Source organism: Ranitomeya variabilis, chromosome 2, assembly GCF_051348905.1.
Source record: "Ranitomeya variabilis isolate aRanVar5 chromosome 2, aRanVar5.hap1, whole genome shotgun sequence".
In the NCBI taxonomy this organism is placed as follows: domain Eukaryota; kingdom Metazoa; phylum Chordata; class Amphibia; order Anura; family Dendrobatidae; genus Ranitomeya; species Ranitomeya variabilis.
Genome location: NC_135233.1, coordinates 579,876,073 through 580,020,251, shown reverse-complemented (window position 1 = coordinate 580,020,251; position 144,179 = coordinate 579,876,073). Strand labels below are relative to the sequence as shown.

Genomic DNA, 144,179 nt, shown 5'->3' with positions numbered 1-144,179 from the left:
AACCTAATGAAGACAATGGAGGAAAATTGTGGGAGAGGGGCGTCACTAGGGTCCCTATAAAATAGCTCCAGGCCTACCCCGTCATACGGGTCGTCCTAGCCATACCATCTGGGGGACGGAGAGAGAACATCAGAAATATACACAAGAGTTGTGAGGACTATCCCGTCTTCTCAGCAGGGAGGTACTGCAACACACAGGCGCTAGTAGGAAGGCTACTGATTTCCACCTGCAAAGGGAACTCTGGATGTGCTTTCGGACCGGCCGTATTTAGCCAGCCCCATTAGCAGTGCTCTGGATTGTGTACGCTGAAGTCTACAGTAAAAGGTAAAGAGACTGCAACCTTGTGTCCTCGTTATTTACTGCGACCTACACCATCATCATCTACCTTACTGGGAAGCCCTGGGGACATACTTCACCTGTGGGAAGGTATTCCATCTAGCTGCCATAACATCACCCCAGCGGACCCCTAAGCAGCATCGGTCACCCTGACCGAACACCACAGGTGGCGTCACAAACACTTGACAAACTACACCTTTATTTGGGCGCCCCTTAGCAGGGCCATGGACCGGGTCGGGCCACCGAGACATCCCCAGAACCGAGACAGAGGGACCCGGTACCGAGTACCCCACTGCCCTGCGCCTGGGGGCGATGCAACCCTACTCCACCTTCTCTCAGCTCAGCAGCCAGCCCTCGGTCCCGCAGTTTTGATCACATAAAAGATTGTTTCCTCCTACACATGACAAAGCTAAGAGGTTTAAATCCACCACCATCTCCCATCTGTTGGCCTTTGCACTTGGTAGATACAGATGGTTTTCAAAAGCTGATGGTCGTCGCAGTCCCCCAGTACCAGTTGCCCAGTAGGCATTACTTCTCTAAGAAAGCTGTGCCTGTGCTTCATCAGCATGTCGCAGAGAACATCACCTGTTTCTTGACTAAATTTGTGTCTGCCAGGGTGCATCTGGAGTGCCCGCTAGGGCCTAGGGAATACTCGGTACTGGGTCTGGTGGTTGTTAAAGGGGAAGCCACGGTGGCAGTAACACAGTCCATGGCCCTGGGCATCGAAATTAAAGTGAAGGTCTTTAAAGGGGTTGTTTTGAATAAAGAATGTCCGTGATGCCACCTGTGGTATTCGGTCAGGGATGACCGACGCTGCTTAAAGGTCCACTGGGGATGATGTTGTTGCAGCAGGGATGGTATGGCGTCCCACAGGTGAGGCTTGATCCCCAGTGCTTCCGGTGTAGTGGCAAAGATGATAGATGGTGTGGTGCCAGAAAGAATTAGAGGACATAAGGTTGCAGTCTCTTTACCTTTTACTGGTAGCATGCAGCCACAGTCCAGGGTGCGGATCACAGGTGATGGTGAGGTCCAGCCAACCTGGAAGCGATTCAGAATCCCCCTAGCCAGGTGGGGTTGGAAGCCTTCCTTACTGCGCTGTAGTGTGAATCCCTTGCTGCCTGCGGCTTCACACAAGGTCCTCTCTCTCTCTCTGTCCTATAGGTAGGACAATACCCGCATGGCAGGCAACTCAAGCCTTTTTACAGGTGTCTCTACTCGTGGTGACTGCGGGCTCTATATGCTGCTGTGCCTTCGGGTGTAATGGTGGACAGGCGACTTGAAATCTCCTGCCTGCCAGTTTCTGTTGTGGGGCATACAGTTACCCCCACAACCTCAGAATTCCGGTCTCCGGTTTCCTGTGCTTTAGTGTGGAGGGAGCTCAGTCGCTGCTCCCCTCCAGCTTCTCACTTCTCCTGTGCTCCTTCTCCCCTTCACACTTTCCTACACACTGAACTCTGTCTGACTCCTCCACTCCTGTCAGGAGCTGCAAAACCTCGTGTCTGCACGGATCCAACTCTCTTCTGGACTGACTGCCTTGCTCCTCCTCCAGCCAGAATATATAGGGAAGCCACCCACAAACTGGACCTGAGCTCCCCCTTCTGGCCTGGAGTCAGAACAGTGTTATGTGTACGTGTCACCTGTTAAAGAGATCCTTCCTCGCTTCCAGGCATGGCATCACCCTCCTCGTGAGGAAGGCAATACCACTGTAGCAACCGGCTTCCAGGGGTGTTACACATCTAGCCACTGCTCCACAACATGGCTCCTGCTTACCACACAGGCCCTTTAGAACTGACACTGAACCAGCCTCTAATTAACCTCTGTCAGTAATATTCTCTGTCCGTCCTCTTTCATTCACCAGCCCACTGATTCTTTACCTGGTGAAGCATTATTATGACTCTCTTTTCCCTAAAGGCCCTTAAAGATGAATGCATTGCTGTAAATGAGCAAACAATTAAAATATAGACAAGTATAATGAAGATAAAAACTGGGTGAGGAAAAACCAAACTCTGCTATAAAGGTGAGGTTGTGGAAGACAGTTTCATGTCACAAGTCATACTCATTTGCAAGACTAAGCACAGCAGCAAAATACAAGGTTGATATACTGAATCAGCAAGCTGTCTCCCAGTCAAAAAGAGAAGATTTCCATCAGTGACATCAGATGAGAACTGGCAGCAACCAGTAAGATCCAGCTCCACCTATCTACTGATGGGAGAAATTTGGCCAGAAGTGGTCCTCGTGCAGGAATAGAGGTCAAATAACCATACCATTGACAATGACTAAAAGCTAAGTGGCTCAACAATGCTTAAAAACAAAGGAACCAGGGTGCAGAAAAATGGCAGCAGGTGTTCTTGACCAAGTAGACAAAATGTGAAATATTTGGCTGTAATAGAAGGCAGATTGTTCACTGAAGGGCTGGAGACTGGCACAATAATGAGGGTATGCAGGAACATTGAAGCTCGGTTTGGGGCTGCATTTCAGAAAATGAAGATGCAATTTGGTCAGGATTAATGGTGTCCTCAATGCTGAGACAAATAAGTAGATGCTTATCAATCATTCAATACCACAAAATAAACTATTAACATTTCTGTTTTTTTTAAGCATTCTTACCGTGCAGCATTTTTTCCACAACTGCCTACAACTTTTGCACAGCACTCTCCACTATTCCCTTTATTGCACATATGCCAATTCAAGAATAAAAATGAATAGATTTTTTTTGTGTGTGTTTAACTCCAAAAACAGCCACTCAGACCCAGTCCATGATTAATCTCACATTCTATTTTTATTATAATAGGTAAGTAACATGGCAAAATACCCCGGAAAGATCGATCACAGTGTTTCTCAAGAATTCCGACACAATTCCAAAATAAAGCGAACGCCAAGGATTATTTCACAAATTTCGCCCCATTCTATCATTCCGAGCACGTCGCTTTGAATGAAGACAACATTTATTTTCTGATATGTTTTTACAGGGCTGTGAGTTCCTACCAGAGAGCTGTGTGCATGGATTTCCAAGGTCTGGAAGGAATTCCAACGCTGTGAAAAGGTGAGAGGTTTTTTGGTGTCATAATCATCGGCAATCATCACCCCTGTCACTTGCACTTCATTATAAACCCTGAGATGCACTGCGCTTTTCTATTCCTTTCGATGTTTCCATTAAATCCTGGCCTTAGATGTGTGCATTTCAGCCGTAGCCTCCTGTCTGACAGGCCCTGCCACATCAGTTCTCGTCACGGAGCCTGCCAGTCCTGACAGATGCACATTGTTGATCTATGTATCCTTTCTTAAATGACAATTTGAAGGTGTCATTTTTGGTTGGGTTTAATAAATACTCCCAGCAGACATTTACGCTTTAGCTCAATGTCTTGGCCGACCGCTAAAATTTTTCTGCATTTTAACAAGAATTCCGATGAGCTGCCACCCACGTTTTATGGCAACCTGATGTCCTATGGTTGTACCTGAACTTGGAGTGAACTTGTTGATGCCCACTCCTCTTTTGAAAGAATGCTCCTTCACTTCTTGGCTCCTATATTTTCCATCTTATTTTCGGGCTTGATAAATGCATTCTAACACTACTCAGTCTGTTCAGATCTTAAATATTTCACTGGGTCAAAAGGGAGTAGAAAATCGAAAAATAATATATTTCTAGCTTATTCTGATCCAGTGATGGTCAAAATTTCCTCCCAAACTACACAAAATTGAATAAATTAAGGGCTTTCCAAAGAAAGGTGTTGACTGTGTGGTCTTCCTGGGGGTTGATTCCACGATATTCACACTGGATTTTTAAGGAGTTGCGTTTGTCAAGTGGAAACTGTTTCAGGAAATTTTCTTTTTTAGAAGCAGCTGTTCTTTTCCTGAAGAGGTTGCGAAGAGTTTTGGAGGAGTTTTTTTTTCCTGAAGCTTTGAGCAAATTCCATCTGGTTCTGCTTCGAAGTGGAAACATTAACTTTTTTTCCCCAAAATCTATTCAGAAAAAAAAACCTTAAGGTTATGTGCGTCTTAAAAATTCAGGCGAACCCAACAAATTTTTAGAACAGGAGATGCTTCAGGAAACTCTGGAGTTTTTTTTACTGACTGTCTCTTGTGGTCATCTCCTCAGCGTTTTTTAGACGTCTTTTTTCAGTTTGTGGTTTTTGGGAGGGTTTTCCCAGTGTTCATAAATTGTTTCTTACTATTGTTCTCCTGTTGTTTTTTTCACTCCATTGAATGATGAATTTTATTTATGCAAACACTATGGCAAAAAGCTCTAAAAAAAATCTGTCCGTCTTTTAGGTGTCTTTTGAGCTTTCCCATTGACTTGTATTGTAAAGTACCGAGGGTCTCTCAAGCAGAAAACAAAAGAAGAATGGTCAGGTCACTACTCTTAAGCACTTGGTGTTTTTTTCTAGAATTTTACTATTGCTTTTTTTTTCATACCGTTCAATTTAAATAACTTTACATTTTGATAGATCAGATTTATATGGACACAATACCAAACATCTTCATTTTTTTAATGTTTTCATTTCTTTGGTTTTGAAAATGTCAAAGAGGAAGGTTTAAACTTTTATATTTTTGCACCTTTTTTGATTTTTATCGTATTTTTAAGCAGTTTTTAAAGACTTGAACCTTTCATCGTTTGACGGCCTTTTCTGTTGTATTGTCTTATATGATGTTCTCCTATTAAGCCCAGCTTTAGGCTAGTCTAAGAACTAAGATGGCGGGACTAAAATGTCATCGCGAACACGTTGCTGGAAGGTCGATGGGAGTCGGTCGTACACCTGGGCAAGCAAGCCAGTTAGTGATTTATCATCCACGTCTACCTGCCTTTAAAAGCCCTATCCCACTCCGGTCTCCTTATATTGTGATCATCTGTCCTTGTTACTTGCTGCAAACAGTCTTCTACAACTTTTTTTTTTTTTTTAGAATTGCTGAACATATTATTGTGCGACTTGGCACCGGTTTCATCTTAAGGGAAAATATTGGTATATATTATTTTTTATGGACCCATAAAATGGCCATGAATAATAATTCCTTAAGAACAGCTTCATGCCATTGCTTTAATCACGACTTCGGTGGTGCAGTAACCTTATTTATTTCGCTGTTTGTATGGGGAGCTCGCAGAAGGCACTGCACTGCAAGTATATCTCAACCAGCCTGAAAATTATCCAATAACCCTTTAATTAAAGATATCTTTAATTAAAGGGTTAATGGATAACTTTTTGGAATAAACCGTCTTGTGTGTACATTAGAAATAACACTGTTTCTGGTCATTATTTTACTCGTATCCTGTGGGGGTTTTTTTACCAATTTTTCCCTCTTTTGGCTCTCCCTCTAGTTTTCAGTTGTCTTTAAGCTGGTGGGTGGAAACTAGCCGCTAGCACAGCACACACAGACATTAGGGATTTCTGCTCTCCTTTCTCTATGTAGCATATATTCAGAAGCAGCAGCATGGATGACATCACAGAGCAATAGTTAGCAGTGTAGATGTGAAATACACAGCAGAGCAGTGTAGATGGGAATCCAGCTTCAAAGTGACATAAAAAATGTACTAGAAACACTGCGCAGTCTCCATGTAACATTCTCTGCCCCTGCTACTGCCTACATCTCCCTCGCTCTCATCTTCCTCTCTCTCTCTCTCTATTAATTTACCACTGTAATCTGATCCCTCAGTGAGCTATATGTCCATTAACTCTTGAGCAACATGGATTTTAGCAGTATCTCTGATTGAACAATGAGTTTGGAAAGAAGGCGGGAAGAGAAGAGGAGTCTGATAAGTAATGAAAGAAGCATAATTGCCAGATAAAATATATTATAACATTGCTTATATTCATATATCTCATATATTCTACAGGGTGGGCAATTTACATGGATACACCTAAATAAAATGGGAATGGTTGGTGATATCAACTTCCTGTTTGCGGCACATTAGTATATGGGAGGGGGAAAACTTTTCAAGATGGGTGGTGACCATGGCAGCCATTTTGAAGTCGGCCATTTTGGATCCAACTTTATTTTTTTAAATGGGAAGAGGGTAATGTGACACATCAAACTTATTGAGAATTTCACAAGAAAAACAATGGTGTGTTTGGTTTTAATGTAACTTTATTCTTTCATGAGTTATTTACAAGTGTATGACCACTTATACAATGGCTTCAAAGTGCTGCCCATTGTGTTGGATTGTCAATGCAACCCTCTTCTCCCACTCTTGACACACTGATTAGCAGCACCCCAGAAGAAATGCTAGCACAGGCTTCCAGTATCCATTGTTTCAGATGCTGCACATCTCGTATCTTCACAGCATAGAAGATGTGAAGCATGTGAAGATACATGATGTGCAGCATCTGAAACAATGGATACTGGAAGCCTGTGCTAGCATTTCTTCTGCGGTGTTGCTATCAGTGTGTCAAGAGTGGGAGAAGAGGGTTGCATTGACAATCCAACACAATGGGCAGCACTTTGAACACATTTTATAAGTGGTCATACACTTGTAAATAACTCATGAAAGAATAAAGTTACGTTAAAACCAAGCAGGTCATTATTTTTCTTGTGAAATTCTCAATAAGTCTGATGTGTCACATGACCCTCTTCTCATTGGAAGAAATAAAGTTGGATCCAAAATGGTTGACTTCAAAATGGCTGCCATGGTCACCACCCATCTTGAAATGTTTTCCCCCTCCCATATACTAATGTGCTGCAAACAGGAAGTTGATATCACCAACCATTCCCATTTTATTTAGGTGTATCCATATAAATGGCCCACCCTGTATAATGAGAGGTTAGCAAAATTGGGCTTGTTTAGATAAGAAAAAAAAGAAATCTCAGAGGCGATCTCTTTGAGAAATAAATAAGACAGGTGACTTATTTTTTCCAAAGACCTTGCAAAGTTTTGAGGGGTATTCAATAGAAAAAAGTGTCTTTATGGTGATTAACTATAAAACAATCAATATACAAAGATTTAAACTTTTGAAATTAGCTCCTACATATGGATACCATACCTTAGAAAAACAAGCGCTGTCCTTTATCTGAGCGGAAATTCAATGGCCAATTTGTTTTTGTGGGGGTTTTTTTGCTTTTGTTTCTTTTTTTCTCTTTTTCTGTGTTTTTTTTTTAAAGCAACATAACACTGAGTACTTTACATCACATCATTACATTACAATGCTAATTAGATGTCGGCAGGTGTCGAGTGTCTCTGTATACCTGCATTAATTAAGTGACGTTAATGACGGGAAGAGCCAGTGATGAGCATTTGTAGAAAAAAATAAATAAATAAATGAAGAAAAACAACTGCTGCCGCCCATGGCTATGAATCAATTCCAATTAAAATCTGTTTTGTTTGATTATTATACCCAAATTTACTATATTCCTTCATTACATTTTTAGATCTCACTATGTTCTATACCTCTCCTATGAATGCAAGCGCAGGTATTTGATGAATTTATATACAGCCTGTTTACGACAGTAAAATTTTTCCTTTTTGCTCTTCAGTTTTTTCCTTCCTCTTTAATTTTTTTCATTGTTGCATCTATATAAGGAATATGTGAGTTTATTTTTTCCTGGAGGAGTTGTAATTTTGAATGACATTATTCATTGTATTATACAATGTGTTAAAAAAATGAAAAAAAAATCTAAACGCAATAAAATGGTGACAAAAACGCAATTCTGTTTTTTACAGAATTAATTATGCGGTAAAAATTACCTGGAGACAAAGTTTCCGGTCAACACTAATATGGTAATATCAGACTTGTAAACTTTTTTTTTTATTTAAGAGGTGAAAAAAAAATCTGAAATTTGTAAAAAAAAAAAGAACAAATTAATTTGTGTCGCCATTTTTATTTTTGTTTTATTTTGTGTATTAAGCTGACTTTTCAATCGATACTATTTTGGAGTATATACAATAATAATCCAGAATTTTTCGGTCACTCATTAAACAAAATGCAATTGAAAGTGATAAAAAATCACTTTCTATAGGATTTTTTAAGGGGAGGTGGGGTGACCGAAAAAATTCTGGATTTTTATTTTATTATTTATTTATTTTCTGCATTATAATATTATGTTATGGGATATCAGACTTTTTCAAATGCAGAGATACCGAATCTATTTATTTTTTAATTTCTTTACTTTTATAGTGGAGAAAGAGGCTGATTAAAACTTTTATTTTTCTAAAAAAAAAAATCAAACTTTTTTTTACATTATATTTAAATTTTGAACCAGCAATCATTTGATTTCTTGTTCTTTATGCTGCAAGATCACAGTATTGCAGTAGTTATGTAAAAATGAAGGTCACTAATGTAGCCCAGCCTGTCTGAGGACTGTCTGATGGATGTGGATACCACTGTTGGGACCTTTGTGTATCTCAAGAATGGTGGCACCATTGTGCGCCTATGGCCGGGGTCACACTAGACCGTAATACGGACGAGTGCTATGCGATAAAAAATCGCATAGCACTCGGCCCAATGTTAATCTATGGTTCAGCTCCCATCATCCGATATTTTCTCCACCGTATTTCGGATCCGAGGGAACTCGCAGCAGGCTGCGATTGTCAGCGTATCTCGGCCGAGACTCGCCAATGCAAGTCTATGGGTGCGAGAAAAAATCGGATTACACACGGACCATGCGTGTGCATTGCGAGAAATACGGAAGACTTCTCCAGGTGACAGGAAATTGAATCATCCATCATCAGGAAGCTTTGGCATGCTAATTTATGGCCCACGCTGGATTGCAAAGCAGGAAGCACGCCTCCACGGAGTGTACTGTGTAGCAGCATGGCCAGGCATATTAATGTTGAGATGCTGATTGCTCTGGTCCATGATAGACCAGAATTATGGGACCAACGCGACGCACATTATGCGGACCGTGCACGTAAAGACGCAGCATGGAGGGCAATCTGTCGCCACATGTTCCCTGATTTTGATGAGCGACCTCAAGCGGTTCAGCAAGAAATTTGTAAGTACCATCCTTTCCCCAAAAATGTGCTGTAACATTTTTGTCTTGATAAAAATAGGCATGAACACATCATATGTGGTGTGTTTAGGAGTGATGTAAATGTTCCAAGCTCTTGGTTGAGGATACAAAAACATTAACAAGACACACCAATATGGTTCCAATATAGTAGCTAGAGTCCTTTCAGATCTTACCAAGGGAGTTTTATGTTCCCTTAGGCTCCAGGGCCTGTGTGTGCTTGCAAACCCTGGACCTGTTGTAGTTATGTGCTTGGCCAGCATGGTGGCTCAGTGGATATGAGTCCTGGGTTCAAATGCCACCAAGGCCAAAATATGCAAAGAGTTTGGATGTTCTCTCCGTGTTTGCGTGGGTTTCCTCTGGGCACTCCGCTTTCCTCCCACAATCCAAAGACATACTCATCGGGAATTTATATTGGGTGACAGCAATGATAATGTTTTTTACAAACTGCAGAATATGTAATCGTTGTGTAAAACTAAAGATTCTTTATTATTATTTGGTATTCCACAAACAACTTTTGCTTCTTTGCAGTGAATGATGTCACTAGCCGCTGGCGGAGTGGCGGATCAATACCGGAGGGAACGTCAAGTTTCTGGGCGGAGTGGTGATGCAGCACCGAAAAAAAGAAAATATCTGTATTTTGATAGGCTGAATTTTCTGGCCCCGGTGATGGAGCTCAGACCGTAAGTGGATGCATGTCCTAAAAAATTATACACATCTTCTAACGTGAATATGTTTCTAATTTTTTCCTCTCTAATCATTTGTGAAATACAGAACAGAGTCCAATCTGACAGAAAGAGAGACTGCATCTGACTCGGAGGTGGTGATTGACCCCATTGGTGAAGATTCCGAAATGGCTGGACCATCAGGGCAAGCACCAAGCAGCAACCAACCACAACCAGCAGCAGCGTCTTCTGCCACACAGGAGGCCAATCCAGAGGTTGAGGAAGGAGGCCAGAGCAGCAGTCCAACCTTGGCTCTGGATACATCACCACAGCCTACTACCAGACCAAACCGTACTTCCGCAGTCTTGCCCGCTATTTACGGCCCATTCCACGCTCGCTCAGGCTGCGGACCAGAGGTTGTATCCAAATTGTTCTTGATGCGGCCACACCCCCAAACAAGCCCATTCGTTTGTTCAACTACCTAGAACAGTGGCAAATGTCACCTACAAATGTTCTGGCGGTGCAAGACCTTCCAGAGGAACCCAACCCAACAGTTGCAGCACACCCCTTGCCACGTATCGCTCCACAACAACAGCCTGCCCAAAACACACAACAACAACCAAACAGGCCAATTAATGATTATCCATCCAATGCCCAATCTGACCACTTGAACAGACACATGTTTGGAGGCTGGTCCCAACATGTGTCTGCTCGACATGGCCATATTGGGGGGTATGACCAAATGGGTCAATACAGTACACAGGACTTTATGCCGTTCTATCCTCAACATCCAGTTGTACCGCACACTCAGGATCGAAACTTGCACCAACACCCTTCATATATATCTGCCATACCACAGGTTGACAGTCTGGTTGGTCCACCACCTAGGCCAAGTTCAGCACATGCTGGACCCCCGCCATCACCATCGCCACCCCCAACCTACCAGAACCTGTAAGTTTGTTTCCAAAAGTTTCAGGAAGTCATTTATGTTATTTCTTTTTGTTTTTGGCGCCATTAGCCTGTTCTTTGTTCTGGTTGACTCTGGTTATTAGGCCGAAAATTACATATGATGTTAATATGTTTTGGGCAAAGATATATATGCTTTGATCAGTAAAAATGTTGGTCAAAATATAAGTGTTGTGTCTTCTTAGGACTACAAAGATGATGTGGCAACTTCAAAACTTTTTGGGAAAGGAAAAGTAGAAACATAATATACAATTCACACATGAACATTAAGCTGTTTATTAACTAACAATATCAAGAAATTCTAAAGCACAACAGCATTGTCTTGCCAATCAGTCGCTCCCTCTGCTGACACAAAATAATTTGTTAACACATCACGAACTTGGAGGCCTGAGGGCTGACGACGAGAAGGAAGAACACGTGGAGTAGGCAATACAGTATTAGCATAATCAATTTCAACAGCAGCAGATGATGGGCAATCATGGTATCTAGTAAAGTTGTGAAGAACAACACATGCTTTGATGACACCATTGACATTGCCTTCACTCAGTTGTATTGCGGACTGAAGTACCCGCCATTTAGCAGTGAGAATGCCAAATGAACACTCTACCAGACGGCGGGCACGTGAAAGGCGCAAATTAAAAATTCTACGCCGGTTGTCCAGGCCTCTCCGTGGATATGGCCTCATGACGTTCCTGGATAATTGAAACGCCTCATCTGCTACCATCATGTAAGGCACCGCATCTAAATTCGCCCCTGGTAGGTTACTTGGGGGTGGGAGATCCAAATCATTGGTGCGCAGCCGCCGACCCATTAAGGAAGAACTGAAGACTCTAGAGTCTCCAGTTCTCCCATAGGCCCCAATATCGACAATTATAAACCTGTAGTTGCTGTCGACCAGGGCCAACAGCACTACAGAGAAAAACTGTTTATAATTATAGAATTGGGTCCCTGAGCCCGGCGGCTTACGCACACGGATGTGCTTTCCGTCCAGAGCCCCAATACAGTGCGGAAACTGGCAGGTGTCCTGAAATCCTTGGGCAATCCGTAACCAATCGGACCTTTTCGGCTCAGGCATCACCTCTTGATGGAGTCTTCTCCATATTTCCGTGCATGTATCCCGCACAATTCCAGAAATTGTAGATTTCCCGAGTAAAAACTCTAAATGCAGTGCCGCATATGATAGTCCAGTGGCAAGGAAGCTAAAAGAAACAAGAGAATTTGTTTACAATACAAATTTAAAACATTACAGTGGTCTCTGGGCCAAAACTCCAATTAGCTAAATAATATGGCATGATTCCTCAAACATTAAGGACAAGCGATGGCTTTGAGGTTAGATTTGCTTAAATAGTCCAACTTTAGCATAAATTACGGTATTTTCAGGAGTATCAGACAAATTTTGAACCCCTGAAAATCTTTTGAAAAATCGGGGGTCGTCTTATACGCCGGAAAATACGGGTATGTTGAAGTTTAGGAACCCTTTAAATAGCTACTTTTCACAATGAGTAATAGCATTACACACAAATCTTTTTTAGAAACAGAGGATTGATACATACCGTAAAGTAAGGATAAGGCGCTCCTCTGCGGAAATGGATTTTCGCATCCTGGTGTCCTTCTTGGTAATCCCCGGTCGCAAAATCTCCAACAAAATATCAAACGTTTGGATCCGCATCCGACAATAGTTGAAGAACTTGTCTGGATTGGTCCTCAGAGCAGCATACAGATGTTTGAAATGTCCTTTCTTGATCCGTTGTTTCATAAGTGGATGTACCCACATCCGTCTACGCCTCCTCGGATCAACAATTACTGGGTATGGCTCTCCAAAACGATGGGAAAGTACCCAGTTGTAAAGCACACGCTCTGTGGTGTTAAAAGTCAGTAGATCCGACATGTTGCTCATCAAGCAGAAGTGCACCAACACAAGCAGGGACTCTGCTGCCTTGATTGGTGGCTGCCACCTGTTTTCTGGCCCTTAAATAATGTTCGGGGTGATGATTTAAATTTTTCCAGGTGGAAAAACCGTTATATGTCCATTTTGCAAGCTTGCGAGAAAATCTCGGCATACGGATGCCATACGGATGTCACACGGATGTCACACGGATCATTTGATGCGAGGAAATCGCATCCTCGCACTGCACACGGATCACTGTTTTTGAAACATTTGTGCGATTCTCGGCCGTGAAAAACGGACCGTTTTTTTATACGTTAAGTGTGTCTCCGGCCTATAGCAGAGTAAAGTTGGCTGCGCATGCATGTTTTTGAGCATTATTTTGTATGGGAGCTCCAAAAATTGCCGAGTGGACATTATTGGACATTTATGGAACATCCTCAATTTACTATCCTAGTCCCGTGCCTTGTTGGTACCATCCCCGCACTTGCCCTTGCACACATCAAGCCAGGCACATGCCGGGTCATCACTTCACCTTAAAGAGATGTTCTACTAACAATCCAAAGAATAGATGGCAACCATGGAGAATGAATGGAGCAGCAGCGCTAATACTCGACCCCCTGTTCCATGTAGACAGGCTATAGATGTGGTCCTATTCTTGAGATTAGTAGGCTTCTTGGTGATCAGATCTCCACCAGTTAAGAAGGTATCTTCTATGTTGCGAATAGATGGCAACTTGTCGATCTCCTAATGAGAATGAATGGGGCAGCAGTGCAAATAATGGACACTTGTCCCATGTAAGAGTATAGAGGTCCTCCCGTTCTTGAGATTAGTGGGCTTCTTGGTGAGCAGATCTCCACTAGTTAAGAAGGCATCATCTATCTCATGAATAGGTGACAACTACTTACCAGAATACCCTTGAAATTAGCCCATAAGTGGCCATAAATTGCCCATATATTTTTAGAAAGAGCCCAAGATTGTGCTGTCCACCAAAGGCGCTTAAAAAAAGTAAACAGTCCAACAAAACAGAGAGGTTTATAGCAGCCCACTCCCAAAAGAGAAGGACCCCAATAAACCTTCACCCATCACATCACTCTGAACCAGAAGCCCACAGAAGTCTACAGCAAGAGACAGGGATCATTGGCCTCTCCTCAGAAGAGCCAGTCGTGATCCCAACATCCAGCTTGTCTCCCACCCCTGAGGAACTGGGAGATCAGTCTAGATTGGTGTTTAGTGGAGGAGAAGAGCCAGAGGTTTGCAGGATGGAGCCAATCCTGATAGCGGTACATTCCATCTCATCCTTCCACACACAAAGAATTCTTTGTGACATTGATGCACGTGAAAAGGATGTGAAGGTTATTCTGTGTAAATTCCCAATCCTAGTCAGAAGGTCCGGAAGAAGTGTGAGTGATTAAGAACTCATTCAGACCTCCGATTTTTAACGTACAACAAAAATGTAACAATGTTTTTCGGTCATAGTTGCATCCGAGTGTTATCAAGAGTTTTCTTGTACATGAAAAAAAAGAAAAATAAGAGAATCTCTATTCTTATCTAGCAGTCTGTGAATGTCGAGCCGCACTCAGGTCAAAATCGGACGCGTCTCTGATTTTCTGCGGAACGCTCTGCCCATGATAAATCATGGACGTGTGAATGGCTCTGTATGGAGGTGTACCGAGTCAACAGTCCCTCTTGCGTGTCTGGGCCGGAACTGATGGGACTGTCACCAATATTCCAGGGGGAAGAGGTTCCTGACTGTGACAGTTCTGAACACCTGACTGATGGGGGTGGGTCCGAGATAAATAGCAGTGTGAGCGGGAAGAGGACACACTTGGCGGGAAACGAGCTTGTGAGCAGTGAGACGCTTGACTTCCTCTTGACGGACCCACGCCAGCTAGCTGTGCCTGTATTCCCAGGTAGCAAGACTGCCGACACATTCTACCCTCAGCACAGAGAGAAATCCACACTGGGTAGTGACCAGTATAGAGTGCATACCTTGGCTCCGCTCACCACCGCGGAGGCACCGCTTAGTCCCATCCTTGCGGTGCCTGCTAAAGACCGGCCTGTGCCTGTGTCTGCTGGACTATGTGCTGCTACTGCGGCCTTGTCTACTGAACCTTCTGCTTCTTCCACTGTGCCGCCGACCTTCATCTCTACCCCACCGTGTGCCCGGCTCAGGAGATCACGTGCCGATGGACCCGGAGGATTCGTCATCGCAAGGAGACCGTGCATCGCCTTCTGCAGGACCGGATCGGAGACATCTCGCGCCGCCGAGGGATCTTCCAGCCACCTTACTCCACCGCACAGAGACTGATAAGTGAACCTGTTATTATCTTCTGCATTTGACTTTCCCCATCCGCAAGTTCACATCCTTTCCCCCCTGCTTATAATATCACTGTTTGATATAAAGACCCTGTTAACCCTTGCTCTGTCTCCTCTGTTCCACTGCATCCTACGCACCTGCTAACATTCTACAGCTCCATAGACTATCATAGGTGCGAGTGTTATTCGTGAAAAACCATGTATAGGACTCGCATATGAAAAACGGACAGCCAAAAAGTAAGAAAGCTTCAACTGCTGTGCAAATGTGCCTAAAACTTCAGTGGGGTCTCATGCCCAAATAAGTTAAAGAAGTATTCCCATCTCCAAGATTCTATCCCAATATGTAGTAGGTGTATTGTCAATAGTATTATCAAATACCTCCAATTGGAAATGGCGTATAGTTCTGCTGATTAGCTATGTCGCTTACCCCCTGTCCAGGGCATTGCAGTAGCTTAGGTATGACCGTTCACATACTGACAGTTAGTTAATTAGTTTGTTGTTAATGGCCATAACCATGGATACCTAAGCTACTGCACATGGGGTAAGTGGCATAGCGAATCAGAAGAACTATACTACATTTCTAATTGGAAGTATTAGCTAATATTATTATTATTACACCTACTTCATATTAGGATAGGATCTTCAAGATGGGAATACCCATTTAAGGCACCCCAAGGTGAGGACACTACTGAACCTTAGGCTCTGAAATTATTCAACTGGCATTAATCATGGAGTTCGGGGGTCACATTACCGGATGTGTCACCAGATGTACATTATCAATCTTGTGCGTTAGTGGTCAATCAATATCATTGGCCCCGGACTAGTCAGCGGCTTGGAAGATACCGCACTTGATCTTAGCCAAAAAGTGGTCATCCGCCCATTAGCATACAAACCACAACCAACCCTAGGGGGACCACCTTAGTGACATTAGTATCGCCACCACCAGGTAAATATCTCTACCGAACACACCGATCCCAGGATGTATCCAGATAAAAATCTCGTAGAACAATCCGTAACTTCAGGCGAGCGTACCACCACCACCGCCGGTCTAAGTGATGATTATAAATGCGTGACTGCGCTACAGCGATTGCATATTAACCGAGCCCGGGGTCCAATTAATCATTACGCCATCAATATCTCATTTGCATAAAACTATTCTCTTTAAAGACTCTATGTATAAGGTGACAGGGTTACCTCATCGATTATGTAAATTCCACATCAAGCTTTACAGAAGCTGTCGGAAGAAATAAAAGGGGCTGTCTGTCGCGGGCAACTCAATATCAGACGCTGTTGGCAAATCCGACTGCAAAACAAAGCCGGAGAAATGATACACCGCTTACATTTTAAAGTAAAGTCAATGGGAAACAGACAGCTTTTTCATGCAAGATGTCGACTCGTAGCCGAGGAGTCTCGCTCCTGTCTGGATATGTGCATTACAGACTTTGTATGGTTTGTAAAAATAGAGGATTTTCCCATTTTATGCATTTATGGAATATACACGGGTTGTGCTGCCATTATTTAGGGAAAAGGATAGTCCTATGTTGAATGGTACGGTGCGAAATCCCTTCTTTTGCATGCTTTTTGCAACACCATACGTTGCCTAATAATTTTCACAATTAGGGTTTTATTAAAAATTTTGCATCGTTTGCCTTCTGCAGCCTTTGTATTGCCCAATGAGTTCCCTGAGAATCCGTCAGTGAGTTAATTTTAACTCTGACAAGAGAGTTTGTACATCTGTCTTTTCATTACCTCCTCTCAGCTGATTTATGACCACAGATAACATCACAGTTGTATGTGCAGAGACAAAAAAGAGTCTGAAAAAGCCAAAAGGTGCAAAATTTTAATAAAACCCGTTTATAAAAATGATTTTTTTTGTCCCAAATACATATATTTAACAGCTGACATGAACACTCGATTCTGCTAGGCATGCATGTGTCACATATGGGGAGAGGGTTTTAATGCACTGTCAGACACGTCTGATGGTGACTTATCTCCCCCGAGAACAAAAGGATCCATCTGTTAAAATCCAATATGTGCAAACAAGATTTCCCCATTTTTTTAACTATTTTTTTTTACTTATCACAATCAGTGTTTTAAAAAAGATATAGAAATATTGCAATTCTCCCACTGACCACTGGGGCTTTTTTAGATTCTAACTTCCTGTTGTTTCAGGAAACAATACATGTACATTAACCACAATTACCAGAATCTGAACCTATTTTTTGTATTGAAGCATCTAATAAGTGTGTGCAAAGGGCATGATGAAAGGAAGGGGGAGTAGAGTCAGCTGTGATATCACCTATCGTGATTGGTCACCTATCGTGATTGGTGGAGCTGTTACGATAAGGAGCCTGCTGAAAACTCTTCATGAAAGAACAGTATGAGTCTAAAAAAAAAAAGTACTAGTGGCCAGTTTGAAAATTGCAGGATTACTTATCCCTCTTTTCTATTTTTAATCAAGATCATAATATGAAAAAATAGTCAAAATGTAAAAAAAAATAATGAAACACAAAAACCTGTTTTAAAACAATGGGCAATTTTCTGATGATAGCTTCCTTTTAAAGAGAAATTTTTACCCTTTATATCCCTTATTTCCCCATTGAACACTCCTGGTACTTCTATTGCTTCACGTCATTTCGTACCTAGAGTCTCCTGGATTTGGTAAGATCCCCCAAAAATCTCATCAATATGGAAAGGTATGATGAATAAATATATAATATGACGGTAAATAAGTGAAACACATTACGACTGATTCTATATCACGCCACTGGACAGCACAATGAGCCGTTTTAACATTCTAGGTTGTATGTGTTTGCAGCTGCTTATTACAGATATATGCAAATTTTATGCAAATGCTCTATTATGCAGATGTGGAAAACCTCACCCAGTGCACCAATTAAAATAAGGACTCTGTAAATAAAGAGCAGCTCATTAAGCTTGTTAGGATATCGGTTTGCAATGGGTATTTTTTATATATATATTTTTTTTTTATTCTAGCCCGTACTTAAATACTGGAAGAAATAATGTCCTTGAGTCTCCGACGCAGTAAATTATAATAAAATTAAAAATTTACGGAAAGATTTAAGTTGTTAGTGGACATATTATGAACTTTTACACCTCAATAGGGCCATTTTGTACAGTGCTATAAGTTTTGACAATTTTTTGAGCCCCAATTTTTCAACCTTTATCAAAAAGGTCATATTAGGAAATTTTGGGTAGGTAGGTATACACACAGATAGCAAAGTGTTTCAGCAGGCCACAATATAGGTGTCAAATAAAACGGGTGTGTGAAAATAGACCTGCACAGATAAATATATCTTCAATTTTTACTTAATAAAATTTTACCCCCTTTTCAAAACGGATGTGATAAGAAATGCCAGGTAGGTGCACAACCAAAAATCCAGCACCTGCAGCAGGATACTGTGACGGTTTGGGATGTACGGATGTAAAATTTATCTAATAAAAAATAAGTGAAAAATAAATTGTTTGTGACACACTCTAGATAGATAGTTGCAATTAGGCCACGTTCACACTAGCAGTATTTGGTCAGTATTTTACATCAGTATTTGTAATCTAAAACTAGGAGTGGGACAATCCAGAGGAAAAGTATAATAGAATCACGTCACCACTTCTGTATTTATCACCCACTCCTGGTTTTGGCTTATAAATACTGACGTAGAAAACTCACCAAATACTCAATGTGAATTTAAACATCTGGTTTTTGGCAAAACTTTTTTATTTTCAAAACACAAATATTCCTCCTTCACAAGAAATACAGAAACTCAGTACAGTCACTTGTGACAAGCAAGCACACCGTCTCTGACGTGACTCCAATTTCAGATTTTTTTTCTGTGAAAACTATTGCACTGTCTTGCTTCTGCTTTCTAGTGCACTAAGAATGAAGGAAATTAAATTTGAAATTTTGATTGAAATGCAGCAAGAGAAACGCCAGCTACACCATGTCACTGATCAATAAGACTAAGGCCGGGGTCACACATGCGTGTTTTACGGACGTAAGAGCGCAGAAACTACATCCGTAAAACTCGCATTACATACGGCACAATTATTCTCAATGGGGCTGCTCCTATCAGCCGTATATTACGGATCCGTAATATACGGCTTTCTACGGCCGTACAAAATCGCAGCATGCTGCGTTTGTCAGCGTATTGCGCAAAAAAATCACCAATGAAAGTCTATGGGGGCGAGAAAAATACGGATTCCACACGGACCAGCAGTGTGACTTGCGAGAAATACGCAGCGGTGTTAGTGAAAAGTCGGTAATTCAATTGCCGGCTTTTCATTTCTCCTGCACAAACCCGACAGGATATGAGACATGGTTTACATACAGTAAACCATCTCATATCCCCATTTTTTTTGCATATTCCACACTACTAATGTTAGTAGTGTGTATGTGCAAAATTTCAGCGCTGTAGCTGCTGAAATAAAGGGTTAAATGGCGGAAAAAATTGGCGTGGGCTCCCGCGCAATTTTCTCCGCCAGAGTGGTAAAGCCAGTGACTGACGGCAGATATTAATAGCCAGGAGAGGGTCCATGGTTATTGGCCCCCCCGTGGCTAAAAACATCTGCCCCCAGCCACCCCAGAAAAGGCACATCTGGAAGATGCGCCTATTCTGGCACTTGGCCACTCTCTTCCCACTCCCTGTAGCGGTGGGATATGGGGTAATGAAGGGTTAATGCCACCTTGCTATTGTAAGGTGACATTAAGCCAGATTAATAATGGAAAGGCGTCAATTATGACACCTATCCATTATTAATCCAATTGTTGGAAAGGGTTAAAAAACACACACACATGATTTAAAAGTAGTTTAATGAAATAAACACAGCGGTTGTTGTAATAATTTATTGTTCTCGCAATCCATTTCCAGGCCCTCGCTTGGCAAAATAATAAACGCACAAGATACATACCTTCTGATGTCAGATCACGTCCCACGATGTAATCCATCTGAAGGGGTTAACTAATATTACAGGCAGGAGCCCTGCTAATGCAGCTGTGTGCTCGTGCTTGTAATTCCCCGGCGAATGAATGAAATGTAGGTCATTGACCTACATTTCCTTCAGTCGCGGTGATGCGCCCCCTGGTGGATGTCCTCATATGACCTGGAGCGTGGGAAAAAGTTCCCAGGCTGCAGTTCATGAGAACATCCACCAGAGGGCGCCTCACCGCGACTCAATGTAAGTACAGATCCTGCTTTCCTTTCAGCACCCGGAGATTACAGGCACGAGCGAGTGGTTTATCGCAGCTCGTGCCTGTAATATTAGTTAACCCCTTCAGATGGATTACTTCGTGGGACGTGATCTGACATCAGAAGGTATGTATCTTGTGCTTTTATTATTTTGCCAAGCGAGGGCCTGGAAATGGATTGCGAGAGCAATAAATTATTACAACAACCGCTGTGTTTATTTCATTAAAATACTTTTAAATCATGTGTGTGTGTTTTTTTTTAACCCTTTCCAACAATTGGATTAATAATGGATAGGTGTCATAATTGACGCCTCTCCATTATTAATCTGGCTTAATGTCACCTTACAATAGCAAGGTGGCATTAACCCTTCATTACCCCATATCCCACCGCTACACGGGAGTGGGAAGAGAGTGGCCAAGTGCCAGAATAGGCGCATCTTCCAGATGTGCCTTTTCTGGGGTGGCTGGGGGCAGATGTTTTTAGCCACGGGGGGGCCAATAACCATGGACCCTCTCCTGGCTATTAATATCTGCCCTCAGTCACTGGCTTTACCATTCTGGCGGAGAAAATTGCGCGGGAGCCCACGCCAATTTTTTCCGTCATTTAACCCTTTATTTCAGCAGCTACAGCGCTGAAATTTTGCACATACACACTACTAACATTAGTAGTGTGGAATATGCAAAAAAAAAGGGGATATGAGATGGTTTACTGTATGTAAACCATGTCTCATATCCTGTCGGGTTTGTGCAGGAGAAATGAAAAGCCGGCAATTGAATTACCGGCTGTTCACAGATATCGCGCTGAATGAAATCTAAATACAGAATATATATATATGTGTCTCAATGACATATACACTCACCGGCCACTTTATTAGGTACACCATGCTAGTAACGGGTTGGACCCCCTTTTGCCTTCAGAACTGCCTCAATTCTTCGTGGCATAGATTCAACAAGGTGCTGGAAGCATTCCTCAGAGATTTTGGTCCATATTGACATGATGGCATCACACAGTTGCCGCAGATTTGTCGGCTGCACATCCCAAAGATGCTCCATACAAGGCAGGATGGATCCATGCTTTCATGTTGTTTACGCCAAATTCTGACCCTACCATCCGAATGTCGCAGCAGAAATCGAGACTCATCAGACCAAGCAACTTTTTTCCAATCTTCTACTGTCCAATTTCGATGAGCTTGTACAAATTGTAGCCTCAGTTTCCTGTTCTTAGCTGAAAGGAGTGGTACCCGGTGTGGTCTTCTGCTGCTGTAGCCCATCTGCCTCAAAGTTCGACGCACTGTGCGTTCAGAGATGCTCTTAGGCCTACCTTGGTTGTAACGGGTGGCGATTTGAGTCACTGTTGCCTTTCTATCAGCTCGAACCAGTCTGCCCATTCTCCTCTGACCTCTGGCATCAACAAGGCATTTCCGCCCACAGAACTGCCGCTCACTGGATTTTTTTTCTTTTTCGGACCATTCTCTGTAAACCCTAGAGATGGTTGTGCGTGAAAATCCCAGTAGATCAGCAGTTTCTGAAATACTCAGACCAGCCCTTCTGGCACCAACAACCATGCCACGTTCAAAGGCACTCAAATCACCTTTCTTCCCCATACTGATGCTCGGTTTGAACTGCAGGAGATTGTCTTGACCATGTCTACATGCCTAAATGCACTGAGTTGCCGCCATGTGATTGGCTGATTAGAAATTAAGTGTTAACAAGAAGTTGGACAGGTGTACCTAATAAAGTGGCCGGTGAGTGTATATATATATATATATATATATACTGTATATATGTTTTCCCGAACATTTGAGCACATAAATCCATTAGATGTCGGTTTTGCAAGCCTGCGCGAAAATCTCGCAGTACGGATGCCATACGGATTACATATGGAGGATGCCATGCGCAAAATACGCTGACACACCCTGACTACGGATCACTATTTTGGGAACATTTCTCCGTATTACGGCCGTAGTACGGACGTATAATACGTGGCGTATTGTCTTACGCCAAGTGTGACTCCAGCCTTAGCTGGCACCTCTCCTATCTCACTAAATCTATGAATTGTATTTCAGTATTAGGGCTCATGCACATAACCGTATTTTCTGTCAAAACATCAGATCACACTCAGACCAATATTATTCTATGGGGCCTTGCACATGCCTGATTTTTTCCTCGGATATAATATGTCTTTGGAAAAAAATGTAGCATGCACAATTTGCATCTAATATTCGGATTACACTTGGCCATGCAAGTCAATGAGTGCGTTAAAAACATCAGACTTCACTCGGATGACATCTAAGTGCAGTCGGATTTTAACGACCTGACAGAATTGAGAAGATGGAGATTTTTTTTTTCTATCCTCTCCTCACCCCAGAAAATTGGATCAGAGTGTGATTTACATGATTGACCAGATTCTCTCAGATGAGAGAAAATGCACTCATTTGCACCTGCCGTTATTCGTAAACTATTACTCTCATCTTCTTAAATGCTAGAGTTATGCAACATGTTATTGTCTGGAGTGTAATTGTGTAATGTTTTTGTGCTTTCTCTTCCTATTTCTGTTGCTGAGCTATGAGCTCTGGCGTGGCACCTGATATGGCTGCTGCATTCCCTGCCTCGGCTTTTAAACAGGCTATGATAGCCTTTCCTGATTGGCTGCGCTATACCACGTGATACTACAGTTGTAAGGCATTGTAAGGTCACACCTTGTGACTGATGCAATCTTCTGCAATGTATAAAACTATATCTTTTAGGCGATTCATGTGAATTGAAATGCAAATTAGTTAAATTCGCCTGGAACCTGCGAATTTCATAAAACTGGAAACAAATTCCATTTGTAGCAAATTGATTCTACTAAAAACTAATTGGGGTTAAATAAAATGTATAAATGGTCACATTATCACAGATGACAAACCCTTCTCTCCTGTCTGAGCAATCTCAGCGCTGCTGCGTCCCTGTATATATTGTGTATCACCCAGAGCTGTTTTCGCTAGCAGAAATCATCACATTAGTCACACGGATCCTGATGATATCATCTTGTTTGCTACTTATAGTCAACAACTCTGTACAAACTGGAAGCTTTTTTGCCCTGGAGCCAATGTAAGGGAACACTATAAATCATTTCTGTACCAAAGCCTTCCCGTGTTTGTAAATATGCTGTAAATTACTCTTACCGTCACGCCGAGACTAGACAGAGATTGTTGCGGGCACTAATGATTCCCAGGGAGCTTCTCCACAAAAGAATGCACTGGTGACCGACTCCTGGAAACTCAGCCTTTTTTTTTTTCTGGAGTGGCAGCAAATGCATGAGTGGCAGAAAGTTTCCTATATGAAGGTGGGGATATATATATAAATATATATATATATATATATATATATATATATATATATATATATATATATATATAATTTTTTTTACCATTATTGAGGTCAACTCAATATTTCAGTTTCCGAAAATGAAAATTACAGACTCCAAAATGAAGGAAAGAAAAACCTGAGACGCCTAAGGGTAAATTTGAGTTGCCCATAGCTCCCCAGGGGCAGGTCTAAACTGTGTGCAGAGCTATTTGTGTGTAATTCAGTCAAATTCTAATTGTAGCATTCATTAAACCGGGGCTATTCCCATGCCAACGTTCCAATCCCAAATCTTGCATAATGGTCCTCGAATTTGGGTCAGACGCATTTAACCCCTCAGGTGCTCAAGGAAGAGGGTGTCAGCGGAACCCATCACAAATTAAACACGGGGTTAAAATGTATTTGGCCCCTAATTACAATGCTGATACATTAAATCTACATCTCCACTTGCTGTCAGTGAATGAAAACTCCTGTTGCTTCCAGGAGCTGAAAATCTTTTTTGATTATCGCATAGCAGCATAGCTCACAAGAACAGAGTCCTGATCCATTTCTTGAGAAACTATCAACAGACCTATTCTTTAAATAACATTTTTGTGTTGCATATACAGTATTTGCAATGACAATTTTGTTATTTTTTCACAAGTTTTATTTAAAAAAAACAAAATTAGGGATCACGCAATTTTCATACTGGTCATTGGTTCAAAAAGAGTTTTCAGCAGACTCATTATCATCAGAGGAAGGGTTACAATGACAGGTAACATCTCTATGCACAACTCCACCAATCATAATAGGTGATGTCACAGCTGACCCTGCTCGCCCTTCCCTTTACAATGCCCTTTTCACACGCTCATTAGACGCTTCAATGCAAAAGATAGTTTTAGTGATGAGCGCGGGTGCTCGTTACTCGAGTTTTCCGAGCATGCTTCAGTATTCTCTGAGTATCTTGGTTGTGCTCGGAGATTTGGTTTGAGTCCCTGCAGCTGCTGATTTGCGGCTGCTAGACAGCCTGAATACATGTGGGGATTCCCTAACAAACAGGCAATCCCTGCATGTGTTCAGGTTGTCTAACAGCTGCAAATTATGCAGCTGCGGGGACACAAACATAATCTACGAGCACGCCCAAGATACTTGGAGAACACCCGAGCATGCTCGGAAAACTCGAGTAACGAGCACCCTCGCTCATCACTAGATAGTTTAAATTCAGGTAATTGGGGTTAACCCCTTAATCCCATATGACGTACTATCCCGTCGAGGTGACCTGGGACTTAATTCCCAGTGACGGGATAGTACATCATGTGCAGTCGGCTACGCTCACGGGGGGAGCGCGGCCGGGTGTCAGCTGACATCCGGCACTATGTGCCAGGAGCGGTCACGGACAGCTCCTCGCACATTTACCCCTGGAACACTGCGATCAAACATGATCGCAGCGTTCCGGGGGCATAGGGAAGCATCGTGCAGGGAGGGGGCTCCCTGCGGGCTTCCCTGAGACCCTCGGTACAAGGCGATGTGCTCACCTTGTACCGAGCATCTCCTCCCTGCAGGCCCCGGATCCAAAATGGCTGCAGGGCTACATCCGGGTCCTGCAGGGAGGTGGCTTACCAAGTGCCTGCTCACAGCAGGCGCCTGTAAGCCAGGAGCAGTGCACGTTAGATCGCTGATCTGACACAGTGCTCTGCAAAGTGTCAGATCAGCGATCTGTCACTATATAGTGATGTCCCCCCCGGGACAATGTGATAATGTAAAAAATATATATATTTAGATGTGTAAGAAAATTTAAAAAAATTCCTAAATAAAGAAAAAATAGAGGTCAAACGTTTTCTGTAAGTCTTCACAAGGTTGCCACACACTGTTGTTGGTATGTTGGCCCATTCCTCCATGCAGATCTCCTCTAGAGCAGTGATGTTTTTGGCTTTTCGCTTGGCAACACGGACTTTCAACTCCCTCCAAAGGTTTTCTATAGGGTTGAGATCTGGAGACTGGCTAGGCCACTCCAGGACCTTGAAATGCTTCTTACGAAGCCACTCCTTCGTTGCCCTGGCGGTGTGCTTTGGATCATTGTCATGTTGAAAGACCCAGCCACGTTTCATCTTCAATGCCCTTGCTGATGGAAGGAGGTTTGCACTCAAAATCTCACGATACATGGCCCCATTCATTCTTTCATGTACCCGGATCAGTCGTCCTGGCCCCTTTGCAGAGAAACAGCCCCAAAGCATGATGTTTCCACCACCATGCTTTACAGTAGGTATGGTGTTTGATGGATGCAACTCAGTATTCTTTTTCCTGCAAACACGACAAGTTGTGTTTCTACCAAACAGTTCCAGTTTGGTTTCATCAGACCATAGGACATTCTCCCAAAACTCCTCTGGATCATCCAAATGCTCTCTAGCAAACTTCAGACGGGCCCGGACATGTACTGGCTTAAGCAGTGGGACACGTCTGGCACTGCAGGATCTGAGTCCATGGTGGTGTAGTGTGTTACTTATGGTAGGCCTTGTTACATTGGTCCCAGCTCTCTGCAGTTCATTCACTAGGTCCCCCCGCGTGGTTCTGGGATTTTTGCTCACCGTTTTTTGTGATCATTCTGACCCCACGGGGTGGGATTTTGCGTGGAGCCCCAGATCGAGGGAGATTATCAGTGGTCTTGAATGTCTTCCATTTTCTAATTATTGCTCCCACTGTTGATTTCTTCACTCCAAGCTGGTTGGCTATTGCAGATTCAGTCTTCCCAGCCTGGTGCAGGGCTACAATTTTGTTTCTGGTGTCCTTTGACAGCTCTTTGGTCTTCACCATAGTGGAGTTTGGAGTCAGACTGTTTGAGGGTGTGCACAGGTGTCTTTTTATACTGATAACAAGTTTAAACAGGTGCCATTACTACAGGTAATGAGTGGAGGAAAGAGGAGACTCTTAAAGAAGAAGTTACAGGTCTGTGAGAGCCAGAAATCTTGATTGTTTTTTTCTGACCAAATACTTATTTTCCACCATAATATGCAAATAAAATGATAAAAAAACCAGACAATGTGATTTTCTGGATTTTTTTTACTCAGTTTGTCTCCCATAGTTGAGGTCTACCTATGATGTAAATTACAGACGCCTCTCATCTTTTTAAGTGGTGGAACTTGCACTATTGCTGAATGACTAAATACTTTTTTGCCCCACTGTAAATCAAACCCCCCTTCATGACCCCCTTAGTTAGGGAAAAATAATAAAATTAAAAAAATGTATTTATTTCCATTTTCCCAGTAGGGTTAGGGTTAGGGTTAGGGTTAGAGCTAGGGCTAGGATTAGGGCTAGGGTTAGGGCTAGGGTTCGGGTTAGGGTTGGGGTTAGAGTTGGGGCTAGGGTTAGGGTTGGGGCTAGGATTAGGGCTACAGTTAGGGTTGGGGCTAAAGTTAGGGTTAGGGCTGGGGCTAAAGTTAGGGTTAGGGTTGGGGCTAAAGTTAGGGTTAGGGCTACAGTTAGGGTTAGGGCTACAGTTAGGGTTAGGGTTGGGGCTAAAGTTAGGGTTGGGGCTAAAGTTAGGGTTGGGCTAAAGTTAGCGTTGGGGCTAAAGTTAGGGTTAGGGCTACAATTAGGGTTGGGGCTAAAGTTAGGGTTAGGGTTTGGATTACATTTAAGGTTGGGATTAGGGTTAGGGGTGTGTCAGGGTTAGGGGTGTGGTTAGGGTTATGGTTGGGATTAGGGTTAGGGGTGTGTTGGAGTTAAGGGTGTGGTTAGGGTTGGGATTAGGGTTAGGGGTGTGTTGGGGTAAGGGGTGTGGTTGGGGTTAGGTGAGTGGTTGAGATTAGGGGTGTGTTTGGGTTAGGGTTTCAGTTACAACTGGGGGTTTCCACTGTTTAGGTACATCAGGGCTCTCCAAACCCGACATGGCATCCTATCTCAATTCCAGCCAATTCTGCGTTGAAAAAGTAAAACAGTGCTCCTTCCCTTCCGAGCTCTCCCGTGCGCCCAAACAGGGGTTTACCCCAACATACGGGGTATCAGCCTACTCAGGACAAATTGCACAACAACTTTTGGGGTCCAATTTCTTCTCTTACCCTTGGGAAAATAAAAAATTGGGGCCGTAAAGATAATTTTTGTGAAAAAATATGATTTTTTATTTTTACGGCTCTCCATTATAAACTTCTGTGAAGCACTTAATGGGTCAAAGTGCTCACCACACATCTAGATAAGTTCCTTAGGGGGTCTACTTTCCAAAATGGTGTCACTTGTGGGGGGTTTAAATCTTTAGGCACTTCAGGGGCTCTCCAAACACAACATGGCGTCCCATCTCAATTCCAGTCAATTTTGCAATGAAAAGTCAAACGGCGCTCCTTCCCTTTCCGAGCTCTGCCATGCGCCCAAACAGTGGTTAACCCCCACATATGGGGTATCAGCGTACTCAGGACAAATTGTACAACAACTTCTGTGGTCCAATTTCTCTTGTTACCCTTGATAAAATAAAACAAATTGGAGCTGAAATAAAATTTTTGTGAAAAAAGTTAAATGTTCATTTTTTTTTAAACATTCCAAAAATTCCTGTGAAACACCTGAAGGGTTAATAAACTTCATGAATGTGGTTTTGAGCACCTTGAGCGGTGCAGTTTTTAGAATGGTGTCACACTTGGTTATTTTCTATCATATAGACCCCTCAAAATGACTTCAAATGTGATGTGGTCCCTAAAAAAATGGTGTAAAAATGAGAAATTGCTGGTCAATTTTTAACCCTTATAACTCCCTAACAAAAGAAAATTTTGGTTCCAACATTGTGTTGATGTAAAGTAGTCATGTGGGAAATGTTACTTATTAAGTATTTTGTGTGACATCTCTGTGATTTAAGGGCATAAAAATTAATAGTTGGAAAATTGCTAAATTTTCAAAATTTTCGCCAAATTTCCATTTTTTTTTTACAAAAAACACAGGTAATATCAAAGAATTTTTACCACTATCATGAAGCCCAATATGTCACCAGAAAACAATGTCAGAATCACCAGGATCGGTTGAAGCATTCCAGAGTTATAACCTCATAAAGGGACAGTGGTCAGAATTGTAAAAATTGGCCTGGTCATTAACGTGCAAACCACCCTTGGGGTTAATGTACATGTGTTATTTCCTGAAACAACAGGACGTTAAATTCTAAAAAAAGCCACAGTGGGAGAATTTAAACATTTTTATTTTTAAACACAGATTATGATATGTAATAAAAACCTTCAAAAAATGGAGATATCCAGGGGCGGACATTTCATTGGTGCAACGTGTGCAGTCGAACAAGGGTTCAAGAGTTAAGGGGGTCCAATACCACCTCTAAAATAAATGGAATTGTGTATTATGATGAGCTATTGGACTGTAAACGGGCCGTACGTTGTTCTTGAACAGGATCATTTTTCTGTCTGGGTCCGCCAGTGTTGATAACACAGGATACACCAATCACATTAGGTGATATCACAGCTGATACTGCTCCCCCTCTGTTCACAATGCACACGCTCATTAGATGCTTGACAAGATGGGATGAGGATCTCTTCATTGTGGCCTATGTATGTGTGAATTTCCTGAAACATCAAGTTTGAGTCTGAAAAGCCCCAGTGGCCGGTATAAAATTGAAAAGATTTTCATTACTTTATTTAATTAGAGACCATGTAAAAAAAATGCCAAAATTTGAAAAAAATATATTTAACAGGAAAAAACTGATTTAAGCATTAGATCATTTTCCAACGATGGCTTCCCTTTAAGGGACCTTTTACAGATAGGGTAAAAAATAACTGTCCAGCAAGACTGCAAAATTTTGCAATTTTTTCAAAAATGTACTTTACGACCACCATGGGCAAATTTTTAACCCCTTCACAATATATGATGTACTATTGCATGATATGGTGGGTCCCTGTCTTCGAAGCAGAAAAAATAAAATAAAATAAAAAATACACATAAGTGTTATCTCCACATACGAAAATGTCTGATCTATCAAAATATCAAACTAATTATCCTAATCGGTAAACAGCGCAGTGAGAAAATCAAAACGAAAAGCCAGAAGTGCAAAATTTTGGTGGCTGCAACACTGCAAAAAATGCAATGAAAAGTGATTTAAAAAATTGTATCTATCCCAAATTGTTAGAATAAAAATGTCACCTTCAGGACACAAAAAACAAACCCTAACTCATCTCTATCGACCAAAAAAAGGCGTTAAAAAATGAAAATACAAAAAAAAAGTTAAAAAAGTACCTGGAAGGGCAGGAGTTCGAACAAAAAAAACTTTGTGGAAAATCCCTTTAATGAATGAAAAACTGAATAAATAAATATTGAAACAAATGAATTCATGAACAGTGCATTTTAATAATAATGAAGGAGTAAGGCTATGTTCACACGTTCAGGATTTCCATCCTTTTTTTTTCCTGACTGAATCTGCAGGTCTCTGCAGAAAACGCAGGTGCGTTTTTGGTGCGTTTTTGGTGCGTTTTTGGTGCGTTTTTTGGTGCGTTTTTTAGTGCGTTTTGTATGCAGTTTTCTCTGCAAATTGTCTGTGTTTGACACAAATAAAGCTTTAACTGCAGTGGGGGAAAAAAAAAAAAGAAATGATGTCATTTCCTTGGCCAACCCTTTTCTTCTTCCATCCTCCATTTTGGGACTAAACACCAAAATGAGTGGACGTGTTTTGAATGACAGCGCTCCGCGTTTTGCGCCGCATGCGTCACTGCAGCGCACGCATCCGGGCGCAGAGGACGCAGCAAGTTGCATTTTTGCTGCGTCCAAAATCAATCAAAAAAAGGACGCATGCGGCGCAAAACGCAGCGTTGTGCATGCGTTTTGCTGCGTTTTACTTTGCGTTGTGTGTTGCGGCGCCGACGCTGCGGCGCACAACGCAAATGTGAACATAGCCTAAGTGCCACGTATTTCAGTGCCACGTGCCACGTATTTAAGTGCCACGTATTTAAGTGCCACGTGCCACGTATTTCAGTGCCACGTATTTCAGTGCCACGTGCCACGTATTTTAGTGCCACGTGCCACGTATTTAAGTGCCACGTGCCACGTATCTCAGTGCCACGTGCCACGTATTTAAGTGCCACGTGCCACATATTTAAGTGCCACGTGCCACGTATTTCAGTGCCACGTATTTAAGTGCCACGTGCCACGTATCTCAGTGCCACGTGCCACGTATTTAAGTGCCACGTGCCACGTATCTCAGTGCCACGTGCCACGTATTTAAGTGCCACGTGCCACATATTTAAGTGCCACGTGCCACGTATTTCAGTGCCACGTGCCACGTATTTAAGTGCCACGTGCCACGTATCTCAGTGCCACGTGCCACGTATTTAAGTGTCACGTGCCACGTATTTTAGTGCCACGTGCCACGTATTTAAGTGCCACGTGCCACGTATCTCAGTGCCACGTGCCACGTATTTAAGTGCCACGTGCCACATATTTAAGTGCCACGTGCCACGTATTTCAGTGCCACGTGCCACGTATTTCAGTGCCACGTGCCACGTATTTAAGTGCCACGTGCCACATATTTCAGTGCCACGTGCCACGTATTTCAGTGCCACGTGCCACGTATTTAAGTGCCACGTGCCACGTATCACGTATTTCAGTGCCACGTATTTAAGTGCCACGTGCCACGTATTTAAGTGACACGTATCATGTATTTAAGTGACACGTATCACGTATAAGTGACACGTGTCACGTATTTAAGTGACACGTATCACGTATAAGTGACACGTGTCACGTATTTAAGTGCCACGTATTTAAGTGCCACGTATCCCACGAAGATTTTCCATGGAGAACAGACACATCCAGAGATATGTCTGCTCTCCACGGATGCAGCAACACACTGACAGGAGCCATAGTTCCTGTCGGTGTGTCACTGCGCATGCGCGAGCGAGTTTACCGGCGGTCATTGACCCCGGCACTCTCGCTTAACGGCAGTGCTGCGTGGGAAAGTTCAACGCAGCTGTACTGCTGTTAACCGAGACGCCGGAGTCATTGAACTCCGGAACAGTACGCGATACACTGCTAGGAGCTTCGCTCCTGGCAGTGTATCGCCGGAGAGCAGCCGATCGGCGTGGGACACTCGTTTTATGGATTCTGCGGACAGGGAGTATGGATTTGGTTTATTATTTTGCGATTTTTTCCTGGAGGATCGAGGGCTTCGCCTACAAGTGTGCTGTTGGTGAGTATATACTCTGTGTTATATGTTGTATGTACTGTGTGTCATGTATGTGTATTGTGTGTAGGTGTTTGGTGTAACTTTACCATTGTGCTAAGTCGCCGGACACAGGGACAACTCTCCCATCCTAATACCGGATGGGAGTAGTAGTCCATACGGCGACTTAGCACAATGGTGGCACTAGCGTCGCATGGGGACACGCACACACACACGCATACACACACACATACACATACACACACACACACAGACACACACACACACATACACACACACACAGACACACATACCAAATCAATCAAACGGCCGACACGATCCCCATGCGCCGGTATGCCTCCATGTCTCTCCGCCCACGCACTTCCGGCCCCGCACTTCCGCCGGCTTCCCCGCACTTCCGGCTGCAGCGGTTCTGCACAACAAACCGCAGTAAAACCCGCAGATATATTTTTGATCTGCGGGTTTTACTGCGATTTTGACCTCACAATGGAGGTCTATGGGTGCAGAACCGCTGCGGTTCAGGAAGAAGAATTGACATGCTCCTTCTTTTTTCCGGGAGCTATTCAGCACGGCTTTTTTTTTAAATTTCCGGACCATGTGCACAGTGTGTCCTGTTTTCCATAGGGTACAGTGTACTGTACCCTGCATGGAAAACAGCTGCGGAACCGCAGCGGCAAAACCGCCGCGGTTCCGCGGTAAAAAACGCACTGTGTGAACATGGCCTAAATGATTAAAGGGAACCTGTCACCCCCCTTCCAGGCGTTTTTAACTAAAAGAGCCACCTTGTGCAGCAGTAATGCTGCATTCTGACACGGTGGCTCTTTTAGTTATTGGTGCTGTAACTGCCAAAATAATCCATTTTGTAATTTGTCCCAAATACCTTTCTTCAGTCCTGGAGGCCGCCGTTTCCCCCCTGCTGCAGACGCCACACAGCTGTCAGTCATGTCTTCTTGGTGCCGGGCGTCGCCTCCTCATCGCTGTTTTGAAATGAGCCGGCGCCTGCGCTCTTTTCTCCTGCCTGGTGCAGGCGCAGTGAGCGCTGCCCGTCTTTCCTCATATGCAGTCTCGGTGACTGCGCCTGCGCGGCCGCCCTGCCTGTGAATCCCAGCCCCGCAGTGTCTTCTGATTTATTCTCACATTGCGGGGCTGGGATTCACAGGCAGGGCGGCCGCGCAGGCGCAGTCACCGAGACTGCATATGAGGAAAGACGGGCAGCGCTCACTGCGCCTGCACCAGGGGAAAGGAGCGCAGGCGCCGGCTGATTTCAAAACAGCGGTGAGGAGGCGGCGCCCAGCGCCAAGAAGATGTGGGTGACGGCTGTGTGGCGTCTGAAGCAGGGGGGAAAGGCCTGCCTCCTTGACTGAAGAAAGGTATTTAGGACAAATTACAAAACTGATTATTTCGGCAGTTACAGCACCCAGAACTAAAAGAGCCACCTTGTCAGAATGCAGCATTACTGCTGCACAAGGTGGCTCTTTTAGTTTGAAACGACTGGGGGGGGGGGTGACAGTGGCCCTTTAAACAAATAAACAAATGAATACTTACCCATCCTTGCTCCCATCTCTGTGTCAGGGATGCGTGCTCCTGCTCCTCTGGACAGCTTTTGCTGCCCCGCCAATGTGATTGACAAGGACGTGAGTATTTTGAATGCTCCAATCACAAGGGCTGAGTAATGGACCAATCAGAAGGTGGGTTTGGTGGCAAATGTAGTGCCTTTCTTAACCCCTTAATGACCGCCAATACGCCTTTTAACTGACCTGAGATATAAGAGAATAGCCTCCCCATACAGGTGACAATCCAGTAGCTGTCGGCTGTCCACTATAGCTGACAACTTGCTGTATCAGCCATGATCAGTGCTTGCACCGTCCAAATCTGTTTAACCCCTTAGATGCTGCTGTCAATAGTGACTACATCATTATAAATGGTTAACAGAGTGTGGGGGCTTCCTCTTTATCCCAATTGGTGCCCTTAGATCATGATTGTGTGGTTCTGATGTTTGCCATGGCAATTCAAGATCAAAAAGTGAGCCTTGGAGTCTGACGGCTGTAGTAATCTGTTCAGAAGTTAGAGGCATTTATGTGGTAAAAATACAAATTTTCATTTCTGTCATGCTACTTTGCATTAATTCCTGAAAAGCTCCTGAAGGATTAATAAACTACCTGACAGCAGTTTTCAATATGCCAGGGGGTGCTGTTTTGAAAATGGTATAACTTTTGGGGGTTTCCCAATATATGGGACCCCTAAAGGCACTTCAAACATGGATGAGTCCCTAAAAAAATACATTTTGTAAATTTCCTTGAAAAAAATGAAAAATTGCTGCTACATTTTTAAACCTCCTAAGATGCTAACAAAATAAAATAACATTTTATAAATGGTGCTGATGTAAAGCAGGCATGAGAGAAATGTTATTTATTAATGGTTTGCTGTGGTATGACTCTCTGGATTAAAGGGATAATCATTCAAAGTTTGAAAATTGCTAATTTTTTAACATTTTTCTAAAATTTCTGATATTTATTATAAATAAACACAAAACATATCGACCTAAATTTACCATTATCATAAAGTATAATGTGTCACGAAAAAACAAACTCAAAATTACTTGGATTTGTTTAAGCTTTCCAGAGTTATTACCACATAAAATTACAATGGTCAGATTTCAAAAATTTGGCTCCGTCACTAAGGGGTTAAATATCCAATATTAAACTGGCTTTGCTTGTTATTGTATTTATTGCTACCCTGTGGTGCCATTATAAGGCCTGAACACAGTGTTTCCAAGCCGGCTTAAAGGGGTTGTCCTGGACTGATTTATTGATGACTTATCCAAAAATTGGTATATGTCCTACACCTGCAATCCCCACCAATCAGCTGAAATCTGCACCTGAACTGCCTCAGGGTAAACAATGTACAGGGTGGAACAAAGTAGCCTTGTAGATCACCTAGTGGCCACTGCTGGGTACTGCACTTTACCATTCACAGAAGGCCAGCGTGGGATAGCACGGTTGAAAGGCCCCAGTCCAGCAAGTGAATTTTTTTGTTTTTTTAACTTTTCACTCCAGTCATACTAAGTCAGTAAAGTAATAGACAACCCCTATATAATGAACAGGGTGGAACATAGCAGTCCTGTACATCATTTAGTGGCCACTGCTGAGTACAGCACTTTACCATTCACAGGAGGCCAGTGTGGGACAGCACGGAAGAGTGGTGCTGGTGCAGCAAGTGAGTTTTTTCACTTTTCACAATAGCTATATTAAGACAATCTTTAAGCGTAATATACCATCACTGTATAATGTATAGGGTGGAAGATAGCAGTCCTGTACATCACTTAGTGGTCACTGCTGAGCACTGCACTTTACCATTCACAGTGTGGGACAGCATGGAAGAGCAACGCCGATGCAGCAAGTGAGTTTATTTGTTTTATTGTTTTTTTCTTTTTAGTTTTCTCCCCAGTCATACTAAGATAGTCAATAAGATTAATATACAACCTCAATACAATGTATAGGGTGGAAGATAGCAGTCCTGTACAACACATAGTGCTGAGTACTGCACTTTACCATTCACAGTGTGGGACAGCACAGAAGAGCAATGCCAATGCAGAAAGTATTTTTTTTTTTACTTTTCACAATAGTAATAATTAGATAATCTTTAAGAGTAATAAAAAACCCTTTAATATGTATAATGCGTGACTTTCACAATCTCAAAAGCCGCCGATATTAGTGCAATGTCCCAGTTCGACCTTGAAGGCAATCATTTGACCTTCCCTGACTCCTCCGACCTGTCCTTACATCATAAATCCATCTTTAGCTATAACCGTACAGATCAGGGCCCCGGCTGTGCACCTTTTCTCACCGCCACCTATGGTACAATAATGACATCATAGAAAAACAATTAAAGATTAATAAGGGAGACATATGATCCGGCATGAGGATGCGTGTGAGGGATTAGCTTTGCAGACCGAGGTCATGGAGATATTCTTAGAGGAAAGATATTATTGATGGATGAAAATCTCTGTGTAAATGGCTATTACTTCATTCACTGATACTGGATATACACCGCATATATTTATAGGAAAAGAAACAATCGGGCAGATGGTGCTGTCATTCAGCTACAAATTTAGCGGTTAGGAGAATGAATGACTTCATATGAATGGGAGGAAATATGAATACGGCTCTGGATGAATATCTGCAGAATTAAAGACCCAAACAACCTAAAATACCAGTATGGATCATTTTCCTCTAATACTCCCTCTATGTATTAGCTCCCATACAGCTGTGGAGATTTTACATCTACTGCTACGATAATAGTCCTTTACTATGGTCTACTAAAAACCTATTCATAACTAGATTTTTTTTTTTAAATCACAAGTTTGAGAATTTTGCTCATTTTGACATTTAGCACTTATATATAGGTCTTATCACTGGGACCGCCACCTATCACTTCACCTGCAGACTGGTCCGAGCACTGGGACTCCCACCGATCATGAGAATAAATAGAGCACCAGTCACTTTCCTCCATTAAAAATCTTTGGAAGTGATAAAGGTAGAAAAGTGCTCTACCCCCAATGATGTGCTAATTGTCACCTATCTGGTGGATATCTGATAAGTTATACTCTTGGCACACCACATGAAAGAGAAGCAATTATCCGAAAATGACCTGTTTTTTAAATCATGTTTTTATGTATTTTTATTTTGACTTTATTTTTTCTACACAAAGAAAACAAAATTAGTAATTTTACAATTTTTTCAATGGTAACTGGTGCTATTTTATACTTATAGTTCCTGTTCTTTCAAGAAGAGTTTACAGCTGTCTCATTATCATCAAACAGAGGTTTACAATAACAAATAACACAGCTGATATGAAAGAATCCACCAATCACAAACGGTTGATTTCACAGCTTCGCCTGCTCACTCACCTTTCACAATCTCTGTTGCACACACTCATTAGATGCTTCAATACCAAAGAGTGTGTTTGTTGTGGAAAATGTACATGTGTTGTTTCCTGTTGTATCCTTAAAAAATCCCCAGTGGCCTATGTAAAAATTGTAAAAAGAATCTAAATCAGTAATTTTGGAATGTTAACACTGGCCACTGGGGCTATTTTAGAATCATAGCTCCTGTCTTTTCAGGAAGAGTATACAACAGTCCTATTATCATTACAGGCAGGTTTACTATGTCAAGTAACATAGCTGAGCTGATAGCACGGAATGCACCAATCACAATAGGCGATGTCAAAGTTTCTCCTACTCCTACTCCCTTTACAATGACCCTTGCACAAGCCCAATATAAAAGATAGGGTCAGAGTTTGTTCATTGTTGCTATGTAGATGTGTTGTTTCCTGAAGCAGCAGGAAGTTAGAGACTAGAGATGGGCGAACTGGAACACTAAAGTTCAGGGTCTGTGTATGGACACCGAACATGGACTTCTCCAGGAAGCCCATGTTACTGTTTGAGTTCGGCACCCTGATTATCGAGTGGGAGTATTCATCAGTCGGCACCTGTAATATAAATAAATCAAATTAAAAAATTATGTAGGGTCTCTTTTATTTTTGATAACCAATGCAGGCAAAACTAACAGCTGTGGGCTGCAATCCTAAGCTGTCAGCTTTATCATGGCTGGTTATCAAGATTAGAGGGTCCTCACACCATTTTTTTAAATTATTTAAATGAATAATTAAAACAACATCATGGGGTCCCTCCATTTTTGACAACCAGCCAAGCTGAAGTAAACAGCTGGGGGCTGGTATTCTTAGGCTGGTTAGTGGCCCCAGCCTAAAAATAGCAGCCAGGAGTCAGCCCAGAAAAGGTGCATCTATTAGATGAGCAAATTTTTGCACTTTGCACGGCTCTTCCCACTTGTCTTGTGGCAGGGCAAGTGGGGTAATATTTGTGGGGATGATGTCAGCTGTTTTGTGGCCGCTGACATCAAACCCACAGGTTAGTAATGGAGAGGCAACTATAAGACGCCTCTCCATTACTAACCCCATAGTTAGATTGTAAAAAAAGACACAGCTAGAATAAAATCCTTCATTTGAAAGACACAGACTACTTGATTTGAAATATAAATATAAAATCAAAGTTATACTCACCTTATACCTATTCCACTGAAACCCTAAACCCCTGTAAAAACCAGAAAATAATAAGCAACCATATCTCTCTCCTGTCCGATGTAAAGATAATCCATGCTGTCCCACAGCGATTCAGGTGATTTGAATAGAGGTCACATCAGTGATGCGACAACTATCACTGGCAGCAGGAACACACTGAGCTGCCGTTAGAAAGTTCTCATGCAGGGGTGCCATAAGTGAGGTTACCGGAGTTCAGCTATGAACTGTAGAAAACGTTCTCACTGGAGGTCAGCACTAGAGACACTGACAAGAGGGATTAAGCTCCTGTCATTGTGTACCAGCTGGCGGGAATAGCAGTTGCATCACTGACGTGACCACTATCAAAATCATTTGGATCGTCATGGGATAGTATGGATTATCATCACATCGGACAGGTGAGGGATATGATTGTTTTTTTGTTTTTTTTTACAGGAAACATGGGCATCGGTAGATTACGGTAGATTAAGATTAAATCTACGGTAGATTAAGGTAGATTGAGTTGAATATTTTTGTTTATTTTTTTGTTTTTTACAGGGGACAAGGGCTTTAATGGAATAGGTGTAAGGTGAGTCCAACTGTTTTTTATTTTTAAATAAATGTTAAATAAATGTGTAAAACAGGGTAGAGATTTTTATTTCAAATAAAGGATGCGATTCATGCTGTGTGTTTCTTTCCAAACTTAGTTTGGGGTTAGTAATGGGGGCGACTTATATACGCCTCTCCATTACTAACCTGTGGTCTTGTTGTCACCTGACAATACAAAGGTGACATCAACCCCACAAACTGTGGTTTGTCCGTCACACGGATCACATATAAGTGCGCTCAAAATTCTGCCATTTCTGGCCTCCATTTACATTTTGTTGCAGTGTGTTAGCGTAGTTATTGACACCAGCTTGCTGTTAAAAATAGTTACCTACAGGCCAGCTATTTAAAACTGTGGTTTGTCCGTCACATGGATCACATATAAGTGCGCTCAAAATTCTGCCATATCTGGCCTCCATTTAAATTTTGCTGCAGTGTGTTAGTAAAGTTATTGACACCAGTTTGCTGTTAAAAATAGTGTAATAATTATAGGGGATAACTCAGGAGACTCTTTGCGTGGAACAAGACAACTACAGGACACAGTTTCATAAGTGGTAAAGTCTATATTATCACACGGTGATTCAAACAGGTGCAGAGAGAAACTCAAGTCCACAACACTTGGAGTAAATATTAAATGCAGCTTAGCAGTCTATAGGAAACTTCAGAGGAAAATGCAATCACGCAGAAAGTCTATGAAGCACAATTATTCTTGAGGATACTTGACACGAATAAGTCCTTGCTTAGTCCAAAACACAGATAGATATGCTTATTAGGCAGTTCAAATAATATCTTAGCTCAACCAGGGAGGCCTGGGTAATAGTCTCAGGTTCTTGCAGAGCAGAAACAGCTTACATGTCCAGCAAATGCAGATGGAAGTAAACACGAGCAGCAGATGAAGGAGGATTACTGGAACTGGTGTATGCAGCAGGAACTCAGAGCAGAGTAGCAGGATAACCCCACAGGTTCACAGGAGCAGTTATATAGCCAGGGAGTCATCAGAGTCAGGAGCTGGATGCAAGGCAGAATACTCTAGCACAGACTGAAGGCTGGGGTGGAGTTTTATAGCAGGAAGACACAGTGCACATGAGACCAAAGACGCCATCTTGGAAAAGGGCAGTAATGCACAAAAGGTAATAAAAAATGTTCAGAGTCCTGACATTACTCCCTCCTTAGAAGCGGCCTCAGGACGATCCTGGACCTGGTTTCTCAGGGAATCTCTGATGAAAACGAGAAATCTTCTGTTGGGCATTGATGTTTTCCTCAGGTTCCCAAGAATATTCCTCAGGGGGATATCCCTGCCATCTTATCAGATATTGGAGCCGATTCCTGTGAATCCTGGAATCAATAATTTCCTCCACCACAAATTGTTCTTGCCCATCAATCACCACAGGCTGCGGAGGTGGCACAACACGTCCCTGGAAGGTATTAAGAGATACAGGCTTTAGTAAAGATACATGAAAAACTGGGTGTACCTTCATAGTCCTAGGCAGCTTCAGCCGGTAGGCCACAGAGCTCACAATACCGTTGATCTTGAAAGGGCCAATGAATTTCTGTCCAAGTTTTTGTGAAGGAACGTTTAACTTCAGATTCTTAGTTGCTAACCACACGGAATCTCCTACCTTGAACATGGGTGCAGGTTTACGGAATCTATAAGCCGATCTCTTATAACGTTCTTGAGCTGTGGTCAGGGATTCCTTCAGAACCTCCAGATTTTGCCTCATCGCAGTCAGCCTTTCCTCCACTGCCGGAACTGGAGAATTAATTGGAGACCTAGGTAAGATACACAGATGATAACCCAGAGTGGCAAAGAAAGGTGTAAATTTAGTGGAGGCGCTCTGAGAATTGTTATATGAAAATTTGGCTAAAGGCAGCAACTCCAACCAATCATCCTGGAGATGGCTGACATAGCATCTTAGATATTGTTCCAGCGTCTGGTTGGTACGCTCAGTCTGACCATTTGTCTGGGGAGGGGAAGAGAGACAGACATTAATATTGAGTGCAGAGCAAAACCCCTTCCAGAATCTTGACGTGAACTGCACTCCACGGTCAGAGATGATCTCATCCGGAACCCCATGCAACCGAAAAACATTCTGTATAACCAAGTTCACTGTATCTTTAGCTGAGGGGAGGCCGGTGCACGGAACAAAATGAGCAGCTTTAGTCAGGAGATCAACTACCACCATGATTGTATTCATGCCCCCCGATGTAGGCAGCTCCACAATAAAGTCCATTGATATAGACCCCCAAGGGCGGGACGGAACAGTTAATGGTTGTAGAAGACCCGTAGGTGCCACATGAGGAGTCTTGTAACGAGCACATACCTCACAAGAGAGAACATAGTCCTTGGTATCCTTCAGGCAAGTTGGCCACCAGAAGAATCGGCTCAGGAACTCTTGCATCTTCTGTACCCCCCTGTGACCAGCCAACTTGGAGTCATGTACCAACTTGAGGATCTGCAGACAAAAGACCTCAGGGATGTAGATACGTCGAGCTCTGAAACATATGCCACCCTTAAATACAAGATTAATATCCACAGGTGGGTTGGCCAAATATACATCACCGTCATAGGCCTCCCTGCACTCCTTCCACAAGTCCTGATCGTGGATAACTCCGATGAAATTGGCATCAGATAGAATGGTCTTGGACGGGGCTCCAGGTACGGAATCCGCAGCATGGATTCGGGATAAAGCATCAGCCTTCCCATTACGAGAACCTGGATGGTACGAGATAACAAAGTTAAATTGATTTAAAAATAAGTTCCAACAAGCCTGACGAGGAGAAAGACATCTAGCAGATCTAAGGAAGTCTAAATTGCGATGGTCAGTTAGCACTATGATCTGATGTGCAGCTCCTTGCAGATGATGCCTCCATTCTTTGAAAGCCGCAATAATAGCCAGCAATTCCTTGTCTCCCACGTCGTAATTCTTCTCTGCTGAGGTTAGTCTATGGGAAAAGAAAGCACAAGGATGTGTTAGCGTAGTTATTGACACCAGCTTGCTGTTAAAAATAGTTACCTACAGGCCAGCTATTTAAAACTGTGGTTTGTCCGTCACATGGATCACATATAAGTGCGCTCAAAATTCTGCCATATCTGGCCTCCATTTAAATTTTGCTGCAGTGTGTTAGTAAAGTTATTGACACCAGTTTGCTGTTAAAAATAGTGTAATAATTATAGGGGATAACTCAGGAGACTCTTTGCGTGGAACAAGACAACTACAGGACATAGTTTTATAAGTGGTAAAGTCTATATTATCACACGGTGATTCAAACAGGTGCAGAGAGAAACTCAAGTCCACAACTCTTGGTGCAAATATCAAATGCAGCTCAGCAGTCTATAGGAAACTTCAGAGGAAAATGCAATATCGCAGAAAGTCTATGAAGCACAATTATTCTTGAGGATACTTGACATGAATAAGTCCTTGCTTAGTCCAGCAGCGCTTCAGCAGCGTTTGCAGCATCCGGCTCGCCGACTAGTGTGTGATGTTCACATGCATTGGAACTCTACACTGCAGCTGTTGGGAAGGATTTGTGAGCAGAAGAGGGCAGTTGTTGACTACCAGCATCAACAAGACCGTTGGTATTCAGTTCAGACTACACACATAAGACCTCAGGAGTGGACATGGATGTCAGACATATGTACCATCCTCCAAAACTTTGAGGGCTCCACCAAGATGGTGAGCGGCGATGACACCATAATTGGCATCACCATCCTTATCTGTGTTCTGAAACGCTCTCTGCTCACAATCAAAGAGGATGTATTTCAGGCAGAGCATGATGAGATGGAGCAAGGAACCATACAGGTGATTACACACACAGCCCATCCTCATCTCATCCCAACATGGATTGGGTGACAATGAGGAAGAGGAGGAGGAGGCATAACAGGTGCTAGTTTCATGCGCAATAGACAGTACTACCTGCACAACTGTCATACCATCTGTTCAGAGTGGATGGCCTGAGGACAGGGAAGAGGAGGAGAGCATGGTCAGTCATCCTCTTGGTGAGGACACGGAAGTCTTGCCTGTTAGTAGTCTAGAACGCATGTCTGAGTTTATGTTAAGCTGCCTTTCCCATGACCCTCGCATTATCAAAATTTTGGGTGACAGTCATTACTAGTGTTGAGCGATACCGTCCGATACTTGAAAGTATCGGTATCGGATAGTATTGGCCGATACCCGAAAAGTATCGGATATCGCCGATACCGATACCCGATACCAATACAAGTCAATGGGACACCAAGTATCGGAAGGTATCCTGATGGTTCCCAGGGTCTGAAGGAGAGGAAACTCTCCCTCAGGCCCTGGGATCCATATTAATGTGTAAAATAAAGAATTAAAATAAAAAATATTGATATACTCACCCGTCCGAAGGCCCCTGCACCTTACCGCTGTTAACCGGCAGCCTGCTTTGCTTAAAATGAGCGCGTTCAGCACCTTCCATGACGTCACGGCTTCTAATTGGTCGCGTGCCGCTCATGTGACCGCCACGCGACCAATCACAAGCCGCGACGTCATTCTCAGGTCCTAAATTCCTAGAATGAGGAGTTTAGGGCCTGAGAATGACGTCGCGGCTTGTGATTGGTCACTTGGCGGTCACATGAGCGGCACGCGACCAATCAGAAGCCGTGACATCATGGAAGGTGCTGAACGCGCTCATTTTAAGCAAAGCAGGCTGCCGGTTACTACCAGGGCGCGTCAGAGGGTGAGTATATCCCTATTTTTTATTTTAATTCTTTATTTTTTACATGGATATGGATCCCAGGGCCTGAAGGAGAGTTTCCTCTCCTTCAGACCCTGGGAACCATACACTGGGAACTTCCGATTCCGATTCCCGATACCACAAAAGTATCGGATCTCGGTATCGGAATTCCGATACCGCAAGTATCGGCCGATACCCGATACTTGCGGTATCGGAATGCTCAACACTAGTCATTACTGGTTGGTGACACTTCTAAACTCACACTACAAGGAGAACTTTCTATCTCTTATTCCTGAGGCAAACAGGTCTACTAAAATGGGGCAGTACCAGTAGGCCCTTGTTTCGGAATTATTAAGAAAATTCACATCTGAAAACGCTGGTGGTAGAGGTCACAGTTCGTTAGAAAACCAAGGAGTACAGGCGAGAGAGACACAACTCCAATCCAGCAGAGGCAGGGGAACACTGGCAAAGTTCTGGGAGAGTTTTCTCAGACCCTTCCATCGCACAGGCCCTGAGGTGCGGGGTACTCTCACAAGGAGAGCAAAGTTTAGGAAGATGCTGAGGCATAGCTCCCAACCATCCCTCATTGTGCGGGACTGTCCCGGTTTTGAACCTTTGCCCCGCTGTCCAGCACGGGAAGCTCTGCTTCCCGCAGACAGCAGAAGCAGCCGACACGCCCCCTTGTGTTAAGCCATGCCCCAGGCCCTTACCCTTCCTTATGGCTGCCTGCTTTCTGCGCACAGGACCTGTGATGAGCTCACAGGAGGGGAGGAGTCAAGGGTCACATGATCGGGACCTCCGTGGATTGCAGGACTCGGCTGTGCTGGTTGCCAACTTGCCACATAGTGCTGCAGGATGAGGTAAGTAATGCCTTGTGTGGGGTCAGGAGGTGTACAGTGTGGATGTAGCAGAGCCGTGTGTGTGCGAGGTGTATGGAGCGGAGCCGTGTGTGTGCGAGGTGTATGGAGCGGAGCCGTGTGTGTGCGAGGTGTATGGATCGGAGCCGTGTGTGCGAGGTGTATGGAGCGGAGCCGTGTGTGTGCGAGGTGTATGGAGCGGAGCCATGTGTGTGCGAGTTGTATGGGGCGGAGCCATGTGTGTGCAAGGAGTATGGAGCGGAGCCGTGTGTGTGCGAGGTGTATGGAGCGGAGCCATGTGTGTATGAGGTGTATGGAGTGGAGCCGTGTGTGTATGAGTTGTATGGAGCGGAGCTAAATGTGTACGAGGTGTATGGAGCAGAGCCGTGTGTGTATGAGGTGTACGGAGCGGAGCCATGTGTGTATGAGGTGTATGGAGCAGAGCCGTGTGTGTATGAGGTATATGGAGCGGAGCTAAATGTTACGAGGTGTATGGAGCAGAGCCGTGTGTGTATGAGGTGTACGGAGTGGAGCCATGTGTGTATGAGGTGTATGGAGCGGAGCCGTGTGTGTACGAGGTGTATGGAGCGGAGCTGAATATGTACGAGGTGTATGGAGCAGAGCTGTGTGTATGAGGTGTATGGAGCAGAGCTGTGTGTGTATGAGGTGTACGGAGCGGAGCTAAATGTGTACGAGGTGTAAGGAGCGGAGCCGCATGTGTACGAGGTGTATGGAGCTGAGCGCGTGTGTACAGAGCGGAGCCGTGTGTGCAAAGTGTACGGAGCGCAGCCGCGTGTGTAGGAGTAGCTATGTGTGGCCTGGCCATTATATGGTACGAAGTATCATGTGCGGCCATTATACAGTATGGAGCACCATGTGCGGTCATTATACAGTATGGAGCATCATATGTGGTCATTATACAGTATGGAGCATCATGTGCAGTCATTATACAGTATGGAGCATCATGTGCAGTCATTATACAGTATGGAGCATCATGTGCGGTCATTATACAGTATGGAGCATCATGTGCGGTCTTTATACAGTATGGAGCATCATGTGCGGTCATTATACAGTATGGAGTATCATGTGGGGTCATTATACAGTATGGAGCATCATGTTGGGCCATTATACAGTATGGAGCATCATGTGCAGTCATTATACAGTATGGAGCATCATGTCTGGTCATTATACAGTATGGAGCATCATGTGCAGCCAGTATACAGTATGGAGCATCATGTGCAGTTATTATACAGTATGGAGCATCATGTGCAGTCATTATACAGTATGGAGCATCATGTGCGGTCATTGTACAGTATGGAGCATCATGTGCAGCCAGTATACAGTATGGAGCATCATCTGCAGTCATTATACAGTATGGAGCATCATGTGCGGTCATTATACAGTATGGAGCATCATGTGCGGTCATTATACAGTATGGAGAATCATGTGGGGCCATTATACAGTATGGAGCATCATGTGCAGTCATTATACAGTATTGAGCATCATGTGGGGTCATTATACAGTATGGAGCATCATGTGCGGTCTTTATACAGTATGGAGCATCATGTGGGGTCATTATACAGTATGGAGCATCATGTGCGGTCATTATACAGTATGGAGCATCATGTGGGGCCATTATACAGTATGGAGCATCATGTGCAGCCAATATACAGTATGGAGCATCATGTGCAGTCATTATACAGTATGGAGCATCATGTGCAGTCATTATACAGTATGGAGCATCATGTGCGGTCATTATACAGTATGGAGCATCATGTGCGGTCATTATACAGTATGGAGCATCATGTGCGGTCATTATACAGTATGGAGCATCATGTGTGGTCATTATATCGTATGGAGCACTGTGAGGCCATTATACAGTATGGAGCATCATGTGCAGCCAATATACAGTATGGAGCATCATGTGCAGTCATTATACAGTATGGAGCATCATGTGCAGTCATTATACAGTATGGAGCATCATGTGTGGTCATTATATCGTATGGAGCACTGTGAGGCCATTATACAGTATGGAGCATCATGTGCAGCCAATATACAGTATGGAGCATCATGTGCAGTCATTATACAGTATGGAGCATCATGTGCAGTCATTATACAGTATGGAGCATCATGTGCAGTCATTATACAGTATGGAGCATCATGTGCGGTCATTCTACAGTATGGAGCATCATGTGCGGTCATTATACAGTATGGAGCATCATGTGCGGTCATTGTACAGTATGGAGCATCATGTGCAGCCAGTATACAGTATGGAGCATCATGTGCAGTCATTATACAGTATGGAGCATCATGTGCGGTCATTATACAGTATCGAGCATCATGTGCGGTCATTATACAGTATGGAGAATCATGTGGGGCCATTATACAGTATGGAGCATCATGTGCAGTCATTATACAGTATTGAGCATCATGTGGGGTCATTATATAGTATGGAGCATCATGTGCGGTCTTTATACAGTATGGAGCATCATGTGGGGTCATTATACAGTATGGAGCATCATGTGCGGTCATTATACAGTATGGAGCATCATGTGGGGCCATTATACAGTATGGAGCATCATGTGCAGCCAATATACAGTATGGAGCATCATGTGCAGTCATTATACAGTATGGAGCATCATGTGCAGTCATTATACAGTATGGAGCATCATGTGCGGTCATTATACAGTATGGAGCATCATGTGCGGTCATTATACAGTATGGAGCATCATGTGCGGTCATTATACAGTATGGAGCATCATGTGTGGTCATTATATCGTATGGAGCACTGTGAGGCCATTATACAGTATGGAGCATCATGTGCAGCCAATATACAGTATGGAGCATCATGTGCAGTCATTATACAGTATGGAGCATCATGTGCAGTCATTATACAGTATGGAGCATCATGTGTGGTCATTATATCGTATGGAGCACTGTGAGGCCATTATACAGTATGGAGCATCATGTGCAGCCAATATACAGTATGGAGCATCATGTGCAGTCATTATACAGTATGGAGCATCATGTGCAGTCATTATACAGTATGGAGCATCATGTGCAGTCATTATACAGTATGGAGCATCATGTGCGGTCATTCTACAGTATGGAGCATCATGTGCGGTCATTATACAGTATGGAGCATCATGTGCGGTCATTATACAGTATGGAGCATCATGTGCAGTCATTCTACAGTATGGAGCATCATGTGCGGTCATTATACAGTATGGAGCATCATGTGCGGTCATTCTACAGTATGGAGCATCATGTGCGGTCATTATACAGTATGGAGCATCATGTGCGGTCATTATACAGTATGGAGCATCATGTGTGGCCATTATACAGTACGGAGCATCATGTGTGGCCATTATACAGTATGGAGCACTGTGTACTGTGTGGCCATATTTTTTTGTTTATAATTATTGTATATGAAACAGTGTGATCAGCAGTGCTAAATGGGTGTGGTTGGGATGTGGATATGGGTGTGACTAATGAATGGGTGTGGTCAGAGGTGTGGCCTAAAATTTGCCGTGGCGCACGTTGCGCGCCACAAACTTTGTCCCTCTTTCCCATCTTCAAAAGTTGGGACGTATGGCTGAGGGAGTACTTTGCTTACTGTACCAACATCCTCCGTGATTCCTCTGTGCCTTATAATTATTGGGTATCCAAGCTGGACACATGGCATGAACTGGCTCTCTATGCCATGGAGGTCCTGGCCTGCCCTGTCGCTAGCATTTTGTCAGAGCAGTTTTTTAGTGCCGCTGGTGGAATTATAACTGATAAGCACATCTGCTTGTCAACTGAAAATGCTGACACATAAAAATAAACTGAACAATGAAATGAAAAAAGGGCTGGATTGGGCCAGACTTCTCAACACCACCGAATGATAACAGCGTAACATAAACTCAAATCCAGTGTATTTTTTTGGGAGGACTATTCCCATGCACCTCTTCACACCCACACATGGGTATACGCTTCCTGATTTTGGCTATTTGCTGTATGTCCTCCTCCTCATCCTCATCATCCACCACCATATCACCAGGGTGACTGTGGTCTGTAAGGCAATACCCACATAATTTTTTAAAGGGTGTTTATGATGCCCATAAAAAAAGTTGCTATACAGTATGTTCATGTATACCCCCCAGGGGTAAATGTTTGTCAGCCCATACACTTAGTGCATGGGCATTACAAGTCTAGGAGACCCACTCCTTTCTAATGGGAATGTTTTTTCATGAGGCCCTCCTCCACGTCTCTTCCAAGAGGCATTGGAGTGCCTCCAAATTTTTGACAGCCCTTGCATTCACTGCATATACAAACACTATGGGAGACCCACTTCCTAATAATGGGAACATTTTTTCATGAGGCCCTCCTCTACGTCTCTTCAAAGGGGCATTGGAGTTCCTCCAAATTTTTGTCAGCCCTTGCATTCACTGCATAGACAAACACTATGGGAGACCCACTTCCTAATATTTGGAGCATTGCTTTCAGGAGGCCCTCCTGTACCTCTCTTCAAAGGGGTATTGGGGTGTGTCCAAATTTTGGGCAGCCCTGCCACTCACTGCATATGCAATAACAGTATTGGAGACCCACTGTTTAATAATGGGAACAGCAAAGCATAGCCGGGTGATGGCTCTCTAAGATTAGTGAGGGCCGACTGCTGGCCCCTTAAGAATAGTAAAGGCCGCATGATGGCCCTATAAAAATAGGCTTTCTTCCCCATGCTGTTCCCATGTCATTTGAGTACTGTTCCCATCGATTTTTGCAATTTCTAGTCCCTCTGCAGACCGCAGGGGGGGCTGCCAGAAAAATGTTCGAGTTTCCCATAGACTTACATTGGGCTCATTGCTCGGGTCAAGCACCCGAGCACTCCAGTTTGTTCCACCCGAACAACGAGCATCCGAGCACTTTAATGCTCGCCCATCACTAATGAAACTAGATGAACATCCAGCCAGAAAAAGGAGAACCCCAATTTTCAGTGTCATTATCATATACCACAAGAATCAGTGTGTAATTATTCTGTTCCATTGTGACGTCCGAGGAGACGGACAGAGAGTGGACCCTCTGGGTCACGGTACTGACGCACCCAAGGGCGAGCGAACCCGGGGAGCTACCCCTATACAGGGACAGTTGGGAGCAGGCCAGAGGGGGTCGAGTACCGCAACAGCTGATGCCAAGAGGGGCGGCTCTAGGTGAGGCAGGGTAGAAGAAAAACAACAGATCAGGTGGGAAGGAGGAACGGAGAACAGAAGGCAGGACTAGGGAACGGAAGGAGGGAAGGGGAAAAAACAAGGGAATAAGCCTGCGAGGGCAGACCAGACAGGTACGGCTAGGAGACCGAACCAGAAGGACCTGAGCAAGGCACTAACAGCACAATAATAATCAGGCGCCTCCATTATGGGGGAGCCGCCTGATATAGCCGGAAGAAGCAACTGATTGGAGGACACGAAAGCGCGGAAGGGGTTAAGAAGAGCAGGGAGCGCGCGCCCGCGTCCTAAGGCGCATGTGCGGGGCAGACACAGGACGGGGGAGAGGGGAAGCGCGGACACCACGCCAGAATCCCCGGGCAGCAGGAGGAGGAACCGGGGGACCGGCGCGGCGCTGAGAGCGGCGATTGCCGTGAGAAGAATCGGCAGGAGCAGGGGCTGCAGTGACAGGAAAAGCGGGTATGACATCCATAAATGTCAGCATCATTACTCCCTATTGAAGGTATCAGTATCATTACCCTTTACCCAAAGTGTTGGTGTTATTATGCTGTAACCCAAGTGTCAGTATCATTATGTACTGTTTGGAGGAGGGAAAATGAAGCATACACTGAAAGGAACACCCTGCCTACAGTGAAGCATGGCGGGGGCTTCGTGATGCCTACAGTTAAGCATAGTGGTAGCTTATTGATTCCTTCAGTGATGCATGGTGGTGGCTTGGTGATGCTTATAGTGTAGCACAGTGACAGTTGCAGGGTAATACAGTGGCTGTTGCCAGCTAGTACAGTGGCTCAGTAGTTGGCACTTGAGTGATTGGTTCAACTCTGACCAACAATAATGAGATTCCACCTCTCAGGTACACTTCAGAAATTAAAATCAATTGACTGATTTGATGCCTTGGGTATCTAGATTTCTCTTTCATGATCTTGCCATCTAAAAATAATCTCCTGGGCAGCATGGTGGCTCAGTGGTTAGTAATGTTGTTGAAGCCATGGGTTCAACTCGGGCAGAGCACGCTGAGATTCCACCTTTCAGGCACACTTTAAAAATTGAAGCGAGTGGCTGCAATGGGAACTAGTTTCTATTTTCACAACCTTCTCATACGTGTTGGAAGTCATTTTCATGACTTAGGCAGTAAACAGCTCTTGGACAGCATGGTGGCTGGGTGGATATGTTTGCAGTGGATTAATCTGTGTACAGTCCAGCTGTTCAACAGTGAAGAGATATTTATTCATGAACAAAGTTAACACAGCTTACAACTGGTATTTCTTACAGCTCGGGATCTTTGCATCTCGTCTGCCAGCTTCTAAAGTGAAAGCAGAATGTGCTTCAGCTACACAGTCTTCTTTTTTAAAAAAGTGCATTTGTTTGCCTTTCTAAAACAAAGTTGTAATGCTGTACAATCCCTTTAAAATGCTTGACCGTGTATGGCCAATATGGCTCCTTCTTACCCATAAAACATCACCCACCACCCCGTGCGCTCAGAAACCCAAACTTCAAAATAAAAACAAAACACAAAAGCTTCTTTTGGATAATTTTGGCCACAGAGGCCAGTTTATTAACAAACAATACAAACATTTACTTTAAGCATTAACATCCATTTTATGCAAAAAATTTGAGGGGAGGGTTCTTGGAGCCCACCGGGAAAAGTTCTGGCTTAAAATATTTTGGCAAAAACCAAAAACATAACTTAAACACCTCAAATTACCCTCAGCCGTACCACCAGCTCGAGGGCACTATAATTCCCGTTCCGGGAACAAATTAACCACCACCAGCTCCCAGGGTAAAAACCCCATCCAGAGCCTGTAACCAAAAATGCCAGAACAACCAACCCATTTAACTGTTTGGAATTTCCTTCAAATTCCTTCCCCGCTTAATCCGCATCAACTCCAAGAACCCCACCCCCCGCCACAAACTCACAGCCCTGAACACCTCAGGATTGTGAGTGCCCCAACGCCAACACAGCTCTCTCAACTCCTTCCTGAATTGACAGGGCCCACAAATCAACGCCAATCTCATTCAAGTGAACCCCGTCTTCCCTCCAAAAATTACCAACACCCGCCTCCAAATCAAAATGTCGGACACTTATACCCCCATTTCTGGATACAAACTTTGCAACCACCCTGTTCAATTTCACCCTAGCCCTATTAATCCCCTTAAAAGATTGCGCTAACCTCCACTTTTTTCGAGGAACAATATCCGACCAGACTGTTAACACCCCCGGGAATGCCTTCCACAACCGGAGAAAATCAAAACGAATGTCTCTTATCAAGTCTCTGACCGGTTTGGAGCCCAAGTCGTTCCCACCCAAATGAACCACCAAGATATCGGGTGCCCTATCCAAACGGGCAGCTCATGAAAAATAAGAAATAGCCCTGCTCCAAACCATACCCCGAAAACCAAGCCACCGAACAACCACTTGCTCCCTATTGAAACCCAACTGCCTACCGTCCGGCCTGGCATCCGCACGACGCGCTCCCCAAAAGACAAACGAATGTCCAAAAATCCAGGCAAGGTATGGGCCCCGACCTGAAATACAATAACAACAATACCGTTACGCAATAACCAGTACATTATAAAGCCAATGCAATCAGTGCCGCACATAAGACAAATAACGGCCTGAGCTCCATCACCCGATCCGCTTAATCACTTCTGACCCCAAGCCAAGGCTATCAGCCTCCGAAGCTGCCCCGATCCGGAACGAATGCGATCCGAATTCTTCCCGCGAAAAACCCAATACCCCTAAACTTTTGTGAAGAACCGGAATAAACTGAAAACGGGACAGGAAAAAACCATCTTGATGGCACAACAATGGGCCCACCCGACTGGACCACAAACTCCAATAAGCCTTTAAACATCATTCCAGGCACATCAATGACCCAGCAACTCTGCCCAACACTACCCATTTTCCCGCCCCGGCTTGATCCGTCTTGGACCACCGAATCCAAAAGACGATACCACCAGTCCAAAAATCAACGTCTTGAGCCAACAATCCACCTGCACTAACTCTGCTATGAGACACCAACTCCCCTATTCGTAAAGCCCCGAAAAAAGCCAAAGAAAAAGCCAAACAAAACAATACCGTTTCAAAATGAGAGCAGCAAATACCATCCAATATGCCGCCTAAGCGTTCAAGGACATTGAACGATATAGGCCGGCGTCCGTCTACGCTCCTATTACCCCTCCAAAAACCTTTCAATGCTTGCCGTACCCAAAAATTTTTTGTCACATCTACCGAGCCCTCTAGCTTAAAACCAAAAGCTAAGCCGGCCACAAATCTGTTCACCTTAGAGATAGATCAGCCTGAATCCGCCGCCCTTTCAACCAAACACAAAACGGCTAACAACTTATCTTCCTCAGACCCTAACGCACCCCACTGCAACACCGAACTCTGCCAAATATTCCATGACGCTTCGTATGCCGCCCAAGTCTGACTCGTCACTGAGGCCCGAATCAACCGTCCCGCTCCTCCATAGGAATCTCCCACAAGTGCGAAGGGCATACCGCTCCTGCTGCGTCCGCTTCTGGTGCCAGCTCCCGGAAACGCTCCCACTGTAAACGAGACAAGGCATCTGCTAACGAATTTTGCACTCCAGGTACATGCACCGCTGAAATCCATGCATTGCTCTCCAAACAACGTAAAACAAGTTCTCTCACCAACTTTATCACGGGAGGCGACGATGCTGACAGTGTGTTGATCACCGACACCACGCTCATGTTGTCGCAATGAAACCTAATTCTGCGATTAGCAAACACGTCGCCCCAAATTAACACTGCCACCACAATGGGAAACAACTCCAACAAAGCGAGATTTTTTGTGAGACCGCTCTTGTGCCAAACGTCCGGCCACGTTCCAACGCTCCATCGGCCTGCGCAATAGGCCCCGTAACTGACACTGCCTGCTGCGTCCGTGAAGATCTCACAATCAAAATTGTTCACCAACTGCTGCTGTATCAGAGAGCGACCGTTATAGTGCACCAAAAAACTCTGCCACACCAACAAATCGTCCTTGTGTTCCTGACGCAGTCGAATGAAATGATGCGAGGCCCGTACCCCCGCCATCGCCCTGGACAACCTTCTGCAAAAAATTCGTCCCATGGGCATAATCCTACACGCAAAATTCAAGCGACCGAGGAAAGACTGCAACTCTTTCAAAGTCACCTTTTTTAGCCTGACAATGCGACCGACCTCCTGTTTCAAAAACAACAATTTTTCCTCTGGCAACCGACATTCCATTTTTTCCGAATCTATCAGAATACCCAAAAAACTTAAAACAGTGCAAGGGCCCTCAGTTTTTTCCTTAGCCAAGGGGACACCAAAAAGCTCCGCCACCCATTCCATGGCGGCCAAAGTATTGCCACACACATTAGAATCGGGAGGACCTATAAACAAAAAATCATCCAAGTAATGAATGACGGACGGAACACCGGCCACCTCCCTGACCACCCATTCTAAAAAGGTACTGAACGTCTCGAACAAGGAACATGAAATGGCACAACCCATCGGCAAACATCTGTCTAAATAATAACCGTCATTCCAAAAACAACCCAACAACGGAATACTGTCCGGGTGAATCGGAAGTAATCTAAAGGCCGACTCCACATCCGACTTCGCCAACAAAGCTCCCGTGCCGTAACTGCGCACCCAATGCACCGCCATATCAAAAGACGTATAGACCACAGAACATAACTCTTGCGAAATGCCATCGTTAACAGACAACCCCTTCGGGTACGACAATTGCTGAATTAGGCGAAATTTATTCGGTTCCTTCTTTGGAACCACCCCCAAAGGTGAGACAATCATCCCTTCAACAGGTAAACTGGAAAACGGACCAGGCATTCTCCCTAACTCCACTTCCTTTTTTAACTTTTCGCTAACCACTGCAGCATGTAACGCGGCCGAACTCAAATTTTTAACCGAAAACGGAACCGAGTGATCCGGGGGAGGAATGCGAAAACCTTCCGCAAAACCCATACTAATAACTCTTGCCCTCTCCCGATCAGGGTACCTACTTAGAAAGGGGGCCATCTTTTGAAGCCTCACCGGCTTTCTTAATGCATTTAGAGGCCCCATGGGAAATTCCATTACAGTGGGAGCACACATGTTTGAACTTGCAGGTATTTCCGTACTTGCACTGGCCCTCGTTAAATTGCCAGCACGTTCCAGATTTGTCTTTTGCTCCCTGTGACCCCTGACCACTATTGCCATGTCCTGCCTGCTGGGTAACACTCCCCCCGCTCCAGTGAAAGGACTGTCCGTACCTAACTGGCGCCATCACTTTTAACCAAAGACCTATGTCTTTCTGGTCCCACCGTATCTCAGGCCTGACCGCCTTCCTCTGCCTAAACTGTTCGTCATAACGCAACCAGGCCTGTCCACCATAAGTACGGGGCGCTTCCCCAATCGTATCAAGATAACAGAACAAACCGGAACAATTTTTAGGAGACTTTTCGCCAATTACACTCGCTAGGATTGCAAACGCTTGCAACCAATTAGTAAACGTCTGCGGGATAAGTCTCCACCTCCTCTTTTCCTCGTCCTCCTTCTTGCTGTCATCCTTTTTACCCTTGTCCAGATTAAACTTCTCTAATGGGAGAAGGGAGAAAATCTCCACGTAATCATCTCGCCAAATTTTCTCCTTAACCTCCTTCTTCAAATGAGCCCAACGGCCCTTCAAAACATACGAATACCTCACCCTTAGCCCTATCGTCCAACTTCACTGTGTCTCCTTTATCCTTTTCAGTTTGCATGGATACAGACACACCGGACACCGACGGCGACTGCTCAAGCGCTACCGATCCGCCCTGATCAGCTATCAGCTGCGCCGCAACCCCCTCCCCGGGAGCCAAGCCCCGACCGGTGGTGCCACCACCTCCCTCACTGCCCCGCTCTGCAATCTGCTCAACAATTGTGACACGCTAACCAAAACGTCTCGCAATCCAGGCTCGGCCGACCCACCGGTACCATCTAACTCCGTCACCCTCCCACACGACACCAGAGGGGCCCTCACCTCCGCTGCTAAGACCCCCATGGGCAACAAACTGGACACAGATTGATACTCACCGAGCTGCGCAGGTGCTGTGTCCCTGCCAGCCGTACGTCCGAATCCCGCCGCTCCCTATTGACCTCTGGATCATCGTCAGAAGAATCTTCAGCGCAACTGCGCTTCTCCTGGCCCGCGCCCCTGGCCTCCACGTCACCAGGGGAGACCAGAGCGTCTGCCGTGCCTCGTCCGACCGACCTTAACCTGGATCTGGACCGCACTTGCTCTGCAGGCCGTGGATCCCTAACCGCCACTCGTCCCCTGCATCTGCCAGGCCGCGGGGCCCCGCTGCCTGCCGCTCCTCCCATCTAGCGCCCGTCCTCTAATCCTTGCTGCCGGGACATCCCCTGTGCCGCTGCGACCGCCGAAGTCCAGCTGCCCACGCTCCTGCCGACAGGCGCCGGTGCTGCATCCGCTCTGCTGGTGCCCGCCGCTCTGGTGCCACTGCACCCTGTGACCGCCACTCCAGACGTGCTGCTGCCTGACCGCGGTGCAGCGGTGCCGCTCCTGGGTTCCGGTCTCCTGCCAGCCGCTCCCCGGGTCCTCGATGCGGCCTGCTGAGGTGCCGCAGGCCTCACTTCGGTGAGGCCCTGGTCTCCTGCGCAGCCCTCTCCACTGCTGCGCTCCTGGGACCTGTGCCAGCCGGCCGGCGAGGAGGATTCCTGCCAGAGGGGGCACAGCGGGGGGACGCCACGCCGCTGCACCCAGCCTCCACAGGGTCCCAGGAGGGGCTCCTGGGCCTGCGCCTGCTGCGCGTGCTCACCTCCGATGAGAGTCTCTGAGGGGGCCTCGTCCGTCTGCCACGCCTGCTGCTGGTGTCCTGGCCTCCTGCGTTACCGAGCAGCGAAGTGAGCTGCTTCTCCAACCATCCTCCCCTCCTGGACCTGGCGACACCTCTCAGGCGCCCCACCAATTCATCCACTGACTCCATAACGAACAGGTACTACGACAGGCTGTGTGGTGAGGGGGAAGGGGGCTTATCTCTCTCTCTTTCCTCTGGCTTGATCTGGTGCAATGTGACACCTTTTCCTGCACTTTTCCCTTTTTATACCCACGCCCCCCCACTACAAAACCCCTCCCTAAGCTCCCCTTCTACCCAATCATACTATTCGGGCCTGATTTCAAATAATGCCTTATGGCCAAGCACAGTCATGGGGGGCCTACATTAGCTGCGCCTATTCCTGCCCCCTCCTGTATAACAAATGTACCATGCATGGTCTTCCTACAGACAGAGCAGATGTCTTTATTAACTCATTAAACCATCATTAGATTCTGTTCGAGAAAGCAGGCTGCACCATCACAAAATAATATTCTCTTTAAAACTGATCAATAATCTATTTTGCAAGTAGCAATATGATGCACCATTTCATTTTGTGACCTTGAAAAAAACAAGTCCCTGATGAAAAGCCAATAGCTCCAGACCCTGGAATATAGAAAGAAATAGATATTGTCTGGAGGGAGAGCAGTTTTGTAGTCCTTCCATAGTTCCTCTGTGATATGTCATATGTCCAAAGAGTGTTAACACAATCCATCAATCCATTGATTGTTCAGGGTCATTCAGATATGTAAGCAGACCTCTCATACAAATGAGATGGAGGGTAGAAAACCAAACATATGCTAAGTAGGTACATACATGCCTGCAGAGTGAAGATCAATGTTAGAAATGTGTTCCCTAAAAGAATTCCTATTAAAATCAAATCAAGAATTATTATACACATGTGTAATACACAATGTCCCACAATGCCTGTGAGAACAATCATGGCACATTCCAACTTCCAACACATGGTGTAATATTGCTAGCGTACTTGCCTACTCTCTCAAAGGCTTCCAAAAGAAAGGGAAAACTCCCAGACTCATGCAAGAGTTGACAAGCTTCCACCAAAGCCAACCAAAATGTCTCCAAGAACAAAGCTTCTGGTGCATACTGTCATCAGCATTTGTTTCCAAACCACAGTCAGAGGGAAGCAAAAGGGTTGTTTAAGGGGCATAGCCTTTGAGACATGGAGCATAATGTGCAAAAAAAACTTTTTTGGGTGCTGGGGTTTGCTCACCGTATTTGGTGTTATCACTAGTGAAGGAAAATTGCTATACTTGGCGCTCATTAATTTGTAGGACCAAGTGCAGTGGTCTCATTGGTGGTCTGCGTTTCTCAGGGTTCCTGTCCAGATTTCTGACGTAGTCAATTAATCTGATCCTGTCTTCAAATGGTTGTCCAGGTTTGGGCTTCAAGTCTGCAGTCACCCTATGTGACTGCACAGTTGTGAATCCTCACACCGCACAATGTTCACTGTTATGATTCTCCATTGCTGGGAGTGATTTGGATACATCTGGTCATGTCACGAATAAACATGCAAGGTCTTGCTCAATACAAGTGAACTGACCGGGCTGGACACATCTAGTCGAAATTAGGACAGAAGTATGCAAATCGCATACCTGCGGTCTCAGGCCTTTCAAGAAGTCTAACCAAGCTACATATACTTTTCTGCTGAATGCACAGTATCTGTCCAGCCTCAAGCTTAACCCCTTTACCCCCAAGGGTGGTTTGCACGTTAATGACTAGGCCAATTTTTACAATTCTGACCACTGTCTGTTTATGAGGTTATAACTCTGGAATGCTTCAACGGATCCTGGTGATTCTGACACGGTTTTCTCGTGACATATTGTACCTCATGATAGTGGTAAAATTTCTTTGATATTACCAGCGTTTATTGGTGAAAAAAATGGAAATTTGGCGAAAATTTAGAAAATTTCGCAATTTTCCAACTTTGAATTTTTATGCAATTAAATCACAGAGATATGTCACACAAAAAACTTAATAAGTAACATTTCCCACATGTCTACTTTACATCAGCACAATTTTGGAACCAAATTTTTTTTTTTGTTCGGGAGTTATAAGGGTTAAAAGTTGACCAGCAATTTCTCATTTTTACAACACCATTTTTTTTAGGGACCACATCTCATTTGAAGTCATTTTGAGGGGTCTATATGATAGAAAATAATCAAGTGTGACACCATTCTAAAAACTGCACCCCTCAAGGTGCTCAAAACCACATTCAAGAAGTTTATTAACCCTTCAGGTGTTTCACAGGAATTTTTGGAATGTTTAAATAAAAATGAACATTTAACTTTTTTTTCACCAAAAATTTACTTCAGCTCCAATTTGTTTTATTTTACCAAGGGTAACAGGAGAACATGGACCGCAAAAGTTGTTGTACAATTTGTCTTGAGTACGCCGATACCCCATATGTGGGGGTAAACCACTGTTTGGGCGCATGGCAGAGCTCGGAAGCGAAGGAGCGCCATTTGACTTTTCAATGCAAAATTGACTGGAATTGAGATGGGACGCCATGTTGCGTTTGGAGAGCCCCTAATGTGCCTAAACATTGAAACCCCCCCACAATTGACACCATTTTGGAAAGTAGACCCCCTAAGGAACTTATCTAGATGTGTGGTGAGCACTTTGACCCATTAAGTGATTTACAGAAGTTTATAATGCAGAGCCGTAAAAATAAAAACTCATATTTTTTCACAAAAATGATCTTTTTGCCCCAATTTTTTATTTTCCCAAGGATAAGTGAAGAAATTGGACCACAAAAGTTGTTGTCCAATTTGTCCTGAGTACATTGATACCCCATATGTAGAGGTAAACCACTGTTTGGGCGCATGGGAGAGATCGGAAGGGAAGGAGCGCTGTTTGACTTTTCAATGCAAAATTGACAGGAATTGAGATGGGATGCCATGTTTAGTGTTGAGCGATACCGTCCGATACTTGAAAGTATCGGTATCGGATAGTATCGGCCGATACCCGAAAAGTATCGGATATCGCCGATACCCGATACCAATACAAGTCAATGGGACACCAAGTATCGGAAGTTATCCTGTATGGTTCCCAGGGTCTGAAGGAGAGGAAACTCTCCTTCAGGCCCTGGGATCCATATTAATGTGTAAAATAAAGAATAAAAATAAAAAATATTGATATACTCACCTCTCCGACGCAGCCTGGACCTTACCGATGTAACCGGCAGCTTCTGTTCCTAAGAGTGAGCGCTTGAAAGACCTTAGATGACGTCGCGGCCTGTGATTGGAATGCAGACTTAGGTGGATTGGTCTGCAGGCGTCACATTGCATTTGCAGAACCCCTAATGTACCTAAACAATAGAAACCCCCCACAAGTGACCCCATATTGGAAACTAGACCCCCCAAGGAACTTATCTAGGTGTGTTGTGAGAACTTTGAACCCCCAAGTGTTTCACTACAGTTTATAATGCAGAGCCGTGAAAATACAAAATCTTTTTTTTCCCACAAAAATTATTTTTTAGCCCCCAGTTTTGTATTTTCCCAAGAGTAACAGGAGAAATTGGACCCCAAAAGTTGTTGTCCAATGTGTCCTCAGTACGCTGATACTCCATATGTTGGGATAAACCCCGGTTTTGGCGCACGGGAGAGCACTCAGAAGGGAAGGAGCACTGTTTTACTTTTTCAACACAGAATTGGCTGGAATTGAGATCGGACACCATGTCGCGTTTGGAGAGCCCCTGATGTGCCTAAACAGTGGAAACCCCCCAATTATAACTGAAACCCTAATCCAAACACATCCCTAACTCTAATCCCAATGGTATCCCTAACCACACCCCTAACCCTGACACACCCCAACCGTAATCCCAACCCTATTCCCAACCGTAAATATAATCCAAACCCTAACCCTAACTTTAGCCCCAACCCTTACTGTAGCCTTAACCCTAGCCCCAACCCTAGCCCCAACCCCAACCCTAACCCTAACCCTAACCCTAGCCCTAACCCTAACCCTAGCCCTAACCCTAACCCTAGCCCTAACCCTAACCAGAAAATGGAAATAAATACATTTTTTTAATTTTTTAATTTTTCCCTAACTAAGGGGGTGATGAAGGGGGGTTTGACTTACTTTTACAGCGGGTTTTTTAGCGGATTTTTATGATTAGCAGCTATCACACACTGAAAGACGCTTTTTATTACAAAAAATATTTTTTGCATTACCACATTTTGAGAGCTATAATTTTTCCATATTTTGGTCCACGGAGTCATGTGAGGTCTTGTTTTTTGCGGAACGAGTTGACGTTTTTATTGGTAACATTTTCAGGCATGTGACATTTTTTGATCGCTTTTTATTCTGATTTTTGTGATGCAGAATGACCAAAAACCAGCTATTCATGAATTTCTTTTGGGGGAGGCGTTTATACCGTTCCGCGTTTGTAAAATGGATAAAGCCATTTTATTCTTCGGGTCAGTACAATTATAGCGATACCTCATTTATATCATTTTTTTATGTTTTGGCGCTTTTATATGATAAAAACTATTTTATAGAAAAAATAATTATTTTTGCACCGCTTTATTCTGAGGACTATAACTTTTTTATTTTTTCTTTGATGATGCTTTCGGTGTTCCCTGAAGGGGTTAACTAGTGGGACAGTTTTATAGGTCAGGTCGTTACAGATGCGGCGATACTAAATATGTGTTCTTTTATTTTTTTTATATTTAGATAAAGAAATGTATTTATAGGAACAATATATACCGTATATATATTTTTTGGGGGAATTTTTTAAAAATTGTTTTTACACATGTCAATATTTTTTTTTTACACTATAACATTGCCCCAGGGGGGGATCATGTTATAGTGTAAGATCGCTGATCTGACACTTTGCTGTGCAATGTGTCAGATCGGCGATCTGACGTGCACAGCTCCAGGCTTCCCGGCGCCTGCTCTGAGCAGGCGCTGTGAAGCCACCTCCCTGCAGGACCCGGATGCAGCGGCCATTTTGGATCCAGGCCTGCTGCAGCGAGGAGGAGGTAAGAGACCCTCGGGTCACATCAGGTCTCAGGGAAGCACGCAGGGAGCCCCTATACCGCCAGAACACTGCGATCATGTTTGATCGCAGTGTGCCGGGGGTAAATGTGCCGGGGGCGGTCCGTAACTGCTCCTAGAACATAGTGCCGGATGTCAGCTGCGATAGTCAGCTGACACCCGGCCGCGATCGGCTGCGCTCACCGTCGGTGGTCATACGGGCCCACCCCACCTCGACGGGATAGTACGTCTAATGTCATAAAGGGGTTAAAGAAGTCTCCCTTGGATAACCTCATGTTAGAATGAAGCCACCTCCAATGACAGTTGTAGAAATTGTACCATAAAATGGTGCCCAATCAAGTGAATAGGAAAGCATGATATACAGCACATGGCGGCGTTAAGTCCAATGAAGCAGAAGCCCCTCTTTTCAGAAAACATTTGTCTCACAGGACTGGAGACTTCCCTTAATGCCTCATCAAAGGGTATCATTACCAGGTCCAAAAATCTGAAGGAGGCCCTCTTCAAGTACCATTAAGGTAAGACAAAAAAAACAAGGCAAATGGTCCAGGAGACCCTAAGTTAAAACTTTAGCAGTACTAATTTCTACATTCCCAGTTGGAAACGGATGTGGCACAGTGTGATCATAGTCCAAATTTTGCTACGGAACCCAACAACATGTTTTACACAACTTTCTGCTTTATATACCCAGAAAGCACCAGCTATACACTTGAAATTAAATATGGAAACATATTTTGGAAGCTTAGGAGGGTTGGAACCATAATTCCTATCAAGTAATAGGGTCAATGTCAAATGAGATAAGCTGGTGGATCTCATAATTTTAGCAATTAGACCATAAATCTTAAGATCAGGCATTAATACAATATGGAAGGGATTTAGAGGACATACTGTCTTGCTTTCTTCTCATCTTTTGCAAAAATACCATGTTTTTTTCTTGTATAAGCCTCAATGCAGAGAAAAATAAAACAAAACATGCGTCTTGAGTAACTTTACAGGTAGCAATTGGTGTACGGACCATCTACATTATAGTTTCCCAAATTGTGCTACCAACAATCAAGAGCAATGTTCCTCAACTCTAGTCTTCAAGAGCCAGCAACAGATTGTTACCAACGATCAAGAGCAGTGTTCAACAACTCCAGTCCTCAAGAGCCACCAACAGATCATTCATTACCAATGATCAAGAGCAGTGTTCCACAACTCTGGTAACGATCTGTTGGTGGCTCTTGAGGACTAATGATCAAGAGCAGTCTTCCACAACTCTAGTCCTCAAGAGCCACCAACAGATCATGTTTTCAGGATTTCCTTAGCATGGAGTTATTACCTGGCCGATACTAAGAAAATTCTGAAAACGTGATCTGTTGGTGGCTCTTGAAGACTGGAGTTGGGAAACACTAATCTAGAGGTTAAGGGGCTATTCAATGACCAATGACATCAGAGGACAAAACCTCTAAATTGAAGTATGGGAAAGGATCCCACGTCCGACCTTGTAACTATGCATGTGATTTTAACCCCTTTATGACGATGGATGGGATAGTACATCTGATGTCAGAAGCCCCGCTTTGAGGTGGGCTCCGGCGATTCAACAGCTGGCATGTCCCCCGTAATAGGCACAGGCGGAATCGCGATCCACCTGCACCTATTAACTAGTTAAATGCCGCTGTTAAACTCTGACAGCGGCATTTAACAAGTGCTTCCAGCCATCGGGCTGGAAATACGCACACTGCTGATCCCCCTCACGTGAAGACCTCTATGGTTGTTGATGCCAGATTGCTAGGAGTGCCACCCTGTGGTCGCCGCTCATAGCAATGCTGTAATTCTACTACATAGGGGCGATCTGAGCATCGCCTCTACAGTAAGTAGCAGAGGGGATCGAGTTATGGCAGCTTCTAGCCTCCCATGGAGACTATTGAAGCATGCCAAAAGTTAAAAAAATGTATTTAAAAATATGAAAAAAATAAAAAAAACATAAACGTTCAAATCAACACTTTCGCCCCATTCAAAATAAGACAATAAAAATAAAATCAAACCTACACATATTTGATATTGCCACGTTCAGAATCGCCCGATCTATCAATAAAAAAAAGGATTAACCTGATCGCTAAACGTCGTAGCGAGAAATAAAATCGAAACGCCAGAATTACCTTTTTTTGGTCGCCATGACATTGCATTAAAATGCAATAACGGGCGATCAAAAGAACATATATGCACAAAAGTGATATCATTAAAAACATCAGTTCGGCATGCAAAACATAAGCCCTCACCCAACCCGAGACCATAAAAAATAGAGACGCTACGGGTATCGGAAAAGGGCACAATTTTTTTTTTTAAGCAAACTTTGGAATTTTTCTTTACCACTTAGATAAAAAAGAACCTAGACATGTTTGGGGTCCATGAACTCATAATGGAGAATCATAATGGCAGGTCAGTTTTAGCATTTAGTGAAACTAGTAAAAAAGCCAAACAAAAACCAAGTGTGGGATTGCACTTTTTTTGCAATTTCACCGCACTTGGAATTTTTTTCCCATTTTCAAGTACATGACATGCTAAAACCAATAGAGTCGTTCAAAAGGACAACTCGTCCCACAAAAAATAAGTCCTCACATGGCCAAATTGATTGAAAAATAAAAAAGTTATGGCTCTGGGAAGAAGGGGAGCAAACAACAAAAACGCAAAACTGAAAAAAGCTCCGGTCATGAAGGGGTTAAAAAAGGTTATTTTTAGGTAACAAGTTCAGTGTCAGTATTATATGATTATTATGTAGTACCGAGGCCAGTCAATACTGTTATGATGAATTCAACGTCAAAGTAAAAACCATTTGTAATGCTTAAAAGCATGTGTTTGTTATGTGAGCCAACCCATTGATTTCTTTGTGAAATGAGTCTTTGCTAGCATGATAGATCCTCTACAATGATAAATATAAAAATTATATTCCGAATCTGTTTCTACATTAGAATGTGCTTTACATGAATACCAGCAATTGTACGAAAAAACAATCAATTCAGGGTCAGATATACCGCCGATGCAGCTGTACCGAGGCCTCGAGCGGGAGGAACTAAGAACACAATATGGTCAATGGCAGCATCGATGCCAACAGGAGAAGCAGGTGGCCCGCTCTACTGCATGCATATGGTTATGCTCCAATGGCACTGTATAGAGGGAAGGAGATGTGCAGAGCGCCCTCTGGTACAGTCTTCAAAAATTAGAAGAACTGCACCCAATGATATTTGTGCATCATTTCTTCTCAGCCAATCACAGACTTTGCTTTATGATCACATCTGTGATTGGCTGATGGGATGATCTGCAATTGTCTTCTGTTCCCTGGATTGGCAGATTGGAGCGGGATGCTGCTGCAGAGGATGACAGTGGACCAGACTGACAGGATTTGAAGACTTGTGGAAATTTTGTAAGCCTATTGTTTTGAAAAACAAAAAAATACAATTTACATATTATTAACCATGTTGGAAAAAGTGGTCACCTAAGGAAAGTGACATATCCTTAAATTCTGTGCACAGTAGCTTGTTAGGGATTTGCACCGGCTTGGTCTGTATCCGGCTGCGATCTCTTTTGCGTAGACCAAAAACCCATATGAAACCTTACGCACATCACCTGACGTGCTAGCTATTATTGGGTCAGTTTGCTGACCGTTGAACATGGGCATAATGCTGGCCAAATATACAATTATTTGAATGAGGCTGGTTACAACCCTTAACCCCTTTGCAACATGTGCCATGCATGTACGGTGTACGGCGCAAGTCAGAAGCGGGTGTGCCGGGCAAGTTCATGGGGTGAGTCGGCCAAGTACTTGGCTGACGATGGCTGCATGTAACAGCCAGGACCTACTGCTCCATCCGCGGTTGTTAACCACTACCAAACTCTGACAGCTGCATTTAAGATGTACCAGCAGGGGGCAGTGTCATTCTATGCACCCATCAGCGAGACTGTGAGGTATTGTGGGTCACTGGTGGGTTGATATGACGCCAGGTTCAGCTGAAGATTTCTACACTTGTCATTATGGAGCTACTTCGAAACCCTGCCAGTGGCCGAGCTTCAAAGAAGACAGTGATTTTCACTATATGCAGCGATGCTGTGGCATCGTAAACCAAAACAATTCAAGACTTCTAAAATTATGGGTTTTATTGTCTCTGCAATGCCACAAAAAATGCTGTAAAGAGAGATCTCTAATTATTATTAAAAGGGTTATCCAAAATTATTTTATTCTTTATTCTGGGCAAAAGAGCTAACAGACAGGTAGCTGCTCCCTGTTCTGCCCAGTGAAGATCTCTGCCGGTACAGGGCGGTCACAGACTATTCCTGCGGCTTCAGCTGACGTCACATCGACAGAGCAGCAGCTTCTCTTCCACCAGTAGTGTAGGTATCGGGGGGGGGGGGGGGGCAGAGGGTGCGCAGCACACCGATTATACTTAAGACACGATCTCCCTGCTCTACCGCTTTCTGTTCTGTAGATCCAGGGGCCAGGGACAGACAGAAACCAGAATAGTAATTCCACAGCACTTAACAGCCATCATTATCCCTGTCCTCATTAGGGCTCACAATCTAAATTTCTTATCAATATGTCTTTGGAATGTGGGCGGAAACCCATACAAAAACTGTGAGAACATACAAACTACATGCAGCTGTTGGTGGTATTTGGTGTTTTGGCTCATCTGGTAATCTTTATTTATAATAATCTTTATTTTTTATATAGCACTAACATATTCCGCAGCGCTTTACAGGTTGCACACATCATCGCTGTCCCCCTTGGGGCTCACAATCTAAATTCCCTATCACTATGTCTTTGGAATGTGGGAGGAAACCCACGCAAAAACGGAGAGATGTTGTCTTTGCAGATGTTGTCCTTAGTGGGGCTTGCACCCAGGACTCCAGCGCTGCAAGGTTGCTGTGCTATCAACTGCGCCACCGTGCTGCCCCGGTAAAGTGGATTCTCCAAGCTCAAGGATTAGGTGGGCATACAGGCCATGGGCATCAATGCAACAGGCAGGTAAAAGGCATACTGGAAGCATATATCAGAGGTCCTGAAGGCCACAGGTAGACAGGAGACTGGGAAGCAGGTAGCAGACGTCCTGGAGAACGCAGGCAGACAGGAGTCTGGGAAGCAGCAGAGATTCTGGAGGCTGCAGGCAGACAGAACTCAGGAACACTTAAAGTCTTAACACCAAGACACAGATGTGTGTCAGCAGACATTGACTTGGCAGCACGCTGTTCCACCTGCAAAGCCTGATCTGGAGCACAACAGAGTTCAGGTGAGGGGAGCAAAGCATAGATCCGGGACAGATGTGTAACGAGGACCTCAGAGTTGCAAAGCAACAGTGCTAACCACTGACCCATCATGTTCTCACACATCTACTGATACTTGTCTACACCTCTCATACCATTGCTTCTTAAGGTACCATCACACTCAGCGACACTCAGCGACGCTGCAGCGATATAGACAACGAGCCGATCGCTCCAGCGTCGCTGTTTAGGTCGCTGGCGAGCAGCTCTCTCCAGTGACCAATGATCAGGGGATCGACTTCGGCATCGTTGAAACTGTCTTCAACGATGCCGAAGTCCCCCTGCAGCACCCGGGTAACCAGGGTAAACATCGGGTTACTAAGTGCAGGGCCGCGCTTAGTAACCCGATATTTACCCTGGTTACCAATGTAAAAGTAAAAAAAAAAACACTACATACTCACCTTCTGATGTCTGTCACGTCCCCCAGCGTCCGCGCTGCTGCTCAGAGCTTCCTTCACTGAATGTGTCAGGGCCGGCAGAGCACAGCGGTGACGTCACTGCTGTGCTCGGCTTTATGGCCGGCACTGACACATTCAGTACAGGAAGCTCTGAGCAGCAGCGCAGACGCCGGGGGACGTGACAGACATCAGAAGGTGAGTATGTACTGGTTTTTTTTAAACTTTTACAATGGTAACCAGGGTAAATATCGGGTTACTAAGCGCGACCCGATGTTTACCCTGGTTACAAGCGAACGCATCGCTGGATCGCTGTCACACACAACGATCCAGCGATGACAGCGGGAGATCCAGCGACGAAAGAAAGTTCCAAACGATCTGCTACGACGTACGATTCTCAGCAGGGTCCCTGATCGGCCCTGCACTTAGTAACCCGATATTTACCCTGGTTACCATTGTAAAACATTGCTGGCATCGTTGCTTTTGCTGTCAAACACGACGATACACACCGACCTAACGACGAAATAAGGTGCTGGCCTTCTAGCTCCGACCAACGATATCACAGCGGGATCCAGATTGCTGCTGCGTGTCAAACACAACGATATCGCTATCCAGGACGCTGCAACATCACGGATCGTTGTCGGTCTCGTTGGAAAGTTGTTCAGTGTGAAGGTACCTTAAGCTTTATCTATTTGCAGGGATACATCCAGAATATATGGTTAGAGTATAAGGCTGGTTTCACACTTGCGTTTTTTGCCGCTGCGTTTTAGCGCTAAAAAACGCATGCGTTTTTTTCTATACTTAACATTAAAAACGCATGCCTTTTTTTGCATGCGTTTTGACGCGTTTTTGGCAACGCATGCGTTTTTTTATGCGTGCGTTTTGTTGCAGAAATGCAACCTGTAGTAATTTCTAGCGGCGTTTTTTTGCCGCAAAAAAACGCATGCGTTTATTCGCGGCAAAAAAATGTATTGGTGTCTATGTAAACGCATGCGTTTTTAAGCACATGCATTTGCATGCGTTTTTAAACGCATGCGTTTCTATAGAAAACACAAGAAAAAACAAGAAAACCCTAACCCTAACCCTAACCCTTGGGTTACTAGGGATCCTAACCCTAACCCTAAGGTTAGGATCCCTAGTAACCCTAGGGATCCTAACCCTAGGGTTAGGGTTAGGATCCCTAGGGTAACGGTTAGGGTTAGGGTTAGGATCCCTAGGTTCAGGGTTAGGGTCCCTAGGGTTAGGGTTAGGGTCCCTAGGGTTAGGGTTAGGGTAAGGGTTAGTATCCCTAGGGTTAGGGTTAGGATCCCTAGGGTAATGGTTAGGGTTAGGGTTAGGATCCCTAGTAACCCTAGGGACCCTAACCCTAACCCTAGGGATCCTAACCCTTAGGGTTAGGGTTAGGATCCTAACCCTTAGGGTTAGGGTTAGGATCCCTAGGGTTAGGATCCCTAGGGTTACTAGGGATCCTAACCCTAACCCTAACCCTAGCTATTTCTGTTTATAGTGGGTTTTCTAGTTGATTTTGATGATTGGCAGCTGTCACACACTTCTCATCATGCGTTTCAAAAACGCAAAAGCAGGAAAAAACGCTTGTAAACGCGTCAAAACGCCGAGTTTTTTTTACCACATGCAAAAACGCATGCGTCTAAAAAACGCAGCGTTTAAACGCGTTTACATGCGTTTTTGCACCAAATGCGTTTGCGGTAAAAACGCTGCGTTTTTAAACGCAAGTGTGAAACCAGCCTAACAAAGGGACGGTGGTGCCGTAAATTCCACAGACACATTCCTCTTCCAAAGTTGTCTGTTCTGCCTTGGAAATCCTTGTAGCCTCCGTCTTTTTTAGCACCTTGGTCACTCCAGGTACATGTCCGATCTGCATGACACTTTTGATCTTCAAGGTGCTGGCAGCTTGACATCAAACCACTTCACCCCAAACTTCAGACATCAGCTCTGTCATGGAGTCCTTCTGAGCTCTCAAAGAGTTTTCAAACTAAACTTTGGAAACATTTTCCACTTCTTGCTATTTGCAAACATATACCCCTTCCCCAGTGTAAAAGTCAACGCCATATATTCAAGGTTCCAATTATAGAGAATCTTAACTTTTTGTAACCCATCAGTGTGATCAAAGAGGGTTGAAGGATTTAGCACCACACGGAACTGTATTTCTAATACGATTAATGCAAAATTAATGTGGTGCCATCTTTGACTTCATGTATTGTCCCACTTTAAAGAATTGTAATTTGATATACTGTAGAGCTGGAACGAGTAACGTTCTTTTAGCTTTTATATCTATCTCCAAACAATATATCTGACATCATGTACAAGCGGCAATTCCTGTTAGAACTGTGGAGAATGAATTCCCTTGACATACTTATAGACAATGTAGATAAATGCAGAAGCTGGGAGAAAATTCTCTTTTTTTCCTTGAAATTCATCCTATAAACAGAATAAGTGTATATTATGCTTTGCCAGCACATTAAGCCTATATTTGCAGCCAAATAGGACTTTCTGAAGGCAGACATGTAAAGTAAGCTCTTCATACACAGGAATAATTGTCGAGCGTACAATGTTTCCTTCAGTTTTTTCTCTTCTCAAATATACATTTTTCTAATGAGAAATTACTAATCCTCCTAGGTAAGCAGGAACTATTTTCGGAACACCTTGATTCTCTCAGGAAGAATCCAAAACTGGAAGGACTCTCGATGGCATGTAGATTTTCATTAACTTTTCTTCACATATTTATGGCTTTGTGACATATCCAACAATAACTAAAGAGATTAATGTATGATGTAAAAAATAAAAACATGCTACTCACTTTACTGCCCACCTCTCCATCCCCACTACTACTCAACGTTACGTGTCCGGTCATCGCCACATCTTCAGATCTTCAATGCTTGTGCTGAAATCTCAGGGCCTTTCACGCTGGGCTGAGACTTCCAGCTTTGATAAGACCTGGGAAGGTACTGCACATGTGCACACAAGATCATGGCACAAGTCGTTACGTCATGACATTGTGACCTTTCATGCGCTGGCACAGAATCCTCTCGGTCTCATCAAACCCGGAGGTCCCAGCCTAACATGAGAGGCTTGGAGATTTCAGTACAAGCGGCAGCAATCTGAAGATGCAGCAAAGTCTGAATGGGTGATGCAAGATTCCAGAGAGGTGAGTGTTAGGATATCGCAACCCGGGAAGGTCACGCAAAACCAGTCGCTTTGAACTTTGTGTCGTACAGCTTCCCTCCAAATAAGCGATACACATGCACTTGTGCATGCAAATTATCGGCTCCATTTGCAATAGCCATCCAATAATGTCACAGATGTGCTTGATGGGAAACAAGTTTGGAAACGTTGCCGGCCATGGTAGCACGTTTAGGCCATGTAGGCTGCTCAGACTAGCAAAAGCAACACACGGCCTTGCGTTGTTGTGTTGAAAAACATCTCCTGGAACACGTTGGAGCGCATTTAGAGCGGCAGAAGAGTCCTCAGACAACTATTAATAACCTTATTAATGGCAGCCAAGGCTGTAACTGCAGGGATTTCTGCACATGGCGCTCATACTCCATATTGAACAAATTAAGGTTTGTTGAAAAATCTATTTCCCTTTTTGCATACTGTGATTTCCAGTACTCTATGACGTTCCCTTCTTGGTGTTGTAATTTCAACGTTGATGAGTGTAGTTTAAAAGATTATATTAACGGCAATAACAACTGGTTTATAGTCATTGAAAATACTTTAATTATTATTCAAATATTGTAAAAAAAAAAAAAAAAAGTTTAATATATGCAGTACAAATTTGTACAGAATAAAAATCCAAGCGGTAAAACTATTTTGAAGTTTTGTTAAAGGTATAATTTAAAAAGAATTTGGCTCTTCAAAATTTCCAGTGAGCTAATCTAGGAATTGAAAAACTCAACTAGAGATACAGAAAGCACAAGACTGAGGTTCTTAATAATTCCAAACCAAGAATTCCCCAAACCATAAAGACAGGGTACAATATCACCCCCCCAACCTATTGCACTCTATATATAAGTATTCTCTGTATTAAGATATGAAACAAAAGTAAAGTAATCAAAAGCATAACAGGAGTCACCACCAAAAAATATGTTCTCTGGTAAAAGGTCCTGGAATTATATCTAACCCGATAACCATCCGATCAACTGAGAACTATACTTAAAGTAACACTTAGATGCAAAATGAAGGGTTGTGTTGAGCGATGCACTTAGAATTTATTACACATCATCTCCTAATAATAATCCTTATACATAGGGCAAAAACAATCTGACTTCCTAGAAAGGAAAAAAAAGATGTTCCAACTTGTGTGGAAATAGTTGCTGAGGCCACAAAATTGCAGCTTACAATTTTACCATCCCATTCCAGTTCTGAATTCACAAGGAGCACTTACATCACCATCACTTTGGTGGAATATTGGCAGGGCAGATTTGGCACAAAAATCCAATGGGAATGGAGTAAACAGGGATACTTCTATTATTAATCTAAAAAATAGTTTGGAAAACAGTCACTTGATCAAATAGACTTGATCTTTGTGCACCGAAACACGTTGCAGTCAATTAAAATCCTTTGATTTTACCACCATTGACTGAACTGGATATTTTTTGCCTGACTGCAGAATATTCTATGCTGACCTGATCTCCTTGTATTCGATCATGATTTTGGCATAATCAACTAAAGATCCAGGACCGAGGCTACATCATTATCCAATCAAACTTGCAGATTTGATCTCTCGTCTTGGGACAAGATTATTACAGTATGATAAATATATACTCACTGAGGGTCTGGCTGTTGAGACTATAAATTATCCAAAGAATGGTGGCGAGAGATTTTGTGTGCATAGAGTATTAGTGACCACCACTCCTATGGGCAGTGAGTCGGGCAAAGATTGCACATGCTCATTATTGCTCCATTTACACAGAAGACTTTGGTCCATCCTTTACTCACTATCAATAACTGTTTCAGCAACCAGCCCCACAGAGATTATACATTTATACATGTTAGAGTAGAAATTCCAATTACCGTAAAAGTTTTTAGGATTCAGTTTTTGGCTGGTGAGAACAGAAGAAATACAAAGGCTTGTGATTTCTAACAATCTCCAGAACTTGCTGGAGTGTTCATATATTTTATACCCTTCATGAATAAAGGTGTTCCACACAGTGAGAAAGCAATAACCCCTTCCATTACTCTAACATACCCTTTTTTAAGCTTTCCAGCAAATGGAACAATTTTTGAGGACTTCCGCGCAAGAATTGCCCAACTGTCCACCATTTATCTAAAGACTTTGGCCAGATTTAGTGCACGATAAAAGTCCTATGCATAGTCTCTGGAAAGAGAGAATGTTAGATTATTTAGAATTGTGTATTTTAGTCTTAAGATTGTGTCCATAATTACTAAGTAATAAAATGAGCTGAGCATTGCTGCTGAAGATTATTATGTAGCCACAAGCTTTTTCTATAGCATGACATGAAATCATTCCTCTTCCTTATTTCATATTTGCCTCCTTCTCCCGTTTGTTGTTGCTGGATTATAAAAGCCTTATAATTGCACCAATTCCCCAGAAATCGGTACTTTCTAAAATTAATGACCGATTTCACAGAGCATTAACTATCACAGGCCACAGTTCATTAACTACTTGTAACAATCAGCTTCTAGGGGTTGTTGCTTAATTCGACACTTGCTTTGAGTATATGTAATTTCTGAGGGAAAAAAAACAACTGTGGTATATAACTGAACGACTCTGGATTCCTTGCAGGGTATAAGTTTATGTAAGAAACATAAAAGCTGAGCTGAACAAAAACTCCAGTTAATGTTTATTGCTCGGAAAGGATATCAACTACAGAATATGTGTGAGATGTAAGCCAACTATTGGTTCTTTTAGCTGTCATTATGTTGGTACCTGGAGCATTAAACATCACCCTGGCGTTTAGAATCCAAGACACAATTCACATATTTGACCTCTTGAAATATCTTGCAATCAGATACAAATACACTTTTTAACTAAACGTTTATATCTAAATACTATTATACATTGCCAGATAATGTCTCCTCTCCATGGATTACTGATGAAATGTGAAGTGCCCAAATAAGCTTTTAATACAGCATATTTTTCAAGTAAAAGTAGCTCAAAGTGACTCCATAGATATCACTTTTGCCCCTGAAGAAGCCGGGTTCTGTCGAAAACGCTTGGCCAATTTTCCCCGTTTATCTACTACTCTGCATTTGAAATGTACTATCCTTTATCTGGCACATCTTTCTTTTTGAAACTACTTTTGTTCTGCGTTGCCTTCTCAGAATCTCGTATATACATTTATTGCAGTGTCATTATCTGGTTAATATTTTTCCACCTGTGCCTTATTGTTATTCATTATACATTAGCTAGAAGTGCACATTCTTCTATATTTTATTAGATTGTGCTGACTACATTATACCCATTTAGTTTCCGGTGGCTTGAGTGTTGGACTACATTTGCTCCTTGGACTATCCTATGGGGGGTGTTCAATACCTTATTCAATTCAAATCTGACAACTATGGTAAGTTTATACTTTAGCGTATGGTCTTTGAATTTTTTTAACGTTGCCTCCACTTTTAAATTGTGCTTATGGTTACATTTTCATTTGGGTGTGACAATTCTTTATGTAGTATCTTTCTTTTGGGTCCTTAAACATTTCATTGATTTGCTCAGTTTTGGGGCAGATTCAATTCTACTGGAAATGAGTTAAAACACCCAATGCAATCTTACAGTCCCTTCTCCTTGGTCATCCCTTTACCTGTCCCACCGTTCCCCATCATGTCCTCCAATCAGCTCCTCTCTAGTTTTCATTTTCCTTTTGGTCTACCTTTGTGTGATGACGACTAGACCCTACGTGATTGCCATTTTTCTGAATTTGCACGAATCAAATCATATTTTCTAATAATTCCTGCAAAAGTTCAGATCTTAACTAATCAATTTGTAGCGATATTGATTCTTTTAGTCAATTCACTAATGTTTACCTGTGGACAGTGGGTGGACAAAATTGTATCTTTCTGTCACGGTTCCTCCTCCCTCAGTGTATCTAGAATGCAGATACTGTCAGCTCAGCAGTCCAATCTGGTACAGGGGCATGCTGAAACTGGCAGTACTTTCACTGACAGTTCAGTCACCCAGTCTGGCGATGAGGCGTGCTGAGCTGTCAGTGTGTTGATTGACAGCTCAGCCATCCAGTCTGAGACTGGAAGACACTGTCTGTCTCCAGGTGTTCATTGTCCCAGGTGATTGCCAAGCTACTTAACTGGGCTGTTACTCCCAGACCTCTGCCAGACATACATTCAGCTACTGTTTGGTTTGTTCCTCTATGACTTGCGTTCTGTTTGAAAATCTTTAGTTGCTTCGCCTTGGACCTCATTCTGACTATCCGTTTGTTTAACCCCTTCTGCTCTGATCCACTTTCTTCCTGGTATTCTGACCTTGGAACATTACCTGACTATGCCTTTGTCTCTTCCTTCTGTTTATGACGTACCCTCCTGGCTTCTGACCTTGGACTCCTTGAACATCCTGACTCACGACTTGGCTGTGAGAAGTGACTCAGCGTCACACTTTCATGACAACTGTTCACCTTATGGTGGAAGGACAATGACATAAAAGTGTTATACCATTATGAATTAATACCAGGAGCCTGAAAGTCAGTTTCCTTCACAGTCTCCAGATAATATTAGAGCATTTGTGGAATGAAGTAAAGTATGTTGTTTAAAGCATTTACAGTTGCTATCTGGACAACTATTTTCAGCATATGTCCCATAAAGGCATATGGAGGAAATGTAGAGTGGCCTTACAAGTGGCTTATCGAAGGAGTTGACTTGTGAATGTATTAATTGGCCCATTCGTGGTACAACGTAACAGTTGACTGCAAGCTATTTACCTCTTGGATGAACCTACATAGACCCGTTGCAGATTTCAGCTTTCAGCAGAATCATTCAGCACTAATTGCGAGAGAATGAATGAACACACAGCAACCATTATCTGCAACATGGAGGATTACAAGAAGAGAACTGACACATACAAACCTCAGAGGTCATAGAGTATTAATAAACTAACAATTAAAACAGTATCAGCCTCCAGCTGTTGTACACTCCAGCAATACTAAGCTATGAGTCAGGAGGAGGCAAATGATCGATCAGATTCTGCTATATTAGTCAAATCACAAGGCAACAAGGGTGCCAAATTGTATTAAAAATGGTGGCCCATTGCATACAGTAATTAATAGCGCTGCACGGGAATCCATCAAATGATCTTCTCCACTTCTCTTAAATGTATTGTTTTCTTCAGAATGACATCAATAACATTGCGCATTTCGTATCCCACCGGCAATGACTGCTTAGGAAACACATGTAATATAATTATTATAAGAGCCACCTTCAAAGAGATGGAGCTGCAGTCATCATAGCCATGCTATTCTCAGTAATGCGATCATGTCCAAATAGCTCACACAGAGCGTGGGCAATGATAAATGGATTAACGGACAGTTATTGACCCAAGAGATTTCCCCCTGGACCGGTACAAATTGGTATCCCGTTTATCTGTTTCGATGTCCAGATGCAGTAATTTAAAGAGAAAATGGATGCAGGATCTACTTATTTTTTTTTAACTCTCATCAGCAAGAATGGCATCTGAAAAATCTGGGTAGTCCAAATTGGTCAAATATTCCTAGAAAATTATTTTTTTCTTATTATTTTTATTCATGTTTTTGCATTTTTATAGTGCACTGTTAAATATACATCTGTTTGTAGCAAGTTTTTATGCTAAAGGAGCTTAAAGGGGTTGTCCATTAAGAGGAAACCACAAAATGTTTGGCCCTAATAAAATAATAAAGCTTGTATTCACCTCCTGTGCCAGCTCCATTCCACCAGTGTCGGCACTCGCTCTCCCCATTCACAGTCTTCGCCTTTGTATGGACTGAACATGAAGTGGAAGTCAGGGCTGCAGCTGATCTCAGACTTCCTCTTCCTGCTCAATTCGACAGAAGACGGGGACAGTGACGCCAGCTCTGATTGGGCGCCGTCGTCACATGTCACGAGAGCACCGGGAGACTGAATGCCATCACCATGGGAATGGCACCAACACGGGAGGTGAGTATAAGCTTTATTAATTTGTGGGGGTCCAATGAGGGGTATAAGATGAAGTTGTCCAAGTAGTGGATATTTGAAAATAATCTTGGTTATCTGCCAGTGTAAACATGTCACCTAACACCCTACAAAAAAGCGAAACTTACGTTCATTGGGTTGTTGGATTGTTTATGCTGGCTGAAAACATGAATCCTTATCGGCAGCACGTCAACCCATGTAAATAGGGTATGTGCTGCCGACAACATGATGCTATGTATGGACACAGCGATCCCATTAAGGGGTTTCTCCCATCTTCTGTCTTCAGAAGCACACAGCTACCCTGCGTCCTGGCTTTCTGTTTGCTGGGGAAGGCATTGTGCTCCTGATGGGTGACAGTTTGGACCAATGACAAGTGTTATGGTTCTCAATGGCAAGAGAACATAGCCCAGCAAACATAAGTACTAGCTCTTGGAAGGATGGAAACTAAACTGACCATGAACTAAACCTGCCGCACAACTAACAGTAGCCGGGTAGCGTTGCCTACGTTTTTTATCCCTAGACGCCCAGCGCCGGCCGGAGGACTAACTAATCCTGGCAGAGGAAAATATAGTCCTGGCTAACCTCTAGAGAAGTTTCCCCGATAGGCAGACAGAGGCCCCCACATATATTGGCGGTGATTTTAGATGAAATGACAAACGTAGTATGAAAATAGGTTTAGCAAAATTGAGGTCCGCTTACTAGATAGCAGGAAGACAGAAAGGGCACTTTCATGGTCAGCTGAAAACCCTATCAAAATACCATCCTGAAATTACTTTAAGACTCTAGTATTAACTCATAACATCAGAGTGGCAATTTCAGATCACAAGAGCTTTCCAGACACAGAAACGAAACTACAGCAGTGAACTGGAACAAAATGCAAAAACAAACGAGGACTAAAGTCCAACTTAGCTGGGAGTTGTCTAGCAGCAGGAGCATGAACAGAAAGGCTTCTGATTACAATGTTGACCGGCATGGAAGTGACAGAGGAGCAAGGTTAAATAGCGACTCCCACATCCTGATGGAAACAGGTGAACAGAGGGGATGATGCACACCAGTTCAATTCCACCAGTGGCCACCGGGGGAGCCCAAAATCCAATTTCACAACAGTACCCCCCCCCTCAAGGAGGGGGCACCGAACCCTCACCAGAACCACCAGGGCGATCAGGATGAGCCCTATGAAAGGCACGGACCAGATCGGAGGCATGAACATCAGAGGCAGTCACCCAAGAATTATCCTCCTGACCGTATCCCTTCCATTTGACCAGATACTGGAGTTTCCGTCTAGAAACACGGGAGTCCAAGATTTTTTCCACAACGTACTCCAACTCGCCCTCAACCAACACCGGAGCAGGAGGCTCAACGGAAGGCACAACCGGTACCTCATACCTGCGCAACAATGACCGATGAAAAACATTATGAATAGAAAAAGATGCAGGGAGGTCCAAACGGAAGGACACAGGGTTAAGAATCTCCAATATCTTGTACGGGCCGATGAACCGAGGCTTAAACTTAGGAGAAGAAACCCTCATAGGGACAAAACGAGAAGACAACCACACCAAGTCCCCAACACAAAGCCGAGGACCAACCCGACGCCGGCGGTTGGCAAAAAGCTGAGTCTTCTCCTGGGACAACTTCAAATTGTCCACTACCTGCCCCCAAATCTGATGCAACCTCTCCACCACAGCATCCACTCCAGGACAATCCGAAGATTCCACCTGACCAGAAGAAAATCGAGGATGAAACCCCGAATTACAGAAAAAAGGAGACACCAAGGTGGCAGAGCTGGCCCGATTATTGAGGGCAAACTCCGCTAAAGGCAAAAAAGCAACCCAATCATCCTGATCTGCAGACACAAAACACCTCAAATATGTCTCCAAGGTCTGATTCGTCCGCTCGGTCTGGCCATTAGTCTGAGGATGGAAAGCAGACGAGAAAGACAAATCTATGCCCATCCTAGCACAGAATGCTCGCCAAAATCTAGACACGAATTGGGTTCCTCTGTCAGAAACGATATTCTCCGGAATACCATGCAAACGGACCACATTTTGAAAAAACAGAGGAACCAACTCGGAAGAAGAAGGCAACTTAGGCAGGGGAACCAAATGGACCATCTTAGAGAAACGGTCACACACCACCCAGATGACAGACATCTTCTGAGAAACAGGAAGATCCGAAATAAAATCCATCGAGATGTGCGTCCAGGGCCTCTTCGGGATAGGCAAGGGCAACAACAATCCACTAGCCCGAGAACAACAAGGCTTGGCCCGAGCACAAACGTCACAAGACTGCACAAAGCCTCGCACATCTCGAGACAGGGAAGGCCACCAGAAGGACCTTGCCACCAAATCCCTGGTACCAAAGATTCCAGGATGACCTGTCAACGCAGAAGAATGAACCTCAGAAATGACTTTACTGGTCCAATCATCAGGAACAAACAGTCTACCAGGTGGGCAACGATCAGGTCTATCCGCCTGAAACTCCTGCAAGGCCCGCCGCAGGTCTGGAGAAACGGCAGACAATATCACTCCATCCTTAAGGATACCTGTAGGTTCAGAGTTACCAGGGGAGTCAGGCTTAAAACTCCTAGAAAGGGCATCCGCCTTAACATTCTTAGAACCCGGCAGGTAGGACACCACAAAATTAAACCGAGAGAAAAACAACGACCAGCGCGCCTGTCTAGGATTCAGGCGTCTGGCGGACTCAAGATAAATTAGATTTTTGTGGTCAGTCAATACCACCACCTGATGTCTAGCCCCCTCAAGCCAATGACGCCACTCCTCAAAAGCCCACTTCATGGCCAAAAGCTCCCGATTCCCAACATCATAATTCCGCTCGGCGGGCGAAAATTTACGCGAGAAAAAGGCACAAGGTCTCATCACGGAACAATCGGAACTTCTCTGCGACAAAACTGCCCCAGCTCCGATTTCAGAAGCGTCGACCTCAACCTGAAAAGGAAGAGCAACATCAGGCTGACGCAACACAGGGGCGGAAGAAAAGCGGCGCTTAAGCTCCCGAAAGGCCTCCACAGCAGCAGGGGACCAATCAGCAACATCAGCACCCTTCTTAGTCAAATCAGTCAATGGTTTAACAACATCATAAAAACCAGCAATAAATCGACGATAAAAGTTAGCAAAGCCCAAAAATTTCTGAAGACTCTTAAGAGAAGAGGGTTGCGTCCAATCACAAATAGCCTGAACCTTGACAGGATCCATCTCGATGGAAGAGGGGGAAAAAATATATCCCAAAAAGGAAATCTTTTGAACCCCAAAAACGCACTTAGAACCCTTCACACACAAGGAATTAGACCGCAAAACCTGAAAAACCCTCCTGACCTGCTGGACATGAGAGTCCCAGTCATCCGAAAAAATCAAAATATCATCCAGATACACAATCATAAATTTATCCAAATAATCACGGAAAATGTCATGCATAAAGGACTGAAAGACTGAAGGGGCATTTGAAAGACCAAAAGGCATCACCAAATACTCAAAGTGGCCCTCGGGTGTATTAAATGCGGTCTTCCACTCATCCCCCTGCTTAATTCGCACCAAATTATACGCCCCACGGAGATCTATCTTAGAGAACCACTTGGCCCCCTTTATGCGAGCAAACAAATCAGTCAGCAGTGGCAACGGATATTGATATTTAACCGTGATTTTATTCAAAAGCCGATAATCAATACACGGTCTCAAAGAGCCATCTTTCTTAGCCACAAAGAAAAAACCGGCTCCTAAGGGAGATGACGAAGGACGAATATGTCCCTTTTCCAAGGACTCCTTTATATATTCTCGCATAGCAGCATGTTCAGGCACAGACAGATTAAATAAACGACCCTTAGGGTATTTACTACCCGGAATCAAATCTATGGCACAATCGCACTCCCGGTGCGGAGGTAATGAACCAAGCTTAGGTTCTTCAAAAACGTCACGATATTCAGTCAAGAATTCAGGAATCTCAGAGGGAATAGATGATGAAATGGAAACCACAGGTACGTCCCCATGCTTCCCCTTACATCCCCAGCTTAACACAGACATAGCTTTCCAGTCAAGGACTGGGTTATGAGATTGCAGCCATGGCAATCCAAGCACCAACACATCATGTAGGTTATACAGCACAAGAAAGCGAATAATCTCCTGATGATCCGGATTAATCCGCATAGTTACTTGTGTCCAGTATTGTGGTTTATTACTAGCCAATGGGGTGGAGTCAATCCCCTTCAGGGGTATAGGAGTTTCAAGAGGCTCCAAATCATACCCACAGCGTTTGGCAAAGGACCAATCCATAAGACTCAAAGCGGCGCCAGAGTCGACATAGGCATCCGCGGTAATAGATGATAAAGAACAAATCAGGGTCACAGATAGAATAAACTTAGACTGTAAAGTGCCAATTGAAACAGACTTATCAAGCTTCTTAGTACGCTTAGAGCATGCTGATATAACATGAGTTGAATCGCCGCAATAGAAGCACAACCCATTTTTTCGTCTTAAATTCTGCCGTTCACTTCTGGACAGAATTCTATCACATTACATATTCTCTGGCGTCTTCTCAGTAGACACCGCCAAATGGTGCACAGGTTTGCGCTCCCGCAGACGCCTATCGATCTGGATAGCCATTGTCATGGACTCATTCAGACCCGCAGGCACAGGGAACCCCACCATAACATCCTTAATGGCATCAGAGAGACCCTCTCTGAAATTCGCCGCCAGGGCGCACTCATTCCACTGAGTAAGCACAGCCCATTTACGGAATTTCTGGCAGTATATTTCAGCTTCGTCTTGCCCCTGAGATAGGGACATCAAGGCCTTTTCCGCCTGAAGCTCTAACTGAGGTTCCTCATAAAGCAACCCCAAGGCCAGAAAAAACGCATCCACATTGAGCAACGCAGGATCCCCTGGAGCCAATGCAAAAGCCCAATCCTGAGGGTCGCCCCGGAGCAAGGAAATCACAATCCTGACCTGCTGAGCAGGATCTCCAGCAGAGCGAGATTTCAGGGACAAAAACAACTTGCAATTATTTTTGAAATTTTGAAAGCAAGATCTATTCCCCGAGAAAAATTCAGGCAAAGGAATTCTAGGTTCAGATATAGGAACATGAACAACAAAATCTTGTAAATTTTGAACTTTCGTGGTGAGATTATTCAAACCTGCAGCTAAACTCTGAATATCCATTTTAAACAGGTGAACACAGAGCCATTCCAGGATTAGAAGGAGAGAGAGAGAGAGAAAGGCTGCAATATAGGCAGACTTGCAAGAGATTCAATTACAAGCACACTCAGAACTGAAAAAAAAAAAAAAAAAAATCTTCAGCAGACTTCTCTTTTCTCTCCTTTCTCTGTCAATTAATTTAACCCTTTTTTTTGGGCCGGTCAAACTGTTATGGTTCTCAATGGCAAGAGAACATAGCCAGCAAACATAAGTACTAGCTCTTGGAAGGATGGAAACTAAACTGACCATGAACTAAACCTGCCGCACAACTAACAGTAGCCGGGTAGCGTTGCCTACGTTTTTTATCCCTAGACGCCCAGCGCCGGCCGGAGGACTAACTAATCCTGGCAGAGGAAAATATAGTCCTGGCTCACCTCTAGAGAAGTTTCCCCGATAGGCAGACAGAGGCCCCCACATATATTGGCGGTGATTTTAGATGAAATGACAAACGTAGTATGAAAATAGGTTTAGCAAAATTGAGGTCCGCTTACTAGATAGCAGGAAGACAGAAAGGGCACTTTCATGGTCAGCTGAAAACCCTATCAAAATACCATCCTGAAATTACTTTAAGACTCTAGTATTAACTCATAACATCAGAGTGGCAATTTCAGATCACAAGAGACAAGGCTGAACCGTTGGCTCAAATTGTGTAATCTCACATAAAGCAAGCAGAGGCAGCTTTCCCTCAGCAAGATCGGAGTAGGCATTGAATCTGACTTTATCCAGTGATCCAGCCAGCTCCTAAACAGCATTTACAAGTCCTATAACACAAAGCTAGTAAGATCTACGTAGAGAGCGGTGGTCGGTAACTTAGGCAACAAGCAAGAAACAAAAATAAAAACCTGCGCGTACAAGCACTTGGCAATATTACCCATTTAAGAAGATAAGACAGCCCTTTAACAATTGTGAACACCCATGCAGTTTTTTGCAAGCCCAATTTGGCCCGTCTAAATGGATTTTTCATAATAATAATAATTTTAATAATAATTTTATTTATATAGCGCCAACGTATTCCGCAGCGCTTTACAAATATAGAGGGGATTTGTACAGACAATAGACATTACAGCATAACAATAAACACAGATCAAAACAGATACCAAGAGGAATGAGGGCCCTGCTCGCAAGCTTACAATCTATGAGGAAAAGGGGAGACACGAGAGGTGGATGGTAACAATTGCTTCCATTGTTCGGACCAGCCATTGTGTAAGAATTGGGTGTTCATGTAAAGCTTCATGAACCAGTTAACAGCCTAAGTATGTTACAGTACAGACACAGAGGGCTATTAAATGCAAAAAGCCTATGAGAACATGATGCGAGGAACCTGATTATGGTTGAAGTTTTTTGAATGGGCCACACAGGGATAGTTAGGTTAATGCGTTGAGGCGGTAGGCCAGTCTGAACAAATGTGTTTTTAGGGCACGCTTAAAGCTGTGGGGATTGGGGATTAATCGTATTAACCTGGGAAGTGCATTCCAAAGAATTGGCACAGCACTTGAAAAGTCTTGGAAACGGGAGTGGGAGGTTCTGATTAATAATGATGTTAACCTCAGGTCATTAGCAGAACAGAGGGCACGGGTAGGGTGGTAGACTGAGACCAGGGAGGAGATGTAGGGTGGTGCTGAGACATGGAGAGCTTTGTGGATGAGAGTAATAGTTTTGTACTGGATTCTGGAGTGGATGGGTAACCAGTGTAATGACTGGCACAAGGTAGAGGCATCAGTATAACGATTGGTGAAGAATATGATCCTGGCTGCAGCATTCAGGTCAGATTGGAGAGGGGAGAGTTTGGTAAGAGGGAGGCCGATTAGTAGAGAGTTACAATAGTCCAGATGAGAATGAATAAGTGAAACAGTAAAAGTTTTTGCAGAGTCGAAAGTAAGAAAAGGGCGAATTCTAGAAATGTTTTGGAGGTGCAGATAAGAAGAGCGAGCCAGTGATCGAATGTGGGGGGTGAAGGAAAGCTCGGAATCAAGTATGACCCCAAGGCAGTGGGCATGTTGCTTGGGAGTAATGGTGGAACCACACACGGAGATGGCAATGTCAGGCAAAGATAGGTTAGTAGAGGGGGAAACACAAGGAGTTCAGTTTTTGACAGGTTCAGTTTCAGATAGAGGGAGGACATGATGTTGGAGACAGCGGTAAGACAGTTACTGGTGTTTTCTAGAAAGGCAGGCGTGATATCAGGAGCAGAAGTGTATAATTGGGTGTCATCAGCATAGAGATGGTACTGGAAACCAAATCTAATGATTGCTTGACCAATAGGGGCAGTATGCAAAGAGAAGAGGAGGGGGCCTAGGACTGATCCTTGAGGAACCTCAAAAGTAAGGGGAAGGTGAGAGGAGAAGGAAACAGCAAAAGATACAGTGAAGGAGTGGTCACACAGAGATAGGAGGAGAACCAAGAGAGAATGGTGTCCTTGAGGCCAATGGAGTGTAACATAGTGAGGAGGAGCTGATGGTCCACAGTGTCGAATGCTGCAGAGAGATCCAAGAGAATTAGCATGGGGTAGTGATCATTAGATTTAGGTGTTAGTAGATCATTAGAGACTTTAGTGAGGGCAGTTTCAGTAGAGTGTAAAGAGCGATAACCAGATTGAAGAGGGTCGAGAAGAGAATTATCTGAGAGATAGCAGATAAGACAGGAGTGGACCAGGTGTTCGAGGAGTTTGGAGAGGAAGGAGAGATTAGAGACAAGTCTATAGTTAGCGGCACAGTTTTGGTCAAAGGATGGTTTTTAAGTAATGGATGTATGATGACATGCTTAAATGAGGAGGGAAAGATACCGGAAGAGAGAGAAAGGTTGAATATTTTTGTTAGGTGAGAGGTGACAGCAGGGGAAAGGGACTCAAAGAGATGTGACGGAATGGGGTCACTGGTGCAAGTGGTCGGGCGAGAAGATGCAAGGAGCCTGATTACTTCTTCTTCTGTGACTGGTTCAAAATCAGAGAGTGAGCTAGATGCAGTGGGGGAGGAAGGACAGTGCATGGTCTGAGGGGATTGGGAGATAATTTCCTGTCGGATGTGGTCAATTTTTTATTTGAAGTAATTGGCCAGATCGTCAGCGTGGAGATCCGTGCTTGGGGCCTGCACTCTTGGGTTGAGTAGGGAATGAGAAGTGTCAAAGAGATGTTTAGAGTTGTTGGACACTGAGGTGATGAGGGTGTTGAAATAGGTTTGTTTGGAGAGGTGAAGAGCAGAGTAGTATGTTGGATTAAATCTTCAGGCAGATTAGATTTTCTCCACAGAAGTTTGGCGCACCTGGAGCACCATTGCAGGAAACGTGTTTGCAGCGTGTGCCACGGTTGTCACCATCTGTGCCAAGTTGTTCTATGTATAGGAGGTGCAATTTCATCCAGGGCACTTTGCAGGGTTTCATTGTAATGCTTCAGTGCAGAATCAGGACATGAGATGGAGGAGATAGGGGCCAATGAGTACTGTAAGTTTTTCATAAGTTTCTGGGTGTTAATGGCCTGTATGTTTCTTCAAGTGTGGAAAGTGGGGGTGACCTGAGCGGGATGGCAGTTCTTGACTACTTGATAATAAGTGGGGACGAGGTGGACGTGTAGCGCAGAAGTGACTTAAAAGGTCTCTTAGTCACAATTAGTAGTAAAAATGAATTGCATCCATTTTAGACATTGGAAATGAATGGCCGTCCATGTAATATGAATGGGTCAAGTGCACCAAAGTGTCAGATCTCTCCATTCTGGATCATAAATAGGGGTCCCAAGTGGAAGTTCTCCTTCTATGATGACACATAGACAGACACTGTTTCCATGGGATGAACCCTTTAAATTTTCAGTAAATGGCAGTATTCTAATAAGTCTTTCCACCACAAACACACACTGGTAATCATTCTTGCTGCAGGCGCCGTGTATTGATAACACTGTGTTGTCTGACTGTAAAGCAATAATGCGCTGAATGTTTGGTACGCAGCTACTTTGCTTTCACACCTTTGCGGTAATTGCTAACACTCACAGTCAAATGAAATATCTATGTGACAGACTGCTGCTCCTGCTCTACCACAGACATCATTACAAAGTCCTAAAGAGCCTCTCTCAGGCTGTGCAGAGCTACTACAAGGGTGGCCTTTAATGGAAGAATAAATAAGTGTATGCATTGCAAGATCCTACTTAATCCTTAAGGTACAAGGCTCCACATTGATTAGCGCTGGGACTCTTTGACCTTACACGCTGTCCAAATACAGCTCAGTCACTTGAGAAGCAAATCGCTTAATAAGTAAGTGGCAGAGGAGAGAAGCACAGATAAAATTCCTAAGCAGGTGGGTGGAAGAGTCCTCGAATATTCTCATTCCTACAGGTTCATATTTATGCTTTAATCTGGAGCCATCCTAAGGGTACCGTCACACAGTGGCACTTTGGTCGCTACGACGGCACGATCCGTGACGTTCCAGCGATATCGTTACGATCTCGCTGTGTCTGACACGCTACTGTGATCAGGGACCCTGCTGAGAATCTTACGTCGTAGCAGATCGTTTGAAACTTTATTTCGTCGCTGGATCACCCGCTGACATCGCTGCATCGGCGTGTGTGTGACGCCGATGCAGCGATGTCTTCACTGGTAACCAGGGTAAATATCGGGTTACTAAGCACAGGGCCGCGCTTAGTAACCCGATGTTTACACTGGTAACCATTGTAAATGTAAAAAAAAAAAAAAACACTACATACTTACATTCCGGTGCCTGTCACGTCCCCTGGCGTCCGCTTCCCTAAACTCCTCCTGCATCCTGTGTCAGCGCCGGCCGGCCGTACATTAGAGCACAGCAGTGACGTCACCGCTCTGCTTTACGGCCGCGCTTACACAGGATGCAGGAGGAGTGCAGGGAAGCGGACGCCCGGGGACGTGACAGGCACCGAAATGTGAGTATGTAGTGTTTTTTTTTTTACATTTACAATGGTAACCAGGGTAAACATTGGGTTACTAAGCGCGGCCCTGCGCTTAGTAACCCGATGTTTACCCTGGTTACCCAAGGACGTCGGCATCGTTGGTCGCTGGAGAGCTGTCTGTGTGACAGCTCCCCAGCGACCACACAAGGACTTTCCAACGATCACGGCCAGGTCGTATCGCTGGTCGTGATCGTTGGAAAGTTGCTGAGTGTGACGGTACCCTAAGACGTTCTTCTCCCTACCGCAAATAAGTATCAGATTGCGTTGATCCAATTATCACTGAAACATTTTCTTATTTTATTCAGTAATCAGTGACCCAAAGCAAACATCTCATAATGTGATATGACGATAAGCATAGGCTACGACCGATGACTCAATGGTCCAGAAGGGAATGTTCTCCAGCACCAAAAGAAACTAGCTAAAATTTAGCCTTACATCCCATTGGGAGAGAGAACATAATGCTTATGCGTTTTGGGTAGAAATACCCTTATTGATTAGAGCCTATACATTAATGAAGGTTTATAAGCCAACCATTGCTCTTGGCACTCTATTATATACCCCTTTGGATGCACTATTCGGGCGAATTTCCTATGTTCTGACCTTTGGTGTTGCTGACCATGCACCTGACCACCCATGGATGCCCTTACTGATTTTACACTTGGAATGCATGACTCCGCTTTTGCCTTTTGTTTCTGACTGACCCTGTGGATCCAAGGATCCAGTTTTGTCCTTGCCTCCATTGCACTGGTACTTTACCACCTTGTTACATTTTTTCTCTCAGGTTGCGTCATCGGTTATCAGCTCCCGATGAGGCCAGTGTCTTGAACCCAAAACACTAGCCCTGGTGCAGCCAGTGCCTGAACATTGTCTCCTGGTCCAGCCAGTCATGAATCCGAAGTTCCCTGGTCCTGTGTGGACAATCCTGGTTCCCTGGTCCCAGTGGGGTCAGTGCCTGAACATTGTTCCCCGGTCTGTGTGCAGCCAGTCTCTGATCCAGTATCCTAGACCGGTGTTTCAGAATGCTGACCTAGTCCGTGTCAGTGAACCTGACCCCTGGGGTCAGCAGCTGCAGTACCTGGATCTCCCTAGGAGTAGTACCTGGTAGTTACCTGCAGCCCAGTCTGTCTCCACCATCAGGAGCTCCAGTGAACACCAGGAGGCCGCTTAGCTATGCCCTTTGTAAGGCAGAAGTGGCCCCTGTGGCACAGTAGGTCCACAAATGCACGTGAGCCACCGTTGGGCATAGCAATCAGTTCCTATTGTGTCCCGCCACCACTGCTAAGTAGGGATATACTCCACAGACCCAACCCAAGGGGTCCCTACAGAGAAGGACACTGTACAACTAGTTTTAATGAGTATATATACCCTACAGTGAAGTACTGAGTATACAGCCACATTCTTGCAGTTGCAAAATTTTGCAGTGTCTGTGCCTTATACCCCAGACTTTCCTCACCTAGAATTTTAGATAACCTTTGCTCTCCTCTGAGACCTGTTGCAGTCATTTAGATCATTTAGAAATTTAATCAGGAAAATGGGTTGAATACAATCCAAATTATTATTTTACTTAATGACTCAAAAGAAGGTCCCGACTATGAAAGACCTCTGGGTGACATTAGTGCATCTCATAAAGGGCTGTAAATACCAATCAATGCAGAAAATGAAATTTGTTTGAGCCATAACAATGATATCAGTCTAGAAGATTTCTACTTGGGCCTTTTATGTGAGATAAAATTAAAGTTGTCAAAGTTTAAATTATAAAGTTTTCGATTGTTAAGTAATCTATTCATTCGGATTGTACAGTAAAATATAGAGATTCCATTTAATTTGGGGATTTAGTAGCCCTTTAAAAAAGATTTTTTAAGTAGTCAGGGGTAGAATAACTTTTTCCAGCTCCCTTGCATAACTCTTTCAGTTTTATCTAGTCGTGGGCGAAGTCACTTATCCAGCCCCCTTGCAAGACTCTTCCTGTTTTATGCAGTCGAGGCGGAGTCACTTATCCAGCCCCCTTGCATGGCTTTTTCTGTTTTATATAGTCAGGGGGGAGTCACTTATCCAGCCCCCTTGCATGACTCTTCCTGTTTTATGTAGTCGGTGGTGGAGTCACTTATCCAGCCCCTTGCATGACTCTTTCTGTTTTATATAGTCAGAGGCGGAGTCACTTATCCAGCCCCCTTGTATGACTCTTCCTGTTTTATGCAGTCAATGGCAGAGTCACTTCTCCAGCCCCCTTGCATGACTCTTCCTATTTTATGAAGCCAGGGGTGGAGTGACTTATCCAGCCCCCTTGCATGACTCTCTGTTTTATATAGTCAGGGGTGGAATCACTTATCCAGCTCCCTTGCATGAGTCTTTCTGTTTTATGCAGTCAGTGGCATAGTCACTTATCCAGTCCTCTTGCATGACTCTTCCTGTTTTATGTAGTCGGTGGCATAGTCACTTATCTAGCCCCCTTGCATGACTCTTCCTGTATTATGTAGTAAGGGGTGGAGTCACTTATCCAGCCCCTTGTATGACTCTTTCAGTTTTATATAGTCAGAGGCGGAGTCACTTATCCAGCCCCCTTGCATGACTCTTTCTGTTTTATATAGTCAGGGGCGGAGTCACCTATCCAGTCCCCTTGCATGACTCTTCCTGTTTTATCTCAAAAAGGAGGACAGATGGAGTTTTTTTAAAAAAAACATATGTACAAAAATCTTTATTGACACAATAATGAACATACAAAAAGACAGCAAGAGGGAGTACCTTTCAGGAAGCAGAGTCAACAGACAGCGAAACGCACGTCGGGGTTTGGGTGCTAGCGTTTTAGCACCGGGTAAGATGATTTCCTTACTGTGCATCATACAAATGAATTTTGGGAACCTTTGATGACTATAATGTCAGATTGGTTTTGGACCTTGGGCTCTTGACCACAAATCATGCAACCCTAGGCATTAGTATAGACATAGGAATAGTATAATGACTGATGGCACTTTTTGCTTACAGCAGGGGGCATCGTAATGTGACTCTATGAGCTCAACCAGCAAGTCCACATCTTACCATTATTAAGTTTGTTACTATGAATTGAGCTATGCTTTGTACTAAACACCACCACTTTTGTGGTGTCCTTTACAGCACATGGTTTTATCTGTCTTTTTGTATGTTCATTATTGTGTGAATAAAGATTTTTGTACATTTTAAAGAAAAAAAAACTCCATCTGTCCTCCTTTTTGAGATGTTTTTGGAGTAATATGTAATGAATTGCGTCACTTTTGGAGCACTATCTAAATAAGAGTCTGGGTTTTGTTGTATTGATCTCTTCCTGTTTTATGTAGTCATGGGTGGAGTCACTTATCCAGTCCCCTTGCATGGCTCTTCTTGTTTTATGTAGTTGAGTCACCCCTCCTGGGCCGTGGAGTACTTGGTACCGGGTCCGGTGTTGTTCACAGGGGGACGTCATGGTGGTGACCCGGTCCGTGGTCCTGGGCGCCCATTTAAAAGGGGGAAGGTCTTTAAAGGGAATAAAGTTTATGTTCGTAACGCCACCTGTGGTATTCGGTCAGTGGGGGACCAACGCTGCTTTAAGGGGTCCTCTGGGTTGATGTTATGGCAGCTAGATGGTATAACTTTCCAGAGGTGAAGTATATCGCCAGGGCTCCCGGTGTGCAGATGGAAGATAGTGAGAGGTACAGTGAAGAAAGAGGACACAGGTCTGCAGTCTCTTTACCTTATTTACTGAAGACTTTAGCAGCCACAGTCCAGAGCACCAGATCACAGGGCAGGCAGGGTCCGGCCGGCTTGGAGGCAAGTTAGGAGTCCCCTTATCCAGGTGGAAACCAAAGCCTTCCTCTAGCGCCGGGGTGTTGTAGTCCATTACTGCCTATGGCTTCAAATAAGGTCCTCACTGGTGTTCTCTCGCTCTCTCTGTCCCCCATATAGGATAGGACATGACCCGTATGACTGGTGACTTGAGGCGGTTTATAGGGACTCTTGCATGCCCCAGCCTCTAAGGGTGTCACCGTGCCTCCTGGATACTAAGGCGGACAGGTAACGAGCGTTCAGCTGTCCTGCCAGTCTCTGATGTAAGTCGTGGAGGGCCTTACGATCCTCGGTGTTCCGGCTACCGGTTTCTGTGCCTAAGAAGGATGCAGCCCGCTCTGGGCTGGTCTCCCCCTGGTATCCTCTCCTGTGCTTTGCTCTCCTGCACGTTCACTGCAATGTATTCGGCTTTCTGAATGTCTCACTGCCTCAGACTGATCCAGTCTGTTTCCTGGCAAGACTGACTGACTTTCCCTACAGACTACCATATATATGGGGAGTCACCTAGTAAATAAAATCAAAAGCTCCCCCTGGTGGCCTGGAGTGTGAATGTGTTGCATGCTTGTGTTACCTGGTTACAGTTATCCCTTGTTGCCTTCAAGCGTAACATCACTCTCCCCGTGAGGAAAGCAATGCTACTGTCACAACCAGGACCCTGGTGCGCCACATAGTCATGGGTGGAGTTACTTATCCAGCTCCCTTGTATGACTCCTCCAGTTTTTAAGTAGTCAGGGGCAGGAGTCACTTATCCAGATCCATAACATAGCTCTTCCTGTTTTTAAGTAGTCAGGGAAGAAATCATTTTATATAACTCTTTGACATGGCTATTTTTGCTAAATTTAAGTAGTCAGGGAGGAGTGACTCTGTAGCCTTCTGACATGACTCTTTCTGTTTTTTAGTAGTTGGGGTTGAGTTACTTTTTCTAACCCCCTGACATGGCTCTTTCTCTTTTAAGAAGCCAGGGGCAGAGTCATTTTATCTAACCCCCTGACATAGTTCTTGCACTTTCAGAGTCATTTTATCTACCACCCTGAGGCTCTTCCTGCTTTGAAATAGTAGTCAGAGGAGGAGTCACTTTAGAGGCACTCCAAAACTATTTCTATGTGTATGTAGTTCTTTCAAAGACAACTCCAGCAATAACTTTACATTGGCAGTCCCTTACTTCATTACTTAGAAATCAGTATTTGAATTGATATGTAAATAAGGTTGAAGAACTACTTGTCCAAAGACATACTGATAGGGAAATTAGATTGTGAGCCCCAACGGGGACAGCGATGATAATGTGTGCAACCTGTAAAGCGCTGCGGAATATGTTAGCGCTATATAAAAATAAAGATTATTATTATTTATTATTAGATCTGAAGCCTCTGTCACTCCAGCTCTATTCTCTGCACAGCGCTGGACATATAAATGTATTGCTGCATTTGTCTTTGAAAAAGCAACATACACATATAAATATTTTTTGGGGAAGAAATCCTGGTGACAGATTCCTTTTAATTTAATCCAGAGTGGCCCCTTACCACTGCTGCATCCGCACGTCGCCAGCATGGCAGTACTCTGCCTTCGATGTCCTCCTGCTGCAGTCACATGGTCATCGACATTCTTCTCTGACTACAGCACATGCGTGTGGCAGAAGATTTGGTAAGTGTGAATACTACTTTTTTTATTTTAGCCGGTACAGAGTGGCAAATCGGCAAGAAAATTTTCACCTAATTCTACGGAAGAAGACGTAGCATTGTCGTTGCAAATTCAGCTAATTTCACTCCTTGAGGACCATCCATGAAACACACTGTTCGATGAAACAATTGGTTATGCGAAATGAGAATGTTAAAATGTATAATTTCCAAAATCTTTCTGCGCAACTTAATACTTACGTCCGTAACGTTGCTACAAGCTCAGTAATGTGTAGCTTGTAAACTGCCTTCCCCGACCCCTTCCAGCAAGGGAAATCAGAGCGTGCTCTGCAGTGCAGGAGATTCAACCATTCTGTTTTATGTAGAAGTTCACAGCAGACCCAGCGGAGCGGCTTTTTCATTTCACCGCCGACCTCTTCCCTTCACTTTGACCTGTCTCTTTATTCCCAAGTCGCCCTGCATTTATCTCTGCATAAAAAGGGCAAGAGTCTGATATTTCTTGGTTTGCTTTGATGGGATCTTCCCTCTAGAAACATGAGATTCTATATCGGGGGGAAAACTTGTATTGAAATTTGACAGTCATCTCAGTTGAATATTGCTGTGTAAAACATGTATATTAAAAGTTAAGAGGGGAATTATCTACAACCAGGGTTGACAATGTGTCTATTCATAGAAAATGTATGCCTATCTACGGGGCATGTTCTACCGTGGAGCTGAGTTTTCAGCTATCAGAGAAGATGTACGGTATTCCTTTATCGAGGCATCGGTTTAATAATTTAGCTACTATTACACAAGTATGAAACAGATAACACTATGTAGGTAGGGTATAGCTGGTAGCAGATGGGCAGCTTTGATCAGACATGTATATCCACATGCCATTTGTTTGATGTAACATAAGTTATTGGGTGCTGGTTGGCATTTGTTTTCCACTTGCTGGGGGCATTGCATGTAGCGTATTGACCATGTGCTTGTTTTCTGGTTTTTAAATGCTTTTAAATGTGTGTCGTACCCTGCTGTGCTTTTTTGAACTAATAAAGTTATTTATTGGTTGATCCCATTGTTATGCATATCTTTTTTCTTGTTTAATAGATAAGACTATGGGTGTCTATCCTACCAAGCTCCGAACTGCGGGCTATACTACAGTTACCTATTGGCAACTCACATAGAAGAAAACCATATTGTGTCATAAATTAATCTTTAGGTAATCTCATAAAATAGTAACACAAATATAAAAGTATACACTGATCGGCCATACCAACCTAATAATACGTAGCCCGTCTGCTGCCAAAACATTAAAGTATGGACACCATAAGAACTCCTGCTGAATCATTAGCAGCAGATCATAAATAGTCTAGAAGTTGGAAAGTAAAATGTCCACAGATCAGACCCATTAATGAGCCTTTTGTGCTAATAGAGATGATCCAATCTGCCAAGATTCAAATTCTGCCAACCACGCAGATTCTACAGGGAAATTATATTTAAAAGGGTTATCCAAGACTATTTTTGTCTTTACTATGGACCTAAAAACTAAAAGGCAGGTAGCTACCTACCTTCCTGTTGTGCCCAGCATCAATTTCTGCTGGCATAGAGCCGTCACAGACAGTCCCTGCCGGCAATTCAGCGGCTTCGGCTGATGTGTTTACAGAGCCATGACTTCTTCCCTGCTCTGCTCTGTTGGTGGGGTGTGACTACCAACATCATGCTGATTGACAGCCGACTCTCCACTGCTTAACTGCAGGGAGCTGGCTGTCAATCAGCATGACATTAGCAGTCATTTCCACAGAGCAGAAAAGGAAGAGATACTCTGTTGATGCTGATAAGCTGAATCTCTGGCATGAGGGATCAGTGATCTCTCTGTGCCAGTTCCAGGAAGAACAGGTAGGTAGTTAGCAACTACCTGCCCGTTAGTTTTTAAGATCATAGGAAAAAAAAAGTCCTGTATAAACCTATTATTGGATGCAAGTTGAATGTTCCTTGTTATGCACCAGACCCCAGAGCATAATAAACATAATATACTAAAAAAAAAAACAAATATAATCAATTCAACTCAATGCTCCCCAGTCCTATGTCATTCATGCTGTTGACCTTCTGGTTCTCCATACCTCTTCTTTTCCCCTTCCCCATTGTGTACATGCTCTTCAGCCTCTTGAATCTTCTGGCTTCCGGCATGACTCCACTTCTGACATCACTGTGCTCCTTGCAGTCACTCAGTTGAAACGTGTCGTAAAGTTATGATGTCACAACATGCGATGACACAGTGACGTCAAAGGTCTAGTCATGCCAGAAACCACAGCCAAGAAGCAGATATCAGCAGAGACCAAGAAAGTCTTGATTTGAAGTCTTGGGGTTCAGTGGAGTTGAGTATCACTTCATTTAGTTTATTTAATCTTTTTATTCACTTAAAATAAAATCCTTAATAATTTATGTCCTAAAATAATCTACGTTCTCTCAACCAGATGGATTCTGTAATATGTTTAGGCCTAACCATAAGTTTCAATGTTGAAGACATCTTAGAGGATGCCATTTACATTGCACATGTAGTGACTGAATTGAATGTAAGCATGGATGGGATGAGCTCTGATCCATCCTAGGACAAATGTATTCATAATGACAATTGGCAGGTTAGATGGACTATGATGGTCTTGATTGAGTATCAATACTCTCTGTTTTTATGGATTGTTTTTAAAATTACAGATTTTGCACACTCTGTACACATAAAACAAAGAACAAGATAAAGGAAGGCGAAATGAAAATATACCGAAAAAATATTATTCAAAAATACTGATCACACTGTCATTTAATCCTAATCCTATTATGTATTAAAAATATACCACATTTTAATAGATATCGCAGATGACATTTGTTTTTACTCCCTTTCTTTCTAAAGGCTCCCTACACACTTTAGACTTATGTCAACCAAACCCACCGATATTGACTTGTTCGGACAACAGTCTAATGTGTATGGGGCGCCAGACGACTGATTGTTGGGGAAGATGTTGATAGGGCTTGTTTAATTTTGGAATGCCTATCATATTGTTCTCCCACAAGGGTTCTCAGCCAAAATGAGCACTCCAGTGCATAGGACAGTCAGTTGAGAAGGCTGTCGGCCAAGTGAGCACTCCCATGTATGGGAGAGTTGATTGAGATGGCTGTCAGCCAAGCGAATTCTCTTATGTATGATGTGTATGAGAGAGTCGACCAAGATGGATGTGGGCCAAGCAAGTACTCTTTTGTATGGCAGAGTTGGCTGAGATGACTGTTGGCTGAGTGAGTGCTCCTGTATATGGGAGAGATGGCCAAGATGGCTGTCGCCCAAGCAAGTGCTCCTGTGTATGAGAGAGTAAGCCAAGAAGGCTGTTGGCCAAGCGATCACTCCTGTGAATGGCAGAGCTGGCCAAGATGGCTGTCAGTGGACTGAGCTCTCTTGTGTATGGGAGAGTCGGCCAAGATGGCTGTAAGCCAAACGAGTCCTCCTGTGTATGGGAGAGTTGGCCAAGAAGGCTGTTGGCTAAGAGAGTGCTCCTGTGCTTGGGAGAGTCAACTGAGATGGCAGGTGGAAGAGCAGGTGCTCCTGTGTATGGGAGAGTCAGCCGAGATGGCTCTTGACAAAACAAGTGGCAAAGGATCGTTTAGCCAAGAGCCATCTAGTGTGTATCGGGGCTTCAGGGTCTTCAGGGAAGAGAGATCTCTGGCTTGGGGAATGCCAGCAGCAGGAGAAACACTTCCCCACTGCCCTTTTTTCAGTGGGGAACCTAAAACACCATTCTTGTCCCTCCACTAGCCTCATCCACCAGCTTGTCCTCTACAAAAATGAGCGGATTAGAGGAAAATAAACTCCTATTCTTACACGGTTATTTATTTTTTGCAATTTCCGGAAGAGTCTTGTTACTTTTACTTGTGTCAAATTATCATTTTGGATTTCCACCTAGCATATTAAAAAAAAAAGAAGCATGAAAAGAAGAATCTTGTATTCTCTCTCCGCCATTAAAAGTGTCATGATAAGGAATCCAAGATATAATGCAGTAGCTGGGTAGACTTAAAAATCTCCAGAACTATTTTAGCAACTTGGTTTTTCAGTGTAGTAAAAAGTCAACTCCAAAAGTTATTAATCAAAGCCTTGAAAAAAAATCTGAACTGGATGATTCTAGCAACAGAATAAAATTGTATTCAAGCCAATAGTGTAAATTAAATGTAAACTATAAAGCTATTTACAGCAATTTACACATTATATAGATTCACTGTCTGGCAAGAGCTGGGTTGTATATTTAAGAAGAGCAGAAGTTATAGTCATATATAGTCAATAAAGTTTTTTTTTCACATAACTGGACCCAGCATGGTTGACAAATCCAAAAAATATATCATCAGCTGCTGATCTCCTCTCGCTCCTCCATATGACTGCCCCAGTCCTCCACTGGTTTCGCAGTTATTGAGGTTTTCCATTTCTGCAGTCACTGAACAGTGGTACAGAGTAGTGATGATTGAATATACTTGTTGCTCAGGTTTTCCCGAGCACGCTCTGGTGGTCTCCGAGTATTTGTGACTGCTCAGAGATTTAGTTTTGCTTGCTGCACCTGCATGATTTGTGGCTATTAGACAGCTTGATTACATGTGGGGATTCCCTAGCAACCAGGCAGCTCCCACATGTACTCAGGCTGGCTAGTAGCTGTAAATCATGCAGCTGCGTCAACAAAAACTAAATCTCCGAGCAGTCACAAATACTCGGAGACCACCCGAGCGTGCTTGGGAAAACCCGAGCAACGAGTATACTCACTCATCACTAGTACAAAGAAGTGGCAGCTGTTATGATCTCACATTGTGAGGTGGTCTTCTCAAGGAACATACCCGAACCCCACTAACTTTAATGGGAAGCAAAACCAAACACAGACAACACCTTCAGGGAGGGGGGTAAAAAGCTGCCAAAACAGCTAAAATTTGGGACAGACACCAGGAAAAGTGTCATCAACCGACCCATCAATTGTGCTATAAATAAATAATTGTAAAAAAAAAATCACGTGGGTTCCGCTGCATTTTTGATAACCAGCCAGGCAAAACTGACAGTTGCGGGCTGCAACCCTCAGCTGTCAGTGTTAGCAAGGCTGGTTATCAAGAATAGAGTTGCCCCCATTCTGTTTCTGCGATTGTTTAAATAAATAATTTAAAAAAAAAAGGCATAGGGTTCCATTTTTGACAACCGTCCAAGCTAAAGCTGACAGCTGGGGGCTAGTATTCACAGTGAGAAAAAGTCTCACGGTGCAGCGGTGATCTTATCGAGGTCACCATAGTTCAGGGACCCGGCTGGGAATGCAGCTTCAATGCCTGCGGTAACCTCAATGACATCAATGCTAAACACTAATGCCGCACTGGCAGCAGCTCATTCCTCAGTGGTTCTCAGCCTGGAAGGTCACAACTTGACACTGTCCAGGTTGAAAATTGTTTATCCCAGACATGGATTATGGCGTGGAACAGAACGATCAACAGGTGAGGGACATGGCTTTTTTTTGTTTTTGTTTTATTACTGGAAACCATGGCTTCAGTGGAATGGGTGATGACGTGAGTATAGTTTATTTAGATTTATTAACTCCTTCATGACCAGAGCTTTTACCGTTTTTTTTCGCTTTTGCTCCCCTCCTTCCCAGAGCCATAACTTTTTTATTTTTCCATCAATATGGCCATTTGAGGGCTTGTTTTTTGAGGGATGAGTTGTACTTTTGAAAGACACCATTGGTTTTGGCATGGCGTGTACTCGAAAATGGGAAAAAAAATCCAAGTGTGGTGAAATTGCAAACAAAGTGCAATCCCACATTTGTTTTTTGCTTAGCTTTTTTGCTAGGTTCACTAAATGCTAAAACTGACCTGCCATTATGAGTCTCCAGGTTATTATGAGTTGATGGACACCAAACATATCTAGGTTCTTTTTTATCTAAGTAGTGAAAAAAATTTCCAAAGTTTGATAAAAAAAATTGCGCCATTTTCCGATACCCATAGCGTCTCCATTTTTCGTGATCTCGGGTCGGGTGAGGGCTTATTTTTTGCATGTCGAGCTGATGTTTCTAAAGATACCATTTTTGTGCGATACGATCTTTTGATCGCCCGTTATTGCACTTTAATGCAATGTCACGGCAACCAAAAAAACGTAATTCTGGCATTTTGATTTTTTTCTCGCCGTTTAGTGATCAGGTCAATCCTTTTTTTATTGATAGATCAGGCAATTCTGATGTGTAGGGTTTTTTTATTGTTTTATTTTGAATGGGTCGAAAGTGGGGTGATTTAAACTTTTATATTTTTTCATATTTTTAAAAACTTTTTTTTGCTTTTGGCATGCTTCAACAGCCTCCATGGGAGGCTAGAAGCTGCCACAACTTGATTGGCTCTGCTATATAGAGGCGATGCTCAGATCGCCTCTATGTAGTAGAATTACTGCATTGCTATGAGCGCAACCACAGGGTGGCGCTCATAGCAGTCCGGCATCAACAACCATAGAGGTCTCAAGGAGACCTCTGGTTGTCATGCCGACACATCGCTGACCCCCGAACACGTGACAGGGGTCAGCGGTGCACGTATTTCCGGCCCCGATGGCCAGAAGCGCGCGTTAAATGCCGCTGTCAGAGTTTGACAGCAGCATTTAACTAGTTAATAGGCGCGGGCGGATCGCGATTCTACCCACACCTATTGTGGGCACATGTCAGCTGTTGAAAACAGCTGACATGTCGCGGCTTTGAGGTGGGCTCGCCGCCGGATCCCACATCAAAGCGGGGCTTCTGATGTCGGATGTACTATCCCGTCCGACGTTAGAAAGAAGTAAAAGGAGTCTGTGTCATTCTTTCAATTAAAGGATTTTATTCTGGCTGTGTGTTTATTTACAATATAACTGTAGGATTAGTAATGGAGAGGTATCTTATAGACATAGGGCACGTGGAAAGAGCCGGGCAAAGTGCTAGAATTGACGCATCTAATGGATGTGCCTTTTCTGGGGAGGCAGCGGGATGCTATTTTTAGGCTGGTGAAGCCAATTTCCATGGCCCCTTACCAGCCTGAAAATAGCAGCCCACAGCTGTTTACTTTAGCTTGGCTGGTTGTCAAAAATGAAGGGGGGTCCCCACGAGTTTTTTTTTTAATTATTTACTTAAATAATTTAAAAAAATACTGGATGGGGACCCCTCTGTTCTTGATACCCAGCCTTGCTGAAGCAGACAGCTGAGGGTTGCAGCTTGCAGCTGTCAGTTTTGCCTGGCTGGTTATCAAAAATATAGGGGAACCCCATGTAATTTTTTTGGGAGGTCCCCCATTTTAATAACCAGGAAAAGTTGAGTATACAACTATGAGCTAATATTAATACCATGGGAACCTTTATGAATATTGTCTCTTTCCCAGAATATTAACATCAGCCACCAGTCGTCAGCTTTTCCTCTGCTGATTCGGTGCACGAACAGTACCGCTGTTTCCCAGTCTCCGGTATGTTTCACACTGATGACACAGGGATGTAATCTGTGTCTCATCATGTGCATGTGTGTGGAATGTTTTGCAGCCCATGCTGCTACCAGAGACACTGACGTCTGAAAGAGCCCTTAGTGAACTTTACTGAACTTTGGTTGACTTTTTGCCTGAATTTTATGAAAAAAGCTCGGGAATCCAAACACAAACCCGAATGTGCTACATTTATGTCGAATTTAGCAAACATTTTCAGAACAAATTCGCTCATCTCTAGACACGACGCAGTTCATCAAATGCTTTACAGAAGTGTCATACTGCTCCCACAATGGAGCAGCTCATATTAAAGTGTTCATAGACAGCAAAGCAAAAATGTAGGCCACTTTAGACTAGTCTGAAAAAAAATGCTGGGGACACAACTCAAAAAGTACAGTACATTGGTTTACAAAACCCCGGAAGGCGTTAATGTCTCCATCACAATGTGGAGGAGTGAGCAAATGTGGAGATGTCCCCCAGGCAGACTGTTGCAGGTGATTATTAGGCTGATGCAGTTGTTGAGGAGCTGGTGGAGAAGCTGCAGGGAGATGGGTCAGAGTATCCACATGGGCTGTGAGATCCAGCACAGCATGGACAAGCTCCCATGGACTCACAAAAAGTTGCAAAACAATTCCATTCAAATTGTCCATATCCCATGGTGACGTTGTTGTTGCTGCATCTTTGGATTCCATGGTGTTGGTATTCTGTTACAGTCTCAACTTGTGAGGTGGATCCTCTAAGCCCCAGGTCCAGGTGAGCAGACGTATCTCAGACATTGATGCAACAGGCAGGTAAGGCACATGGGAAACAAGGACAAAAAGCACTGGAGGCCGCAGGCACACAGCAAATTGGAAAGCTGGTACTAGATACCTTGGAGCCTGCAGGCAGACAGGACACCAGAAAGCAGGTACTAGAAGCACTGGAGGCCTCAGAGAGACAGGACACCAAAAAACTAAGAGTCTTAATACCAAGACAGAGGTATGTGTCTTGCTGGGCCTTATACAGACCTAGGCAGGTAATTTCATGGAAGCACACCAGGCCACAAAACCTGGTGTGGAGCACAGCAGCCATAGGAGTAGACGATAAAGCCCTGCCGAGATGGGTCAGATGCATAACATCGGGTCATTGGTAAATTAATATTTTTTAAAATTTGATGACCATGGTGTGCCTAGCTCCCAGCCCTGCCAAAAATCTGCTCACATTAACCCAATGTTTATGCTTGGCTTTGTAGCCTGAGAGCAGGGTTAGAGGACTGCTAACGAAGCTTACAGTATGTACAGTGTGATTGCTGCAAGTGGGGTTGCCAAAAACCAATCTGAGAATTTAGATTAAAAAAAAGTCTAGTTGCACCTTTGCATGAAAGGCACAATGACCCTTCTGCCGCAAAAAAAATAATACATTGGGGGCCTCTTTTATATTTTGGAGTTGTACCAAGATGAGCGCCACTAGGATTTGCTTTGAGGACTTCTAGATATAAAGGAGACAGATTTCACATCAAATATTAAAATAAAACATATTACCATTGCAAATAAAACCTCTGGTGCACAGTGCGGGAGCTGTGAAGTTCACCTCCAAAGCCGAGGGCGTCAGTATGACACAAAACAGACTGATCATCCAGATCTCACAGATGGCTGGGAAATCCGGAACCCAAAAAAAAGCCATTTTCTTCAGTAAATGAAGAACATCCTAAATACCAATTGATTGCTAACGGAGCACTTAAAGAGCTTTATTAAGTACATAGAATATAAATCTATTCGGCATGTAATTAATTCAAAATTACATGAGCAATAAATGAGTAATTAAATTTGCAAGTAACGCTTAAGTCTTTAGTTGGCATTTACAAAGAAAGCCCAAGTAAGTTTATTAACTAGCAATTTATTGCTAAAAATACTGCCATTTTCATGAGTGTGTTGATTAAAATCTAACTTACTTTAGCTAAATTGTTATAGGCCAATTAAAAGTCTTACAGACCTTTCAAGCAAATTAAGGACAAGTAGGATTTTCTTTAAAACTAATAATATTGAGTAAGTGTGGCAAGCTCACGTTGTGGGGCCGCCATTTTCCTCTATGCGTCACATGATCACTTTTGTATTTCGAAATGGTAACTTAAATCTCCATCTATTAACACTATTCATTTTAGCTACCTTTTTTTTTTATAATGTATTTATTAATTTGTCTTTCCTTCCATTTTTCTTATTGAAATCGCTCTCTGTTGTGGATACAGACCTGAGTTGGATCATTTTTTTTAAATCCGCAGCACAGAAAGTGAGGCCATGTTTTTAAGATATGTCATGAGTTTTTGATCAGTAAAATTCCATGCACCAGAAACCCTGTAAGGTTCACCTGGACTTCCAATGATAGCTCTTGGCCAATGCTGAGATTTGGTGGTCATTTTAGTCAGCGGAATGAGGAAAGATACCAATTTACTTGGCAAGAGCTCCCGATGCCGAGAGTTGACAGATGCCCAGTGGTTCCACATGAGCACCGAAATGTAAAAATAAAGTCAACCGGTGGCCAAATATTGGTCAAGGTTATTTCACTTTTGATGGTCTGGCATAGACTACACCTCTTTAGAACAATAACAGCCACAACCCCAAGCAGCACTCTGTGTACCTTACTGATCGCCAACAAAGCCTTGTGACAAGTATTAGCTTTTACAAGTTCCCTTAGCAGATATCCCTGAACACCAGGACTCTTTATGGTAGGAACAAGACCTCTATGTGTTCGCTCCTCCCTATCGTCATGGGTACAACATTTGCTGTCCTCACTCCACTCTGTCAGGGGGCTGACAAGATGTCCATCCCGTTGTAACACATTGGACATGGAATGACATGACCGCAAACAGATACCATAGCCTAACATGTACGACACAAAAAATGTAGCAACTGTCCAAGCGGAAAACAATAGAAGATGATGGTGATTCAAGGCTGGTTTAATACGGTAATCCAAACCACATATTAGGCTCTCATTGAGAAATGGACCTAGCATGCCCGAAGTCTGGGAGTCTTGAATCCAAAGCCACAGTTGTGTATCCTAAAGGGCAGAGGGCAGCAGACCGAGCTGAAGGAAGCAGAGCACAGGAACAGGTACAGGTGTGTAAGGGTGCTTTCACATTGTGTTCAGGCACCAGTTCAGTGGCCCTGTTGGGGCTAATGTACAAACCCACCACAAAACTGGATTTGGACGTATGCACCAACAGGGCCATAGACTATAATGGTGCAGACAGAGCACCGTGGATCATTTTTGGGAGTGTACATCTACTGGAAGCAGACATAGTAGACTGTGTCTGGATGTCCGCTGTTTCTCTTTTCTTGGGAAATCATCTTCATGGCTATTCCTTGATTTAAAACAATTACCTTTTGCTTGGGAATCAACCTAAAAACACTCTGAGCTATTAGGTGAGAACAGGTTGTATTTTGTAGTATACAAGAAGAAAAAGATTTTTCCACCACCAGGAGCAAAACAGTAACAATGCAGTGAGATGACAAGAATCTTTATAACTAATCATATGCTAAATAGTTGTGAGCCACATTTATGTATGAGATAGCCAAGATGATAGTCTCGCATTTAACGCCGTAGTGGATGGTGAGATATGGAGACTAAAAGTCAAACAGCCATGAGACATGCAGCCGCTGGGACTCGAACATATTTTTCAAGCACACTGAAGACACTCGGTTATCACCCAAGCATGCTCAGATAACACCTTATCCAAGCACGTTTGCTCATCACTAAATTGAGGACCTGTTCTTCAGAATCGTTTGAGTCCTGGAGGTGTTATTATTATTTATTGTTATAGCGCCATTTATTCCATGGCGCTCTACATGTGAGGAGGGGTATACATAATAGAGAACAAGTGCAATACTCTTAATCAATACAAGTCATGATTGGTACAGGAGGAGAGAGGACCCTGCCCGCGAGGGCTCACAATCTACAAGGGATGGGTGAGGATACAGTAGGTGAGGATAGAGCTGGTCATGCAGTGGTTTGGTCAATCGGTGGGTACTGCAGGTTTGTAGGCTTGTCAGAAGAGGTAGGTCTTCAGGTTCTTTTTGAAGGTTTCTACAGTAGACGAGAGTCTTATGTGTTGGGGTAGAGAGTTCCAGAGTAGGGGTGATGCGCGAGAGAAATCTTGTATGCGATTGTGGGAAGAGGAGATAAGAGGGGAGTAGAGAAGGAGATCTTGTGAAGATCGGAAGTTGCGTGTAGGAAAGTACCGGGAGACGAGGTCACAGATGTATGGAGAAGGCAGGTTGTGGATGGCTTTGTATGTCATGGTTGGGGTTTTGAACTGGAGTCTTTGGGTAATGGGGAGCCAGTGAAGGGATTGACAGGGGGGAGAGGCTGGGGAATAGCGGGGGGACAGGTGGATTTGTTGGGCAGCAGAGTTTAGAATAGATTGGAGGGGTGCGAGAGTGTTAGTATAAAGTGTTATGTATAAAGCATTAATGGAGCACTTGTGCACTAGCCATAAATGGCTGAATTGGGAATGCTCAATGCCATTATCGAAGCAGTGCTTCATCGGGATGTACCGTAGGAGTTAACCTGAATCTTCCACTAAAAAGTACGGTTCAGCCAGTACAATCAGAAAATCTTCATTGGGTCCGCAAATCCTCCCTTAACACATACAGAACTCGAATTGACTAGTGTTATATTGAACACCACCGCCAAATGTAAAGTAAAGCATGAGATGCAGATTCATAATAATATTGGTAAAATTAATACTGCAACATCCAAAAGTGCCAAGGCTCCAAATGAATGGGCATATATTTATGAAGTACAAGATATGTTCTGTAGAGCTGTGCAAACAGGGGAGAGCAAACAAATCCCAGGTACACGTAAGATACCGACATGGAATACCAAGCTCCCAAGTTCTCCGACGTAACATGGTTTCATTGTGTAAGAGGACTGGGCTCTGATCTTACACACTGATTACATGTATTACATATTAAAAGGGTTAAAAAAAAAGGTCTGAGTTTCATAAAACAAAGAAAACAATATTAAAATTTGTCAATATCCAAGTGTATCTAGTCTCTTCTTCCTCAGGTTCCCCGCCGGTCTCTACATCCTGGTCACTCAGAAAATAAAACTAAGTCACCCATTGGCTGACACTATTTCTACGCCAGTATGCATGTTGATGCCACAAGGGGGCACTCATTGGTTCATCATCACTGGCTTCTCATGTTCTCTATACAATCGGTGAGCAACGCATGACTTGCAGGGATGTATAGTACATAACTACCACTGCCGTCATATAAAAAAACATCCAGGAGGCTCCTAGAGAAAAAGGAAAGCTCCAAGACTCTCAGAAGAACTTTCTGTAAAGACAGTGATGTGGCTAGGAAGATTTCTTCTTTGTCCATTTACTTTGAATTTTGCTAATTGTTACAAATAAATTATTAACGCTTCTATTTTTTAAAGCATTCGCACTTTGCAGCATTTTTCCCACACACCTGCTTAAAACTTTTGCACAGTTCTCTATATTGTCTGTACAGTACTGTATATTCACTGTGCAGTTCTACATATTGGACGCACAGTTCTGTATATTGAATGCACAGTACTGTTAACTGAACGCACAGTGCTGTGTATTGGATTTCACAGTTCTGTCTATTGGATGCCCAGTACTGTATATTGAATTCACAGTACTGTATATTGAATTCACAGTACTGTATATTGGATGCATGTTCCGTTTATTGGATGCACAGTACTGAATATTGGCTGCACAGTTCTGTACATTGGATACATAGTTCTGCATATTGCATACATAGTTTTGTTTATTGGATGCACAGTGCTGTATATTGGAGGCACAGTGTGTTAGGGTTGGCAGACTGCGCTAAATAAAATAAACAATGACGCGCAATCGCAACCCGTTGTCCACCATGCAGGGATGGAAAACTGCTGCTGGTGAATAATGACGGGACACATGGTGAGCAATTACCTGTACACACTGGGTAAAATGCCACTCAGTGTGAACAGGACGCTGAGTTCCAAACTCCGTTACTCCACAGAAAGGAACAGTGCAACGAGTACAAAGTGCTTTGTCCTGTTAAATGGCACGGGCCAAGTACGTGAACTGAACTTGCACACAGAAACGAAGCAGATGCTCTGCAACTGAGCTGTGTCACTCGCACACAGAAACAAAACTGATGCTCTGCAACTGAGCTGTGTCACTCGCACACAGAAATGAACCAGATGTTCCGAGCAATATACCCTGACTAGGGTTGAGCCTGCTTTGAAACTCTACTATGTTAACCGCACACAAGTAGGTAACAGATGCTAAGCCAAGCAGCTAATTGCCCCCACTGACGCTAGCTGCCTGCCTACGTGTACAGTCCCAAACCTAGACAGACATACGACACTTGCAGACAGAGTGGTTGGGTCTTCACTCACATAGCAACACACAAATGATACTACTGCGCCCACAAGCGCCATTGGGGATCTTTAATACAAAAAGCTCCACCCCCAAACCTTCACGCCCAGTTGGCCGAGACATCACCCACGAGCCAATCCGGAGCTGCCACATCACCAAAGAAGGAGGCATCCGACCACCAACTAGAAGACACCACATCACGGACATGCTCAGTAAGGTGATCTCTGGACTTAGCCTCCAGAGTGTCAGGATTCAGCTGCCTATCGCTGATTGCCATAGACTTGGCTGGAGAGCCAGCAGTAACCAAACGAACACCGTGAGTCTGAGCAAGACGATGGGACCGATGTCTATGCTGAGCGCAGTGGCCAAGTCCGAATGGGAGACCACAGAGGCAGATAAGGCTTGGGATCTATCCCGTGCAGCGGGAGAATCACGATGCCTAACACAGTGCTAATTTAGTTTAGAATGAAGTTATTAAATTGGATTTTATGTAGACAAGTATCAGAGCTGAATTTTTATTAATTCCTATGGGGACTTTCCAGGACTTATTTACTCATGACCCAACTTTCGGGTAGATGATCACTGTTAAATCAGCGGTTTGCAGGTCCCGCAGAGGCTGGAAGTAAACAGTGTATGGAGCTACAGCACCATTCACTGTATAGTGGCTGTTTTTGGGTCTGCAACTCCTCTCTCAAACACTTCAATAGGATTTGAACTGCAGTACCCGAGAACAGTGACTACACAGTGAACGGAGCTGTGGTCTTCTGGCTCCATGCACTGTGCACTTCTAGGGAACCTACAAACAGCTGATCAGTGGTGGGTGCCAGATTTCGACTCCTATCAATATAATATTGATGTTCTCACCTAGGGATAAGTCTAATGTCTAAGTACCTTTGCAATCTAAAAGTTAAAACATAGAAAACAAAACACAAAGAATGACAAGCTTTTGAGTTACTTGCACTTGAAGAGTTAATACACTCCGCCAAGTATCTACAAGTATGATGATCCCCATCTGAGTGTTTAGACTTTAAGACAAGCAATATCTGGAATCCCTCCGGAATTGATTGGATGTGGGGGGGGGGGGCGTTGGATTTTGCTGAGCTGCGCAGAACAAAGACAGATCCCACCGATCCGTCTGTAGGAGTGAAGGCTCTGTCCTGTCTAGAGCATAACCAAATACACTGTATGCAATGCAGGCGTTTGCCCTGGGGATGTCATCCATGGAGTCAATCCCAGTAAGAGGTGATTTGGCAAATACTTGCGGCATCATTTGTATAAAGAATGGGAGCAGCTCAGTCTTTAGAACCAGCGTTAGATTAAAGGATCCTGTATCAGCAAAGATGTTCATTTGTGGCAATAATGTTGATGCAGAGGAACTAATGCAAATATCTCCGTGTCAGAATGTCTCCCAGGAGCCGAGTGCATTCATAACTAGCTCTGCTGCTTTTTCCCTATAATAGAGAGGACTGGGACCAGGGGGGGAACTTTGCACCTGTTTCTAAGACAATGCAATGTACATATACCGCGCATTGCCTTAACCCCGTTAGTGCAACAAATTGCACCCAGGCCGAGAAAATGAGCAGGCGAGATTATTATTTCCTCTCGTAGGGAGACCATGACATGGGTAATTTATCAGTTTTGGGGTTGCTACATAACTACATTATTTTAGTAAGAGTTTTGAAAACACCATTATATCTGGAGCTAGAAACCCCCCCCGCCCTAATCCTTCTGCCTAAAATTTCAATATATGAGCCGGGACGGCTGTTATTTTATTTTGTTGCAAAAGTATCAGCAGTTTTCAATTGCATCTCGGCCAAAATTAAAGGAGTTGCGTGAAATTAGGAAAATATGGCTGCTTTCTTAAACAGAATCCATTTTGGACACAGGCTGTGTCTGGTATTGAGGCCCGTTCACTACAAAACCATACACAACCAATGGTTAATTAGGGGGTCCCTTAGAGACCAATTAAAAGTTGCAATAATTTTGCACAACAATTTTGCCACTTTCAGAATTTTCACCTCAGTTGGAAGAAGCTGTGCCAAAATTGGCAAAGCTGGGCAGATGTCAACTCCATGTTGGAAAGTGACATGCCCAACTCTTGCTTCTGCCAATGTCTGCTGCAGAGGAACTCTTCATAAGTCCCAAAATTTAATTAGTGACTTGGCTATTCCCCGCAAATTTGGCACGTTCAGCTAAGTTATGCCTAACTGTGGTCAACAGATTTCTAAATAGAAAAATTGAATCATTTCTTGGTGAAAGGTCTCCATAAAAAAAAATTCAGACCTTGAGTTTGGCCTTGCAAAGTTTGTTTTCAGTAACAATTTTCCATTGCAGTCTTTACAGGCAATAACCTGGCTGGTCTGTCTATGTGGTGCTTCTCGGAATAAATCATTTTATGAGAGTCCTTGCCAGTGCACATGTTCGTCATGACAGCAACATTTTTTTACATGGACGTGTGCATGTTCTCCATGGTTGGACTTCTTCTGACTGTCATTTTATGAGAAAGTTGGAGAGGTTTGCGAGAGAATAGGATGCAATAGTCGTGTAATAAACCATTGTACAGCTCAGTAAAGTCAGTTACATCTTTAGGTGAAAGGTCATTAGATACAAGTTGTACCCATCAGCCAGCAGAAATCTAAAACGCTAACCTAAAAATAAAGAACTTTAAGACAATAGAAGTTCGAAAATTATCCAAGAGTGGTAAAAATATGAAAGAAATTATACTGTCCATCAGAGATCCCTCGCAGCTCCCATTTCGAAGCTTACTTGGCCCCTACTGGTCTCTTCTCCTCCTGGTGCCACCTCCCTGGCTGAGATGGATCTTTTCTGTCATCAATGATTGACACAACTATAGTAAGTAAAGCCAGCTCACCGAGTAACCACCGCAGGTGCAAGGAACTCCATGCTGATCAACGTAGTCACAGGAGAAAGGAAAAAAAAAGAACTTTTTCCAGCTCCATATCTCTGATAAAGATCTTTAGTGATCGAAACGCGTCGCTCTTGTCCCGCTGTGCTTCTGGAGAGCACATTTCCACTGCTTTTAAATAAAAAAATAAAGTTTCAAGCCTGAATTTTACAGATATGGAGCTAGAACAAGTTCTTTTTTTTTTCCTTCGTCAATGATTGACAGACAGAACATATCCTGCCATTTTCTGTGTGTGAAAATGAGCCAGGAAGCTGAAACACATAATCGCTTATACGAACAATTGCTAGGAATCATTTCTCAGTGTAAACATTTCCATAGATCAAACGGCAAATGATAATTTATTTAGTTGTCATTGAGGGCATTGTTTGATGTCAGCACATACCTTTGTGTAAATAGGTGGAGAAAAGGATATCAACTCATAAGTATAAATCCCCAGAGTGAATAATTGGTTCCAAAATCAACTCCAAATAAGGTTGTTTAATGCTGGACCTTTGGGGCCCATCATCTAGGCTAATCAGTGGAGCTTCTGGCATTTTGATGATGCAGTCTAACCCTGGATGCGAGAAAGGAACAAGGAAAAGCATGTCAAGAATGGTGTAGAAAATCCATTCATCCAGACCAACTTTACTTAAACCTCACTAGTATACTTTTTTTGCAAATCATCATCTTAAAAAAAAACTTATGGTTAGGGCTCACCTGGTGAGCTGGATCCACTAAGCTGCAGGTCAGGGTGAACACATGGACTGAGGGCAAATTTACAGCAGCATTGACCTGGACAACAGACTATGGTAAATGGCAATCAACCAGATGGAGAAGGACATGAAGTGGCCACGGGTGTTAGATTGTGTTTACAGAAATGATTGCAGCCTAATGGAAACAGTCTGTAAATAAAAGTTTGCAATGCTTACAGCAAACGATGGGCTCTGAGAAGCAGTAAATGCAAATTGCAGAAATCACAGGAGTTTGCAAAAATAATTGCAGTATAGTGTTAAAAAGAGCACTTCTAACTTCAAGGTCCCAAATGCATCCAAGGATGTGGTTGGGCTCTTGATCTAATAACAGTGATACCCTAAGACTCCAAAGCTGTTGACATTTGCTTTGTGATAACTTGCTGATTGCTTGAGAACTGATTCCTGGCCCCCCATAAATTGTGAGAACAGGAGTGAAGAATCCCTCACTGGAATGGAATTGCAGTTTCCAACTGTACTGCTGGTCTATTTAAAGTGTTAGTGAGTAGAAGAATAAAAAGAAAACAACAAGAAAGAAAGAGCTCACAGAGTTAGTACATGTAGATAGAAAATGGTATTTGGTACTTTGGAGGATCAAGAAGGTTTCTCTTGTGAGCCTGTGAGCTAAACACCATTAACAATTCAGAATCAATCGCAGTCAGGGCTGATGTCCCGTTGCTCAGGGTGCCGAATAGAGATGAGCAAATCTTTTGAAACTTTAATTTGACAGCTTTGCTTAATTTTCCCAGGAAGTTTGATTTGAGATGGATTGAAAGTACTGCGAAGCATCCAATTGTACTGAAAAGACATGTATGACAATTTTTCTTTTCCTCACACACTTATCTTCTTTACTGATGTGCTGTCAGTCACACACTATTTGTACAGTTTCTTCAGTGTTTAATGATTTCTATCTCTATCTGTAAACTTTCAGCTGTGACATTCTCTCACTATCCCGATTCACCACAAAATAGCTGTTGCTTTTCCTGCCTCTACCTAAGAGGAAGCCTATCCGGCCATGCCCAAGATCATGTAATCTTTGTCTGCAACCAACAAAATGTAGACAGCGTCCAATCCAGGATGTTGAATCTAAAAAAGAAGCTTATTTAGTTATAAGTAGCTATTTTTTGTTGACATACAATCTTTCTCCATCTAAAACAATCTCTTACAATGTTTAAGGTCATTTCAAATTCACCAGGTTCCGCAAGTTCCTTAAAAATTTAGACAAATTCTATTCGTATCCAAACTATTTGGTCATCTCTAATGCTGAACTTTAATGGAGAGGAGTAATTCATAGAAGACTGGAGTGTGAGAAGAACACCACTATCAGTTGGATATCCTGCACCCTCAAGATGTCCAATTCATATTGGTGGTGTTCTTCTAACTCTCCAGTTTATGAATCAAAGTCTACAGGGGATATCTATTGCTGAACGGACCAGCAGTGCGCATGAGTGACCACCACTCCATTTAATAGGGAAACTCATAACTAGAGTTGAACAAATTTTTTAAAATTCAGTTCCGATTACGAATGGCGACGAATACTGTTTGTGCAATATTTGCCGAACACATTTTAACGTCATTGGAGTCAATGGGAGTAGAAATTAACTAATATTATTATTATTATTATTATTTATTGTTATAGCGCCATTTATTCCATGGCGCTTTACAAGTGAGGAGGGGTATACATAATAAAAACAAGTACAATAATAAGTACAACTAATATGTTCGTAACCAATCATCAAACATAAATTCTGCATGAATAGGGTACCAATATGGCACGAATAGGTCAAAGTTTCAGATTCGGTGACCAATTCATTGAACTCTACTCTTGACCCCTTTCTCGAAATTGGTAGGGTTTGAAGCACTTGGACTCCTGAGAACAGCAAGTGATCCCCTATCTTTTGGATAGGTGATAACTTGTAATCCTGATACAAGAATGAGGGAGAAAGGGTCTGACCAGTCTCAGAAACAGTACATGGATAAGAGAGGTATTGTTTTTGGAAGTTTTTATATTCTCGTAAAAGCTTTTGAACTTGATGGCCAAGTTGGGTTATCAAAAAGATGATCTCCAGTATTGTCCAGTATTTCCAACCATCTTTTCAGTGGAATAATTAATACATGGAGTTACACCATTCTTCAGCCAGATGCATACATGTATGTTTTTTCATAAAGCTCTGGAAATTGCATGAGGACTCCAGGGAACGAATCTGTGATATTTCCAGGTTAGAACTCTGCTATTCCAGAGATACAATGTACTGTTTGTAACAATTATAATAATACACCTGTACTGCCATTGTCAATGTGGAGCAGCCACATGGGGTCTCATTAGTATTGTATTAGGACTGCATGGGGAAAGGGATAATAGTCCATAATGAAAAATGCCAAATTTTCTATATAATAAAAATGAACTTGATTAATGAAAATCACTTTCAGGGAAAGAGTTACTGCGTTGTTAGATATAAAAAATGATGTATTAATCCGACACTCATACAGATGGTCCCAACCTCCTGACAACTGCTATTCATTTGAGATGCTATTAGCATGCATAATTATGCTAATTAAGTTGTAATTAAGCACTGATTCTTCAGAGGGCTTCTTTTTTTTCCTCTTACGCTATCATTTAATAGAACTTGGCAATGGATTTATATTTATATGAAGGGAGTCCCAAGCATCTTAATAAAAAGTATATAAGGGTTAGTGAACAAGGGTGCACACAACTGACTATTTCTGGGAGGATTCCAAAATATGCTACACTCTGCTTAGAAAGAATGATTTTCCCCCCACAGCACGGAAAAAGCAACTGAGAGATTAACTGCAAACGCATTCCCTTCAATTAGTAGGCGGCAACACGGAGAGCTATGCAAGAAGCAAAGTATTAATTCTGCTTTGGAAGCTCTTGGAAGGTTGGAGGACCATAGTTATGCAGCAGAAGACAAGAGAAAACTCAAGACCTGATCGAATTGTTGCACTCCCCTTTTTGTCAAGCCATTTGAAGCACAATGGAGCCAAGATCAGACGTCTAGTGGTGGAAGCAGACCAGTGAGCCATGAAAAATCCCTGCCCCCACCACTAAGACAAGCATGCCATTTTTTTTCAAAAAGTTTGGTAAAGAAGAAGGCATGAGCTGATATTGCCTAAATTATGGTCATCATGGATTTCCTCCTGGTTCTCCGGTTTCCTCCCACACTCCAAAGACATAATGATAGGGAATCTAGATTGTGAGCCTCAATGAAGACAGCATTGATGATGTCTGTAAAGTGAAGCGGAATATGATGGTGCTGTAAAAGTGAGCATAATAAATTGTAAATGGTACATGGCAGTTAAGACTCCGTATTACAAAATTTGCATTAGGGTCCAGGAGTTTTGTGTTACGCTTAGGGTGCATGTACAAAAGCCGTCAATTGGGAAAATGTGTTCCTAGGAACGCTCATTTCTTGATAATTGACCAATGTAAACAGGATGTCAATGACCCAGCAAAACAAAGAAAAATTATGGTCATTTAAAGGAAACCTGTCAGTCGATTCATGCAGCCCAAACTATAGGCAGCATGGATCAGAGCCTGACTGCAGGATTGCAGTCAGGTATGTTTTCTCTGAAATGCATTAGTGTTTTGGAGAGTGCAAAGTTCGAAGAGCTGCTTGAAGTCTATTGAGACTATAGGGAGAGACGAGACTGGTCCGGTACAGCCCCCGGCTGGCTTCTAATTGCACCACTATAGTTGTTTGAGGGGGTCTCTTTTGATGTGCACACGTGAGAAAAAGTTGTCAATCACCTGGAGCAAAGCAAGGAGAGCCTGGCTGGAGTATGCATTTGACTATTCCCATCTTTCCCTATGTTCCCTAAGATGCTCTTCAAACTATATTTCCTCTGAAATGTCAGAATGTTTCAGATAAAAACATGCCTGACTGACTGTGATTGTGCAGTCAGACTCTGATTCATGCTGCCTAAATGTTGGCAGCATGAATGGTTGACAGATTCCCTTCAATAGCTGCAGTTGATAAGTGTAGATGCACCCATATGCTCACACGTACCCGATTTCCAACGAATGACTAGTATTTTGTGATGACTGGGAGGCTCCATGGGAAAAAGCATACAAATCACCTTTGTCCCAAAACGAACCATTTTGCAAATAACATCCTTTGGAGGTATCTTTCTTACAAATCAATGTCTTGCCCTTTATGAGCCTTGCAACATGTCTAGAGATATTTGACAAGTTAGACATATATGTACAGACAGCTGTTATTTGGTACTAGCCCCTCATCAGTATTTTTAGCATGGCAATGGTTAAAATCAGCAATCTAACAAAGAAGTAAATGCAGTCTGGAATCTCCCAGCAGCACAATGGATAAGAGCAGCAATGTAATGGAGAAGTAAGTACAATTTGGTATCTTTCAGCAAGTCACTGATTAAAGACAGGAATACAATGAAATGTAGGCAAGCTCTAGATTCACTTGAAGGGATGCATTACCTTTATTACAGAGGCCAGGTGTGAACAGTTGCAAGCAGTTGGTAACTTGCTGAGAGGTTGAAGTGGAGAACACCTACGTAAACTAGACTGTACTTGGAAATATTGTTGGTGTTCAGGAGAAGTTGAGATGAAAGATGCCTTGTTGAAGCTGTAACAAGTGAATTAGCAGCAAATTTCTGTCAGAATTGAGGCAACTGAAACAATGCTACATAATACCCAAGCAATTGGCCAAGCCATTGTTAAAAGTTCTAGGGTGAAAACTTTGCCAGGTTAGACTACTGTAATATGTCCAGATTCTCGTGTTTTCTCACTTGTCATCCACTCTTTTCAGTGCGAGGTCATTCTGTAAAAAGCATTCTGCTAGCACAATAGGTGCTGGGACTTTCTTTCCTCCAATTTCCCAGCATGAACTACATTAGCTAATGAACTAAAAACCCTCTACTGTGTTGTGCCTCTGGAGCGGCCCCCAGACGTAGGACAGCGGGGTACTCGAATCCAGGTCTCTCGGTTCTGAGGATGTCACGGTGGCCCGACCCGGTCCATGGTCCTGGTAAGGGGCGCCCAATAGAAGGTGTAGGTGACGGTGTGGGTCGCAGTAAATAACGAGGACACAGGGTTGCAGTCTCTTTACCTCTTTACTGAAGGCTTCAGCATCCGCAATCCAGAGCACTGCTAACAGGGCTGGCTGAGACCGGCCGGTCCAAAGGCACATCCAGAGTTCTCTTTACAGGTGGAAATCAGTGTCCTTCCTACCAGCGCCTGTGTGTTGTAGTACCTCCCTGCTGAGCACCACGGGATAGTCCTCACTACTGTCGTGTATGTTTCTGTTCTTTCTCTCCATCCCCCAGATGATATGGATAGGACGCACCCGTATGACGGGGTAGGCCTGGAGTTATTTTATAGGGACCCTAGAGACGCCCCTCTCCCACAATTGCCTCCGTTGTCTTCATTAGGTGATTTAGGTGAGACAGCCAACCTAAAGTTAACTGCCCGGCCGTAGTTCAAAGTAATGCATAGAGTCTCTTACTTCCTCGGCGTTCCAGCCGCCCTCTACGCGCCTCAGAAGGATGTTGCTGATCTTGAGGCACGACTGCTTCTGGTTCTATCTCCTTTGTGCTGTGATCCCGTTTCTCACTTCTCCACAATATGCTTTGCTTCGTGTCCTTCCTGAGGAGTCTGCCGCTATAAGGCACAGGCACGGCTCCGTAACGATCTGTCCTTTCCTAGGCCTCTGTCAGGATCCCACCCCTGACAGGTCCTCTCTCAAGTTCTTCCCAGATACTCTCTTCCTAACTTCCTATCCAACCCCCAGTTTTACCCAAGTGTGAGGAGTAGCCTAGTAGATAGGATCTTTTGCTCCCCCTGGCGGCCGGAGTGTGAAGTGTAATGTGTGTCAGTGATACCTGCAAGGTGAACTCTTTTAGTGCCATCAGACGTACCATCACTCCCCCTGGCGGAAGAGCGACGTTACTGCAATGACCAGACTCTTGGGCGCTGCACTCCCCCCCGTTAAATCCAGTACTCCCGAACTGGGAAAAGAAGAACAACAATACATGTTAACAAAAGACATACAAAATTTTGAAATACTATAAACAAGTAAATATAACAGTGATTCCCTTTATGGGAGGTGAGGACACTTGAACGTTGCGAAAGTTTGGTCATGCACAGTTTATGACTCTTAGTTCAGTGGGTGCAACCTTGAAACAGCAGGGACCCCGGGTAAACAAAGGGGTCCCTGTGAAAGTTTTGGAGCAATTCACTGTCCATTACTCCATTGTCCATTTTTAAACCTGTAACAAAGACATTTACACAAACATTTTCAACCAAATAGCAACTATCTGTCACGGGGGAACTAGGTGAGCGAGAGCTAATAACCCGGGCCCCTGCAATTTCCCTCAGACTAGGGAAATCCTGACTGACCCTCTACCTGGAGTTTACACTGATGGTGTGCATGTCCAGGCCTCGAACCTCACCCTGTCTCCTGTTTCAACCCTAGGCTGAAACCTCCGCCCACCACCCAGTGAAGAGGTAATACACCAACACCCACAGTTAGCACAGTCAAGGATAAAGGAAAATATACACCACGCCGCAGTCACTCAGGAATACACTATAAATGTGCAGGGCAAAATAAATACAAATATTGGAAGGAGTAAATAAGACTAAGGAAAATACACCACCAGCAACGAATCTCCAACAACCAGCTCTCCACTCCAGACCGAGATAACAACGCACAAGACAGAAGCTATAATCGGCGACGCCCAATGATCAGGAGAACTATTTAAAGGCAATGGGCATGGCCCAGCTTCCAATCCGAGGATCAGGTAAATTAACCCCAAAACAGCTAGATAAAATCTAGCCGACGCCAATGAGCAAATAGTGGTCAAAAGCGGAATTACCGCTGTCTGTCGAACGACCTGGTCTGAACAGCATCCGACATGACAGTACCCCGCCTTCTACGAGGGACCCCAGGGCCCTCACGGCTTATAGGACCCGGCTTGTCTGGATGGCGACGATGAAAAAACCTGACCAGCCGATCCGAATGAATATACGAGGCTGGTACCCAGGACCTCTCCTCAGGCCCATAACCACGCCACTGTACCAAGTACTATAAAGTGTGACGCACTACACGAGAGTCAACCAACTTGGAGACTTCAAACTCCAAATTACCATCCACCAAGACTGGAGGTGGCATAGGCGCCACGTCCACAGAACCCACCACCTTCTTTAGAAGAGACCTGTGGAACACGTTGTGTATCTTATACACCGTAGGGAGCTCCAATCGGTACGCTACTGGGTTAATGACGGCGGTGACCCTAAATGGACCTATAAACCGTGAACCCAATTTAAGGGACGGTATTTTGAGTCTTATGATTTTTGTGGATAACCACACCCAGTCATCCACACTCAGGTCCGGACCTGGCACACGCCTACTGTCAGCCACACGTTTGTACCTAGCACCCACACTCAACAGGCGCTGTTTAACTCTCCTCCAGACTGATGACAATTGTGCTCCTAACTGATCCTCCTCCGGAACGCCGGAAGAGCCCCTCTGACTCAAGGTACAAAATTGAGGATGTAGCCCGTAAACACAAAAAAACGGAGACTCCCCAGATGACTCCTGGTGGTGATTATTGATGGCAAACTCAGCCAAAGGAAGAAAGGTAGACCACTCCTCCTGGTTATCAGAGACAAAGCAGCATAGGTACTGTTCCAAATTTCGGTTCATACGCTCAGTCTGACCATTTGACTGAGGATGGAATGCCGAAGAATGCGACAACTTGATCCCCAGCCGTGAGCAAAATGCTTTCCAAAATTTTGCCACAAACTGAGACCCTCCTGCACAAATACCTGAGCCAGAGTCTTAGCATTAGGCAACGAAGGCAAAGACACAAAGTGCGACATTTTAGAAAACTGATCAACAATCACCAAGATGACCGTGTTCCCAGCTGATGAGGGCAAATCAGTGATGAAATCCATGGAGATTTCCGTCCATGGCTTACTAGGTACCTCAAGAGGAAGTAGTGTGTCAACAGGACGGGAGCGGGGCGTCTTAGCCCTAGCGCACGTGGTACAAGCTGACACGCATGAGACCACGTCCTGTCGGATCTTGGGCCACCAAAACCGACGTGACACCAACTCCAATGTACCTCTAACCCCTGGGTGGCCAGCCAGGACAGCATCATGATGCTCCGCCAAAACCTTTAAGCGGAGATGAAGCGGTACAAAAGATTTGTTGATGGGAAGCTCAGATGGTACCTCCTCCTGAGCCTCGGCAATCTCAGCCTCAACCTCGGTAGTGAGAGCCGAAACCACAACACCCTTTTGGAGGATGGGTACTGGATCTTCCCGAGGTTCACCCCCCGGAAAACACCTGGACAGAGCATCCGCCTTAGTGTTTTTAGACCCCGGTCTGTAAGTGACAACAAAATTGAACCGCGTGAAAAACAATGCCCAGCGAGCCTGCCTGGGGGACAGACGCTTGGCTGACTCCAAATACAGCAGATTCTTATGATAGGTAATAATAGTAACCTGATGTACCGACCCCTCCAAGAAGTGTCGCCATTCCTCAAAGGCCAACTTCATTGCCAACAACTCCCTGTTGCCGATATCGTAATTATGTTCGGCGGATGACAGTTTCTTGGAGAAATAGGCGCACGGACGCAAACCACTCAAAGATGAGCCTTGAGATAGTACCGCCCCCACACCAACCTCAGACGCATCGACTTCCACAACAAAGGGTTTTGATACGTCTGGCTGCACAAGAATGGGGGCTGAAACAAAACTGTTCTTAAGGAATTCAAATGCGCGCACAGCAACCTCAGGCCAAACGGCGAAATTGGTACCCTTTTTAGTCATGTCAGTTAGCGGTTTAGCAATGATGGAAAAATCCTTGATAAATTTCCTATAGTAGTTAGAAAACCCAAGGAACCGCTGAAGTGCTTTCAGGTTATCAGGACGTTCCCAATGCAGCACCGCTTGCACTTTAGCGGCGTCCATTTTAAAACCAGAAGCAGACACAATATAACCCAAGAAAGGCAACTCTTGAACAGATAATACACATTTCTCAAGTTTAGCATACAGCTTATTCTTTCTGAGAAGCTGTAACACCTGCCTGACATGATTTAAATGAGCATCACGGTCGCAAGAATATATGAGGATGTCATCTAGGTACACGATAACGAATTTCCCCAAAACATGCGAGAACACATCATTGATGAAATGTTGGAACACTGCAGGTGCGTTAGTCAACCCAAAAGGCATCACCAAATTTTCAAAATGACACTCAGGGGTATTAAAAGCCGTCTTCCACTCATCACCTTGATGGACTCTTATGAGTTTGAACGCCCCCCTGATGTCAAGCTTGGTAAACCACTTAGCACCCGCCACCTGGTTGAACAAATCTGGTATCAGTGGCATCGGGTATGGATCACGAACCGTAATCTGGTTCTCCCTGAAACCCAAACACGGGCGTAATCCGCCATCTTTCTTCTTCACGAAGAAGAACCCTGCTGCCACCGGCGAGGATGACGGCCTGATGTGCCCTTTGCTCAAGCTTTCAGCAATATAATCTTTTAACGCTTGTCTCTCCGGACCGGAGATGTTAAACATCCTTGCTTTAGGCAACTTGGCCCCTGGTTTAAACCTGATAGAACAGTCATAGGGACGATGTGGCGGCAACTCTGAACAACCCTTTTCAGAGAACACATCCACAAAATCCAGAAGTGACTCCGGAACGCTTGAAGTCACCGCAGCCACACATGTGGCCAGGCAATTCTCCTGGCAGAACTCGCTCCACTGAATTATGTCCTGAGTTTTCCAGTCAATTACCGGGTTGTGCATGGACAACCAAGGAAAACCCAAAACCACTTGAGCAGGAAGATTCCTGAGCACCTTACATGTAACCCGCTCGGAATGTAGAACCCCAATGTGGAGTTTCACCTCAGCCACAAATTCAGTAATCTCCCCCTGAGAGAGAGGAGCAGCATTGATGGTGACCACGCGGATAGGATGAGACAGTTTTTCAATTCTAAAACCTGCTGTGCGCGCAAACTCCTCATCAATGAGATTTGTGGCTGAACCACTATCCACAAAAACAGTAATTGGCAGCTCACTGCCAGCGATAAAAACCTTAGCAGGGAGCATGCATTGAGAAACCACCATGGAGGATATACATAAGCTCAGATTGGTCTCCTCTACACCCTCTGAGCTTAGAAGTTTTCCGCCGTTGCGTTTTTCTTAGACAGCAGAGGACAGATGTTAATAAAATGACCAGTTTTACCACAGTAAAAACAGGCTCCCTGCTTCCTGAGCTCAGGGGCTCGATGCATCACATGTGACACCCCTGCGATTTGCATAGGCTCCGTGGGCTCACCTGCAGCAACCTCAGGTGAACCTAAACCCTCTCCCATAGGCGGTGTCTCATGCTCCCCCTGACGCAAACGGCGATCAATGCGGACAACCAGACTCATAGCGGAATCTAGAGAAGCAGGAGTCTCGTACATCAGAAGAGCTTTTTTAACCCTTCCAGAAACCCCATGAATAAACTGACTCCGCAATGCTGGATCATTCCATTGTGTATCGATCGCCCAGCGACGAAATTCAGAACAGTAATCCTCTGCAACTCGCTCCCCCTGGCAAATAGTGCGTATCTTAGATTCTGCTAGAGCCATTCTGTCATGTTCATCGTAGATTTTTCCAAGAGAGGAAAAAAAACTCTCCACAGAGTCAAATGCAGCAGAATCAGATGGCAAAGAAAACGCCCATGCTTGGGGATCCCCACTTAACAATGAAAACACCAGGCCCACACGCTGAGCCTCATTACCCGAGGAGATCGGGCGTATACGGAAATATAGTTTGCAAGCTTCACGAAAAGAAACAAATTTACTGCATTCCCCAGCAAATTTTTCAGGCAAAGGGAATTTAGGCTCAGCAACTCTTCCTGTCGCTCCAGCTTGCACATTAGATACTGCTAGTCCCTGTTGCTGAACTGCCCCCCTCAACTCAGTGACCTGTAGGGACAGCGCCTCCAACTGGCGGGTTATGGAAGTCATGGGATCCATGACAAAAGAAAAAAAAGAAACCCCTTTTTTTTTTTTTGCTTTTTTGTTGTTGGGCCGATTATAATGTCATGGGGGAACTAGGTGAGCGAGAGCTAATAACCCGGGCCCCTGCAATTTCCCTCAGACTAGGGAAATCCTGACTGACCCTCTACCTGGAGTTTACACTGATGGTGTGCATGTCCAGGCCTCGAACCTCACCCTGTCTCCTGTTTCAACCCTAGGCTGAAACCTCCGCTCACCACCCAGTGAAGAGGTAATACACCAATACCCACAGTTAGCACAGACAAGGATAAAGGAAAATATACACCACGCCGCAGTCACTCAGGAATACACTATAAATGTGCAGGGCAAAAAAAATACAAATATAGGAAGGAGTAAATAAGACTAAAGAAAATACACCACCAGCAACGAATCTCCAACAACCAGCTCTCCACTCCAGACCGAGATAACAACGCACAAGACAGAAGCTATAATCGGCGACGCCCAATGATCAGGAGAACTATTTAAAGGCAATGGGCATGGCCCAGCTTCCAATCCGAGGATCAGGTAAATTAACCCCGGAACAGCTAGATAAAATCTAGCCGACGCCAATGAGCAAATAGTGGTCAAAAGCGGATTACCGCTGTCTGTCGAACGACCTGGTCTGAACAGCGTCCGACATGACACTATCGTTAATATCTCCAAGTTTTGTAGCGAAGTGGAGTTTGATTCTTGGTGCTACGTGTAGACCTCCGCAGTGCAGGGGTTGCTATTGGCCTAACAGGGCCCGCTATGCTTGCTACCGCTGGTGTAGTGCACTGTCTTCTAGCTACACTTCTAGTGAGTCTGGGTAGCACTGGCATGCTGGAGCTCTCAGGGCTGCTGCTACTAATAGTGGGTACGGCAGATTCGCCGATAGCAGAGGGAGGACTTGCCGGTTCAACGGTTGGCATGGCATCCTCTGGTGGGGTCTGCTGTGATTGCGGGTCCGGATGATCTGGCACCACATTTAGTTCTGGCGGTTTCAGTTGACGAAACGTTAAGACAGGTACCACGATGGCCTTATTTATTTGAGTCCAAGACTGGGGAAAATCGCCAAGAACAGTGTGTATCATCTTCTCCTCTTCTACAGGTGGAGAGGTTCCTGGATCTGTTTACCTCTCTCTCAACTTATCAGGGCATATTTTAAGGTGGTCTCTGGATATCGCCGTTGAGGTTTCCCCTCCATCTTTGCTGATGAGACAGACCTTCGTGTCGGATGGCAGGATGGTATACAGTTCCGCTTCCCATTGGTCGTCAAGCTTGTGTAGCCTCCTCTTCCGTTTGAGTACTTGCTCACCGGGTGACAAGGGAATCACAGGAGCATGCTGGTTGTAGTCCCTTTCTTGTTTTTGTCTGGCTTGGGCGAGACTTCTTTCCACGAATTCCTGTACTTTGCGGTACCTTTGCTGCCTTTCTGTATCCCAATCTGCATCTGGCGAGGTATCTTCGGGGTTTAGGACCCCCATGTCCAGATCAACAGGCAACTTGCTAGATCTTCCTCGCATCAGGTACGCTGGAGTGCAGTTGGTGGAATTCACTGGGATGTGGTTGTACATGTCTACCAAGTCGGGCAACCTTGTTGGCCACAAGTTCCGTTCCTCCACAGATAAGGTCTTCAGTAAGTCGATTACCACTAAGGTTCATCTTCTCACACATCCCGTTGGTTTGTGGATGGTACTGTGTGGTTCTGATTTTCTTACACCCGTACAGATTGCAGAACTCTTGGAACACCTCCGCTTCAAATGCCGGCCCCTGATCGGTCAGTACCTTTTCCGGGTACCCATGGGGTCTACAGAAGTACTGCTGGAAGGTTTTGGCGGCCGTCCTGGCCGTTAGATCTTTGACAGGCACGACTACCAGGAATCTAGAGTAGTGATCCACGATGGTGAGGGCGTAGATATAGCCTGACCGGCTAGGTCTTAGCTTCACATAATCTAGCGTGACCAGTTCGAGCGGCCGTTTGGTGATGATGGGCTGCAAGGGAGCCCGTTGGCTATCACGGTCCTTCCTTCGTAGGCTACATGGGCCACACTCTCGACACCACTTCTCGATGGCTTTCTTCATGCCAATCCAGTAGAACCTCCCACGGAGTAGCCTCTCCAGCTTCCTCCATCTGAAGTGTCCTGCCCAATCGTGGTACGCTCCCAGAACCATTGGCACATCTTGTCTTGGAACCACTATCTGCCACACCAATTCGTGAGTGCATGGGTCGATGCTTCTCCGGCACAGCTTACCATCGTGAATAAATAGTTTGCCTCTCCCCCTCCACAGCTGTTGTGTCTCTTGTGGGTCATCCGGGCCGGGATGCAAACCTGCCTGCGTCAGAAGCTCTTTCACCCGACGGACCGCAGGGTCACCATCTTGGGTCTCTGCCCACCCGTGATGGGGAAGGGGGTTCAGCGTGGCACCTTGCTTATTCCTGCACCTGTTCTCCACCTGATGGGAACACTGGGTGGCCTTGGGGCGATGGAAAGTGGGCAGCTCTACCTCTTCAAGTGCCTCAGGGTCGTCTCCCATTTCTGGCAAGTTGGGCATCCTGGACAATGCATTGGCATTCGCGTTCTAGTGCCCTGCCCGGTACTTGATGGTGAAGTCGTAATTGGACAGCCGGGCCATCCACCGCTGCTCCACGGCACCGAGCTTTGCTGTGTCCAGATGCATTAGTGGATTGTTATCCATGAAGACTGTGAACTTTGCTGAGGCCAGGTAGTGTTTGAACCTCTCCGTCACTGCCCAAACGATGGCAAGGAACTCCAGCTTAAAGGAACTGTAGTTGTCCGGATTCCTTTCAGTGGGACGAAGTTTTCTGCTGGCGTAAGCGATTACCCTCTCCTTGCCTTTCTGGACCTGGGACAACACGGCTCCCAGTCCCACGTTGCTGGCATCCATATACAGCACAAACGGTTGATCATATTCAGGGTAGGCCAGTACCTCTTCTCCCGTCAGCGCCAACTTTAACAAGTGAAAGATTCTTCCAGTCCCTCGTTCCAATCAAATGGGGTATTCTTACCCTTGGTCTTCCTGGATTGGCCCACCAACAGGTCTTGCAATGGCGTGGCCTTCTTGGTGAAGTCCTTGATAAACCTCCTGTAATAGCCTACCAACCCGAGGAACTGCCGGACTTCATGGAGGTTGCCGGGCTTTGGCCAGTCCTTGATCACCGTGACTTTGTCGGGGTCTGGGGCCACCCCGTCAGCACTCACTACATGGCCCAGGTACTGCACCTTGGGTTTTAGCAGATGACATTTGGACGGTTTTACCTTTAGACCAAAGTTGGACAGGGCTTCGAACACCTCGGCCAGGTGCTTCAGATGGTCCTCATAAGTCTTGGAGAAGACGATGATGTCGTCCAGGTATAGCAACATGGTTTCAAAGTTCTTGTGCCCTAGACAGCACTCCATCATCCTCTGGAACATTCCTGGGGCATTGCACAATCCGAAGGGCATGTAGTTGAATTCGCAGAGACCCATCGGCGTCGTGAAGGCCGTCTTCTCCTTGTCCGCCTCTGCCACGGGAACCTGCCAGTACCCACTGGTGAGATCCAAGGTAGAGAAGTAGTTAGCAGATCTTAAAGCAGCCAGGGACTCCTCTATCCTGGGCAGTGGGTATGCATCCTTATGTGTAATGCGATTTAACTGCCTATAGTCAACACACATCCTCATTGTGCCATCTTTCTTCTTAACGAGGACTAATGGAGCTGCCCAGGGGCTACAACTGTCTCTCACTACCCCAGCCTCCTTCATCTCTTGCAACATGTCTTTGGCACACTGATAATGAGCTGGGGGTACAGGACGGTATCTCTCTTTTATGGGTCGATGGTCTCCTGTGGGGATATGATGTTGAATCCCTTTTACCTGCCCAAAATCTAGGGGGTGTTTGCTAAATACTCGCTCGTACTCATGAACCACCCTGTAGGCCCCCTGTTTCTGGTGAGATGGGGTAGAGTCAGTGCCCACGTGCAATTCCCGACACCAGTCTTTCAGTTGCCCTGCAGAACCGTTGTTCTCCGCCGGATTGGACGGGACCAAGGGTCCGGGTGCCTGTATCACGCTATTATTAACAGTAAACAGTTTAACAAGTGTGGCATATTTGGTAAGATGGACTTCCTCCTCCCCACAGTTAAGAACACATACAGGTCCTTCTCAAAAAATTAGCATATAGTGTTAAATTTCATTATTTACCATAATGTAATGATTACAATTAAACTTTCATATATTATAGATTCATTATCCACCAACTGAAATTTGTCAGGTCTTTTATTGTTTTAATACTGATGATTTTGGCATACAACTCCTGATAACCCAAATAACCTGTCTCAATAAATTAGCATATCAAGAAAAGGTTCTCTAAACGACCTATTACCCTAATCTTCTGAATCAACTAATTAACTCTAAACACATGCAAAAGATACCTGAGGCTTTTAAAAACTCCCTGCCTGGTTCATTACTCAAAACCCCCATCATGGGTAAGACTAGCGACCTGACAGATGTCAAGAAGGCCATCATTGACATCCTCAAGCAAGAGGGTAAGACCCAGAAAGAAATTTCTCAACAAATAGGCTGTTCCCAGAGTGCTGTATCAAGGCACCTCAATGGTAAGTCTGTTGGAAGGAAACAATGTGGCAGAAAACGCTGTACAACGAGAAGAGGTGACCGGACCCTGAGGAAGATTGTGGAGAAGGACCGATTCCAGACCTTGGGGAACCTGAGGAAGCAGTGGACTGAGTCTGGTGTGGAAACATCCAGAGCCACCGTGCACAGGCGTGTGCAGGAAATGGGCTACAGGTGCCGCATTCCCCAGGTAAAGCCACTTTTGAACCATACAGAAGCGCCTGACCTGGGCTACAGAGAAGCAGCACTGGACTGTTGCTAAGTGGTCCCAAGTACTTTTTTCTGATGAAAGCAAATTTTGCATGTCATTCGGAAATCAAGGTGCCAGAGTCTGGAGGAAGACTGGGGAGAAGGAAATGCCAAAATGCCTGAAGTCCAGTGTCAAGTACCCACAGTCAGTGATGGTGTGGGGTGCCATGTCAGCTGCTGGTGTTGGTCCACTGTGTTTCATCAAGGGCAGGGTCAATGCAGCTAGCTATCAGGAGATTTTGGAGCACTTCATGCTTCCATCGGCTGAAATGCTTTATGGAGATGAAGATTTCATTTTTCAGCACGACCTGGCACCTACTCACAGTGCCAAAACCACTGGTAAATGGTTTACTGACCATGGTATTACTGTGCTCAATTGGCCTGCCAACTCTCCTGACCTGAACCCCATAGAGAATCTGTGGGATATTGTGAAGAGAAAGTTGAGAGACGCAAGACCCAACACTCTGGATGAGCTTAAGGCCGCTATTGAAGCATCCTGGGCCTCCATAACATCTCAGCAGTGTCACAGGCTGATTGCCTCCATGCCACGCTGCATTGAAGCAGTCATTTCTGCCAAAGGATTCCCGACCAAGTATTGAGTGCATAACTGAACATTATTATTTTATGGTTTTTTTGTTTGTTATTAAAAAACACTTTTATTTGATTGGCCGGGTGAAATATGCTAATTTATTGAGACAGGTTTTTTGGGTTATCAGGAGTTGTATGCCAAAATCATCAGTATTAAAACAATAAAAGACCTGACAAATTTCAGTTGGTGGATAATGAATCTATAATATATGAAAGTTTAATTGTAATCATTACATTATGGTAAATAATGAAATTTAACACTATATGCTAATTTTTTGAGAAGGACCTGTACTGCCACCCTCCCTTTGTGGACGTCAACCACCCCTCTGGCTGTCAGGAGGGTAGGCCTATTATCTGAATATACGGGTTCTACCAGGGCCTGATAGTCTTTACCCCTGAGTCCTATGGCTGGCCGACACCATATTAACATTTCACTCCTGGGGGGTATCGCAATGGGGTTTGAATCACTTACTGTGACACGACCAATTTCACCACCAGTCAGCTCCACCTGCTGTCTCTGCATCAGAGCCCTGATTTCTTTTTGAAGGGCGCGTTGTTCACTGTAGCCAGCTGTTTCTGCTACCTGCTGTAACAAAACAATAACTTCTGCAAGACAGTTTTCTATGACATTAGTACCAATGGTCATATGGGATTACATTCGCGGCGGTCAATATCAACAATTAAAATCCCTTGGGCCTCCAATTCTACCCGCCCCACTTTGATGGTGACCTCTTTATACTCCACTTGGGCAATGGCTGACCATTACTGGCTATTATGGTGAAATCATCATCGGGGCCACGGGTAATGTTGGTGTCCTCCCAATAATGTTTATAAAGGATGTAAGGCATAGTCGTCACCTGGGAACCGGTTTCCTGCAAAGCGTTCATGGGGATACCGTCGATCACGATGGGGAGAACTGGTCGCCCCCCGATGTATTTGGCTCTCCAGTTTTGCGGGCCTAATCGTCCTACTCCTGGGGGTTGGCCCTCTGCCCCAGGGGTTGCTCGTTTAAATGACAGTACCTTGCAAGATGGCCCACCTGGTGGCAGCGGCGGCAGATAGGTCGTCCGTCCCGATGAAAGCGATCGTCGTCCCTGCCTCTGGTCGGGGGAGTCCTCCTCTGTCGCTGCCAGGGGACATCTTCCGGTTTGGAAGCCAGCTGGATCTTCTCCTTGGGGGCCTCCTGTAGAGACTGTACGGTCCGGGCTAGGGCAGCAACGCTCTTGGTCAGCTCCTGCATCTGGAGGCATAGTCCTGCAGGGGAGTCGTCTTCCAGGATCTGGGCATCGGCCTCGGCGGAAATTGGCGTATCCAGCGCCACCTTCTGGTGGTACGTGAGGGCTTGACGTCTGGGAAGTACGGCACGGCTGGACTGTCACTCCGGTAGCGCCTGGATGGCTTTATCTTTGAATTGCGCAAAAGTCAGGTCTGGATTCTGCATGGCCAGGAAGTGTAATTGAGCCCTTTGATGATTGCACAGGAGCCCCTCGATGAACCGCTCTTTCAGGAGTTTATCTTTATCTTGCATGCTGCTTGGGTCACTCTGCTTGATGGCCCGCAGTGCCTCCTGGAGATTAAGGGCATAGTCCCGTAAGCTATCCTGCGGCCTCTGCTTGCACCCATAGAACATCAATTTAATTTCTGTAGCGGTGCGGGTGTCAAAGGTGGCTTTAAGCTTTGCAAAGACCTGCTGCGCAGTTCTCTTATACGCGGCGGGCCTGGACTTCACTTCTCTCAGAGCCGCTCCAAAGAGTTGGCCTGTTATCATATGAACCTTCTGGGGCTCTGTCAAGGGATAGAACTCGAGCAGACTGCAGATCCCTTCTTTGAAGTCAGTTAGTGTATGTGATTCTCCAGAGTATCGCGGGAGCCAGGCTGCTCCAGGTAGGTACGGCATGGAGAAGGGCATTATGGCTGCTGTAGCCGCGGCAGTATCCGGCTGGCTGATGGGGGCGGCAAGCTCTGCGGCAACCGGCGGTGGTACAAGGCGGTGCTACTGCGGGACCCGGAGGCGCCCCTGGGTCTGCGGCTGCGACCACCGCCTCCGCTCCTCCCGAATCAGACATGGCCATTCCTCCCCCCTGCTAACCTGCTGGAAGTCGGGGTTCCTCTTCCGGAATCGGCACCTCACTGCGTCTTCTTGTTCCGTGCTCTTTTTGGCCGGCTCCACCCACGAAGCTATGGCTCCACCCCTCGTGAGCGGTGATGGCGTATTTTTGCGGCAAATAGCAATACACAGTCCTTGCAATAAATCACGATTCAAGCACAATTCAATCACAGTTCCAAGGCACACATGACCTGATTCTTCAGGCTTAAGTAGATCCTGTTCATGACGCCAAGTTGGAGCGGCCCCCAGACACAGGACAGCGGGGTACTCGGATCCAGGTCTCTCGGTTCTGAGGATGTCACGGTGGCCTGACCCGGTCCGTGGCCCTGCTAAGGGGCGCCCAATAGAAGGTGTAGGTGACGGTGTGGGTCGCAGTAAATAACGAGGACACAGGGTTGCAGTCTCTTTACCTCTTTACTGAAGGCTTCAGCATCCGCAATCCAGAGCACTGCTAACAGGGCTGGCTGAGACCGGCCGGTCCAAAGGCACATCCAGAGTTCCCTTTACAGGTGGAAATCAGTGTCCTTCCTACCAGCGCCTGTGTGTTGTAGTACCTCCCTGCTGAGCACCACGGGATAGTCCTCACTACTGTCGTGTATGTTTCTGTTCTTTCTCTCCGTCCCCCAGATGATATGGATAGGACGCACCCGTATGATGGGGTAGGCCTGGAGTTATTTTATAGGGACCGTAGAGACGCCCGTCTCCCACAATTGCCTCCGTTGTCTTCATTAGGTAATTTAGGTGAGACAGCCAACCTAAAGTTAACTGCCCGGCCGTAGTTCAAAGTAATGCGTAGAGTCTCTTACTTCCTCGGCGTTCCGGCCGCCGGCTATGCGCCTCAGAAGGATGTTGTTGATCTTGAGGCACGACTCCTTCTGGTTTTATCTCCTTTGTGCTGTGATCCCGTTTCTCACTTCTCCACAATATGCTTCGCTTCGTGTCCTTCCTTAGGAGTCTGCCGCTATAAGGCACAGGCACGGCTCCGTAACGATCTGTCCTTTCCTAGGCCTCTGTCAGGATCCTACCCCTGACAGGTCCTCTCTCGAGCTCTTCCCAGCTACTCTCTTCCTAACTTCCTATCCAACCCCCAGTTTTACCCAAGTGTGAGGAGTGGCCTAGTAGATAGGACCTTTTGCTCCCCCTGGCGGCCGGAGTGTGAAGAGTAATGTGTGTCTGTGATACCTGCAAGGTGAACTCTTTTAGTGCCATCAGACGTACCATCACTCCCCCTGGCGGAAGAGCGACGTTACTGCAACGACCAGACTCTGGGGCGCTGCACCTCTATTCAGACAGGAGAACAGGAGTGGAAATTGAAAGACCTCACTTTCTGTAATTTGTGTTGGCATGTCTGCAGCTAGAGACATATTAACCTTGAGAACAGGCAGGGGACAGCAAGTTTGACAGTGAATAGACACTTTGGAGTGATATTTTGGGCAGGAAATGTATCTTGTATAAATGCAATACTTTTCAGTTTAGTTAGTCATTGCAATGGCTGTTAGATGAGAAGGTTATTGAAGCGGTAGTGATCATTTAGGCCATATCCTTATTATGCAGTAATTAGTAATGCCAAAACATAGCCTGTAAGGGGATCAAGAATGGATCGGGAGCCTAGGAACTTGGTGGCCACTAAGCATTTTTGGCTCAGGATATAAATTACAGCTTTCACTTACAACTATATTGCACTAGTCCATTAGTGTTGTCTGTTTTGCTATTATACAATAGATAAATTAGTCCATTCAGTAAGCCTAAACTGAGCATCCGTTTTAATGTCTCCTCATATTTTCCACTTCCTCAGTTTCATACAAATCCCATTTTAATGTTTCGGTTAATCACGTTTTCCAACCAAAGCTTAAAGTTTCCGTCAAAAAATCTAAGAACGAGAGCAGTGAACTCCCAGATTCTATTACCAACATGTGCTGAGATTATACACGCTGCAAAAACGGCTCCAATACCAAAACTAAAGAGCTATTCTCTCCCCAGAGATAGGTATTTATCACTGATCACAATTCTACATCTACTTTATCTGGCACCAACATTCACTGCTGATACACAGGAAAATGACAAGGGAAAAGGAAGGATGAAAAATATTGCAGACAAGCAGCCACGGAGCATTTTTACCACTATGCTTGCATCTTTTTTCATGTTGTTACCTAAGCCAGTAAATTAGGTTGTACTTTTTTTTTACACGGCAATGTAGTACAACAAAAGAAGGACGCTGGCTCAATGGTTAGCACTGTTGCTTTGCAGCGTTGGGGTCCTGGATTCTAATCCCACAAGGACAACATCTGCAAGAAGTTTGTATGTTCTCCACATATTTGGTGGGTTTTCTCCAAGTATTCTGGTTTCCTCCCACACTCCAAAAATAATATAGATAGGGAATCTAGATTGTGAGCCCCAATTGGCTTTTTGACAGGTGCAACATGTATGGATTTCCTGTTGGTTAGGCAATCCCTGCATATGTTGCGGCTGGTGAATATCCACGAGACATGCAGCCGCTGTGGGGCTCAAACATATTTTTCGAACACACCAAAGATACTCTGTTAGCACAGTAGCATGCTCCGAATAACTCCTTAGCTTACTTTTACTCATCATTAGCAGGCACAACTCATGTAAGAGCTCAATATCCATTGCTGCTGTCCCATTGCTTGGGGATGACCTCCACAAGGATGATTGACAAGAAGAAACAAATGACGGGATTAGATTGCACCACTGTTATGCCAAATACAGAGCTCCCACTAAAAGTTGTACATAGATGTTCCTTAAAAAAAAGTTAAGCTGTCCATTGAGCCATTACCATGAGGACCAAAATGAGTGTAGTATAAGCTAAATAAGTTGATACTGGTCTTGTAAACTTCCCTGAGCATTTTTTTAGGGGTTTCTTGAGTTGCCACCGTAAGTAATTGCTGAAATGTGGAGGAACTGAAGACAATGGGAAATCGTAGACAGATAGTTCTTGGTTAGATAGTTAGAGGCTGATGGAGTTTGATCGTAACCAGTCGATAGCAGTGGTCAGAGATGGCCACACACAAAATGTCATCAAGTAAACAAAATGAGTCGATGTCACTTGGGATTGCAACAAATTTAATTTTGAAAACTCTGGAACCAAAGGAACTTATCGGTCAGGCACAGAGAGATAAGGATGGTTGCTAAGAATCCTTGGGTATTGACTGAAGGCAATTCCCAAATAAAGAGATAGGGAGCTGGTGCTTTGTGTGACCCATGGCAAGAGTAGTGCAATACTAGCAGAGAAAGTTGGCCACAGCTGAACCAGTCTATATTGGCTATATTGAGATGAGACCATAATCTGTAATTGCACTGGGCTTTCACTTCAATAGTTCAAGGTCTATGATGACAGCGAACAATCATGAGCCATCTAATGAATGGTCAACCTTAGAATACATACCGTAGATAGGTTAGGTGTGCAAAAGCAAGAGTTGCTCTTTGTTAGTGGAACCCTTCTTTATGACGTCCTTCTGGAATAGAGTTAACTTCATGAGATCACTCCTTCAAGAATTCTTTATACTTTAAGCAGTAATAGTTTCTTAGGTAAAACAACAACAATATAACAAGCCTGACATGAACATTCCCATGTTGTCTGAACAAATGTTTATTTGGTCAAAGATTTCTAGGTGAGAATCTGATAAGGAATACCGGGACACAAGTTATAGTCAATGCATAAACCAGTCATGTTTACTCAAAACAATAAGGTTTTACAACTAGAGTTGGACAGGTTCATAAATTTATTTTATCATCATTAGCCTTGAATATAGAAAGTGAGAAATATTTTACTATGCAAGACTAATGGGAAAGATGATAAATAACATAAGCAATAAAATCTTTACTGCTCCGTATGTGTAAGCAAACGGTATACAGCCCTTAGTCAATTCCATAGACATGTATATATTGATCAAATGTGAGGATGCATGTTCCAATTTTGTGAGATGTTTCAGTCTGATAATTGTTTGTGGACTGCGGAAAGACATTGCTTTTCAAATTGAACTGCTGCCATCTCCAACTTAGTCCTTATTCAGTTCAGAGGGTGCATCAAAATGTTTGTATGAGCAAAACTGTGACCTTCATGTTATGCTTACACTCGTACTGATAGCGCGAGTGTGGATCATTGTCCCACTCTGCTGTGGACCAAGGAGAGCCTGGAGGGGCGTGACTACGTGCCTCCCCAAGACTGACTACGAATGCATGGCAACTGACGGTGCCGCGATCCGAGGAGAGCCCGGGGAGGCATGACCAGGTGCTACACTAGGACTGACCTCGGTCACATGACAGCTGACCCGCAACAAGATATGATGGTGCTGGCAGACATGACTGCTATACAGGCAGGCAGGTGTAGGACCCAGTTCAGACTGGACGGGCAGGATCAGCATCAGGAAGAACTGGGTTATTGGCAGGTACAACTGAAATACAGAAGCAGGTAGGACCCAGTTCAAACAGGACGGACAGGAAGACGTTCACACATGACCAATACAAGGACAGGTACACACAGGACAGCCATAGCCAGACTAAACCAAGGTACTTACAATGAAGTAGCAAGAGTGCACACAATCCATTAATGTTGCACAGAGGCCACAGATTAAAGATTGGTACTAGTTCAGACACTGTGGTATTAGCGATAGGTTTTAAGGGAGCTTAGTCTCCAGAAACGCGTTGAGATTCTTACCCATATGGCTTGTGTTGAAGTCTGTATCCTCTGTGCTTAATAGTATGTGAATAAAGAAAACTCTTTTTTACGGATTCGGTGAAGCTGGACATTCTTTTCTTTATTAGCGATAGGTACAGGTTCAGACACTGCACGTTTTAGATATAGGTATAGATTCAGTCAATGCAGGTTTTAGAGATGGGTACTGGTTCAGAAACTGCAGGTTTTAGAGATCGATACAGATTCAGACACAGGGAATTTAGGAAAATATCCAGAGTTAGATATAGATAGGTTCAGGGACAAGGACAGACACAGGTTCAGGGTTCAGGCCTGGGTATTCAGCATCCAGGTTTGCAGAAACAGGAAAGATCAGATACAAGTATAGATTCAGGGTTCAGGCCTGGGTATTCACTCCATGGGGGCCAGAACAGGAAAGGACCTGGCAACATAGTTAGACAAACACACTGAAAGAGAATGTTGCTCAGGAACCTCCCAACAGGTGGAGGTGCCTTAAGTACTAAGTGCCTCACAGCAATTGGCTGAGGACACATTAAGAGTGCACTCACTGTCTCTATAAGAATCAGGAAGTTCCCGCACATGCACCCTAAGCATATGCACAGCAAGTACAAGACAAGAAACTCACTGCACACAGCAAGCAGAGGACAAGGAGCTCTCTGCATGACCTGGGGTGGTGAGTACTTTGGTGTCCCTGCATGGTGGGTAATGGGAAGCCATGCAGGGATGCAGGCAGTGGTGTTACACTTCTCAGCATCTAAACAAATGTTCTTTGAGGAAGAAGTCTAAATGCCATCCATGGACATGAGATTGAACATTCATTTGGCCGACTGCTATTTCCCCTGACTGCCTCGTACACAGGAACGCTCGGAAACTGTTTGTTTCCCAAACACGAAAAGCTTAGCCATTGGAAATCCAAATCTACCCTGACATCATTTGTCGTGGAGGAGTCTGTAGGTCCCATACATATTCTGGTCGATCCCATCTATATTGTCTGGTACGTCTGACTTTTATTCTTATGTACCCATATACCTTAGAAAGCTGTTGGCCAAATTCTCATCAGGCTGACAGCTGTCTCTCCCAACCCCATCATTCACATGAACACTCAACACAGGTCACAGCAAGCTCTCTTGACACCCTCATGGATATGAACGTTTATTCAACTGACAGGTATCTCTCCCAACTACCGACTAGAGATGAGTGGATCTTAAGATGGAACTATAGGATGCCAGGACACGATTAGAGTATGCTAAGGTCTTGCGCCCATCTGAAAAGATGTACTTTGAAGGAAAAAACACAATTGGGTTCATTTAAACTCAATTTGTGACATAGCAGTCTATGGTTATGCTGTAAGTTTCATTAGAATCCTGTTTCTCGGTGATCTAGGTTTCAGATGCAACCACCAGATATCACAGAATAATGCTATATATAATGAGTACAGGGAAAAAGAGTCCTCATGTACTAATGACTACCAGATAAAAAATATTTGAACATAAACATCTTCTCTCCAGATGATGTTGGTGAGGCATCTGTAGGCAAATAATTGTTTTGTTTGATATTATACATTTGGATTAACTTTAGACTATTGTGGATGGCCACCAGTGTTTACCCACTAACAACTGAGACTCTTGAGACCTCTTTTTCTCTTGACTTAATGGGGTTGTACCAAGTTTGAAAGCTATCCCTTATCCATAGGCTTGGGGTTCTGTCTGCTCAGACTCCCTCATGAAAAGTGTCGGAAGAGTGTGTATGGAGTGGTACTACTGATTATTTTTTTCTTTTCCTGTTTTCTTTATTTCCCTTTTTTTCTGCTTTTTACCATCATTTTCTTTGCTTTTTTTCATCTAGCCGCTCTTTCATATTTTCCATACTTTCCATATAATTCATATCTTACATAATTGTCTTCTCTCTATAATTTCCTCTGGTCTTTTTCTATATCTGTTTCACCTGTTAGCTTCATCTTTTACTGTGTTCTATTTGTCCATTCTTCAGTTCTCTACCTCTTTCTTACTTTCGCTTTCTCTACCCTCATTCTGTCTTCTCCTCCCCTTACTTATGCCTACTTGCCTCACCTGGTCCCCATTAGCATCTCATTATCTGCGCTGCTGCCTTTGTCGGCCATCCCCATACGGCGCCCTGCACTCATCGCTCGGCGCCCGGTTTTCTCTACTGCGCATGCGCCAGCTCAGCGTTGCATTCCACGCTGGCTCCCTGTGCTCCTAGCCTCCATTTCACATTGCACAGGTGCCGTGCGTCCCCGGTCTTCTCCCTCATTCCTCTACTGCGCATGCGCCCCCACAGCGCCACGTTCCACTCTGGCTCCCTGAGTCCCCAGCCTCCTTCCCATCGCGCGCGCCCTCTCCCGCCCCTCTCCACTTCCTGTCTTGCCGCTATTTAACCCACTGGCCACCAATGATGGCACACACCACCACAGATCTCCCTGTCCATGGACCCACAGGTATTTTTCTTAGGGGCTGCCATCTTCATGGACTCTATAGCGCCACCAGCACCGTGACCTTTATCTTTTATCTTGTGCCTCTTTCTTCATAGTGTCTCTTGGGATTTTGCTCCCTGTCCATGCCATACCGGACCCTCGTACCCTCTATCATTTTTGGTATGTTTCTGTTTTTTGTTTATGGTTCTGACGTGTCTGGTCCGCTTTCTATCATTTCTATTTTGCCTTATACTCTCCATAACTCTCCCTAGGAACGCTTGTGTCCGTCTCCAGGACGGCGTCCTCCTCTTTCCCTCCTACTTTTCACCTTCAAGGTCAGTTATGTTCTACACCTCTCACATATCCAGTTTACCAGTATCTTTATGTCATATTTAATTGATCCTCTGCGTGGTCATCCTGCAGCCGTGTCAATTTCGTTTATTTTATATCCTCCATGGGCATTATCTGTATATGTGCTCATTTTTGTACGTTATTGATTGTATTTATGTTGATTTTCTGGCCTTGACTTTTATTGTATATACACACCCGACTTCAGACGCTCACCTAGTACAAGTGCACCTTATTTTTGTACTATGCTTGTATAATTTGTATTGTTGCGCTTTCCTTTGTTTTTTCTTGGCTACACGATCTCTAATATATTGTATTTCTATGTTTTTTTCAGTGAGGTTCGATAAAGACCCATCAAGGGGTCGAAACGTTACCTCAACACTTTTATTAATTATTGTGGTGTTCATCAATAAAATTTCACGTATATGATGCATTGTAAATCCAGCCTCTGAGTGCGGTTGTTTCTTCAAATATATGGAGTGCTAGTCGATCATGTGCACTTCCATTCCATTCATTATTAATGGGAGTGTTGAAGACCAGCCGAACTCTGCACTTGGCTATTTCCGGTGATCCCATTAAGAATGAATGGATCAGTAGTGTGCATGATCGGCTATGACTTAATTCACACAGGACTCTTAAGAGCACCAAGTCTCATGATTGGTGGAAGTTTCAGCAGTCAGAGCCCAGGTGATAAGGAAGTTATGTATAAGGGATAACTTCCAAACTTGGTAGAACCCTTTTAAGGTGCCCATAAACATTAGATAACTGATGGCCAACAGTTATCTCACCTGACTCCTCTCATACACATGAACTCTCTACTCTATGGGGAGAGAGGAGCAAACTGATGCCAAACTCATTCAGCAGAACAAAATGGTTGGTTGAATCAATTCAAAACGCTCTATCCTTATGTCCCTCAACACCATTAGTCGGGGAAGAGTTGTAAGTGGTAGGCCAAACAGGGTTTAGACAACTTTTGGAGGCCTTTAAAGTGTACGTCCAGTTTTACTACCATTAGAGCACAAGTCCTCAGCTTCATAGTACAAACCTATTGGCACCTCAGGTGCCGCTCTATGGCATTTCTGTACAATACAGTATTATGCAGCTGTTCTCTCCCAGAAGCAATGGTTTAAAGGGAAATCTCTCATTAGGTTTTACCATCCAATCTGAGAGCAGCATGATGTAGAGACCCTGATAATCTCACATTGATAGGGGATTAGTAAACCTTCTGCCATGTAGTCCTCCATATTCATGAGCTTTGTATAACCACGTCCCCACCATTGATTGGAAGCTTTCTGTCTATGCACAGAAAGATGCCGATTAATGGTGTGGGTAGAGTTATACAGAGCTCAGCATTCAGATCACTGCTAACTCTGACGTATTCCCTTCAAGGCAGGATCTTTCCCATGTTATGGCATCCAATGAAGCATGCCAAACTTTATTTTCTGCCAGGCTTCTTAAGAAATCAGAGGTACAGTAGGACTTCCATATTTACTATGTTATGGCTTAGAACGTGTAAAAAACCAATATATGGCCATGCGCAGGATTATACTTAGCTTTTCTAGAAGAAGATATAACAAAGGAAAGGCTGACTAGAATTTTTTCAGCTTGGCATTAGAAGAGAGAAATCAATGGTTTCTATTTCTGCTTTTATATTTTATGGGGAAAGGCTCTAATAATATAACGTCAGGCCATAAATTGTGTGGAAAACAGCCTATGAGGCCATTAATTATTACAGAAAGCCTGAATTTTCATGTACTGTAAACAGCCAGCGGTTTCCTGTATTTGCTGATGGACCCGAGCTAATCAAGTGGCAGGAATGGAGAGTAATGTGTCATTTGCCTGATAAATGTCTCCCTGTGATTGCCCATCTTATTAGAGCGAGTGTTAGTGCATTAGGTAAATGACGCCTTCCTTCCTCCATGTGCACTGAGCAAACAAGACGCACTCACCCCACCGGTTACTGTGGCGAGATATGAAGGAGCTGGTCACATCCATTGGTATCTGACGAAGAGGTTAATTTACTCCAAAGTTTTAGAAATGCCCACTGCCATTTATGGATGACAAATACAATTATTAATTAAAGGAATTTGTCAGCAGGTACGGAAGAAGCTTTATGGTTGTGCAGGCGCTTGCCTCCCAACAAAAACGATACCTTTTTCATAGCGATCCGATGTGGCAGTCATGAGAAATCTAGAGAAAAGGCCAGAGGCAAATCAGCCTGGAAGTGCACTGGGGGGCGTGTCAAAGCACTAGGAAGAAACTCCCCCAAAACATTGACACGCCCCCAGTGTACGCTAATTTGCATATATCTTCTACACTAGATTTCTCATAATTGGAACATTGGATTTCTACAAAAAAGGTATCATTTTTATTGGGAAGAAAGCACCTATGCAGTCATACCGCTTACTCTCTATGTAGAAACATGATGACAGGTTCCCTTTAACAATGAAAAGAATATTACCTTTACTCATATATTTGTTTTTTATTAAATTGTAAGTCATTTGTTCAATGTATTTTCATTATTATTATTATTCCCACATTAAAAATATTTTTTAGGCTGAGCTGCGAGCCACAGCTGCATTGCTGTCTTCACCCCTTCATGAGATGTGAATCTTCATCCTCGAAGGGCTTCTTCCAAGGGACCAAACAGGTGATGGTCTGATCCAACAGAATCAGTTGTAGACAGGTGAACGGCTCCTTCTCCGTGGCTGACTCTTGTGTGACCTTCCTTGAACTTCTATATCTTTTCAGACACACTTCTTTATGAAAAAACACTTTCGCCATACTGAGCACAAAGTTTTTGATAGAAATAAGCATCAGACATAACTTCAGACCACACAAATCACTGTACGTTGCGCTTCTTTCGTTCAAATCACAAGTGTGGCAGCCATTGTTTCTCTCTCCGCAGTCACTAATGAACTGATGTGACATGCTCAGACTCGCACAGCAGAGTGAGGAACTCTTAAGGCCACATTCACATGTTCAGTATCTGGTAGGTGTGAGGAGATAGCCATGGACTAAAGGACTATTGGACCAATGGACATAGAGTGGAGTCCATAGCTCTAAAGTGATGCAGACTTTTTCTAGCATGAAGCATCTGGTACGTCGATCTTATTGTTATGTTTTATTAGAGATTTGCTTGCTGTGTTTTATTAGAGATTTGCTTACTGCATTTTATTAGAGATTTGCTTGCTCGTCAGTTCAGCCTCAGGAATCAATGTTTCCATTCAATTACAGTATGCAGAGGAAGACGCGCGAGCTGGATCTTATGCATACATAAGGCCAGACCCAAGATTGGTAATCAGGTAAGGCAATCATTCCTTTATGCTCGCCAGTCTCAGGGGCTTCAAGTTATTGTTCCCCCAGTCTATAGTTTCATTATGTGGATGGATGTAGATAACACAGGAACATGAGATGTCATCACGGACAGGAGGCAGATCAAGAGTTAATAAGTTTATTAACAACACGTATACTCCGCGCAGGGAGTGTAAGGACTTGGGAGGTGTGTAAGGGAGAAGGACAGAACTGGGAGCTAGGATGGGATAGGGCAGGAACGAACAATAGTGCGATAGGATGAAACAAAGGCAAATAAACTAATCAGTCTGTAGTCTTCTTGATTGCAGCGTCTCGGTTCTCCAACGGTGGCACCAACAACAGCGGCACTTGAAGTCTGGGAGGTGTCTGTAGGGGATGGGGTTCCAGTACACGGAAAGGGTGACAGGTCTTTGCAGGGTGAGGAGTGCTCCTGCACTCACGAATGCCAAATTCTGTGCCGAGTCCAGTACACAGTACCGCCGGAACAAGGACTCGCTCCGCGCTTCTCACTGCGCTGTGCGCATATTACAGTCACTCGTTTCAACAGAGAGTCACCTCCTGGCATGGGGGTTAGCAGGAAACTGGCAGTATGTCGGCCACTTACAGTAAACTGGTACACAGGGGATCTGTCAAGTTGGCCTGCGCTCAAGGGATGCTCTGCTTTCACAGCTGACACTGCACCCGACTGTCCGCTAAGCTTTCCCGCCTGGACTCTGCCCTTTTTCCCGCACGCAGCGCCTTTTAACACGACCTCACCTACCGCAGTCACATGCAAGGGTCTGTCCTTGTCTGAAAGTCTTCCCCTCTGCAACATTGGTGACAGTCCCAGTAATTCCGGAACAGATACGAGAAAAATATGCCCGATCTTGTTCTTCCTCTTACATGGATGGGGATAGTAAACCCAGTGGGGCTGTCACCAGGTGCTGGTGCTCAGCCTGAGGAACATATCTCCACGTATGCACAGTTAGCTTTGGGGAGTGATGTTTCCTTTGCGTTGGGCTCAATTCCTGGGGGTGGCTTGAAGTATTTAGGGCACTGATGAGGAGATGGAGGGGTTGTTGCTGGATGGAGAGGTATACACGTGCTACAGTTGTGATTGTGATAACTGTCATCTGGAGGAACATAGGCTGTGACTGCAGAGTATACCGGCAGGAAATCCTAAAAGCTTTGGCCATCTACCTGGAATTATTGTATGACCATGGATGGAAGAAATAAAGCTAACTGCATTGTTAAACTGCCTAGTTGATTAATAAAACCCACAACCTCAGATCTTCACAGTGAGTATTTACATCAGTATTTGTAAACCAATATCAGGAGTGGAACAATCAAAGGAACAATCCTAATTTGTCAGTTTTATATGATTTTCTATTACTGTCCGATATTCATGGATATCTAATAACTAGATGGCAGCCCGATTCTAAAGAATCGGGAGTCTAGAATCCATATATACTTTATTTATTCAAATGTAAGAATAATACAATTAATAAATAATAGTAAGAAAGAACCAAAAATGGCTGCACTCACCAGCTCTTGACAATTCTTGTTATTTAAGGTACAGTTACACAGGATCCATGAACATGCTTATGAGGGGAGTGATGAAAGACATCAGACAACAACTTTGCGTGTTGTGGCAAATGCCACAACAACGGTTCTTTGCTTAAGAACAATAATGTAAATAATAAATAATATGTATCAATAACTATGTATATTGGTATGTTCTATGACATTTTAAAATATTTCATTATTATGTGGAAAAGCTCTTAGTACCCATACTGGCGCATACTTGTGTGCCCATCAGGTATTTTCACAGTAATTTTACATCTGATGGGTTGGTATGAAACGTTTTTAATCATCTCTTGGGCTTAGCTAAGCCTTCATTTTAAATAATTCTAATAAGTACAACAGAAATAAAAGCCTTTTTGTGTATCCAAACTTTTTGTGTTTATTTTTACAGAAGTGTAAAATTTAAGAAATCAACGTTCATAGTACACCGATGGGCTAATATAAGCATGCCCATCAACCACGTCACGGTAGCCTTTGAACTGATGGGTCCTAACTAACTGATTCCTATTTCTTAATACTCAAACCTCTTTCATATCTGCATGTTTCTGATATTTGCAGAAGTAATGTTAAAAACAATACAACTTCCACACTTGGCACCAAAGAACTGACCTACAACACACTTTCAGCAAGTGCCATGCAATGTAGATGAAGCTTGGAGTTAACTTGCAGTAAATGCGGCAAACGCGGCTTCGACAATTGCATTAAATGCAGCCACAACAAAAACACTGGTAAGTGGAGATTTTGTGGCGAAAACTGCAGAAACCACATGTGCTGCACCTGCCGCAAGTGAAGTACAAATTCCGTATACATTGCATGCAACTTACAGCAAGAGTGGCGTGGGTCAGCCCTTAGGCAGGAAGTGCAGAAATAGCCTTTTTTCCACCATAAATTCTCCAAATAGCAGAAAAATGTTGATGTGAAAGCAAAATCTCTATTCTTTCCCTATCTATCTAAATATGTACCTATCTATATATCTATTTCTATGTACAGAACACACCTGGAGATAGAGATGTGTGTGAACAGCCATCCCACCCGTCTCTTACCTGTTCACAAAAACCTCACCCTTTTTAAAAACAAAATGAAATCTCTCAGCAGCTATACTGCTGGAGCTTCAAATACAGGTTCCTATTATTATTATTATTATTATTATTATTTATTGTTATAGCGCCATTTATTCCATGGCGCTTTACAAGTGAGGAGGGGTATACATAATAAAAACAAGTACAATAATCTTGAACAATACAAGTCATAACTGGTACAGTAGGAGAGAGGACCCTGCCCGCGAAGGCTCACAATCTACAAGGGATGGGTGAGGATACAGTAGGTGAGGGTAGAGCTGGTCATGCAGCGGTTTGGTCGATCGGTGGTTACTGCAGGTTGTAGGCTTGTCGGAAGAGGTGGGTCTTCAGATTCCTATCACCAAATACAGGCATTTGGATGATACACATCTTACATCTTGTACTTAATGTGTGTTCTACTTACCTATAAAAATATGTATTGATATATCATATTTCTAAATTTATGTAGATATGATATAGAGTTATTAACCCTATATGCTAATGAGTACGTATGTTATATACGTATCTATATATATAATTGTCTAAGGGTTTTTCCGTCTGTCTGTCTGTCTGTCTGTCTTTCTGTCTGTCTGTCTGTCTGTCCTGGAAATCCCACGTCTCTGATTGGTCGAGGCCGCCAGGCCTCGACCAATCAGAGACGGGCACAGCATGGCGACGATGATGTCATAAAGGTTGCCTCGACCAATCAGTGACGGGCACAGTCTGCCGTGAATTCGCCTCGACCAATCAGCGACGGGCACAGTATCGACGTAGATGTCATAATGGTTGCCATGGCGACGATGATGTCATAAAGGTTGCCTCGACCAATCAGCGACGGGCACAGTCTGCCGTGAATTCTGGAATCATCATTGTCCATATACTACGGGGACATGCATATTCTAGAATACCCGATGCATTAGAATCGGGCCACAGTCTAGTTTCCTACATAAGTACTTAAAATCTATATGTCTATGGCTACACTAATTTTTTTTTGTTTTTGTTTTTTTTCCTTATCTCTATACATAGAATTTGCCTATTGCTGTCTATGTTATTAGAAAAACTGAATAATGAAAAAAAAGAAAAGTAACTTTAAACTAAAATATTTTTGTAGATAATATTACGTGTGAAGACTTTAGTACTATCAGTGAATAATTGTCCTTGAAGTGGTGTATTAACCACTTTAACCCTCACATTGCAACATTGCTTCACCCTGGAAAAAGCAACATACAATTGACCATGGGCAAAAGCAGGTTCTGGTAGATAAATGCCAACTCGATGGAGGGTCTGGCCTTGAGATTTATTTATGGTCATTGCAAATGCGGGCTTGATGGGAAATTGTCTCCGTCTTAATTTAAAAGGTAATCCAGTCTCTGATGGACACAAATCAATTCGTGGAATGAATACCACATTTCCTGCTGCTGACCCACTAATTACTTTAGCCAGTATGATATTGGCATGTAAGGCAGTGACAATGAGCCGCGTACCATTGCAGAGACCTTTGTTCGTGTTCAGATTACGTAATAACATGACAATGGTGCCAATTTTAAGTTTCAGCCGATGTGAAGGCATTCCAGTTGGTGTTAGTGAATTCAAAAACTCAAGTGGGTATTGATCGAGGTCATCAGCTTCATCAGGATCGATGGAATCATCACTGATATATTCAGTATAGTCACCTATCAATAAATCCATGACTTGGGAATTGACTTTCTCAACGTCCTCATTTTTTGGACATAAAATTGCATGAGATGCAGCTGTATTTATGCTTTCGGTGTCATTCACATCAATACAAAGATTATCTCCAAAAATTTCAATTATTAAAGAGCCAGTGCATACCATGTCTGGAGGAATTTCAATTACATCATCTCCAAGGTTATGTTCATTAGATAGTTCACCATTTCCCAGTTGAAGCAACCAACTGCTGTAGTGAGGATCAATGGAGCACATGTTGTTAATAAGTGGCAGGCGAGTAAAATGTTGCCAGTGTTGTGAATATTTTATACAGCTCTCTACAACATCAGTTCTTGTCCCATGAGGGATGACAGGAAGACATTGTCTAAAGTCGCCTCCAAAAACAATCACTTTACCTCCAAACGGTGTTTTTTCTTTGTGAGCTACATTTGTTGTCATGACATCACGTAAAACTCTATCAATGACATGCAATGCATATTTGGATAGCATTGTGCACTCATCAATAATAAAAAGTTTAGTGCTGTGCAAATCTTTTGCTGCATCGGTATCATTCTTAATCCTGGAAACAGATGTTTCATTCACAGGAATTGGAATCCCATAAAGAGAATGAATGGTTCGTCCACCTTGTAGCAAGTTGGCGGCAATTCCAGTAGTGGCAGCAGGTGACACAATGTCTCCTTGTCCTCTTAGCTGATGTAGGAGTAGATGATATAGGTACGTTTTTCCGCTGCCACCAGGACCATCAAGGAAAAAACACTTTGCTGTAGAATTAGTGTCTTCTAAAGCTTGAGTGATAGCATCAAAAGCAAAAAGTTGGTCCTCATTTAGAGTAGCTTTCATTTCAGCAGCTGCTGATAACTCATAATCTTTATCATACTGTGGGAGGAGGTGTTGTTTCTTGACTGGACGTGGCAAATTAAAATCAGTATAAGTTTTGCCATGAGCTTTAAGAACATGTTGGACATCTGTCATAGCATAGCCTTCACAATTGACACACTCCAGAGTGTCGGAGTGGTATGCATAGCAGTAGTCTTCTACAAAGTGTTCCTTAAATTCATCCCATAAGTCCCGAGGTTTAGCTGGAAGACCAAAAATACAAATGTAACATGTCACGTAGCTGTGCTGGCATGTTGAGAATACTGGCATCAAGTAATGTATTTCTCCACAGACTATCATCAAATAGTAAGCCAAGAGCTAATGCCGCATCTTTGAAGGTTTCATGTGTGACTCCGTGTACAGTTTTTATGCTGTCAAAACTGGTTGCACCTTTGACATGTAACAATAACAATCTTAAATAGTAGCGTTCTTGGTCTTTCACACTGACAGTATACATTCGTCCAATCACAGAACCACCTGCTCGCTTTCTAACTTCCCAAGAACCTTCTTTCCAAACATAGTTTTCGGGAATTTCACGGTATAAATAAATATGAGCATGATGGTCGTTCTGATTAAGCTTGAAGTAGGCCATAAGTGTAGAATTTTGATGGAGCTTTTGTTTGATGTTTCCAATAGAGTCATCCTCATGAAAATAGAGTGGCTGAGAATGCGGTAGATGTACAGCAAGGC

General features: G+C 44.0%; 1 long non-coding RNA gene across 1 annotated transcript; it reads left to right on the top strand.

Annotated features, from left to right (window-relative positions):
- The first annotated feature begins 73,255 nt into the window (after positions 1–73,255).
- LOC143809739 (uncharacterized) lies at positions 73,256–138,477 on the top strand. The gene is made up of 3 exons (XR_013222425.1): positions 73,256–73,329; positions 137,545–137,638; positions 138,226–138,477. It is a non-coding gene; the product is annotated as an uncharacterized LOC143809739 (long non-coding RNA).
- Positions 138,478–144,179: the final 5,702 nt, after the last annotated feature.